This window comes from Brachyistius frenatus, unplaced genomic scaffold (genome assembly GCF_029030835.1).
Source record: "Brachyistius frenatus isolate BFR_SWC_R1_liver_20210118 unplaced genomic scaffold, ASM2903083v1 Contig_430, whole genome shotgun sequence".
NCBI classification, from domain to species: Eukaryota; Metazoa; Chordata; class Actinopteri; family Embiotocidae; genus Brachyistius; species Brachyistius frenatus.
Window position 1 is genome coordinate 1,803 of NW_027211029.1, and position 144,179 is coordinate 145,981.

At 42.5% G+C, this 144,179-nt stretch overlaps 3 protein-coding genes across 3 annotated transcripts in view; all 3 read right to left on the bottom strand.

The window, feature by feature from the left end:
• Nucleotides 1-5,881: 5,881 nt before the first annotated feature.
• LOC138637105 (voltage-gated inwardly rectifying potassium channel KCNH2-like) lies at nucleotides 5,882-45,052 on the bottom strand (the record flags this gene model as incomplete). Its single annotated transcript, XM_069725585.1, has 18 exons — nucleotides 44,977-45,052; nucleotides 44,015-44,245; nucleotides 32,084-32,248; nucleotides 31,486-31,933; nucleotides 30,670-30,776; nucleotides 28,718-28,806; nucleotides 24,124-24,296; nucleotides 21,819-21,957; nucleotides 21,018-21,128; nucleotides 20,471-20,625; nucleotides 18,626-18,867; nucleotides 17,886-18,085; nucleotides 15,931-16,018; nucleotides 13,659-13,823; nucleotides 12,206-12,327; nucleotides 7,965-8,016; nucleotides 7,253-7,493; nucleotides 5,882-6,060 (listed from the first exon to the last, which is right to left on the bottom strand). Coding segments are annotated over exons 1-18 (2,983 nt in total), but the record flags the coding sequence as incomplete, so codon positions are not given.
• A 2,054-nt stretch (nucleotides 45,053-47,106) lies between these two features.
• On the bottom strand, nucleotides 47,107-85,740 carry LOC138637103 (choline transporter-like protein 5-A). The gene is made up of 22 exons (XM_069725582.1): nucleotides 85,627-85,740; nucleotides 71,391-71,439; nucleotides 70,824-70,897; nucleotides 66,656-66,740; nucleotides 61,928-62,012; nucleotides 61,662-61,790; nucleotides 60,327-60,387; nucleotides 60,111-60,234; nucleotides 58,592-58,675; nucleotides 56,896-57,008; nucleotides 56,465-56,596; nucleotides 55,831-55,930; nucleotides 55,613-55,705; nucleotides 55,420-55,507; nucleotides 54,216-54,484; nucleotides 53,781-53,875; nucleotides 51,872-51,975; nucleotides 50,563-50,636; nucleotides 48,646-48,716; nucleotides 48,274-48,362; nucleotides 47,915-47,999; nucleotides 47,107-47,572 (listed from the first exon to the last, which is right to left on the bottom strand). Exons 1-22 carry the CDS (start codon nucleotides 85,712-85,714, stop codon nucleotides 47,472-47,474), a joined length of 2,193 nt encoding a protein of 730 aa, XP_069581683.1. The 5' UTR covers nucleotides 85,715-85,740; the 3' UTR covers nucleotides 47,107-47,471.
• Nucleotides 85,741-93,362: 7,622 nt separating this feature from the next.
• LOC138637104 (cadherin-18-like) overlaps nucleotides 93,363-144,179 on the bottom strand; it is a 72,632-nt gene continuing 21,815 nt past the window's right edge. Inside the window, exons 4-10 of the mRNA XM_069725583.1 lie at nucleotides 136,695-136,882; nucleotides 132,832-133,085; nucleotides 131,285-131,421; nucleotides 115,044-115,168; nucleotides 103,060-103,174; nucleotides 99,277-99,546; nucleotides 93,363-96,369 (exon numbers count right to left, since the gene is read on the bottom strand). Of these exons, the coding sequence (XP_069581684.1) occupies nucleotides 95,729-96,369; nucleotides 99,277-99,546; nucleotides 103,060-103,174; nucleotides 115,044-115,168; nucleotides 131,285-131,421; nucleotides 132,832-133,085; nucleotides 136,695-136,882 (1,730 nt within the window). The 3' untranslated portion in view covers nucleotides 93,363-95,728. The remainder of the gene's footprint in view (nucleotides 96,370-99,276; nucleotides 99,547-103,059; nucleotides 103,175-115,043; nucleotides 115,169-131,284; nucleotides 131,422-132,831; nucleotides 133,086-136,694; nucleotides 136,883-144,179) is intronic.

Consider the following 144,179-nt stretch of genomic DNA (forward strand, 5'->3'; position numbering starts at 1 on the left):
ATGTCACAGAAAATGAAACTTTTTCCTTCATCCTCTAAGTCTTCCAGGTGATGAAGGTCCTCGTCGTCTGTGGGCTACAGCTTCAATAACTAGCAAACCTAAAGGCTTAATCTGATACTCCTACATTTAGCTGCAAGTCAGCTTCTCACATATAAAGACACTAACATGCACACATGAATCAGGAATATTTAAAACAGATCCCTATATTTAAAAAAAACACAAACAGAGGTCCATATAATTAGAGAACATAATCACAAACTGTAAGCATTACGAAAAAGGCAAAAAGCACGGAGTAGAGCAAAGACTCCTCCAAAAGCTGGCCACCTCGTAACTGCATAAATTACAGATTCTCAAAGACAGGCAGGGAAAACGGCCAATGGACAAAATGCTCCACAAGGCCCGCCCCCGCAGGACAGGGAGACGCCACAAAAGAAGCAGATGCAGAAGCAACCCCTAAACCCTCCTCACAAATTTTATCTGCTGAAAAAAGACAAGAGGACCTGCCCAGCAAGCAAAAAAAGACTCGGAGACCACTTTTATTTTATTTTTTTCCTGCAGACGCCTGAAGACTAAAAGAAGTTGAAACATTGTGACAGGAACAAGAATGTAGGACAAATAGGTCAAATTTTTTAGGACAAAGGAAACCCTAACCAAAAGCACAGGATTTGAGGGGAGGGGCTGGGGTGGGAGACTGTGCATTCACTCTCATCCAGTCAGTTGGATGGGAGGATCAGTCCCCTTCACCTAACCCTAACCCTAGAGCAGAATGAAGTGAACTGAATGAACATTGATGCATTAGAGCCTGATGACAGAATATTTTTCTACATTCGGACCGGTTGGGTTCAGTGGAGCTGAAACACCTGCAGACACTTCAGAATCCATTAAGAGAAATAAAAGATGGAGTCTGATGTGAAGACAGACGCACCTGGTGCTCGTCTCGTCTCGTGTCTCTGAGAAAACCAACTGTTGGTCCGGGTTTTATACTCTCAGCTCTCGACCCACCTGAACACACTGACCCAGTTTATCGTAGAGATCAGGACCGCAGGAGGAAGTCCGCCGGGAGCGTGTTGGGAACAAACATCATCATGAGGCTGTTTGTCTTTACACCAACAGTCGGACACACAAATCAAACAGCTGACACCTTGTTTATTTCAGGTTCACATTCACACACTTCAGGATTATCAATGTCAACTGAGCTTCTTGTCGGGCTGAATTTATTTGAACAGATTGCAATCAAATATTTCATCGTTCCAGTTATAAAGAGAACAGCTGATATTATTGTTTAAAGTGAACAATATAAAGTTTAACGTTAGTTAAATGTACAATTTCAGTTTTAACCCTGCCGTTTGGAATGGCGCCGTTCGGAGATGAGCAGAGCCGGAAGCTTCGGTCAGTTTTAGTCAACAAATCAGCAGATTATAAAACGTAAACACAAACAAGTAAAAGTGAACATGGACAAAAAGTGGATTCAGTTATAAACCTTCTTCCATAATGATACAAAAAAATAAATATGAATAAGTTATGTTCAACTAGCATCAAACTGTGTTAAAGGAGCATTCAGAGACGATGAGAGAAAATCAGGATGAATAGAAGACCCACTGCAACGTCTTCCATCTTGGTTCAACATACAAAAGTCAACAACCACTGGAGGATTTTTAAGCTACGTAATTAAAACATGAACTATGTTTGATAAAACAGCTGTATCATTACTATTCTAGTATATTAAAAGTAGGATGCTGGATTATACAAGTCTTACGTCAGACTAAACATAAGGTTTCCTGAAATCTAACACGTTAACAGTTTGACAGGTAAATATTCCCCGAGGTCGAACCCTCCGAGTGACGGGGCTTTTCAGAGGAACAACATGCTGTCGTGGGCTGAGGAGGAAACTGCTGCCTCTTGTTTTCCATCTTTCAGGTGTGTTTTATTGCCAGTTCAGATGAAGTGTGAACAGTCAATGGAAGCCGTTTCTGCAGAGCACACTCCTCTGTGGTCGCCTGGTGGTACCAGAACCGGCCCTCCGGAGAGGGGCTTCATCACGCAGCCTGTCGAGGGCGTGTTCAGCTCACGGTGTGGCCTTCACTGACAAGTGGAACACTTTCTGGGGAAAACCTGGTCTGATCTGGAGCGACAGCATTCATCCTATTTTGGATGGTCAAGAGATTCACAGGACCCACATTTCTTTGACGCTTCCAGAACTTCAGAGCTCTTTCCACCAGGTTCTCTCTGGATACACAAATCTCAGAAGTCTTGCTGGAGTCCACCTGATACCATCTTCCTTGCTGTCAAAAGTTTAACATCTTGAAATCAGCCTCACATTGGAATGTATTTAACACCAACATATGAATACAGTATATTTCATGATGAATGAATATACCATGAAATAATTGACCTTGAAATAAGATCCATATTAGCATGAAGTTGGTCTCTGACAGGTTCTGTCCTCACTACAATGAGAATAAAGGCAATAGTTATTCATCTTCACACACAGATCCCGCCTGATATCACTGCTGTCAATGGGTGTGGAACAGACTTTTGCATCTCGCCATCTTTCTCTAATTTTTTAGAGACAAGAGTTAGTTATGGAGTTCCACAAGGCTCAGTGTTAGGCCCAATACTTTTTACTTTGTACATGCTTCCATTAGCAGATGTCATCAGGAAGCACTGCATCAACTTCCATTGTTATGCAGATGACACTCAGCTGTATCTTTCTATAAAACCAGATGAAACTAATCAGTTCGTAAAACTTGAAGCCTGTCTAAAAGACATAAAGGCCTGGATGACCAAAAACTTCCTGCTTATAAATTCAGACAAAACAGAAGTTCTTGTACTTGGTCCTAAACACCTCAGAAACTCTTTCTGTCATCACTTAGTTACTCTAGATGACGTTGTCTTGGCCTCCAGCAAAACTGTGAGGAACCTTGGAGTTATCTTTGATGAGGATTTGTCCTTTAGACACCATATAAAGCAAATCTCCAGAACTGCCTTCTTTCATCTACGTAATATTCATAAAATCAGGAAAATCCTTCCTCAGCGTGATGCAGAAAAACTCATTCATGTATTTGTTACTTCTAGACTAGATTATTGTAATTCCTTGTTGTTAGGATGTCCAAATTACTCATTAAAAACCTGCAGCTGATCCAAAATGCTGCAGCAAGAGTACTGACAGGATTTATCAAGAGAGATCATATTTCTCCAGTTTTATCTTCTCTTCACTGGTTTCCTGTGAAATCAAGAATAGAATTTAAAATTCTCTTGATGACTTACAAAGCTCTACATGACCAGGCTCCATCATATCTTAGAGATCTTATAGAACCATATAATCCTAGCAGAGCACTTCTCTCTCAGTACGCTGGTCTACTTGTGGTTCCTAGAGTTTACAGAAGTAGAATGGGAGGCGGAGCTTCAGTTTTCAGCCTCCTCCCCTGTGGAACCAGCTCCCAGTTTGTGTTGGAGGGGCAGAAACCCTCTCTAGTTTTAAGATTAGACTCAAAACGTTCCTTCTTGATAAAGCCTATAGTTAGGGCTGGCTCAGGTAGACCTGAACCAACCCTTAGTTATGCTGTTATAGGCCGAGGCTGCTGGGGGACCTCGTTACATGCTGAGCTTCTTTTCTTTCCTCCTACTCTTTAACTGACTCATACCTCACCATCTTCTTCTCTCCCATAGTTTCTTATTATTATCTGTTGTCTCCATTCACTTCCTTCGCTCGTATAGTTTCTGTTCTTTCTTTTCCAGATGTCCCGTCATGGAGCTGCATGTCTGTGCTCTGCACTTGTCGTCTCCACCAACAGTTCTTCTCTTCTATCTCTATGCTGTCCTTTTCTCTCTCTGGTCGAGGCTGCTCCTCTCACCCCATCCTGGTCGAGTTCTGTTAACAGATGCTCCGCCCACCTCTGATCCTGCCCACCTCTGTTCTGTTAACACCTCTGATGCTCTGCCCACCTCTGATCCTGGTTCTGTTAACAGATGCTCCGCCCACCTCTGATCCTGGTTCTGTTAACAGATGCTCCGCCCACCTCTGATCCTGGTTCTGTTAACAGATGGACCTCTGATCCTGGGTTAACAGATTCTTCCTCCTGGTTCTGTTAAATCCTGGTTCTGTCGGAGGTTTCTTCCTGTTAAAGGGAGGTTTTCTTCCCTCTGTTGGAGGTTTTTCTCCCTTTAAAGAGGAGTTTTTCCCTCCTAGCTTATGTGGGAATTGTTGAATTGTTGGTTTCTCTGTATAATATTGTAAAGTTCTGCTGTAAAGACTTTAATGTGTTAAGTGCCATGAAATAACCTGTGTTGTGATTTGGTGCTATATAAATAAAGTTGAATTGAATTGAATTGAATAGATTTAATAACACTTCCAGTACACAAACACACAGAAAACACATGCTGGCAGGACGCTGAACAACGTCTGGAAACAAACTGATGGAAAAATGGTAAAAACCTGAGACACAGCGCTGGAAACTCCGGTGAGAGTTGGGAAAAAAAAACAGACATCCTCATGTTGAGGTTTCTTTATGGTTTTTAACAAGAAAGACACAAAGTTAAACCACCTTTGTAGTAAAATCAGGGTTTGACCACGTGGAGCATTATGGGATGTTCTTCAGAGTGGTTGCACTTTATGTCAGAATCCTGTGTGTGCTCATGTCTTTCAAACATCACAACAAAAAATACAATACGAGATGATGTATGTGGAAACAATAAAAACTTTGAAGAAGATGAAATGCTGATGACTTGCACAGAACCAACAATCTGTCCACCTACTGCCTATATCATCACTGACCTCTGGTGGCAAACGTTGTGCACTACACTTTATCACATTATCAGAGTTGTTGAAACAAGCAATAACACATTTATTATGAATGAAGAGAGACAAGCGAACAGTGAACGTAATTTACACAGATGCTTTAGTTCCAGTAAACTGTGTGTGTGTGTGTGTGTGTGTGTGTGTGTGTGTGTGTGTGTGTGTGTGTGTGTGTGTGTGTGTGTGTGTGTGTGTGTGTGTGTGTGTGTGTGTGTTCCACATCATCACAGCTTTTCAGGGGCTCTGGATCAAACAGAGCTGTGAAGTTTTCTGCTGCTCTGAGTAATGAAGCGCTTTGGAGATGTGAGTTCATGGGGCAGCAGATCCAAATGGCATGAGACATTAAAAAAGAACACACGTCGTCACTGACAAAAAAATCACCAATAATTAAAACTTTGTCCAATTTATTACCGAAGATAAAAACTAAGTCAAATCAGACAAGAAAGTGCCAGCTGAAATACCAGTAAATTGAAATACAATAAAAATGCTTGAACCAACCAACATCAGTCATATTTGGCTCAAATGAGTTTTTCCTTGGCTTGCAAGTTTTGTGAATTTCCAGTTTTATGACAAAACATGACCGACAAATTCTATCCCACTTTTTGAGAAAAGCCAACAAGCATTTCTAATCACAACAATAAAAAATAAAATAAAAAAATCGACAGGTTGAACTGAATACATTTCATTTAAATGGTACTAAAAGGTTTAAGGATACCTGTGACACCGAGGCTGAGCTCTGTGTGTATGGTCCAAGCCTCTCTGGGAGTTGGGGAGTAAGGGTGGTCAGTGGGGACAGTAGGGATGAAAAATGTAAGAAAGGAACATGATGACTTCCTGTCTGAGGGAGAACAGAGTGGGGAAACTGGGGGACTTCAGGAAGCATTGGAGAAGTGAAGGTGGTTAGGGGTGAGTTGGGGGATGAGATTAATGGTTGATATAAAGAAGTTTGAATAAGTGAGGTATGAATGAGAGGGGGTAAGTCAGTACCATGAAAGTCAGGGGAAGCAGAAATGAGGGCGTTTGCCTGAAGTTGAACTTGATTTTGTTTTTCATAGGGCTGTGAGGGGTTGGTGGCTTCTGACTTGCCTGTGGGGGAGGAGGTTGTTGGGGTGCCAATTGGAGATGCAGAGGTGGGGGACAGGATGGGAGAAGAGGGTACATTAGGTGTTGACATCAGAGTGCTGTAAGAAGGTGGGATCATTGGCATCTGCCTCTGAAGAAGCTGCATGATGGTCCCAATGTCTTCTGACATACCAGACTCCAACCTAGAAAACAGACATCCAAACAGATAGAACCCACTGAGTGCAGAAAAATACTGTATTGAGATACAGTGGAGCTTTAAAGTTTGTGAACCCCTTACAATTTTCTATAATTCTTCATAATTATCACTTATGACATTAGCAGATTTGTAAATAAGTCCTAAAAGTAGTTAAAGGGTCATAAAGGGTTATCATTGAGGGAAATGATCCATTATTACATATGTCAGTGTCAACAGTATGTGAACCTTTTCTTTCCCCTGACCCTCTTGTCCAGCAATTTTGCAACTAAACATTTGCATCCAGTCTGTTCCTCCTACAGAACAGCTTCAGCTCTGGATAGTGCTGGTTTCCTCACATAAACTACTGCTTCAGGTCTTTTTAGATTTCTGTTGGATGATGATCAGAACTTTGACTCTGCCATTCCACAACATTAACTTTATTCTTCTTGAACGTTCTTTGGTAGAACCACTTGTGTGCTTTGGGTTGCTGTCGGGCTGCTTTCACTGAGATTCAGTTCACTGACAGATGTCCTGACATTTTCCATCACAATTCACTGCTGTAATTCAGGATTTATTGATGCATCAATGATGGAGAGACGTCCTGGTCCAGATGCAGCAAACCAGTTCCAAACCATGAGCCTTCCACCACCATGTTAGATAACCATGATACTACCACCACCATGTTAACAGATAACCAAGATACCACCACCACCATGTTAGATAACCATGAGACTACCACCACCATGTTAGATAACCATGATACTACCACCACCAAGCTTCATAGAGGGATAAGGTTGTTCTGCTGGGCTGCAATGTTTTCCTTTCCCCAAGTAACACTTCTCATTTACACCAAAAATCTTTACTTGTGTTTCATCCCTCCACAAAACATCTCTCATAAGCCTTCTGGCTTTTCCAGGTAGTTATTTTATAATCTGCAAACAGGGAGCAAAGTTTGTTTTGGAGGGCAGTGTCTCTCACTTTCTAACACCTTTGTTGTTCAGTGTTTTCATGATGATGGACTTATGAACATTAAGAGTAGGTAATGTGAGATAGGCCTTTAGCTGCTTAGAAGTTAATCTGGATTCTTTCCAGACCTCATTGACTATTATGTATGCTTGCCATGAGGTGTTTTCCTTGAATTCTGATAGCCATGTAAAGTCATCACCATTGTTGATGAAAAAAGATTGTGATAATCCTACCTGGTTATTTGATGCTGCAGCAAGCTCAGCTTGTTCTCTAAATTCATCTTCTCCCTCGAGGAGATGATGGGAAGAGGGGAGGAGAGGGAAGTGGGACAGATGGGACGATGAGAGGGTGAGGAGGGTAGGTAAGGGAAGTCCTGAGAGGAAGGTGAGGGGAGGCTGTGGGAGCCCAGCACTTCCTGGTATCGCTGACCCTTTCCACTTTTTGAGCTCCTGAATGTAAATATCTTGGACACTCCTGTGAATCCAACAGCACAAACACAGTTCAGGACACAAGTGAGATTGTCAACACCATGTAAAGAGTTTTTAATTTGTTCATTTATTCATTTAGAATCAGAATTCATTATTATTACTATTTTTATTATTAATTATGGCTCGAGTCCATCCTTAGAACCTGCCTGTGTTAAGGTTGTAGTTTTGATTCCAGTTAGTCTCAGGGCTCCTTGTAGTGTCCGTGACAGTAGCATTGATTATGGACATCTGAGCAGGGCTGGGGCCTTCTGAATCCTCCCTGTCATCTTCGATGGAGAGCACTGGCCCATACCTACAGAAGCACTTGGTTCAGAGTTTTGTTTGGCATGGAGACACATAGGGATTACAGGAATTGATCAATGTATGTCTTATAGGAGGTGAACAGAATATAATTTCTTACAATGCATGTTTAGAATCATCTTTGTTGCAGCCATCACGCTGCTCCCAGTTATTGTACTTTGTTCTACATCTGTAGGCATCTCTTTGTCTCCTAACCGAGATGGGGTCACCTGGCGGATACACACAATAATAATATCATTGAAGATTAACAAAATTCACAGAAACTGAGCGGGGCAACATCTTCAGATGTTGGTTGGGATCATGTAAGTCAGGTACAGGTAACCCTTCAAAAGAAATCTGCTAAAAGGGCTTTTAGAACTACACAGTGCAAAAGTTGGAGGCCCTAAGAAGGGTTTAGATTATTATGAATCCCAATACTAGTAGCCAGCCACAAATTCATGCTGCTGCCTCACAAAGATCCCAAACATACAGCCAATGAAAAAGAATAATATTAAAGGAATAATTTCACCACTTTTTCTGTGGATGTCACTTCACTACACTAAATATGTAGTCAACTAAAGCAACAAATTCTTCAGGGCTGCTGTATTGTCAGAGAAAGCAGATCCTTTCATACTGTTCCTGCTTGCGGAGCTGTGCTGGCAGTGCATACATGTACCAGGACCACCCTCAGCTTGGTTGTGGTGGGGAGGACACTGTCTAACTTAAAGGACACTTTATACCAGTTATTTATGCTCACTATTTTCTACTGTTTTGTGGCTAGCTGGGGAGCACAGTGTTGTCTCTGTTTCTGTAGGGCAACTGGGCTTTTTATTTTCTAATAACTGTTTTTTTGTTTGTTATTGTGGCCTTGGAGACAGATATTCACTTACATTTCTTCACTTTGTATTTTTTTTGGTTTTTGGTCTATTTTGTCGTTTAAAACATTTTCTAACAAATGTGTTTCATTGGCAGTCGATCATGACCAAAACCTTTTCTTCCTGCAGCTGATCTCTTCATCAAAGTCTGGAACCCCAACTGACAAGGACTCTATCCCTCCCATGGTTACTACAAATTAATTTATCATAAAATCGTATCATCTATTATCCGTTAATCCATCACAACAAACATGGCCTTTAACAAACATGTGGCATTTATAATCCACATTGCATGTACTGTTTATAATGTGAACATTTAAAATGTAAGGTCCTTTTTAAACTCAACAGGTCTTCTAATATATAATATATGTTATTTTTTACTTATTCCCTTTTTTTTTTTTATTGTAGACCAAACCTACTACTAAAACAAATTCCTTATATGTGCAAAATGGCAAAAACCTAATTCAGAGTTGTTTTAGATGTATCTTATGTTGTATTAAAAAAAAAAAAAAAGTGTTATTAAAAACAAAAATTGTACTTATTGTAATTTAACACATTTGTCATTGTTATGTCATAGTTGTTACACAGAAAATGGGTGCATCCAGCCTGCAGGTTGTTTGTATTTGTGAAGTTCTACCTGTGTGAGAGGAAGAGAGTTTGAAAACATCACACTCTTCTTCACTGAAGAGACCTACAGCTTCTTTAATCCCCTGCAGGTGGCGTCAGAGGTGGTGAAGGGTGGGGGTATGGGAAGAAAGGAAGAAGAGAAAATCTGTACTTTAGTATTTCTGATATTTAAATTCAGTTTCATTTTCTACAAATTCAAAATAGATTTAGGAAAGACGTTGGTATACCACAATAGATCTCAGTAAATCACTAGTTGACTCTGCGTCAGATATCGACATTTTATGAGTTCAGAGAGTAATTTGGTTATGATGTTTGTTGGGCAGCTGTGCATCATGAAGACTCCACATGTGACTCAGTTTTGACTGAATTGCCATTTCAAGATGATAATAAATGAGGGTCAAAATAAGATGATAATAAATGATACGATCGTATTAGAAAGGAGTTGGTTTGACAAAATTAAAAGATGGGTTAAATCTAAAAAGAACACAACTAAAGTCCCAGAAGAAATCCAATATTCAACCTATAAAATGGTAAATATGAAAGTAAGTAAGAAATTACAACCCACTGGGGGAGCTCTACACAGCGCGTCTGCCATCACGTTGTTGGTCCCTACCACAAACTTGCATATTAAAATATAAAATGTTTTAACACCAAAATCAAAGTCAAGGCCTCCTTCTCATAGACAGTCTGGCAGACCTGACAAGAATGAAATGTTCTGTAAAACTAAAATCTAATCCCAGGTTGTCCTCATGGATAAGGACAGTCCTCCCCCTGCATGGCTAACACTAACCCTAACCCACATAAAGTATGAAGGACAGACCAAAACGCAGAGCAGCTATGGCAGAGGCAGCACAGGAGTGTTTGTACCTGTTCAAAAGCTTTTTAACAGAGAGAAGACCAAACTAACTTCTGTTTGACCCTGATCAAGTCAGTGAGTGGAGCGCCAACAGTGGACGACTTCCGACCAAAACAAAACAAGCGTTTAAAAATGCTGGGTCTGTCACATCCAACTTATTCTCCCACAAAGAAACGTTCTCAAGAAACATGACACACCTTTGTTGGGAAACATGATGTTGTTCTGTAATCTGCTTTACTTCTGTATATGGACCTGAGAATTTTACCTGAAATAGCGAGTTTAAAATGAAGAACAAAGTAAGCACCTGATCGGCAGGATTACAAATGAAACACTCAGCATGGTCATACCAGGAATTAATTTTGTTCAGAGCTGATGTCAACCTTTTCTTTCCAATTGTCTTGCTGAATACAACCTGTGACAGAAACCATTAACATCGTCAATTTGATTATTTTAGAGGCTCCAACATTGCTGCAAGCGGATCATGTACTGCATATGCAAAAACAAATTTGTTTGTACTAAAGCCTTTGTTCTCCTGAGTCAGTTCTCTAGCTGCTACAATTAGCCGTGGAGACCTTCTCCTGAGTCCTGACCCAACACTGCGCAGCAAACATGCAACAGGACTTCAACATGTGGTTGGAAGGGCTCCAGGTACCCTGATGTTGGACATTGAGCTGCTTCAACACAAAGTTCACCATTGATCTTATTAAATTACCTTTGGAATGACAAACAATGAAATAAACTGGCTGAATGCACCAACCACAGACTCGTTATGGTGCTGATATGCAGCAGAACAGCAAGTGTTCTGACACATCACAGTAAAACATCTGGACTTATTTAGCGCTTTAGTCTGTTTCCCATTCACACACACATGGAGCTGCCATGCAAGGTGCTCACTATTAGGGATACATTCACACACAAACAGAACACAACTGTCGACAGATAGCTTACACTACATTTTTATCGACAGAACAGACCTACACAATTAATAATAACATGTAAGACGCAGCAGCGGCAGTTTCAGAGTTTGGTTGGAATCTGGAACAAATTATATTTTTTAACAGACATCATGAAGAGAATCATCAAATGGCTGAAACTCACTGTCAGAAAGAATCTGCTCAAACAGCCCTTTCAGGGAGGAATCAACCTACTGCTCTTTAATCACATTACCACAGGACAATGTCAATGACATTATTTCTGACAGTTTTCTTTTATGACTTTGACAGACTCAGAAACTGTTTTGACACGAGCCATGGCGGACGTTACTGCGTAGGCTGTAAAGGCCTCGTCTGGTTTCTGCCTGACAAGGTGCAACCAAAGACAGTGCACATCAGTGATGCTGGGTGCACAGCAAGCGCAGTCTCACCCTGGAACAAAGCACAGCCATCATTAGTGTGTTAAATTTTATAAAGTGAAAACTCTGATGTCCACCTGGAACAGTATAGAATAAGAATAAATAGTCAGGATCATCAAGCAGGGTGGCCTCCACAGTCACCAACCTAAACGATGGGATGAGGTGCAGAGTGAAGGAAAAGCAGCCAACAAGTTGTCAGCATGTGGGAACTCCTAAAAGTAAAGCTTTCCGGTCAGACCTCATGAAGAATGAAGACTGCTACAGCTGTTAGTGAAACACAAGCTGGGTACAGGGAGGCTGTGGCTCAGACGGTAGAGTGGGTTGAACACTAATCGGAAGGTTGGTGGTTCGATCCCCAGCTCCTCCTGTCCACATGCCTAAGTGTCCTTGAGCAAGACACTGAACCCTAAGTTGCTCCTGATGGTGAACCATCAGTATGTGAATGTTCTCCTGATGGCAGCACCTTGCATGGTGATCTGTCTCATTAGTGTGTGAATGGGAAAACCATGTTAAAGCGCTTTGAGACTGAAAGGTGATAAAACTATACAAGTACAGACCATTTACTTGTAAGAATATTGAAGCATTGTTTATACACATGGATTACTACAAGATTAAAATGTACAATCGAATAGTTATATGCATCTGTGATTTGTCACAGTTATCTCCAGAAACTAGACCAATAAAGTTGGACAGCAGCAAGCACATGATACCTCCATCACGTCCTCTCTCTGTATCGTGTGCAGATCACAGTAGGTCAGAGCTCTGACGTCGGTGCTGGATTTCCCTGGCAGAGCGTGCAGATTAATGGGCTCTCCAAAGATATCATTCTTCCCTGGGAGAGAAGACAACGTGTTAAATGAATGTAGGAGATATTATTACACTTGGGAGGTAGCCAGCCCCCCCCCCCCCCCCCCCCCCCCGTGAAAGGACACTCTGCTGCTGGAGTAACGCTCCACCACTTATTTCTCTAATTGAGGAAATACAGTTTTAAGTTTACTTGACTTGGTTGAAATTCATGTTCATATTTTATCCGTTTTAAGATTTAAAGCGTGTTTCATTGAAGAGGGCCAATAAAAACAAATGGAACAGTCACAGTACTCATAATTAAGTTTAACATGAACTAATTGACCTGAAGCCTTCTTGTTATGATCCGTTACCATTTACATTGTCAGTTTTATCATTACGGGTCAATAGAAACGCAACACTTCCTGTATTTTTCAAACTAAAAGCCCTATAGCCTTTTATAAGAAGGAAACCCTCAATAAAAGGCTTTTATTGTGAAACATTTGCAGGAACGTGTTGTGCCTGAAGTCAGACGATCACGTTAAATGCAACATCCAGAAGAACCTCGGCTGCTTCAAAGAGCATCACAGCGCTGCAGCAGCACGTCAACGGAGACACTTCTGATATTTCTCTTTGTTGAATCGAAGTCACGCTGGATTTCCTCTGATGTGTACAGACTTATTAAAGCTGGCACATTTGTTGTCGGTCCATTCCTCAGTATTGTGAGACTCCAGTTGAAACTTTATTCTGCTGTTTTAAAAGGCTTCATTCATAGCTGTAGTTTACCTGCTTACTGATGTATTTTAAAGTCAGCGGTTGTCTGTGCTCCTGTGTGTGTCACCACAGTTCCTATGGTAACGAGGAGAGTACCCAGGCAGAGGGAGGAGCTAAACAAGTCCCCACAAAGTGTAGTTATTGGAACAAAAAGGTTCTAAGTTCCTCCGGTGCGGACACACACACACACACCACCATTCTTAGAGCGGTGAAATAGTCCCTCCCTTCCAGAAGCGCCTGTTGGGCCGCCTTGTTAAAAAAAACTAATTTCACTGTTTTGATCGGTTCATTTGTGTTGTTCACTGCAAGGTGAAGCGGTAAACCAATCAAGATACATTTATGTCACTGTAGTTCCTCTTGTATTGGGAATGAACCTACTCTGAAGTAGGAGCTAAAGAAAATACCCCCAAACAGAGTTCTCAGAAGTACAATGGTTCTCACTTCCTGCAGTGCAGACCCCAAAAAGTTGGGACTTCTTTCTGTAGTTCTTAGAACAAGGAAAAGTTCCTGCAGACCGAAGGCACCCATAACTAACTCCACTGGAGTGTTGCTTGGACCATGTGATAGAGTTACTAGCATGTACCTGAGGCTGATACAAGCACCTACCCAGTATAGCCACCACCACATCTCCTTTGAGGATCTCTATGGACCCTCTGGAGATGAAGTACAAAGCTGATATCAGGTCTCCAGCATGGACCAAGGTGTCCCCAGGAGGAGCGTGGGTGGTTTTAAACCTTATTGCCAAGGCCCTGAGACATCCCTTAGTGGATCCTAGACACCATGACAAATACAAAATGTTAGTCCAAGTTTTCTATACCTTTCTTCAATTACATTTCTACAAGCATGTATTAGAGGATTCAGAAAAGTATTCAGACCTCTTCCCTTTCTGCACAATACTAATATTTAACTTAAAATGCACAACACTGCCATTCTGCCTACAAACCAATACTCTATAAAACACTATGAGGAAGGGAATTATGTTTCTACATACATTTTTGTAAATATATTGAAAAACTAAAATCTCTCATTCACAAAAGTATTCAGACCCTTAATTTACTTTGTAGAAACACCATTGGGAACAATTAGAGTTTTCTTAGGTTTGTCTCCACACACTTTACATACCTGGATTATCCTCTTGTTCCTGGTAGATCCTCCAAAGTCTATCAACTGGTCATTCTCTTATAGATCAACTTCAGATGTTCTGCTCCACATTCTTGTGTTGAACTGATTGACCTGAAGCCTTCTTGTTATGATCCGTTACCATTTACGTTGTCAGTTTTATCATTACAGGTCAATAGAAACGCAACACTTCCTGTATCTTTCAAACTAAAAGCCCTATAGCCTTTTATAAGAAGGAAACCCTCAATAAAAGGCTTTTATTGTGAAACATTTGCAGGAACGTGTTGTGCCTGAAGTCAGACGATCACGTTAAATGCAACATCCAGAAGAACCTCGGCTGCTTCAAAGAGCATCACAGCGCTGCAGCAGCACGTCAACGGAGACACTTCTGATATTTCTCTTTGTTGAATCGAAGTCACGCTGGATTTCCTCTGATGTGTACAGACTTATTAAAGCTGGCACATTTGTTGTGGGTCCATTTCTCAGTATTGTGAGCCTCCAGTTGTCTAAAGGTTGAGTGCATTTCTCTACTTAAATGTCATTTTCCTCTCTTGCCAGTTTCTATTCTTGTTGTCTCCACTCGACATTTTGCAGTTATTCTTTACTTTTCATCTTTATTAGCCTGTCAACATTTAAGTCTGTAAGTATGTCTGAATGTTGCATGTTTAAATGTCGACTTAAGATATATTATTTGTGTAAATTACGTTTTGGAATCGTTTAGCAAGACAGTTACGTTGTAACGATGCTATTAGCATTTCAATAACTTCAATGTTAGAATTAACTCAGATTCTAATGATATCTGTAAGGCTGCTGCTAATGACTATTTGTTGTTTTTCTTTATGTGATGGCTATATGCTAAACATATGTGTGTATGTGGGCAGTTTTTAATACCGTACTTTCGTGTTTCCACAGTTTTACATAAGGAACTCTTTCAGTTTCTGCACACTTTATTGTGTTGTGGATTTTAAATGAATAAATTTGGAATTTCTTTCCAACGTACACTCAATTGCTTTTTCCATTTCACATTATTCCTGGAAACACTCAGAATTTTAGAAATGGTTTTATCCTCTCAGCCTAAATAAAGCCTCACAGCAGTTTTACCACAGAGGTCTACACACTGGACTCATGGCTTGACCAAGAGCTTGTATGAAAAGATGAAATCATTCTAATCAATTTACTTTTCAACAGTGTAGTCTAAGAAAGTTCTACACGCATTGTTAGGATTATTAAAGCAAACAGGACACACTGGATTAAAAAAAATTCCAGCAGAGATTCTGAATACTTCTGTCCATGAACTTTAGGTTTTCATTTTCATTTCATTTTCAAAGCATTTCTAAAAAACATTCAATTTACTTAAATGTATTTCAATGTTGTTTATATAGCACCAAATACGTTTTTATCCTGTGAAGTGTTTTCCACCCAAATATTGATGCTGTGGGAATTGTTGAATTGTTAGGTTTCTCTCGATAGTAAAATACGACGGTAAATCAATAAGTTCAGAGACTATTGCTGAGGTGCGTCCACCGTTCAAAAAAACATGGAACCAATGATGATCAAGAAACTAAATTTGTACCAGTTACTCATCAGGGTTATATCTTCGTGCTCCAGCAGTAGTCTCTGAACGTATTGATTTACCCTCGTAAGTGTTCAATTTCACTATGTCAAGAGCCACTCAGGTGACTTATGATGTGATTTGGCATTGAATAAATGAAATTTTATTGAATGACAATGTGTTTTAATTTGTGATAAATAGTCTTACCTTTGAAAGCCCTACAGTTCTGCAGCAGTGACCTGTTGAGGTGGAGACAAATATCTGCCTGGAGACACTCTGGGAAACCTTTTAAAACCTGGAGACGTGGGGTTGGAGGACACAAAGAAGACACAGTTGAACCAACACCTACGTAGATACATTGGAGTGAGTTCTTGTTGCCTGAAGACCGAACCAGGCTCAGTCAGGCCTTTCTCCTTTGAATCACACCTCTGCTTTCTCCTCCTGCCTTCCCATCCAATCAACGCATTTTCCACCACTTCTATTATACCTCACTCGTTCCTTGTTGTCCTCATCTAGCAGGCAGAAACGCCATCAGTCAGTCATCCGGTGTGGTTGAGTAAGATCAATCATCCTACTCTTCCTCGGCTATATATCTGACGAGATGGATCATTTTGTAATCCACGTCACATCACTTGTCCACTCCAAAATGTGTATTCCAAAAATCCCAGGAATCCAATCATTGACTCGGTTAACAAACACGACATCCTTAAGTTGTTATTTGATCTCCTGCCGTCCTCATTCCCTCCTCACCTGGCACCCTCCTCTACTGTTTCTCTATCAGTTCTCCGGTGCACCTGCCCATCTGTGTCAGCTCTTCATCTTCCTGTTCTCCCTGGCCTCGCTCCAGGTCAGTGGAGATACTTGGCTCAGTTAACATCTGAACAGTTGCTCGTATCTTTCCTCCATGTCATTCCTCCTCGGTGCTCTAAAGAAGAATAATTCCCCCCTTTTCCACCCCTCTTATTTTACCTATTAACCTAAAGTAGTGAACCGGGACCCATTAGAAGGTATTTTGTCAGCAGATGTGCTTTCGTGTTGTGAGTCGTGAGACAAAATTAGGATTCATTCTGTTACCAAAGTCAGGTTGCCAAATAGTGACCCTGTGGCTTTTGGGGTTTGAAGCGGTTCTGGTGCCTGATAGTAGCTGTTTGTTAGCATTGTAGTGTTGTAATTACTACATCTTTACATCTAAAAGGAACATCATTGATGTTATCTGGATCTCCAGTGGCACTCTACGCCAAAATCTGCCTTATCATTTTAAGAGCTTCCAAAATATTTACAATAGCTACCAATCAAAAGTGTCTGAGACTCCTCCAGTGTTGCGCGAACGCAGCACAGTACCATGATGTGCATTGAGCAGGAAATATATATAACCTTCGTGAGTAAGTATTCCAAGTTACATCATTACCCACATTTTTGTGACCACTGGGATGGGCGCATCTGAGATTTCACTGTGTACCTGAAAGTTAAACAGAGGACACACATCAAAGTTTTGGGCAACAGACAGAAGCTGAAAGGAGTCAAATCTGGTGAGAAGGGAGGTGGGGAGCTGCGATTGTGTTGTTGTGGGGAGGAAAAGGGTACGTTTTTAGCCTTGTCTTGTGGTGAATTGCCCAACACTTTAAGGTCAGTTCACAGTGAATGTTCCTCTCAGAAGGTCCCAGTAGAACTCGGTGTTGACAGTCTGACTCTGGGGGACGAATTCACGGTGACACAAAGAAAACCCAGCTGGTGTCTCCTGACCTGAGGCCTTTTTCAGTCTTGGGCAGTGAAGCTCCGCCCCTCTCCAAACATGATGTCATCAGAACACCTCGCCCGGCTTGTCGTTTCATCGCCGTAGACTTTCTGAAGCATTTCAAGGGTCTCTGTTGACCATTTACAGAGTTTGGCCCAAAATCTGATGTTTCTCTGCTCCAGTTTCAAGTCCGTGGTGACATCACAGATGTTCACATACCAGCGGTCACGTTAACGTGAGGAACTCCGGTGATGATTTTGATCAAGTGATGAAAGGTGGAAAACTAAGTCATGAAGTTTATAACTTGCCCCTGCTCTGTGCGGGTGATAGTGCTACGCATTAACGCACAACAGGATCAGTCAGGACTTTTTGGATTCCCCTCATATGTCTGTTTAATTGTATTCTGAGATGGCTGATTTGTACTCACTGCATTCATATCTATCCCATTAGTGTATGACCAGGCATGTTGGAAGTACTCCTCCAGTCGCTGCCTCAGAGGGTTGGGAATCTGGTGGAAGCGGATGAACTCTCGAACTCTCATCATCTGGGCATGGTAGCGTGCCGTGCCAGAGTAAAGGCGCTGGATAATGGCTGACACATTCCCAAAAATACTGGCGTACATCAGAGCTGGAAAAGAGACAGAACTGCATCATTTATTGATTATTGAAATAAGAAGTTTAATAGTAAATTATCAGTTCAGTGGCCTACCATTTACTTATATACTATCTTTTCATTGATGTTGCTTTGGAACAGATACCAGAGATTAGTTGGTTACTGGAACTCTGGAAAGGTCTACATTTGGATTGTTAATCATGGTCAAGTTATCATCAATTTAAAAGGGTAAAGGGAAATGTTGGTCAAGGTGTTCTCTGTGGCTAAAACATCAGCGGGTTGAAGGTGGCTCTATGGCAGGTGAGTGGGACAGGCTCTGCAGTGATACAACACACGGTCTCTTCTTAGTAAATCCAGTTAACGTTATCATTTTCAAACTGAGTGTTTGAACAGTCAATCCCAGTATAGCATTAGCCTTAGCAGCGAGCTGCTGTCTCCACTGAAGAGCAGTAGCTGATTCTGTCACTTCTACAATCCCGTTTCCTGTCAGAGATAACACTTTTCATTTTCAAAAAGTTCTCATTTCACTGCGGATGATTTTCCTGCAGAACTCACCACCAATCAGCATGATGCAGATTGAGAAGATCTTCTCAGAGTTGGTGTTAGGGGAGACGTTTCCAAAGCCCACGCTGGTCAGACTACTGAAGGTGAAGTACAGAGCCGTGACATACTTATCTCTAATGGAAGGACCCGACCCAATGATGGAGTCATTGTACGGTTTGCCCAGCTGGTCGCCCAAAGTGGCCAACCAGCCAATCCCAGCGGAGGTGAACCTCTCCACATTACCGATGGCAAACCTAGGGTAAGAAGACCAATACTGAAACGCTCCTTTATATATCCAGTTTTTAACACTGGCTGCGATGCAATACAGAAAAAAAAAAATCATCTTTTTAATCTTGTCATATTTAAAGGGAACCAGTATTTGAAATGGTCAGAATCATTTCAGTGTTTAATGCAGCATGTTTTTAGAAAAATAAGTTTACAATTTATTTTATGTAACTAATGACGATAACAAAAAAAATCTCAGACATTTTATCAATAGGTTCTTAAAGAAGAGTCGGTTTGATTCAAGATTATTTAACCTATAATACAAGACTATAAATCAACATTAATTACATTCAAGCCAAACAAGACTAATTTATCATTTCACCACAACTTAAAGCAGTTGTATTTCACAGTACGCGCGGTTTTTAAACCTGCTGTCTGGTGAGACTTTACTGTGTTGGCCCAATAAATGTATACTGAGAATTCTCTGTGGGGAGAGCGCTTTCACCAGCTGATCTTGTGACTCTTGTAGGCGTTTTTGAATGTTATTGGACCGAATTGATCCAATAAAATATGTCATTTTATGGGGTTTTGATGCTCAAAACGTTGAGTGCAGCATCGACTGCGGCAATCTAAGCCTTAGATACGGAAGAAATACTTTCTACCAGCACCACAAAGCCCTGTCCAGCAAATCCACCCTCTACATTTCCCAGCACAACACCCGCATTAACTGGTCCATTCTTGACACCGAGCATCTGGTCTTGTAAGTCGGGGGTCAGCAGCCACTCCTGCTGTTCATGCGGAAGTTTCGGCCACTAACCGTCTCTGTGGCCCACAAAGAGCCTGAAATGATCTCTCAGCTGCTAAAAACAATCGAACAAGGGTTATCTCATAGGTCCGTTCACTTCTCCATTCTCGTTATTCCGTACTAGCCCAGTAGGTATAGCAACCCGAAAATATTCCGGCAAGAAAAGGCTCATTTTTGATCTTCCTTCACCTCACATTTCTCTGGCCTCCACCTCACCTCGGGTCTACCCATCTCTCCAGCCTCCGACGGCCATTTTGTCTATATCTCGCATTAACCCCTTTCACGTATTCCTCTCATGTCTTTAGTCTGTGCTCAGCTCATTTTGTTGTTGTCTTAACATTGTTGTGTCTTCCCAGTGTCGAATCCTCCTCGCCATGGTAAGATAACTTTCAATCATTTTTGGGGGTACTGACCTATCTCACCTATGGCCCACTGCTCTTGAGACGTTGCCTTTTTGACGCAACATCACCATGTAGCCTAATCGCCAAAAAAACTATCTTTTCACCTCTCATTAATACATTTTGGTATTCACTTTCTATGATCTCTCCTCATTGAAATAAATACCCGTTTTGTCCTCATATCTCAAGTAATGTGCTTGGATGACATACATTTTTAGTCTTTTGATCTACTTTTATATTTATTTGACATGTATTCTTTATTTAGACTTTATATTTAACTTTAGCTCATTGTGAATACATCTGAATAGTATTCTCTGCTTTCAATTGTATATTTTATGCAACAAAGACTTTGAAATATGTGTTGAAATGTACATGTTGATAAAGTGCAGGTGTGAATTACACAAGTGTAAGATAAAGTAGAGAATGTACCAGATGCAGGCCAACCAGTGGGCGATGAGGGCGAAGGTGCACATGAGGAGGAAGAGGACAGCGGCACCATACTCTGAGTAACGGTCCAACTTCCTGGCGACACGAACCAATCGTAGTAACCGAGCAGTCTTCAGTAAGCCAATCAGTGTGGTGGTCTTCAAGGAGAAGGAGAGCAGCAATGATGTGTGACAGAATGAGAATGAAAAACCTCTGTATGTAAACTCTCCCTCTCCTACATCTTACCGCTCCCTCTCCACCTCCTCCATTCTACCTCTCCCTCTCCACCTCCTCTCCGGTCTCCTCCATCCTACCTCTCCCTCTCCACCTCCTCTCCGGTCTGCTCCATCCTACCTCTCCCTCTCCACCCTCCTCCATCCTAACTCTCCCTCTCCACCTCCTCTCCTGTCTGATCCAGCCTACCTCGCCCTCCACCTCCTCCATCCGACCTCTCCACCTCCTCTCTGGTCTCCTCAAACCTACCTCTCCCTCTCCACCTCCACTCCGGTCTCCTCCATCCTACCTCTCCCTCTCCGCCGGCCCGAACCACCTCCTCTCCTGAGCGTGAGATGAGAAGATCAAAGGGAATGGCTGCCACCATGTCGATGAGGAACCAGCCTTTAAAGTAGTGGACTGCAATCCGATAAGACTGGCTCACCACCTTCAGAATAAATACACAAACGGTGAGCTATGCCATATTTAAAGGGACGTTAAGTAACTTTTAAATGTATATAAAAAAAAAAACGTTTCAAACAGAGTATTAAAAAGGTCTACATTTTCTGAAATGGTCTAACACAACCACATACCAAATGTACCACCAGGTACCATCATGTGCCTCCCCAAATAAAGTTTGAAATGAGTAACATTGTAGACACAAAGACACCAACGAGAGAGTGATTGTATCGACTGGCTTCTTTAGTCCAACCAACAGAAAATAGAAAAAGGATGAAAAGGACGTTGACCTCAAGAAACAGGAGAAATGGAAGAACAGTGACGATGACCAGGCCTAAATTCATGAAGAAATTGTCATCCTGCATGTGTGTATGCATGTAACCCTAACCCTATACATATATATACACACATATATATATATATATACACACACACACACACACACACACACACACACATATATATATATATATATATATATATATATATATATATATATATATATACACACACACACAAAATTTCTTCATTGATTTAGGATCTTGTTTATATTGTGGTGACCTACAATTAGTTGCAACTGTAGTTCAGCTGATCATCTGTTTCATGTTAAAACTACTATTACTGTAATGATGTAATTAAAGGCAGTCATTCAGTGGGTGACATCATCAGATCAGGTCACCTCATCGTTGGAGTTGACATATGTGGTCCTGAAGTTGATGATGATGTCAACAATGAACATGATGTCCACGATGAGATCCACCACATTGAGGGGGGAACAGGAGTAACCGCAACTCTGCATGGCGGCATCCGCTTGATCACTAAAGACAGAACGGATTCATGAATGGATAAATGAAACTTTAAAAAAAAAAAAAAAAAATTCACTTTATTAATCCCCGAGGGGAAATTTCTTCGCTGTTGAAGGAGAGAATGAACCATCCTCTGGAAGGAAAGAACATGACGACAAGAGTACAACATCTTTAGAGCACAAAAACACAAATAATTCTATTTGATGGATAACAAGGAGCACATTAAAGCACAGACATGTCATATAATGTGATCATTTTAATCTTCTAAACTTAAAACAGCTTTGCACATTAGACTGACTAATAGTTTATATTATGTGTTAGCACTTTATGTATTAGCATACGTGCATATGTGTTTGTTAATTGCAATCAGCCGGGAGTCACAATGTTGAACAAGTACTGACAGCCTGTCAACTGTCTTCAGTCATACTCAGTCATTACTGTATCAGACTCTAATGTGTGCAGATACCATAGAGTTTTGTGATGATGGAAAAGTTATCAGAGGAAAAAGGTTAGGGGTTAGTTCAACACACACATTAGATTAGATATAACTTTGTTATGCAGATGACACTCAGCTATATCTTTCTATAAAACCAGATGAAACTAATCAGTTAGTAAAACTTGAAGCCTGTCTAAAAGACATAAAGGCCTGGATGACCAAAAACTTCCTGCTTATAAATTCAGACAAAACAGAAGTTCTTGTACTTGGTCCTAAACACCTCAGAAACTCTTTCTGTCATCACTTAGTTACTCTAGATGACGTCGTCTTGGCCTCCAGCAAAACTGTGAGGAACCTTGGAGTCATCTTTGATGAGGATTTGTCCTTTAGACACCATATAAAGCAAATCTCCAGAACTGCCTTCTTTCATCTACGTAATATTCATGAAATCAGGAAAATCCTTCCTCAGCGTGACGCAGAAAAACTAATTCATGTATGTGTTACTTCTAGACTAGATTATTGTAATTCCTTGTTGTTAGGATGTCCAAATTACTCATTAAAAACCTTGCAGCTGATCCAAAATGCTGCAGCAAGAGTACTGACGGGATTTATCAAGAGAGATCATATTTCTCCAGTTTTATCTTCTCTTCACTGGCTTCCTGTGAAATCAAGAATAGAATTTAAAATTCTCTTGACTTACAAAGCTCTACATGACCAGGCTCCATCATATCTTAGAGATCTTATAGAACCATATAATCCTAGCAGAGCACTTCTCTCTCAGTACGCTGGTCTACTTGTGGTTCCTAGAGTTTCCAGAAGTAGAATGGGAGGCGGAGCTTCCGTTTTCAGGCTCCTCCCCTGTGGAACCAGCTCCCAGTTTGTATTGGAGGGGCAGAAACCCTCTCTAGCTTTAAGATTAGACTCAAAACGTTCCTTCTTGATAAAGCCTATAGTTAGGGCTGGCTCAGGTAGACCTGAACCAACCCTTAGTTATGCTGTTATAGGCCGAGGCTGCTGGAGGACCTCGTTACATGCTGAGCTTCTTTTCTTTCCTCCTACTCTTTAACTGACTCATACCTCACCATCTTCTTCTCTCCCATAGTTTCTTATTATTATCGTTGTCTCCATTCAGTTCCTTCGCTCGTGTAGTTTCTGTTCTTTCTTTTCCAGATGTCCCGTCATGGAGCTGCATGTCTCTGCTCTGCACTTGTCTCCACCAATAGTTCTTCTCTTGTATCTCTATGCTGTCCTTTTCTCTCTCTGCTCTCCTCTCACCCCAACCGGTCGAGGCAGATGGCTGCCCACCCCTGATCCTGGTTCTGTCGGAGGTTTTTTCCTGTTAAAGGGAGTTTTTCTTCCCTCTGTTGGAGGTTTTTCTCCCTTAAAGAGGAGGGTTTTTTTTCCATCCTAGCTTATGTGGGAATTGTTGAATTGTTGGGTTTCTCTGTATAATGTTGTAAAAGTCTTGCTGTAAGGACTTTAATGTGTTAAGTGCCATGAAATAACCTGTGTTGTGATTTGGCGCTATATAAATAAAGTTGAATTGAATATTCAGAGGTATTCGCTAAATCACTGGGATACAGATATATTCTATATTTTATCCTGTGCACATTTTGATGTGACAATGGCAATAGTGGAATCTATCATCATTATTAGAGCTAAATCTCTGCTGTAAAGTTCAAATGTGCATCACAACTCATGCAGGTCAGTTGAGCTTCAGTCAAATGTGAATTTCCACCCACCTCAGCAGAAATGTGGCAGAATAGGGAGTGAATATGGCTGTATAAATGACCAAGAGAAGAATGACCCAGTCCCACACAGCCTTGAAGGGACTGTAGTGAAGGATGGTCCACTTCTGGATCCTGGGGGTCTGCAGTTTATACTCTGGTAACACATCAGCTCCCAGAGAGAGGACCTACAAGAGAGACCGAGTTACATCAATTTATCCTTTCTTTAATGATTACTGACAGCTGCATGAGACAAGGCAGCAAAATAAATACTAAAGTTGGGTGACTGTGGGTGACAAATGAAGTAAAAAGCCAACATGCAGTGCGCGTGTGTGAGCCGTTGATTCATCTAAATCCACTCCCATCAGCTTCAGTGTCTCATATGTCATAGAGGTATATGAACTCTATCAGAGGGATTACAAAGTCTCCCACAGGTTCTCAGTAGAGCAGAGAACTGCTGGTAACAGTGTGTGAATAATGTTATTCGCATACTCATCAAAGGAGAAGGAGTGACGGTCCGGGAAGACTCTGCATTAGTTACGTTTCTACACACCTTTATTCATGTTTTCTATTTATCAACTCTGTGTTTGACTGTTCGGGATTACAGTGCTCAGATATATACTGCGGAGCTACACACTGCTGAACTGTAGGTAACAAGTGTCTGAGGCTTGTAGGTCCTGTTGAATCATCAGTAAATGTTGTTTGCTCACCGTACATTTCACTACAACTATGGATATTTTTTTTTATACAACCTGGTTACCATAAAATCTGGGACTGTGTAAAATGTTAATAAAAACACAATGTGAGGATTTGTAAATCATCTAAACCCATATTTAATTGAAAATAGTTTAATAACAACATATCAAATGGTGAAACTAAGAAAAGTTGCTTTATGAAAAAAATATATGTATTTTGAATGTGATGGCAGCAACACATCTCCAAAATGGTGTGACAGGGTCATGTCTACCACTGAGCTGCATCACCTCTTCTTTTAACAACACTGTAAATGTTGGGAAACTGAGGAGACCAGTTTCTGGGGTTTTGAAAGAGAAATGTGGTCCCATTCTTGCCTGATAGAGGATTTCAGCTGTTCAACAGTTCAGGGTCTCCTTTGTTGTATTGTTCATGTCCTGATGCTCCAGATGTTTTCAATGATTGACAGGTCTGCACTGCAGGAGGCCAGTTTATCAGCGGACTCTTCTACTAGAGAACCATGCTGTTGGAATACGTGCAGAACGTGGTTGGACGTTGTTCTGCTGAAATAAACAAGACCTTCCCTGAAAGAGACGTTGTCTGGATGGCAGCATATGTTGCTCCAAAACCTGAATATATCATTCAGCATTAATGCTTCCTTCCAGATGTTCAAGCTACCCATGCCATGTGCACTAACGCATCCCTGTACCATCACAGATGCTGGCTTCAACAAGCTGATAACAAGCTGGATGGTCCCTCTCCTCTTTAACCTGGAGGATGCAGCGTCCATGATTTCCAAACAGAATCTCAGATTGTGATCCATCAGACCTCAGGACAGTTGTCCACTTCACCTCAGTCCATCTTCAATGATCTCGGTCCAGAGAAGGCGGCGGTGTTTCTGGATCATGTTTCTATCTGGTTTCTTCTTTGGAGAGTTTTAACATCATTTGTGGACGCAGCGATGAACTGTGTTCACAGACGATGGTTTTCACAAGTGTTCCTGAGCCCATGCAGTGATTTCCACTCCAGAATAGTGTGTTTTTAATGCAGTGCTGCCTGAGGGCCCGAAGATCACCACCATCCAATATTGGTTTCCAGCCTTGTCCCTTGTGTTCAGAGATTTCTCCAGATTCTCTGAATCTTTTAATGATATTATGAACCGTAGACGATGAAATCCACTAATTCTTTATAGTTTTACGTTGAGGAACATTATTCTTAGATTGTTGAACTATTTTCCAACACTGTCTTTCAGAGTGGTGAACCTCTCCCCATCTTCACTGCTGAGAGACTCTGCCTCTCTGAAATCATCATCTTTTTATAGCCAATCATGTTACTGATCTGTTGCCATGGTAACCTGATTAGTTGTGAAATGTTCCACCAGGTGTTTTTGTTTTTAGTATGATACAACTTTTCCAGTCTTCCTTTGACCCTGTCCCAACTTTTTGGAAATGTGTTGCTGCCATCAAATTCAAAATGAGCATATATTGTCCATAAAACCATAACATTGATAAGTTTCAACATTTGTGTCATGGAAAATTCCTTTGCAGGTTCATGTAAAGTTTTCCTCCAGGCCATTTCACATTTCAGGTGAACGCAAGTTTGCGTGGTCCACCACACACAGGACAGCATATGTTTACTTGTAATAATCACACAATAAAAACCACCAAGCCAGACCAAATGGACATTCTTCCCATCTTAAGCTGAGATCTGGTTGTCAATTTGAAAACATTTACACATCTCAGGAACTGACTTCAAATCAGACCAATAATTTATAGATGGAAGAAACCCTGACTCTATTAACATGAAAATATGAAGCTAAGCCCCTTTTCAGATGGCTGCCTGGTGAGTCAGACAGACTCCACATTCAGTCCCATCTCCTCTCTCTCACATCAACACTGGCATCTAGTGGTTGTTTGTGGGCACCACCCTATGGACCACGTTAATACTTGGAAAATGAAGGGAAAGTCAAGTTCATATTTATTTATCCATTTGTCTTACCTTATCATTTATGTTAGAATTTGTGTCTTGTGACTTTGTTGGTAAACTGGAAATGTAAAAAATATTCTATTTTAAAAATCCATAGCCTCCTAAAAATCGGACACTTCCACTTTCTATCTCTGATTCTAACACCTTAGTAGTAATTTAGACTCCTGTGTTGAATGTTACCTGCTGTGTTATAGTTTAAATTAATGTGTCATTGTAGTGTAATGAAATGGGATTTTTTTTGTATTACTGCATTTTTGTTCTAATTAAAAAATGCCAAATAAATCTTTTAAAATTATTCTTTCACTTCCAGAAGAGGGAAGGAGGAGGAGTGATGAAGTTGACACCTCCTGCAATCGCCCAGCCGATCCGTTTTAAAACCTGCAGGTCTCCACGCAAAGACTCTTTTCTTTCAGTTTGTCACTTTTGTCTTTTTGTTTCTGCTTTTCAGCTTCACTTTATTGTCTTTGTCCTACATTTTTACTGCAGTCTTTTCATGGACTCAGTGTCCACGTCCACAGCTTGAAACTTTGTTCTTTTGAAAATCCAAAGTTAAGTCAGAACAAGTACAGTACCTCCACAACTTTAAGGAAGCTGCATACGTCTGGCCGGTTTCAGGGTCCAACAAAGCTATTTAATCTAGTTCAAGTTCCACCATCAACCCAAAGTTAAAGCGTCTCTTGTTTTTACTGTCTATTGCCGACTCACACACCAATGTGCTTGTAACTGACCCACGCCCCAAGACAGAACCAGCCACAGGTTTGGACTGACAGCGACCAAGGGAGAGAAAGCAAACAGGATCACAAACAGCACCGACCCGTCCGGACCACCCGGCTCACCGTGGCCGCTGAAACTTCTACCAAGTAGGCACAAACTCTGATATTTGGGGTTGATGTCTCAAACATCTCACTTACTCATAAATCCTTATTAACACTCGCTCTTCTTCAATTTTCCTTTGATTCCACCACAAAGTTAGTCTACGAAAGTCTGTTCATGTTATCCGTTATATTATTATACTCGCATTACTACTCCAACTATTCATCTTTTGTGTCCATATTATTCAATAAATATCCTCATTTAGAGTCAGCTTTTGTCTGAGTACTATTTTCTGGAAATTAATAAAAGGTCAGATCCCTTTTAAAGTCACAGCTGAGATTATTTGACTCATAACTGTTGTGTATTAAAATAAAATTATGTTCTTTCGGAAAGGAAAGTAGTGCCCCAAATATGATAACATTAGCAAAATATGTATCATTGTTTCTTGATACTGCAACATAAATAATACATTTGACGTTGTCTTTGGTCTATTTTCTATTAAATATGGATCTTTAATCATCGCATTGTGTTTTTATTTACATTTTATACAGCGTCCCAACTCATCTGGAAACAGGTTTGTAATATAAAAACAAAACAAATTAAAAGAACAAATGAACAGTAAAATCTGGTCAGATTAATGGCAAAACTTCTTAAAAGGGTCATATTGCCCTTGAATGCATCACGTGACAGTCATAAGGGACTGAATCGCTGCTGCTCTGATAAAAAGCTTCTTTTAAATGATGCCTGACTGCTTCATGGACAGTCAAAGATCCGCTGACTTCAACACTGTACAAGGAATCACTTCCAGGTCATGTCTAGAAAAGTTGATATGATAGTGTTAGCATACATGAATCAGTGATTCAAGGTTAATTCATATAGTGTCACATCAGAACAACACAGAGAGGCTGAGACGCCTCTATAGATATATATTAAAGAAACAATATTCAACATGTCCCAGACTACAGATATATATTATATTAGAGTCAGAGAGGTTGTAGAAGAGAAAGGAGCAGTCAGATCTTTAGTCCTTAAATGATGTCTCCCAGTAGAACACAAATATAACCAGAAACTAACAGCTCATCGATTCCCTCTGAAAAACAAACATTCGTTCACTCACCTGTGTGACCTTTTCAGTCACGTGATGCGTCCTGCCAATCAGTTTACAAGGAGGTCGAAGGTCAGCCGGAGGTAATGACACAAAGGCTTCTGATTTGTGTGTGTCCAGAAGGCTCTGGGTCATCTGCTTCACACACACACACACACACACACACACACACACACACACACACACACACACACACACACACACACACACACACACACACACACACACACACACACACACACACACACAGACAGACAGACAGACAGACAGACACACACACACACACTAAATGTGTTATTGATAACCAGCCTATCATTCTGGGTGTATGAACAACAACCATGTTTCAAATTTCAATCAAAGCTACATGTGTGACTGCAGAGCCTCATCAATCAGAGCAGATCATAAAGGAGTCAAACGAGGAACAACTAGGCAGATATTAAGGACTTTTTGTTGTTTATTACAACATGAGTCGTGCAGCAAATACAGTAAAAAAAATACAAATAATTTTGTGTGTGTGTGTGTGTGTGTGTGTGTGTGTGTGTGTGTGTGTGTGTGTGTGTGTGTGTGTGTGTGTGTGTGTGTGTGTAGTCATTACCTGGCTGTTGGTACGACATCGTAGATCAGAGTCTGACATCCTGACTGGACCGCTGCTCTTCCTGATTGTTACCATTGCAGCTGCAGGAGAGAAGAGGACAAACTTCAGCAGGTATATTAGTATAGTATTATTAGGGTTAGTATTAGTATCGTATTATTAGGGTTAGTATTATTATAGTATTATTAGGGTTAGTATTAGTATCGTATTATTAGGGTTAGTATTAATATAGTATTATTAGGGTTAGTATTAATATAGTATTATTAGGGTTAGTATTATTATAGTATTATTAGGGTTAGTATTATTATAGTATTATTAGGGTTAGTATTAATATAGTATTATTAGGGTTAGTATTATTATAGTATTATTAGGGTTAGTATTAGTATAGTATTATTATAGTATTATTAGGGTTAGTATTAGTATAGTATTATTAGGGTTAGTATTAGTATCGTATTATTAGGGTTAGTATTAATATAGTATTATTAGGTTTAGTATTATTATAGTATTATTAGGGTTAGTATTATTATAGTATTATTAGGGTTAGTATTAGTATAGTATTATTAGGGTTAGTATTAGTATAGTATTATTAGGGTTAGTATTAATATAGTATTATTAGGGTTAGTATTATTATAGTATTATTAGGGTTAGTATTAGTATAGTATTATTATAGTATTATTAGGGTTAGTATTAGTATAGTATTATTAGGGTTAGTATTAATATAGTATTATTAGGGTTAGTATTAATATAGTATTATTAGGTTTAGTATTATTATAGTATTATTAGGGTTAGTATTATTATAGTATTATTAGGGTTAGTATTAGTATAGTATTATTAGGGTTAGTATTAATATAGTATTATTAGGGTTAGTATTACGATAGCATTATTAGGGTTAGTATTAGTACAGTATTATTAGGGTTAGTATTAGTATAGTATTATCAGGGTTAGTATTATTTAGTCAGGTGAAGTGACCTGAAGGAGTGTTGATATATTTAAAGGTCATCATATGGAAATGTAAAAAATAAATAAATACCATAAGCTGTCAATCAGCTCATCCGTGTGACTTCTTCTGTCCTGACTCAGCTGTCAGAAGAACATTTAGTATTTTGAATTCTTGAGATGATGGTATTATGTGCTGAAGTGTGTGTATCTCAGGATCTTGTCACTGTATTTACTAAAATTAAAGCCCTGATAGTGTTAAATGTAAGGGACTAAAACACAACCTCAACAACAAAAGATGTGCACCTTTCCAAATACTGAATATAGAAATTAATATTATAATTATAGTCTTTACTGTATTAAAAACAGTCTGCGGTAGTTGTTCAGCTGCTGGCGTCTTTAGTTTGAGATCATTTATGATGAAAGTTCTTCTCACCGCTGCAGCTGTGTCTCAGCTGCAGCCTCTTATCCCAGTAGCTCCGCCCACTCTTGATGTCATCCATTGACGACGATTGTCTCAAATTCACACAGCTGCTGTCCATCCTGCTGGACACAGTTTAGTTTGGATGTGGACAGGTGAGACACCTTCTCTCATCTCTCCAGCCTCTCGGTCTTCCTCCTCCCTCACTCCTCTCTCTCCCTCTCCTCCTCTATCTTCCCTCTCCCTCCCTTGTCCTCCTATCTCCCTCCTCCTCTCTCCGCCCTCCTCTCTCTTCCCCTGCTCTATCTTCCCTCTCCCTCCCTTGTCCTCCTATCTCCCTCCTCCTCTCTCCGCCCTCCTCTCTCTTCCCCTGCTCTCTCTTCCCTCTCCCTCTCTTGTCCTCCTATCTCCCTCCTCCTCTCTCTGTACTCCTCTCTCCCCCTCCTCCCCCTCCTCCATTTTCCCTCTCCCTCATCTCTCTCCTCTATCTTCCCTCTCCCTACCTCGTCCTCCTATATCCCTTCTCCTCCTCCTCTCTCCCCTCCTCTCTCCCTCCACCTTCCTCCTCGACACAATCCACATTTACTTTTTAAAACAATTTATTTACTAATTTTGAAAATAAATTAACATCAGAACAACATTGTAAAAAATACAAGTGACTAATAAACGGTGGATTTATTAAATAATAATAAACGGTGGATTTATTAAATAATAATAAACGGTGGATTTATTAAATAATGATCAAATGTGTTACACAAAGAGATCAACAGGTTATCAATCAGTGCTCGGTAAAAAACAGTGATGGTTATTAATAAAAAGATTGACAGGTACCTTAGTGGAGTCTGTGAGGAGGTGAGGGGTGTGGCCAGTGTTGGGGAGGCAGAGACCACACCAGGCCCTCCTCTCCCCACCCCCCGTCTAGTATCCACCAGCTCACAAACATCACCTCCATCTCTCCTCTTTCGGTCTCCCTCGCTCCTTCTCCTCGGCCCCATCAAGCCACCCATCTTTCCTCCTCTTCCCCCTCCTCTTCCCCCTCCTCTGACTACTTTTTCCTCCTCCTCTTCTTCCCCCACTTCTTTGTCCCACAGCAGTAGTCCAGCTCCGGCCTCCTCCAGTTGCTGTCTCTCAGGGAGGGAGAGTAGCTTGTCCAGGACCACAGATTCGTGTCCGAGAGGAGGAAGGTCGGCACAAGGAGCCCCGTGCTCCATGTCTGGTGAACAGACCGTCACCATGGGGTTGAAGGAACGGAGGAGGAGGCGCAGACGTTGACGGCGAGCTGGAGACAGATGCGGGCCAAAACATGGACGCGTTGGTTACTCTGGACTTATTAACAATCATTAATCACAAATCTACTTTAATATGTTGCAATAACCCTTATTTAATAGTGCTGCTGCATATTTATTTATTTATAATAAGAGAAACAAACCCAGGGTCAGCCAGGGGATCCGCAGCACTCTGTTCAGCTCTCTGGATGGAGAGCTGTTGGTTGGTCCGGGGTCAGTGGGGAGGTCAAAGTTCAAGATGAACATGATCACCAGGCCATCTTCATTCTTCACTGGAACCACGTCTATTACAGAGTGGAAACATACACCTGCAGAGACACACGGAGACATACACACACACACACCGAGGGACACACAGAGAAACACAAGGACACAGAGACACACATGGACACACAGAGGGACACAATGACACACAGAGACAAAACACACACATAGAGACAGACACACACACACACACACACACACACACACACACACACACACACACACACACACACAGACAGAGACAGAGACCCACAAGGTCACAGAGACACACAAGGACACACAGACACACACACAGAGAGAGAGACACACAAACAGAGACAGACACACACAGAGACACAAGGACACAGAGACACACAGAGACACGACATGTTAGCAGCTTGGAATTCATATCATTCTCAATATGTCCTCTAGGTGGTGACACTGGAAAGTTAAAGATATTATTTGAGTTTATATTTATTTACATTTACGGTGGCCATTAAAGCTGGTGAAGAACGTTTGAGTCCTTCTAGAAGTGGTGTTTGGTTTGTCCCTTCTGGGCTACCGTAGAAACATGGCAGCCTGATGGAAGATGACCTGCTCTTTATGTAGTTATGAAGGTCTCATTTTCAGGAACAGAAACAACCCTCTCTATAAAGGTGAACACCATCTTCCACAGATTCTACAGAGACAGACTTAAAGTCTCCAGAATGGACGTTTTAAATTCCACAATTTAAACTGAATTCATCTGCATTCAGGTGAATAACAAAACATGAATATTCATAGAAACAGATGAAATGCTAAAATGTCCTGTCGAACACGTGTGAGTGTTGAAGGTTCCTTGATTCTCTGCATCTCTTCTCAGAGTTTAGCAGCTGTTCAGAGTCTAAGAACCAAATCTAGGTGTCAAACATCCCATCATAAAATGCAGATACACTGGGACTGATTCTCTAAAGCTCTTCCAGACCAACTGTTCTGTATATTGGGTTGATGTTTAGATTATTTTAATTTATCCCCCTGGTGGTTGCATGTGTTATTGCAGTTAGTTTTAGCAGTAGAAGTCTTCTTTTCATTCATTGGCCAATAGGGTCACATGATGTGGCCAGAGCAATGATTCCAGGGCACAGCAGAGGTGAGGGGTCACGTGACCAGCTGATCCTCTGCCTTTCTTACATTGAGTGTCTTGAGAAGCAATGCTTTTTTGCAAAAAAGATTGTTGTACATGAGAAGAGGAAAACAAACAGTAAACGTTCATTCAACTTTACTTCTTCGTCTGACTCTCTATACAAGAGTATGTTCGCTATCTGTTGAAGTGTGGTCTGACACCTACTCTGAGGAGTGTAACTTCTCATTTTGCCCTACACTGCATTCATTCTGCATCCAGCACATTATCAGTATTTATGTGAAGAAATGCACTTCCAGCAGCGCTACAGTGTTTTCTTCAGCTCGCTGCTTTAGCTGTGCTTTACGCTTTTTCTCCAATCTGCTAGTTTTTCAAAATATTTTTTTATTTTTTTATTTCACTTTATTAATCCCCGAGGGGAAATGTCTTCACTACAGCAGGGGGGCTCTCAGGGGGGAGATGCTGCAGCAGGCTGCCACTAGCGCGGCGCCAGGTAACCTGACCTGAGGTGCATGTTTTTGGATGATGGGAGGAAGCCGGAGAACCCGGAGAGAACCCACGCAAGCACAGGGAGAACATGCAAACATGCAAACTCCACACAGAAAGGCCCAGGACCGGATTTGAACCCGGAACCTTTTTGCTGTGAGGTGACAGTGCTAACCACTGCACCACCGTGCCGCCCCATTTCAAAGAGAGACACTATCAAGGAGGATAGGACAGGAGGAGAGAAACTCTTGCTCACTATAAACAGGATTTTGAATCATTTTTTCGTTTCGAGTCGAGCTGAGGCGGGCCGGCTCACTGAAGGAAAAGCCGTGCCTCAAAACACAGAATCGACACGCTGCTTGGAATGTGAACGACTGCATGACAAGAGAGCACCGCTGGAGAAAAGGATCGAAACGATGCATCAAATACGTGAGTGAGCGATTCATTGACTCTGTAGCAGCCAGCATACAAAATGAAGGTGGACAGACAGAGATTTTTATACGATGGACATAAGACTTGTCTGACCCCCCCTCTCCCCCGATTATGTCCTAATACCACTGGACCAGCTGGGCCGGCTCCCAGGACTTATTCTGACTTCGTCCAAAACTCTGGATTACAGCTGAGGCTGCTGCAGCTGCACCTGGTGACACATCGAACTGGAGCGAGGCCCAAAACATCAACTCCATCCAGGGCTCAGTTTGATGTTATCTGCTGCAGAAGCAAACACACGAGGAACACAGCTGTAACGCTCACTCCACCACTGGAACTCTGCCTGCACAACAGGAATGAGCTACTGACTCATGAAGGGTGTGATAATACCAAGTATGTGGAAACTGGTCATTATATGACCAGAAACAAGGCTAATCAAAGCGACAGAAACATCCCCAAAATCACTGCTGGATCAAGAGCCAGAAGAGATCCAGTTCAGGTCCATCAGAGACCAGGCAGTATTCTGATAGAGGACGCCATCACGACACGTTAAAATGGCAATGACTAAACATCTGTGCTTAGATAACACCACCTTGAAGGACAGGCAGACAGCCTACACCCCCACCCCCCACCCCTCTTAAAGGCAGACAGCCTGCATTCCCCCCACCCCCGCCCCTCTTACAGGCAGACAGCCTACACCCCCCCACCCCAGACCCACTACTTCACATCATCCAGAGGATGTCTCTGTCCCAACCAGCCACCCAGCAAGCTCCCTCCCCCCCTTCACCCCACTCCACCCAGGTCACCTATCAAGGACTTGGTTAAATTTGCAACACAGAAACTCAATGAAATTACTATCTTACTAGACAGCAAGAAACGGGATCATCACCACTCGAGCTTACGACAGAACTGAGGCCGACCCGATGCCACTTCTTCAACATACCGGTGATATTAAACAGCCGGTGTCACTCGTCATAACAATCACACACCATCTGGTTTCAGTAATCTCAAAATTGTCAATGTTCAGACACAACCAGCCTCCTCTCCAGTCTTAGAGTCCCTGCAGTTGAAATTGGCTCTTTTTAATGTCAGATCTTTGACCAGTAAATATTTTCTGGTTAATGATCTCATAATTGTTACGAATTTGAACTGTATGTTTGAAACATGGCTGAACAACACTACTGGTGAAGCAACTCTGATAGAGGCTTGTCCTCCTAACTATACATTTGATCAGTCAAAAGAGAGGAGGAGGATCGCAGTGATCTTCTCCAGTTTGGGTGCAATGACATCGACCTCTGCGATTTTACATCATTTGAATATGTTCCTTTTGAGCTGAAAGGTAAATCAACAGTACTGATCATCACAGTTTATCGGCCACCAACGTACTCAGTACTCATGATCTCACCAGGAATCACCAGATATGACAGGTTCATTCTGAATGGAGACTTGAATATTCATGTTAATAACAAGAACGACTACAAAGCTAGAGAGCTGATGAATTTACTGGACAGCTTTGAAGTGACCCAACATGTAAAGGAAGCCGCCCACCAGCAGGGTAACAACCTGGACTTGGTGATACTACATATCAAACTGAATCCTAGAGAACGACCCAAATCACATCTACTTGTATTCTTTTTTTTATGCATTTTATGTTTTTCTTATGGCTTTTATCCGTTTCTAATGCATTGCATGTTTCATCTAAATTATTTTCTATATTTTTAAATGTTATGTGAAACTGCATGTAATTATCTTGCTGTGAAGCATTTTGAGCTGTATTTCTTGTATGAAAGGTGCTATACAAATAGTTTATTATTTTTTTTAATTCTGTATAAATAACCCCAAATTGAGTTGAACATAAATGCACCTTTCCTACTTTAAGTATGTAATCGAAGCATTTGACAGTTTGGTGAATATTAAAGACCTTCCCGTGTTTATCCTTGTTAACATGTCCATGAGGAGTTTTTTTTTGTATTGGTTTCAAGACAGATTGTGGTGATATAAGAAGTGAACATAGAGCCGCAGAAATGAACCTACAGTATTCAGGCTGGTGGAGCCGCTTGATGTTCGCCAATCAGAGGAAATACTACACAACACTGGTGAACACTATTTAAAGGACCAAGCATGAGGAAAAGTTTTTCTGATTTCATGAGTGAAAGATAAACTTTTAGTGCAGAACAACAAACAGTCTGACACCCTGCTGCCGTCACTGAGGAATGTTTTTAGTCATTGATTGTATTTCCTGTGTATTTAGTACTCCTCTCATTTAAAAGTCCATGGAAAGTTTTCCTGTTTTTACTCATCCTCGCCCGTTTCATGGTCACTTGGTTTCTGCTGCGCTGCCTGTACATTTTGTTTTGATGTTATTCATTGTGGAGTACTAATGTACTCGTGTACGTTTTTATTTGATGGTAAATGCTGCATACAAACTACAGGTGACTGACATAATTTGCTGAACACATCTTTAATTTAGTTTACCACAGTAAAGGTTAAGAACACACCTGTTGTGTAATGACACAGGATTTCATACAGTACTGCAGGCTGTGTGCGTGTGCTGCAGGTGAAGAACATAGGGCTAAACTCCAAGCTGGAGTAACATTGATAGATAGTGTATTAATCCCTCAGAGGGAAATTTGTATGTTACAGCAGCATGTACAGGGTAAAAATATTGAATTTTAAAAAAAATGCACATTCTATACAATAAAATAAACTCAACTAAACAACAGTGTAATGAATTAGAACAAAACAACAGACAAAACAGTAGTGCAAGGGTGTCATTGTTGTGTGATGGATTTGGCAAGGGGTGAGTTATTGTATAGTCTGATGTTGGACAGGAACAATCTCCTGTATCTGTCCTTGTGACAGCAGCTGGAGGAGTCTTTTGGAGAACGTCCTCCTCTGTCCCTGCAGCAGGTGGAGAGGGTGGACAGGATTATCCAATATGGACAATAGTTTGTTCAGCGTCCTCCTCTCCACCACCTTTTCCAGACTGTCCAGTTTGCAGCCAATGATGGAGCCGGCCTTCTTAACCAGTTTGTTAAGTCTGTTGGTGTCTCCGGCTCTAATGCTGCTCACCCAGCAAAAAAACCATCTGCTGTAACACTCATGAGGTCTATACCTGCAGTGACGACGACGAGGTCTACAATAGGGCCACCCTCTTCTCTCCTGGGGTGACACCACCAACACCCTCCACCTTTCAAAACAGTGTTCCAATCCTGACCACCACCTGGCCTCATACAAAACCTAAACTTGTTCAAGTGTTGGGTTCCTCTCAATAATGTTCATCCATATTGGATTTGTGTTTTTTAACCTTCATACTGGGACCTGAAGTGACACTTGTTTTTCTGCACAATGAATCCTTCTGTTTCTACTATATTGCCTTCTATCTTTATTCCATTCAGTCCTTCTGCTGAGTAAATTAAAATTACACTCGACTTGTTTAAGATTACAGCAAGCCATACACGTACTGTGAAAATCTCACTATTTGGATGATTTGTAGAGCTACAATCGTAATCAAGGAGACAGGTGTGTGTAACGCTCACTCGTTCTGTGGCTATCTTCTTTCAAACAAACATAATTGTGAGCGAATCACATTTTTGACAGTCATTTGTCTCCATGTAAATGTCCTCTTTTCACAACCACAGCATTATTTAACTTGTTTGTAGGTGTGTTCAGGCACTGACAGCACTTGAAGGTTATGGAAAGATCATGGTCTGGTTTAATAAAAAATAAAGTCCACAGTGACTCAAAACAAAAGTATTTTTTAGATTAAATTAAGGCTTGTGCACTTTGTACCCTCACCATTCACCCCAAATACCTCCGATCACTCGGATGTGCTTTTTGACGTAAACTGTAAATTACAAGGTGAATTTATTTCCGTGCATTAACACACGTTTACATGAGATGTTCCTGCAGTGACTCATGTTTATATACCTACAGCTCATTTTTCAATCAAGTTAATGTGTTTCTGAAGTTGTACATTAAACATGGCCAGATTGTGCACGTGTGTATTTATATAACTTTAGTTGTTGAGCCATAAGTCTGTTTGCACAGTAATATGAGGACTTGACTTCTTTTTGTTTCCTTAAATTAAAATATCTCCATGTGATGGTGAAGACCTGGTTTAGGTTAAGGTAGGTAGGTAGGTAGGTATATACTTTATTAATCCCGAGGGGAAATTTTTTAAAGAATAGGAGTTAAACAAGTAGTGATGGTTAGGGTAAATATCCAGGAAATTACTGTCCCCTAAAGAGATGGAAACACAAGTGAGTGAGTGAGTGAGTGTGTGTGTACAGATTAATCTTCTAGCTCTTTCCATTAATCTCTAATCCACTATTTATCCTTGGTTTTGGCAGATATGATACATGTGCTCTAATGAAAATAATGATCCTATTTGCCTCATTGTGTCTGCAGACTGCCAATGACCTTCACTATGACCTCAACGCACAGATGCACTCATTCGGTTTTGCAGCTTTGCAAAAGGGAATTTGTGATTTAATGTCAGGGAGAGCCCCTGACATTAAATCACAAATTCCCTTTTCTCCTCTTGATTTTAAACATCATGTCATGGCTCAGATTGCATATTCCTTATTTAAGGTTGTCAAAACGGCAAAATAACTTGAATGGTTGAGTCCTAACTGGGGTTCATGTGACGTGTAATTAGAGTTAGGATTAAGAAAAGATCACCTCCATGGTTACAGTTGCTGACTTCACATTAAGAGTTCTCGTTAAAGTTTATCAGTACTATTCTGTAGCTTGGCATAGGTTAACAAAGAAGTGCTGCTACTGTAACGTAAACATAACTTTACTTAAACCTCTCCCTTTTTCTTTAAAGTGAAATTGCCTCTGCTACAACTTCCCCCCCTCCTGTCAGTGCAGGCAGGCTCGATTCGATTAAATGGACTATGGTCACAAAACCTGCTGGAAAATCTGGGCAGTGCATGTTATAACGGCTAATGACTGACACACACACACACACACGATGAAATCACTTCTGCAAGGCTCAACATCTGACTAAATTGAAGCAGTCCTTCAAATACACTTGAACGTTGTCCACGTCTGACCTGCAGCTACTGAAACTATTGATCAAAGGAGTTTTCACCAGTTATCAAATTCAAAGGCTCCCTCAGCTTTTCCAACAGCACTATAGACAGGTGTCTTCAATAAAGACACAAAGAATAGTAAAAACTTGACAGGTTGTTTTTGCTTCTACTGAACATGTGTGAACTGCAACTGGAATAGTTTTTCATTGTCTGGTCAACAGCAATACCAGGACATCCAAGACACGTCCTAAAAGGAGTTCAGAGACAGTTTTAATAAACTCCCAACAGGAGCTGAGAAAGTCATGGAAGCTAATGATGATATGGAGGCTGGACTCGTAGCAGAACTGGATGCAGAGGAGGTATCTGTGTAACTGAACAGCAAATAGCCAACCAAGCAAAGACTGCAAGTGAATGAGAGTTGAAAATACAGGAGGTTAAAACAAAAAAAGAATAAAAACTTCCCAAGGAGGCTCTGTGGGTCAGCTTTGTAAATGCTGAATTGTCTGTTGCACTACAGGCAGCACAGGATGAGTGAACATGTCGCTGCTTTACAACCTGATGGAAACCACAAAGCATTTGACTTCTTGCTTAACCACTTGCAAGGACTGATAAAGACCCTAAAGGAGGTGAAAGGTCAGTGGAAATGACAGATCCCGCAAGGTCATCAGAAGAACCTGCAGAGTCACGTAAAGCTGCTTGAACTCCACATCGCCAAGTTGGTTACCAGGAAGGAAGTCTTCATACAAGCCAGAGTAAAGGAGGATGCTGAAAGACAAACGCTGATGCCAGAAACCTCACATTTTCCCACACCAGCCATCCGATTGAAGCAGACTGCCCTGCTCAGGTTTACTGGCATCAAACGAGATTCCCACAAATGGAAAAAGGACTGGGAAGCTCTCCAGAAGCACAGTAAAGCAACTGGTTAAAAAGCTTCAAAATGCACCTTGGCTTCACCCCTTATAACACTGCGAATGACATATTCAGAGTCCGCGAGAACTGCAATGGCAATCAAACATCTATCACTATTGAAATAGTGGAGGAGCAGAAAATGCCACCTGTCAGAGAATCACTCCTAAATTCCACCAACTGGTTTGTTATGGACTACACAACATTGCAAGTGTCTACAAACATGTGACACCGAAGGAAGTGCAAACATTCTCCCAAGACATCTCATTTGATGAACTTGAGACGCAGCGACATAAATCATCTCTTTGTTAACAGAGAAGGGTAGTTAGGACCTCAGCACGAGGTCTTCAATAACTCATCCTCTGTGGGATAACCACTGGCACAGACAACCGGAGGAACACAGCCAGAGCTGTTTGAAGAACTTCCAAAGGTCCAAGACACATTTCGTAAGGTCAATGCCCGCTCATTGACCTTACACCAACAGCTGCCCCCCCCCCCGGCAGCTGTTAAGTATGAAGAGTTTACCAGCAATATCACAGACAGAAGACAGGTTGGGATCAAGTTTAAAGAGTCAAATACTTCAACCACGAAACGGGACCTCCTTGAGTGGTGCAAGTGGGACAAGATTAGCGCAGCATGCGGGCCTGGTGGAAAGAAATGAGTCTTGCTGAGTGAAAGGGGGTCTCACCTGTGTCACATCAATAGCCACAGTAGGGAAGCATATTTGCATGCCAGATATCCCTGCTTAGAAGATCCAGCTTCATTGACAAACAATAAAAGAACAGTTGAGGCTACCTTTCAAAGTACAGAAAAGAAACTAGCCAAAGACCACACATGGACAGCTGCTTACAGGCCAAGTGCATGACATAGTTAACTGGAGGGCTGTCATTAAATTGTCCGAGGATACAGAAGAACAAGCTCAATATCATGACTGCAATCCATTTCTCAAAGAGAAAGAAAAAGATTAACCTTGGTTAAGAACTTCTACAGGAACAAATCCAAGATCAGAATTCAAACCCATCTGATACAGAGAACTTCTAAGCCAGGTAAGGGCTGATTGACCCCGTTGGCATGGTAACGCCTGCTAAGTAGAAGGGATCAGTTCTTGTACGCAGTCCTTACCTGATGATAATGCCGCTGCCACCTCGTTGTGTCGTGTTAACAATACTAACACGAGGACTTTCACGGGGGTCGGCAGCCTGTTTATGCGACTCCATAATTCAGTACACAATATCAATGCTGGACAGTTTGTGCAATTTCTGTTGTTTGTCAGTTGAAAACATTTGCAAATGTATTTCCTGTCTGTTCATTGAGTGAAACATTTTTCGGGGAAATGGGTCACTCCCTTTCAAGTGGGGAAACTGCACAGAACAAAACCATAACTTGACAGAAACAAAGCTTCATTCCTACTGAAAAGTGATTCAATTAAAAGCTGTTGTCTGAGGTACAGTAGACCTGCATGTCCTCGGTATGTTTCAGAGTAATGCATGCAGTGAGATAAATTATAGATTGTTCTAAAAAGATATTCTAAAACAGCCACGACAGATTTGTTTGTAGCGCTCAGAGATTTTAAATAACAGTGATATCCCAAACTAACTCTTTTCTTTAACAAGTACTACACCCGTTTCCAGTCATTCAGCCTATTTAACTGCTCACTGCTGTAGCATCCATTCTGCCCTGAGTCCAACACCAGAGGAAGAAGTAGTATTCTAATTTCTTGTTGTGATAAATGGAAACACAACAATGGCTGAAACTCTTGGTAAAACAGATGCAGAGCAAGAGTTAACATTTGTGTTCCTTTCCACTGCTGAAGACGGCAGTTAGAGAGTAAAGAAATGAACTTTCATGCTAAAATGTTCTCCATTTTGAGAGTAAACAGCTTTTCATTTGATAATGTATTAAGGCTGCTAATCCTACAACATGAAGAATGTACTGACGATCAGTCATACTGGAACAGATCCGGGTGGCCGCAGCCTTGGTGGGCGGAGGGACCCTAAAAAAAAACCTGTTAAGTTTTACTCTCTGTCATTCAGGGTGAACACGAGTCCACCCAGAGACGTTCAGGGCTGAATTTGTTAATAGTTCACCTCTGTGACATCACTGAGAGTTAACATGAAGTCATCTGGCTGTTATGCAGTTCAGACCAGTTTGAAAAGCTGCGTGTTAGCGTCTACCAAACAGAAACCATAAACAAATCGGGTGTACTGACGTTCCTGGAAAATCTAAAGCAGGTTTTTGGTGCAGCTCATCACAACAAAAGCCAGACTGAAAAACAGTATGAATGGCTTTCTCACCAGCAATCAATCTCTCTGTACCTTGGCTAATGTTGAATATTAAACACACTCTTGCTGTATTTAAGCACTTGTGTTACAAACTTTGGTGCTAACCTTAACATGCTGTCTCAGGTCAGATAGCTTAGTGGTTAGCAATGGCTTAATTTTCACTCTCCTGCTCCGTCAGATGTTTAGTTTTTCATCAGCCTTGTTTAGTGATGATGCAAGTAAAAAGGCTACTTTTATTGTGCCATGAAAAATGAGCCGTTAGCTGCAGCAGCTAACTACATCCCAGCAGATGGTGCTACCTGGGGCACGATGCTCCCTCAGCTGGTCCCCAACAGCAGCCAACAAAACCAGGCCGGCTGGGTGATAGAACCAAGTCCATGGTTCACCACCAAAGAGGCCACACATCCATTTTCTCCACTCAGGGACACATCTGCTTAGAGACTAACTGGTAATTGTCAGCTGCCTTTTGAAAAACCTGAAGTTAGTGACAATAGTCAAATGTATTCCTGGGGCCAAAGTGGATGACATTGGATGGAATTTGAAGTTTAAAGCCAGCAGTTAAACTGACTAGGATTACCATTTTGTTATAACATTCGAATTTACATTTACAAATTTACAACAATGCATTGCACAGCATTTGGAAAAAGTTCAGCTACTGTTGATATCCGACAATGCTGTAACCAAATTTAAGGATGCTATTCCATTATTATCGATTTGGATGCCATGTGCCACTGCAATGACTGGCAGCCGCCTCAACTTTCCTCCCACACACTGGGATGATCTGGTTCATACTGCTGCAGCCGCCCTACGTACGACACGAACAATATTGCAACTCTGAAAAAGAAAGTGATGAGACATGGGAGGCCCTCGCTTTAATACAACTTTCAAACATGTTCTTAAAACGGTGTTTGTGAAAGATGGAAAAGAAGTGGGCTGGACAAATAACAAGGACTAAGGAAGTCAACCCAACAGCAGAATTGCATATTATTTGTCATCAATAGAGGAAAACAAGAACTCTCTCTTTACAAACAGGTCATGTACCAGGGGCTTCATGCGGTAGTTACATCTTAATCCAAGTTATCAGTGTTTGCCCCGTGGAACCAAACCACAGCAGGACCGTCACATCCGGCAGCTTCAATCACAACATGCAACAGTTTGTTTTCACAACCAAAGGACTCGTGTAGAAACGGTCAGAAACCGTCGAGTCGCCACTTCATTTCACTTCACTGAGTAATGATCAACTTTACTGCTGTCTGTCAGAGTTGGAGGAACAACCAGCTGAACTGTGGCACCATGGCAACAAGCTTCGCCAACAGGACAACACGCAGGTTTAGTTTCTCACCCTCAACAACATAATTGCGTCACATGAGTAAACCAACCTGTTTAACCATAAACCATCTCAGGACCAGAAAACGATCCGTCTTCATGACAGACACACGGAGTCAAAGATAAAGTTGACCGAGTCACTCTTAATATGTGACCGAGTCCCAGTTCTAGAACAGACCGTCGGTGTAGCTAAGGTGTTGTTTAGATAGTTTGATGGCTGTTGTCGAGGTGACGGGTTCCTACCATCTTTAGTGTAGAGGGAGATTTCCACCTTCCTCTCCTCCGCCCCCAGCAGAGCTTTAGCCATCTGGGCCATCGCCGGCCTCCTGGTGAGCGGTCCATACAGGAAGCTGCAGGTGCAAGGCTTCTGCATCACCTCGGCCCGGCTGTAACCACACATCCCACAGAAGGCGTCATTACAGAAGATGATGGCGCAGCTCTCCACCTGGGCGTTGGCGATGATGAACTTCCTGTCTGTGGAGGAAGAGGAGGGAAAAACAAGGCATGAAGACAATTCTCCTCTGTGTGTGTGTGTGTGTGTGTGTGTGTGTGTGTGTGTGTGCACACATTATTGATCATTTATAGAAAACAAGAACAAGGTTGGTTTTCATTGAGTCACAGCTCTGTTGAATCTTTTATTACCTTCAAAATGAAACAAATGACATTTTCTCTTTAGTTTGATGGGTTTACAGCCACATTTGGAAACCATGAAAACTTCAGCTTTTATGTTTACTAATAGTTGTTCAGTTTTAATTTGGTCTGATTAGTTAAATAATCCGAGTCATGACATTTCATTAATCTTTTGTCCTGATGATGAATGAACTGAAGAATCAGCTCTTTTTTTTTTTTTTTTAGCAACACAACATTGTTGATAGAAAACTGAAGAAATATTAAACCGTTTGGAGAAAAGGAAAAAAATTCTCATTCAGGAATTACTGAAATCCCTCTTTTAAAAAATAAAAGGACACGTTTGTCCAGTATATTGAATAAACCGTCCCGCTGATCTCTGAGCAGTAACTGGGAGATGAGGGATTTAAACGGATTATTTACTTGAATGTAAATGTGTTGAAAATGTCTTTGGACTCATTAAGAGAGGAATAAAAAAAACACTTTTCTCCTGCTACAATTACATCAGCTGTATTTTAATAATTGAATTTACTTTCATCATTCCAGACATGAAACCGAACCCGGACTCTTGGACTCACTCTGTCCCTCGAAATTGCGGATGATGGTGTCCAGGAAAGTGTTCTGAGGAGCCACGTGTCCCCGTCTCACCGGCATGGTTCGGACCCAGTTCACCAGCCTACCTCGGTTCTGACACGCGCGGGTCGGGTTGGTCACACGCGCTGCGCTTCCCGCTTACAGGGAAGTCGTCTCCTCACCACTGATCGAATTGTTTGTCTTCAGCGTCCGTCTCCTCATTTCTGTCTCTTCTGTCTCACTCTGACTCCACAGAGCCGCCCACAAGCTGAATCCCAGTCGCCGATTGGTCCGGACTCAGCACCTCTTCAATCAATCAATTATCAGCAACATTCGTCTCAGCTGTTGCTGCAGCTTCTGCAACTCTAACAGGCTTCTATTCCAAATATCAGTATATTTTAAAATGGAACCTGCTTTATGAGTGATGTAGTGCAATTCGATCAATCAATCAATCAATCAATCAATCAATCAATCAATCAATCAATCAACCAATCAATCAGTCAGTCAGTCAGTCAGTCTGTCTGTCTGTCTGTCTGTCTGTCTGTCTGTCTGTCTGTCTATCTATCTATCTATCTATCTATCTATCTATCTATCTATCTATCTATCTATCTATCTATCTATCTATCTATCTATCTATCTACACCGCTCCATCAATAGAAACAGTGAGCACCATCATGAATGAGTGTGTATGAACCTCCACTGTGTTTTTGTTCTCCTGCATGTCCTCTGGTTTGGTAGAAATATGTCTTCTTCTTGGCCTTTGTGTTGAGCTGCTGACACGAGTAGGACCTCCTGAATCAGCAGCATCATCCTCATGATGTGTGATGAGGATGAAGAGAAGAGAAGAGATGGACAACAGACCAGCGTCTTTGTTAGTCTGGTATTCTGTAGTCCAGAGGCTTTATTCACAAACAATCTTCGAACTAAACATCTTTAGTAGGACTCTTATCTTTCAAGTGATTTATGACTCCTCAGAGAAACCACGATCTTAGTGAGGAGGTGTGTTCCACACCATTGCTAGGTGACGAGTCTTTAAAAGATGTGATTGGTTGATCAAAAACATGAACTCTTGGTGATAGAGGAACAGTGACCTCCACTGGAGATAAAATGAACTGCATGTCAATACGAGTCTGTGAAAGTGAAGGTTGGAAGACTCCAGTCATTTCTAGTGAAATATCTTGGTGCTGCATTCACTGTCATGTCTGTTGAGTGGGAAAAGTGAGCGTCTTAGATTCGATCGACCACGAATATCACCCTGCAGATATAATCTGGAGACTTTCTTTAATATGCATTCATTCACAGAGAAGAACACTGAAACTGAGCGACAGCCAAAGCAGACAGACAGTAATTCCTTAGAATAATCAGAACCTCGGTGTGAACTGGGACACACAGCAGTGCTGTAGAGGAGAACCGCTACAGAATCGAATACACTGTGATGTCCAGGACAATAAAGTTTGATCTCATCTTAAATGTTCTGACACATTTCCCAAAACTCTTAAGAGCATTAAGAGTTGTGCTCTAATGAAGAGCTTCTTAAGGTCCGGTTCTGTTCACAGATGTTCTCCACCTCTGAGTCTGGTTCTGTTAGATGTCCTCCACCTCTGGTTCTGTTAACAGATGTCCTCCACCTCTGGTTCTGTTAACAGATGTTCTCCACCTCTGGTTCTGTTAACAGATATTCTCCACCTCTGGTTCTGTTAACAGATGTTCTCCACCTCTGAGTCTGGTTCTGTTAGATGTTCTCCCCCTCTGGTTCTGGTGGAGGCTTCTTCCTGTTAAAAGAGAGTTTTTCCTTCCATCTCCATGTGTCAGTTGTAGAATTGTTGGTTCTCTTGGATGTTCTAAGGTCCTGTTGTAAGAACTTTACTATGTAAAGAACCCTGAGAGAAGTCAGAATCAGGACATATCGTGTTGTTTACCAAACCCAGGGCAACATTACATATTCATCACTTGGACAACAAACCATCAGAAATTCTCACTAGAAATACTTTTTTTTTTAAAAACAAGAAGAACAGTCAGACATTTTTATTATTTTTTAAAATAAAGAAAATGTTTTTATGTTTAAAACAATTTATTTAATAATAAAAAAGTCATATCACAAATATGAAAATGCTTTTATAAAAAATGAACAGGGAGTATAAATAAACCGTTTCAACCATTTTTGTTGGCTTTGCATGGAAAATAATAACCGTGTTTTAATCATATTTCTGGTAAACGTTGTCCACATAATATTATGATAATTAATTAATTATAATAATAACACTTAAAGTGAATTATAATAATATCATATTATAATGTATGCAGCGTCCTGCAGGAGGAAGACGTGTTTCTCAGAGTTCCTCCTAACGTGGAACTTTGTAGAACAGAAAACATGAAAGCAACATGACAGAGTGTCCAAGAAGGTTCCGATCTGTGCTGGTTGGTCTTTGTCCTCCTGCCGTCTTTGTCCGGTGAGGATGAGGACATGTCTCTGGTTGGTCCAGGACCGAGGACCCAGCGATCAGACAGCAGGATGTCTGGAGTGTCCAATAACTGTGTGTAGCTCTGGAGACATGAGGTACGGTTTGTGTGAACTACCATCATTCCTCTCCAAGTCATCACCTGTTGATCGACAGATCAGGAGAGGATGATGGGAGATGGATGGATGAAAGCATATGGTCAACAAAGGGCAAAGCTCAGGTTAGGATGTATGGATGGGAAGAAGAGACAAAAGCTCAAAAGAGTGTCCAAATTAAAGGAATGAACAGATTTGACAGAATTACAGATTTAATCCTGACAAATTAGTCCGAGTATAATAATGTACTGTTGGGTTTCTAAACTTTCTAAACAATTATGGCTGTAGATTCAGTTCATTTTCAGAGCAGGACATCCCATCTTAATATCAGTTAACTGGACTACTATTTAGTTTTCACTGATAAATAGAGGTGATGGTGTTTCACTTACAGAAGCAAAGAAAGAGGGTGTCAACACACATGGCATAGACGCTGAAGAAACTGTGAGCTATCAGGTAGGCGCCGATCACCACCGTCTGAGGAGACAAACAGGTTAGGAGCCAGAACCTCCACAGGAGCTCCATGTTGGACTGAAGAGTTGCGCTATACTACGTCAGAGACATCAATAATGTTGTCCAGGCTATTCAAGATGACGATCGGAGGATAAGAAAAAAATATCCTTGATTTATTCTACAAAAAATTGAAGGAACAGAAGAAAAAAAAAAGCACTGTTTAAATAACGTATGAACGCTACGAACACTTGCACCATGTTGTACAATCAGAACTCTGACATGTTGTTGTTGAACTCACCAGTAGGGGGACCCATTGGAAGTGGAGAGTGGGAACTTCCTCCTGGATGACTGGGATCTTCTGAGAGAAGAAGAAGAATGCAACCACACCTGAAACACACACACACACACACACACACACACACACACACACACACACACACACACACACACACACACACACACACACACACACACACAAAGTGACACACTGTCTTGCTGTCCACATGTTATATTTATTACATGCATATATTTTTCTGTAATGTCCTTTTTTCCAATAATTGTATTTAAATGGGAGCTGGGGGTAAAACACTTGATTAGATAAATGTGACAGTTTCTGTATAAGACTGCATTGTTGTTGTTGTTGTTGTTATTATTATTGTTATTGCCTTACCAACTCCTCCTGCTATCAGCACTTTTCCCAGAAACAACAGAAAGTCAGTGACTCTGTCCAGAACTGCAACCCTGCAAAGACACAAACACAAAGTTCAGCTTTACTATTCAGTGAACACGTGTTCAGAACAAAAGGGAAGCGTGTCCAAGTTCAACATAGAAGCCTACTAACGACAAAAGAAAGACAAAGAGCACAAAATCAGTCTGCAGCATTGAAGAGCCCACAGGAAGTGTTTCCATGAGAGGATGAGTGAATCATGAGACAAACAGCTGATTGGCTGATTGATGCTCACACTTCCGTTTTGGCAGCGTGAAGAGTAGGACTGAGGAAACTAATCAATTACATAAATAATAATAATAATAATAATAAAACTATTACAAGTAATGGCTTAATTTCACAGCATTTTCATTATAGATAGTCCCTCCAGTTTTATTTAATAAACTTGTGATCTAAAATGTTTCATTTTGCTGCAGCTTTCCTCAACATTTTTGATATAATGTTAAAGTTTTAAGGGAGTTTTCTTTCTGTAAAATTGAAGGAATTAGCAAAAATTGCAAGTCGAGGAAAACAAATTGTGATTTTGCTGATAAAGAGTCATGAAATCACTGTGATACTAATCCGGCTGCATATCACAGAAATATCTGACTAATGTGTTTTTCTTCCTGTGTTGAACTTAGAGAACCATCACGGGGCTCAAAGTGATAAAAAGTGTCTAAAAGTGACATATCTTTCCATTACAGACAGTCTGTGACTAATATAAAAACAAAGAATACATCCGCCTTCAAAATAATGCTTTTTAAATCGCATTCATTCAACACTAAAAACAAAGTTCAGTCTCTTAAAGCTGGAAGTTGAGAAAATTCATTTAACATGTTCCTCATTCCCATCAGAAGACCACATTTCTCACAAACCCATCACTTCCTGTTGTTGCAGTTAGCTAGCAGCAGTTTGTTTTTATGGTGAGAAGAGGGGGCGGAGCCTTGCTGGCTGGAAACAAACTTATTTTTGGCAATAGTAGGTTTAGTTTGAAAAGACTACTTTATGCCGGAATAAATTAAGGTAAGTTCCTGTTAAAAAAAATTTGTTGGAAAAAAATCACAGGGATTTGTAAAAATCATAAACTTCTGCAAACGTTTCAGAGATTGATTGAATTTGTGTCGCAAGATCCTGATTTCCTGGAGGGCATGAATAGTGAGGTCAACATGCAACATACCAGTATTAAGAAGCTTCAAAAGAAATTTGCCTGAACTTCAGGCTAGTTTGCAGACCCACAGGTTTGCGATAAATGAAATTATAGGCTAAAAAAATAAGGAATTAAACATGTAAATTACATGTTGTCCTCAGTCGTCCTGTGGATAAAAGGAGCTGGTATGTTTAGCCTTGGGGAAACCTAAATGGGGGCCAAACATCAGGCTGACGACCCTTCCGGTTCATACAAGAGAGGACAGGCGAAACACACTGGACCGAATTATGTAATTATTTGTACTTTCTGAATGACATGGCTCTAATGTCAGTGTGTCCTGTTGCAGCTTGCCTGTTAAAAAAAACACAACCTCCGGATAACTCACGAGCTCAGTAGCTGCCAAACATGTGGATGATCTGTTCATGTGCGCTCTCCGCTGACTGTAAAACACTGCATCTGTTTTGTGATCTCAAGTCTTTTGTTGTCAGTATACTTACATAGTGCAGCTGGAACACACCATGACTGTCTGTACTCTGTTGCTCTGCACCACATGTTTGGTTTGTCTATTGAGTCTCTTCAAGGGTGTGTTGAAGAACCTCAGTTAGTCTCATGAGGAAAATGTGCTTACAGAGGATCATAAACAGCCTCTCATAAAGAATAAAACAACTGAACATGTGTGTGTCCTCCCAGAGAGCTGGCAGACAGAGCAGTCAGAGAGCAGACAGAATTCTTACCTCACAACGTTTCTCATCAGCAGGAAGAAGGCCTCTCTGGCTGAGGTACAGAAGTTATTCCCATAGATCGCCACCTAGTGGACAACACACCAAAAAAACTGCACATAACTAGTATTCGTATTTATCATGATACAAAGCAGCATGTTAACAACTAACTAACTAACTAACTAACTAACTAACTAACTAACTCACCAACCAACTCAGCAACTAACAACTAAACAAGCAAATAATCAACTAAACAACCAACTTACAACTAAGCAACTCGCCAACCTACCAAGTAACAACTAACCAACTCACCACCCAAACAACTAACAACTAACCAACCAACTTACAACTAACTAACTACTCACCAACCAACTCATCAACCAACCAACAACTCACCAATTCGCCAAACTAACCAACTCCCCAACCAACCAACTTCCAACTAACTAACTAACTTACCAACCAACCAACTCAATAACTAACAACTAACCAAGTAAAATAACCAACTAACCAAGCAAATAACCAACTAACAACTAACCAACCAACTTACAACTAAAAAACTACCCAACCTACCAAGTATCAACTAATCAACTAACCAACTTACAAATAAGAAACTTGCCAACCTACCAAGTAACAACTAACCAACCAACTTTCCATCCAAACAAACAACTAACAAACAAACTAACAACTTACCAACTCACCAACCAACTAAAAATAAACCAACCAACTTACAACTAAGCAACTAACAACTACCAAACCAAATAACAACTTTCCAACTCATTAACCAACCAACTAACAACCAACCATCTAACAGTAAACTAAGCAACCAACTAGCAACTTACCAACTCACCAACAAACAATGAACCAATCAACTAACCAACTAACAATAAATGAACCAACTAATTAATAACTAGCCAACAAACCAACCAACCAACAAAAGGTAAACTAACAAACTAACAACTTGCCAACCAACCAAGTCACCAACCAACCAAGTCACCAACCAACTCATCAACCAACTCATCAACCAACAACTAACAATAAACTAACCAACTAACTAACAACTAACCAACCAACCAACTAAATCACCGGCTAAAAACGAACCAACTAACCAAGCAAATAAACAAGCAACAATTAAACAACTCACCAACCATCCAACAACCAACCAACTCACTAACTAACTAATCAAGTCACTCACCGACCAACTCACCAACCAACCAACTGTCCAAATATTAAACCCATCGGTCAACCAACTAACCAGCCAACTTTCCAAATAACCAACCAGCCAAATAACAAACTCACCAACCAACCAACCAACCAACCAACTCACCATGATGTAAGCATTACAGTTCATGTAGCGTATGAACTTTTCCAAACACCAGAAACAGCACTTCAGACAACATCTGAGGAACCTGGTGAGGCTGTTATCGAGACCTGCAGGGAGAACATGAAGCAGAATACAACTCAGAAAATGAAGCAGAACGTGAAGGTAGTAGGTACGAAGGAAGGAAAAACTGTATTCTAGTGTGTCTGTGTGTGTGAGTTTGTGTATCTTTTGCTGTGTTCAGATGTTGTACTTGTGCTCAAGAAGTTGTTCTTGTGTTCCAGATGTTGTACTTGTGTTCCAAATGTTGTACTTGTGTTCCAAATGTTGTACTTGTGTTCAAGAAGTTGTTCTTGTGTTCCAGATGTTGTACTTGTGTTCAAGAAGTTGTTCTTGTGTTCCAGATGTTGTACTTGTGTTCCAGATTTTCTGCTTTTGTTCCAGATGTTTTACCCGTGTACTGGTACACTACCAGTACCAGGATGAAGCACTCCTGTCAGTGCAGAACAGCAATGAGACCTGAAACAACAGGACTCTGTTGAAACTCAAGTGCTACGCACTAAAGGTTTGATTTACTGAAGGTCTGCATGTGTAAAATCAGGTTCAAACTCCACATCACCCACAAAACAATGTCCATCAGATCTACTGACGACGTGCAGCGAGGATTTCATCTTCTAAATGTGCAGTTTAACACACGTTGTCCATTCTGTGTGTTTTCCTCCATCTTATGTAATATTGGACGTTTCTACCTGAAGGAGTAAAATACTGAGAGGAAACATGCAAATAGAACAATTTATCACCTGCAACGATATTTACTGAACCTGGAAGTAGAAACAGGAGAAGTGATTGTTGTGTATTTTAGTACGACTGAAGGTTTTAATCAGATGAACATCAGGAGAGACGGCTGCTCTTATTGTGAAGGAGACACGGCTGCTCTTATTGTGAAGGAGACGCAGGAAACCAGAGAATATGTAGAGAACGAGGTTTTACACCTGTTAAACATTTCTGATGTCAGAGGGAGAAATTATTCAGACATATCGTTTGTGAGATGATATTTCTGAGTTATTGAATGAACTGAAAGATGATTGACAGCCAACAACAAAGAGGAGCCACGAAATACCAGCAATTAAAAAACTTCTTATGACTCAGTATTTTGCTGCCTCTGGGTCGTTCCAGTGTATCGCTGTTTGGATATCCCACCAGTCCAGTTATTCAGGTGTGCTGTCATAGGTCCTGAATGTGTCGCTGTCCCGGGTCCTGAATGTGTCCCGCAGAATTCACAGGTAGCTTCATCAGGTTCACGAGACCTCCAGGAACTCAATGAAACATCAGCTGCTCATCACAGAAAGATCTGGACCTGCTGATCTCTGTTTGTTAGAAGATCTCATCCACTGTCCTCCTCTTTTATTTACTCACATTTTTTTTATGAAGACTTTTTTTCTCCTTTTTGTTTTTCCCACATTGACTTTCTTGCTGATGATCTCCTGTAAAGCGTTTTGTTCTTGTTATTTTTATATTTCAATGGGATCAGATTTCCTTTTCCTTTTGCGGTCGCTCTCTTTTCCATTGCTGGAATCACTTTAACTCACAAACCCTCATTTAAATACAGAGATTTGCACCTGATTTCAATGAAGCAGTTACTCAGTAAATCACCCGCAAAACAGGTGCAAAATAAAAGTGCAAACTTTTGGAAGTAACACAATTTAGTTCCTTTATTTGAGATCTTTGTAAATCAGACCCTGGGAGTATTATCATGGGAGAGTATTATCTGTTACTATCTCTGTAGTATCTGGAACATAGAATCTGTGTGTGTATGTGTGTGTGTTTATTTCTGTGTTTCAGTGTGTATGTGTGTGTGTGTTTCAGTGTATGTGTATGTGTGTGTGTGTGTTTGTGTGTGTGTTTGTGTGTAAACCTCTTAGTTTGTGTTCCAGGTATTCCAGAATGATCCTGAGTAGTTGTACAGTTGAAAGAATGAGCGCTCCGAAGGCCAGCGAGCCGGTGTGATACCTGGAGACAGAGAGACAGAGACAGAGGGACAGAGAGACAGAGAAACAGACAGACAGACAGACAGACAGACAGACACAGAGAGACAGAGATAGAGTGACAGAGACAGACAGAGAGAGAGACAGAGAGAGAGACAGAGACAGACAGACAGAGACAGATAAACAGAGACAGACAGACAGAGAGAGAGAGAGAGAGAGACAGAGAGACAGAGAGACAGAGACAGAGACAGACAGATGGAGGAGTAGCTTATCATGTTGACTGTTTTTGTACGAACTTGAAATGAAAGAATGAAGCAGCAGCAGACATTTTCAGACGTCAGTGGACAGGTGCACTGTGTCCTCACCGGAGAGCCCTGCTGAATGATGAAAACAGTGGACATGCTGGGATGTCCTCAGGCTTCCTCCTGGCCCAGTAGTAGCTGGCAAATGTCCCGGACAGAGTGCACTGCTCCAGGGCCAAGCTGAAGTTGATGATCCAGAAGAAGATGAGCAGGTTGGACAGCTGCAGCAGGAAGAGGTTCTGGTGGAAGGATGTCTCTCCACCGTAGAAGGCAAACAGACACTGAGAACCCAGACATGGTGCTGACTGGGAGATGTTGGTTCTGTTGAAGGTCTGACGGAGACACGAGGAGAACACCAGAACAGTCTGTCATACACTTTTGTGAAGGTTTCATCAGACAGTCCAAAGTATGTAACAGTGTCCATCAGTGGGACAGGAACATGTTGTTCTTCAATCTTTAGATTCAACACCATGAATCTAAAATGAAAACACAGTTTAAACACACACATCCTGCCGGAAGTTTGGACCCACAGACACCAGCAGCCACTTCCTGTCTTCCTGATAATGATGATCTTTAACACCTTCACGCTCTCAAAGAGCTTTAAACCGTTTACCTTTCACCTATTCACCCACTGATGGAGGACCTATGTGAGGTGCTCATCTGCCACCAGGAAACCATTGGGGTTCAGTGTGTTTCTGAAGGACACTTCAGCAGGTGGACCGGAGGAGTCAAACGTTTGGATTAGTGGGCGACCCGCTCTCCCATCTGATTTATTTATTTATCACACATTTGAAGCAGCCTACTTCCTTCCATCCACTGTCTACCCAGCTGTCTGTGGGCGGAGCCCAGCTGTTTGTGGGTGGATACCAGTTGTGTGTGGACAGGGCCCAGCTGTTTGTGGGCGGCGCCCTCATGTAATGCTGCTGTCTGAGTGTTGGGGCATGAACAATGTGTCCATGAACACTTGGGGGATATTTAGTATAGACACCACCAAGTTTGTGTCTAAATATATTTAAGTTTATGAATATTTATATTTAGTGGGATGAAGATGTGAGTCCCGCTGCAGATCAATAATATATATATATAGCATGAACCCAAACACACATTTATTATTACACATTGTTATTTTTCCAGAACAAACACTCTCCAGATCTTCAGTAAGAACAAACAAATAAAAGGTGTAAAACCTTCGTTCATACTCGCTGATCACTGGATCATGTTTTAAGTTGTCATAACTTAGAAAAGCAGAATGATAAAGATGATTTACCTCAGGGCTGCACGTACTGTTGACATAGGGACAGCTCCCGTCAGGAGACATCACCTTGTAGATGGCTTCACCTGAGGATGCCAGGTAACTGGTTCACAGAGCTGTTAAAGTAACTTCTCACATCCCTATCCATCATTTCATTCATATAGATTTGAACATGAGCATGTGATTAAATTAATCCTCTGAAGGATACAGTGATGTCATGGCCCAGTAGGAGCTGCACATGGTCAATAGGAGGAAGGTGATGACAGGAAAGAAGAGCGTGGACATCATGTGACCGATTGCTCTACAACATCAGAGAGATCAGAGGCCGAGACAACAACCATCATCTTGAAGATTATTTCTGAACGGTCACATCATTTACAGACATTCACACAGCTTTGATGTCTGATGCTTCTTTATGGTTCATACTTGCTTGCTTCACTGAGTAGAGTAATGGCCACTCTGACTCTTCTTCTTAAGAAGATCAACATCAGCAGAATGGAAACTTCTATCGCTCCCAGCATCGTCACTAACAAACAGAAAGGTTACATGAATGGTCCATTCTGAATGAACACAGCTCCTTACAAAGTGAACCGTCAGCAGTGAAGGTGGATTTACACTCTTACAAACACTTCATATCTTATCACATCACTAAATACTGACCAGCAGGACCGCTGACTTCGTGTCTCCATTAAAAACTACAAGTCCTCTGCGTTTTACACACGCTCCCGCCATATAAGAGGGTTGGATCTGGTTTAACTCACATGAAGACAGGTAGTGGGGTCAGGGAGACAGGTACTGGGGTCAGGGAGACAGGTACTGGGGTCAAGGAGACAGGTAGCGGGGTCAGGAGACTTGACTCTATGTGTTCCTCGACTGAAGAGAAACAGCTGCTCCAACCAACAAACAGCTCACAGTCCTCTGAGGGCTTTAAAGAGCATCTTCTTGAAAACGGTAGCTGAGAGGTGAAGTCACTATCTTACCTTTAAAATGAAACAATCCCTTTTGATTTTAAGTGAAGAACAGAAGATCCACACTGAGTACAGCTGGAAACTGGACTTACATAATATGATCCAGGTCTGTGAGAGGTGGAGATAGACCTGCAGGTCGGTCTGCAGGCCGACCTCTATGATGGTCACCTCAGAGCCTTTCCTGTGTTGCAGCTGGGACAGCTCAAAGGAGCAGATCCAGATACCTGCACACACGCACGCACGCACGCACGCACGCACGCACGCACGCACGCACGCACGCACGCACACACACACACACACACACACACACACACACACACACACACACACACACACACACACACACACACACACACATTCAGGGAGAAGTTTGATGTTAACAGGTTTCAGAAACATGTTCACTTCCATCATTCGTGTTCAAACACGGTAGAAATCACCTCTAGAATACAACTGACAGCAGCAGAGGACCTCCCAGTGATGTTCTAAATAAACCCAGGGAAAAAACACAATCCTGAGAACCCACCGTAGAACAGCAGCAGTATGACAGTGAGGATGGTGGTCCACAACAGCAGCCCAGCTGTGAACTTCAGCAGCAGGATGAAGAATAAACTAACAACCAAAGATATCAGCAGCCCTCTGTGAGAGTTTACAAAGAAAACAACACCAACGTCAGTTTGTTTTTAAGTACATGGACAGCATCTGTAGCAATATGTAGTTATTACAAGGTAGTATGAAAAACACACCGTGGACAGTATGTGTGTGTCTATGTGAGTCACACTGTACTACTGCAATCAGTCACTCTAATACTGCAGTCATTCCCACTGTACTACTGCAGTCAGTCACTCTGTAATGTGGCAGTCAGTCACTCTGTAATACTGCGATCAGTCAATGTACTACTGCAGTCAATCTATACTACTGCTGTCAGTCACTGTAATACTGCGGTCAGTAAATGTACTACTGCAGTCAATCTATACTACTGCTGTCAGTCACAGTCAGTTAATCTGTACTACTGCAATTACTGTACTACTCAGTCACTCTGTAATACTGCGATCAGTCAATGTACTACTGCAGTCAATCTATACTACTGCTGTCAGTCACTGTAATACTGCGGTCAGTAAATGTACTACTGCAGTCAGTCACTGTACTACTGCAGTCAGTCACTCTGTACTACTGTAATCACACTGTAATACTGCAATCACACTCTACTACTGCAATCAGTCACTCTGTACTACTGAAGTCAGTCACACTGTACTACTGCAATCACTGTACTACTGCAGTCAGTCACTGTACTACTGCAATCACTGTACTACTGCAGTCAGTCACTCTGTACTACTGTAATCACACTGTAATACTGCAATCACACTCTACTACTGCAATCAGTCACTCTGTACTACTGAAGTCAGTCACACTGTACTACTGCAATCACTGTACTACTGCAGTCAGTCACTGTACTACTGCAATCACTGTACTACTGCAGTCAGTCACTCTGTACTACTGTAATCACACTGTAATACTGCAATCACACTCTACTACTGCAATCAGTCACTCTGTACTACTGCGGTCAGTCAACGTACTACTGCAGTCACTCTGTACTACTGCAGTCAGTCACTCTGTACTACTGCAATCACTGTACTACTGCAGTCAGTCACTCTGTACTACTGTAACCACACTGTAATACTGCAATCACACTCTACTACTGCAATCAGTCACTCTGTACTACTGCAATCAGTCACTCTGTACTACTGCGGTCAGTCAATGCACTACTGCAGTCACTCTGTACTACTGAAGTCAGTCACACTGCAGTAGTAAAGTGTGAATGCAGTAGTCAGTCACTGTACAACTGCATTAAGTCACTCTTTACTACTGCGGTCAGTCAATGTACTAATGCAGTCCATTTGTACTACTGCAGTCACTCTGTACTACTGCAGTCAGTCACTGTACTACTGCAGTCACTCTACTCCTGCAATCACACTCTACTACTGCAGTCAGTCACTCTGTACTACTGCAGTCAGTCAATTTACTAATGCAGTCACACGGTACTACTGCAGTCACACGGTACTACTGCAGTCACACTGTACTACTGCAGTCACACTGTACTACTGCAGTCACAGACCAGCTCTGATGAACAGTAAAAAAAGGACCACATTCTTTTAAATCCAGGATTCAATATTGGGGTTCTACACGCGTACTAATTTTAATTTCAACCTGTATGTACTTACGTGAGTATCCATGGCCATGACTTGGCATAATCTTCCACTATCTTCATGCCCAGCTCTTTGGTGTCCACTAGTCCTATTATACCCCTGGATAGGGCAGAGAGAAATATGTGTTATGATACAGATAGCTGTGAATACTTTACTAAAGATTACAAAAGTTTTGGACAAACATAGAAGACACAGCTAAAAGACACACATAAGAAATACACACTGTTTTAGGATCCTTTTACATCAGCTGGATTTTAACACTAGACTCACTGCCAACATCTGGAAACTACCTGTTCTGTGTCCTGAATCACATCCTCTCACTGCCAACACCTGTACATGTACAGGTTAACATAGAAACCTGTAAAAAAAAAGTCTCCTGTTGCAATTCACTGACTGAGCACTTTATTATGAACACATGCACATGTTCATGAAGTTATCCTTCAGTAAATTGTCACATCTCTGAAGATAATGGAGGACATATGATGATGTCACTGACAGTGGCATGTTCGTTGGTGCCAGATGGGCTGATTTATTTGTTTAATTTTAGTCCAGAGCTAGGAGGTGACATCAAGTCCCAAGTCCAAGCTCCGTGAGGATTGTACTGAGGAATACAGCCGCAAGGAGAAAGACACGGTCACTATCCTCCATGACAAAGAAAAAAGTCTCCTTCCTTCCAATGGTTCCACTACTCCAGAGATGGATGGGGAACCCCGTCAGCCAAGCCGTCGGCGGTGGGCCGCGTTGCACAGTTGATGGTTGTCAGTGAAAGAGAGGCGTACCACCCACGACGGCCAGGTGGCTGACCATCTGAGAATTGCAGATGGCTTCCTGCGGTCTTCTTGCTCAGCTGCTCATGGATGGTTAGTCAAAGTGGGTGTGTCAGTGTGGACTTCGCCTACCTTCACTAGACAGGACATTGAGGAAGGCCTTTGCACTTCAGTCTCCCCCTTTCGATTGTAGTCTGTGAATGTCTCTCCCTGGTGCTGCCAAAAGAGCCTCACTAATCAGAAAGGGAGCGATAACAGTGGATCCTCATGGACGTTTTTTACTCTCCTTTTTTTCTGTTGGTCTAGAAATGGGGGTCTGAGACAGTCTGGATCTGCGTGTATTAAACGGTCACATCACACAATGCAATGGAGTTCGTGGACAATCTCCAACACCAGGGGGTAAATATTCGTAGGGACAGTGACGGTGAGTTCAGTGGACTGCAGTGACCTCAGCGGTCAGCAGATCTGAATCTTTTGGGATGTGGTAGAAGATCTGCAGGAATGATGTGACGAATCACGTCAACATGGAGGAGAATCTCAGCAAGGTTTCCTACATCTGGTGGATTCATGACAGCACAACTGAAGCTGTTTGAGAGCAAAGTGAGACCTTGTCCAGCATCTGTATGAAGTTCCTAATGAAGTGCTCTGTGAGTGTATGAGTGGTGGATGGATTCAGTGTGGTTAGTTTGTTCGTGCTATTGGGAGATTTGGCACATCAAAACAGCAGAAGACAGAAATGAAAATATATACAAAAGATGTTCCAGTACTTGGCAGCATGTTGGAGCTCAGCCACACTGCGGGGCATCTCCAGAGCATCTTTAAAACGGGTTCTGTTAGCGACCGTCACAGTCCCGTTCTGAGTGGTGAAGTCTGGTAGACATCTCTGAAGAACTGACATACATGCACACAGACAGATTCTTTAATTGTTCAAGTCAAAATAACTGAGCTGACATTTTAGGGGGACAGAAGTGTGTCATGCTGACCTGGTCTACTGGGGACAATCATGGAGGGACAGTCCTCGTCCCGCAGAACCTGCGATACTGGCTAGAAGAAACAGAGGAGCGGAAGGACAGTTGGAACTTCCCCTGTATATGAAGAGCTTGATAATTTGTATTGGCTCCAATCAGAAAGCACCAAATAATATCCAGTTCTCTCTGCAGAAAGCAGACACTATCATGATTCATGACGGCATGATGGCTGCACAGATACATAGTAGTTGTAGCTTCTAAAATAAAACATATAAAGAGAGACATGCCTCATCATAAGTAACAAACAAGCATGAATAAACATGTATTAAAAACTCTTTAAAAAGTTATGGGAGAATTTTCTTCCACCACAAACAACTCAGTTTTTTTATCCTCTAAATGCTGTGAACGTTTCATCTAAATTTTTTATAAAATTTGATTTGTATAGCATCAAATCACAACATACAGTAAGTCCTCTTGGGGCACTTCACTGTCCTTATGACAGAACCTTATATTATATATATATATACACAGAACCAATATTACAGAAAAGAACCCAACAACTCAAGAAGTCACACGAGCAACAGTTGGAGGTAAAAAACTCCCTTTTAACAGGAAGAAGCTCTGACAGAAGCCGACTGAAGGTCAATAGATCTGCCTTGACCGGCTGTGCTGAGGAATGGAACACTGTCTGAAACTCAACTCCAAGTTTATTAAACCTTCATACTCTTTGTGAAGATGTGAATTAGGACATTTTACTGCTTTTTCACATCGAGACCATATTAGACGAAGTCCACATCAAAAACCACAGAACAGCCAGGGCAAGTCTGGACATTTTCACAAAAACAATAAAGGTTTCAGAAATTAGGAAGTTAGTTTCAGCCAGCCAGCCAGCATCAAAGTTTTACCTCAAACATCTGAAACATCGAAGCAGTGCAGCAAACGGAGAAGGAGCCACTCAGCACTGTAGGCTCAGTTTCCATTAACTTTTCCCTTGGAAGCTAACTTCAGCTGCTCTGACAATCATATCACCAGACCTGAGTAATAACAACTTTCAACTGTGCAGCCCTAATTTACATATATACCATAATATATATTTTATATGTTTATGAATATACATGTTTATGATACTTTGAGCTCAATTTGCTGGTCAGATCTTGAATTTTTTGTTATTCGGGTTCACAGTTAAACTTTATATTTATATGTTTACTTTGGATTCTTGACATGAAAAGTTGAAACTGGGTCCACTCAAATGTGTTACAGTTTAATAAAGAACAGTATTACTTTATTTGATGCTGGACATTATTGCTTTTATTTAAAGTGGATGTGGATCATGTTTTATTGGACTGGTACCTTGTCAGGGTCGTTAAAACCGGGCCTGCAGAACTGCCTGTAATACACCCAGTAACCTTTGCTGAGTTTGTGCTGCAGCTGCATCTCAGTGTAGGTGGCAAACTTGTCTGGACATCGAGACACACACATCTGGAGGAACAGAAACACAGATAGTATGAAGAACAGACATTATGAAGAACAGATAGTATATTTGAAGAACATATATTAATAATAATAATAACAAACTCTTATGTTAGCGCATGCGTGTCCATGTGCTGATGGAGTACCTGAGTTGTGGGGCACTGCAGGTTGATGAAGATCGTCGGGTTGGTACATTTTAAGATGTTGAAATAGAATAGGATCGGTTTGTTTCTGAAAAACAGTTTTAATGTTAATTATAAACTTGAGACATTCATTATTTAGGAATTATTCTGATGTTTAATGTTAATTACCAGCCTGAGACATGACAGACACACACAAACACACACATACACCCCCACCCCTTTTTGTTTTGTTATTAATGGTCGCCTGACAGTGACGTAGGAGGTCAAGCCTTTTTGATTCGGCGAGGATGAGTCGCTAGAGGGAGGTGGCGGTATGGCGAAGAAAAGGGATTGACAGATGGCAGGTGAAGGCGGAAGTACGGAGGAGAGAGAAAGTCCGGCGAAATAGTTCTCCTGATCGGTTGGAGGTTTGCGTAGTGAAGTGGAGGTAGTGAATCCCTCAGGACTACTACGGCTGAAGGGACGCCGCAACCGGACCGTGGAGAGACATATACCAACCACAGAAAAGTAAGCGCTTGACCGTCAGCTGACTGCCGGTAGAGCTGACTCAAACCCTGACTGACTGACTGACGGATTGACTTGTGTGAACATTATTTCCCTTTTTGGAGTGGATTATGTGTTTTTGCCATATTTTGTATTTCCTTGGACATATCCTAAAGTGGACTCTTTTAGTTGGTGTTTCTCCTTTTTATTTTTCTCTCATTGAAGTAATATTTGTTCGTCTCTTCTCTTGGAAAATTAAGAGACTCATTGGCAAGAACTGTGCATCTCCTGTGGTGTTTTTTCATTGCTCAGGATTGAAAGACGTCTATTTTTGTTGTTGGTACTTTTCTATGGAAAGGGTTTTTTTTTAGGTTGTGTGAGAGTAACGTGGGTTATTGTTCATACCTCCTTTGTGTTGGCTTAGTTTAGTTTAATTTAGATACATTATTGTCAGGGTTCTCCCTGGCTGGCACCACAGGACCAAGAATACAAAAAGTCTAACATTAAGCCGTCACAACGTGTCTTCAGTGAAGACTCTTTTCACTGCTGACAGGGCAGACCGGAGTTTCTGTCCAGGTGTCCATCAATCATTGAGTCACATGACATTATCAGGTGTTCTTCCCACAGTTCACCTTCAACAATGACTGAGTTACCAGTTAATCACAAGTGAAGTAATGAATTCTGGGTAAATTGTGTGAACCATGTTCACTCCATCACTGCTGCTGTCTGTCCAGAGTCGGACTGTCATATTGAACATGTTCCTGCTCTAATAACAACGACATTATGATATCAGAAAGTGTAGTGTTCCTGTAGCGAGGTGGTGAGTCCAGTACGACAACCATGTTTCCATAAAAGTTGGGACATAGAACGTGATGATTTGTAAATATATAAACATATCATTGATGTTTATAAGCCCCGTTTATATAGTTAATCTGCAGACTCTCTGCCTGTCTTTAGTTCCTCATATTGGCTAACAATGTAAACTTGTATTAAGTATCTGTGTAACTGGTATCAACAAGTGTTTAACTTTAGTCATGGTGGACGAATAATGAACTTTTATTCTTAGCCATATCAAAATTAATATTTAGCCTTTTTTTAAAGGAAGCATTCTCCCTGTTTTCAGAGCAGGCTCAGTGAGTGATCATCTGACACTTGACCCCGCCTCCAGCCTGACCATTCATAAAAACTAAACGGGCTTTTTCTCTTTTTTCTGTTTAACCTTAATATTTATCATTAGTCGCTCTCTGTTTAAGTCAATCAGACACTTTCCGATCATCGTAAAGTTACCACGGCCTATATTTTTATAAATCCAAGTAAACTTTAAGCCAAGTGAAGAACGCATAGTATTAATTGTGACTATTTGAGTTTAATCATCGCCTGGAACCGACAAAGCCGTTGTTTTATTCTTGATCTTAAAAGACGTGTTTTTGATAATCTAGTGAGGATAAATCCAGTCATCTCTCAAACCGGACAAACCTCAGAAGATCCTTTTTTGCCAAAGCTGACAGCTGTTGAATCACTGCACCCTGGTCGTCGATCCTAAACAAGACCCAACGGTACCAGAAGAAGCCTGGATGGGACGTCAGCTGCAGGAGTGAACACCCACAGCACATCTGCACGGAAGATAGGACCACCCTCCAGTAAAGATGGGACCACCCTCCAGTAAAGATGGGACCACCCTCCAGTAAAGATGGGACCTCCCTCCAGTAAAGATGAGACCACCCTCCAGTAAAGATGGGACCTCCCTCCAGTAAAGATGGGACCTCCCTCCAGTAAAGATGGGACCACCCTCCAGTAAAGGTCAAAGATCATAAAGGCAGAATTTATCTGAGCATTTTGATCTGTTGGGTTGATGTCTGATAGCTGATTTATCCAATTCTAAATTCCTAATCTCTCATTTACGTCAGGAATTAGCTATGCTCTTAATAATCTAATATTATTAGGGCCCGAGCACCGATGGTGTGAAAGCACTATTGTTATTCATAAAATAATTAGGGCCCGAGCACCGAGCATCGGTGCGAAAGCCCTATTGTTTTTCGTAAAAAAATTATTGGTCGTTCTTATCTTTACGTAAAGTGATTTTCCTTTTTGGAGGCTTTATCACATTCCAAAACTCATGAAAGTGGAAACACATTTGTCTCCCGGTGAAAAATGTCGTATTCTAGTGGAGTCGTGAGTGGGCGTGGCCAAATGGCCGAGAGCGCCCCCTAAAGACATGCCCCGGCGGCTACATTTACTTAAATTCACCAAATCCGGTGGACACGTGTATCACACCTAGACGCACAAAAAAGTTACATTGCACCGTACGTCAACTCGACAGGAAGTCCACCATTTTGAATTTAGTCGCCATTGTGGGCGATTCTGACACGTTGTACTTTATCGAACTCCTCCGAGGGATTTTGTCGGACTGACTTGAATTTAGGTTCTCTGGATAGAAAACATGTTTGGGATTAAAAGTTATCAAAATAATTCGTTTTCATCGATGTGTGTGCCTGTGAGAGGCGGCCATTTTGAGTGTCTCGTCATGAAACTACGAGTTGCTTTAAATCTTATGTGCATGGACCGACCTTCTCCAAACATCACAGGTATGATAACAGCCCCGCCCTGAAGACCCCTGTGGGGTAATATTCGCTCATAGTCATAGCGCCCCCTGTTGGCCACTGGAAATGACACTTTTCATACTTTCACATTCTACGTCGAGCTGGTTGATCCCATGAACGTAAAGTCGGGTCACAATAACCTAAACATGTAGTTGATGATATATTGAGACATTCGTTCGACTTTGTCAATGGGCGTCGCCGTGACGATGCGGCAAAGTTGGATGTCTCGCCGTGACACAGGAAGTTGATGTTTAAGGTCAAAGGATGCTTGAAACCTCACAAAACGTGTCACCTACATCTGGCGTGGTGAGACCATACATCTGATGTGTTTTGCGAGTGGGCGTGGCCAAACAGCTCGCTCGCCGTGACACAGGAAGTTTATGTTTAAGGTCAAGGGATGCTTGAAACCTCACAAAACGTGTGACATACATCCGGCGTGGTGAGACGATACATCTGATGTGTTTTGCGAGTGGGCGTGGCCAAACGCCTCGCTTGCCGTGACACAGGAAATTGATGTTTAAGGTCAAAGGATGCTTGAAACCTCACGAAACATGTCATATACGTCCGGCATGGTGAAACATACATCTGATATGTTTTGCGAGTCGCGTGGCCAAACGGCTCGCCAGCGCCCCCTGCTGGAGACAGGAAACGAGACAAAAATAGCAACTTTAAGTGGGTATATGCGGCCCCTCGCGCGCTGCACTTCGGGGGGACGGCTTTGGGGAGGTGCTTTCGGGGAGGCGGCACGCCCGTACATCACTGCTTGCAGTTTTAATTATTATTATTATTATTATTAAATACTATTATTCACTCTGTTAGCTCAGAAATCCTGTTCATGACATCCATGATCCATACACTACAATCAGTATTCATATAGTTTATCCTTGGTGTAAATATTGTTCAAAAAATATCCTTATAGACCAAGTGCTTGTTTTTGTGTATTTCCTGGAAGATACTGAAAGAAATCCCTGAATGCAGAAGTCACGGTTCAGACGATACGTTGACTGATCACTTTTATAAAGGCCTATAGCCTATCAAAATTAAATTTTGAGTCTTTCTGACAAACAGAAAGTCGTGCCCTTAATATTAACCTAATCAGCTACATCATCTATGGTTCACAATATGATAAACTGGCCTCCTGCAGTCCAGACCTGTCACCCATTGAAAACATTTGGAGCATCAGGACATGAAAAAAGTTACAATGCAGTTTAAGACATCCTCAGATCTGGTTCAGTGTAAGGATCTGAGAGTCTCAGCAGACCTGCAGCTTTCTGGGACTTTGTTCCAGATATGTGGAACATAGAAACTGAACGCTGCTTCTTCATGTTTAGTTGTGACTGTGGGAACAGAAAGGAGAGCAGCAGATGACCTAAGGGGTCGGGATGGTTCATAAAGGAGCAGCAGATCACAAATAAACCATTCAGAGCTTTATAGACCAGCAGCAGGATGTTGAAGTGGATTCTGTGTTCAACATTCAAAGTGAAACAATAACATTTCTGAGTTTCAACATTTGAAATGTTGACTTTAGTCTATCTGCATAAAAACATAGGTTTATATATTTTTTTTAAATCATTGCATTCTGTTTTTATTTACATTTTAGACAGCGTCCCAACTTTTTTGGAAACAGTGTTGAATAATAGTGACTTACGCATTGGAAGTTCCTCTCTGTCCACAGAACTGACCGTAGCTGTCTGTAGGATGGAGCACCTTCCTGGGGTCCCCATGAAACCAGGCTGGACAGACAGACAGAAGACAGGGGGGGACAGATGGATCATTTATGGGAGGCTCAGGGGACAGGTAGGCTACATCCAGGAAACAGTGTGGAGACCCAGCTGTTACAGTAGAGATCATAAATGTCAGCACAAAATACAGAACTGTTCATAGCTTCACTCAAAAAAAATAAAATTCCTTCTTCACCTTCAAATGTCCACTGGTGTCCAACACTGTCCTGTCTTTAAACAGCACAACAGAAGGAGGAAGACACCCAGGACACATCCCTTTGTGGGTGAATGCACTGCAGCACAATCTTTATTACTTCTACTGTGGTTTTATGTTCTGTACTTGAGATGTCACAACCTGCACTTTTGGTTTGTCTCCTCTCATTGCAGGTGTCCTGACCTCTTGAGCTCCTGACCTCATGTGTGATCACCTCCTTGTTTCCCTCCGAGTCAAACTGTCTTCCTGTCCTCTGTGTGTAGTCGGTGTGTATCTGGTGGGTCCCAGTGTTGTCCGTTGTGCTCTTCATGCCATGCTCTATTTACTGTTTTTTTCCAAGTGTTCTCGTGAGTTTTCCCGACTTTGATTTAGATCCTGTTGCCATTTTTTGCAGTCTGCTGGTTTCTTGTTGACCCGGTTTCTGATCACCGCAGCCTGTTTCTTGGGTTCTGGATTGTCCCTGTGTTTTTGCTGCTGCTCTGTTTGGACCTCTGGGTGGTGTGAGTAAAGAGCTGAACTCTGACTCAGCCCTGAGTTGTGTATTTGGGTCCAGTCCCTGTCACCTCTGAATTACAGTTGTCAATAACATCATTCATATTCTCTGTACACATGCTGATATCTTTCAAATTAACAGGCAGAGTAGTTTAACATTGAAAATCTAAAAAAAGTGTGTATAAAGGGATTTTAGGGCATAAATTACCTTTCTATTTCATGCAGGTAACAGTAATCATTTGCTCCATCATTCACACATTAATGCTTTTGGATATTTTTAATATATGTATATATGTGTACAATAGATTTGAGTGGATGTTCTGTATCACTGATCACTCAGTGCTCTCAGGATGTGGAGGTGGAGGAGTGAGCACTTCTTCATCTGCTGGTCAAATTAAACATTCATGTATTTACAGCAGAAAATACACTGATGTAATAACAACAATAACAACAATTAAAAGAGTGAACAGAGAGGAGCCTGTATGAGTCTGTGTGGCACTGATGACAGGAAAGATGGGATGGAGGCTGAGTACAACGAACAGGAGGGGGACATGCATTAAGGTATTAGGGTGATGTCATCAAGAATGATGTAATTGTTTGGTCGTAGCACAGCTGGAGGGGAGGGATTTTGGAGACATTCTTTGTGTGTGTGTGTGTTAATAACTTTGTATTAACGTCTGTTTAAGCATTAAGAAGGATTTAATGGTTTCACGTTCTCTTTACAAGATGATGTCATCATCAACCCCCAGGAAGACACACACACACACACACACACACACACACACACACACACACACACACACACACACACACACACACACACACACACACACACACACACACACACACACACACACAGATAATACTGTGTGTGACTGTGTCTACACACACACACACACACACACACACACACACATATATATGAACCAATAGGAACACAATCCAAGAGGAACAGGAACCAAGAGGAACAGGAACAGTCTTTAAGAGGAACACAAACCAAGAGGAAAAGGAACCAAGGGGAACACAAACCTAGAGGAACAGGAACAAAGAGGAACACAAACCCAGAGGAACAGGAACCAAAGGGAACATGAAACAAGAGGAACATGAACCAAGAGGAACAGGAACCAAGAGAAAGAGGAACCAAGAAGAACCCAAAATAAGAGGGGCACGAACCAAGAGGAACAGGAACCAAGAGGAAAAGGAACCAGGAGGAAAAGGATCCAAGGGAAACCCAAACCTAGACAAATAGGAACCAAGAGGAAAGGGAAACAAGAGGAACAGTAACCAAGAGGAACAAGAACCCAGAGGAAAAGGAACAAAGAGGAACCAAAAAAAAAAGAGAGGCATGAACCAAGAGGAACAGGAACCAAGAGGAACACGAAACCAAGAGGAAAAGGAACCAAGAGGAACAGTAACCAAGAGGAACAAGAACCCAGAGGAAAAGGAACAAAGAGGAACACCAACCAAGAGGAACAGCAACCAAGAGCAAAAGGAACCAAGAAATATAGGAACCAAGAGGAACACAATCCAAGAGGAACAGGAACCAAGAGGAACACCAACCAAGAGGAAAATGAATCAAGGGGAACACGAACCTAGAGGAACAGGAACAAAGAGGAACATGAACCCAGAGGAACAGGAATCAAGAGCACGGTGGTGCAGTGGTGGTGCAGTGGTTAGCACTGTCACCTCACAGCAAAAAAGGTTCCGGGTTCGAATCCGGTCCTGGGCCTTTCTGTGCGGAGTTTGCATGTTCTCCCTGTGCTTGCGTGGGTTCTCTCCGGGTTCTCCGGCTTCCTCCCATCATCCAAAAACATGCACCTCAGGTCAGGTTACCTGGCGCCGCGCTAGTGGCAGCCTGCTGCAGCATCTCCCCCCTGAGAGCCCCCCTGCTGTAGTGAAGACATTTCCCCTCGGGGATTAATAAAGTGTATAAAATTAAAAAAAAATTAAAAATAAAAATAAAAAGAACACAAAAGAAGAGGAATAGTCTTTAAGAAAAAAAACAACCCAGGAGGAAAAGTAACCATGGGGAACACAAACCAAGAGGAACACGAACCCAAAGGAACAGGAACCAAGGGGAACAGGAAACAAGAGGAACACAAAACAATAGGAACAGGAACCAAGAGAAAGAGGAACCAAGAAGAACCCAAAATAAGAGGGGCACGAACCAAGAGGAACAGGAACCAAGAGGAACACGAAACCAAGAGGAAAAGGAACCAGGAGGAAAAGGATCCAAGGGAAACCCAAACCTAGAGAAATAGGAACCAAGAGGAACAGGAAACAAGAGGAACAGTAACCAAGAGGAACAATAAGCCAGAGGAAAAGGAACAAAGAGGAACACCAACCAAGAGCAACACCAACCAAGAGGAACAGCAACCAAGAGCAAAAGGAACCAAGAAATATAGGAACAGGAACCAAGAGAAACACCAACCAAGAGGAACAGGAACAGTCTTTAAGAGGAACACAAAACAAGAGGAACAGGAACCAAAGGGAACAGAAAACAAGAGGAACATGAACCAATAGGAACAGGAACCAAGAGAAACAGGAACCAAGAGGAACAGGAACCAAGAGGAACAGCAATCAAGGGCAACTCAAACAAAGATGAAAAGGAACCAAGGGGAACAGGTACCAAGAAAAACAGGAAACAAGAGGAACACAAACCAATATGAACAGGAACCAAGAGATAGAGGAACCAAGAAGAACCCAAAATAAGAGGGGCACGAATCAAGAGGAACACGAAACCAAGAAGAAAAGGAACCAGGAGGAAAAGGATCCAAGGGAAACCCAAACCTAGAGAAATAGGAACTAAGAGGAACAGGAAACAAGAGGAACACAAATCAAAAGGAACAGGAACCAAGAGGAACAGCAACCAAGAGGAGTAGGACGCAAGAGGAACAAAACCTAGAGGAAAAGGTACAAAGGGGAACACAAACCTAGAGGAACAGGAGCCAAGAGGAACAGGAAACAAGATGATCACAAACCAAGAGGTACACAAACCAAGAGGAACAGGAACCAAGGGGAACAGGAAACAAGAGGAACAGGAAACAAGAGGAACACGAACCAAGAGGAACATGAACCGAGAGGAACAGCAACCAAGAGGAACTGGAAGCAAGAGGAACAAAACCAAGAGGAAAAGGAGCAAAGGGGAACACAAACCTAGAGGAACAGGAACCAAGAGGAATAGGAAACAAGAGGAACAGGAACCAAGAGTAAGACCAACCAAGAAGAACAGGAACCAAGATGAATGATAGAGACGGTTTGTTTAAGAATGTACCGCAACATTGAGTCTGATGCATCTCACACACTTAAAACTGTGTGTGTGTGTGTGTGTGTGTGTGTGTGTGTGTGTGTGTGTGTGTGTGTGTGTGTGTGTGTGCGTTTACACTCACCCACAATCCCAAGGGCAACATAAGAGATGATAACGAGGATGAAGATCAAACAACATAAGACATCAGTGCAGCTTCTAAAGAGAGAAGAAACAAAGTGTGATAGTTTCAGTGTTGTGAGTCTCTGTGGATCCATGATGACTCATCTGTCTGTCACAGCGCTAGATGGCAGATTTTAATGTATATACAAATTAATATAACGAGGACTGAAAATCATGTAGTTAATGATACAAAAGTTAGTTTCATTCTGCTGTACAGATTCATCCAGTAGAAATGAATTCAATTTTAACCCGATGTTCACTGGGAATAACAATAAAAACACGTGAGGATGACCAGAGGGGTGAACTACGAAGAAAGATCAGAGGGTGAGTGAGGTTTGTTGACACTAAAGGGTTGTCAGTGTCACCAAGCTGGCTCTCTTTAACACTGGCCAGATCACCATGGTAACTGATGCCGCAAACTTAACCTGGTCCGGAGCAGGTTAAGTTGGAGATATCGGATCAAAACGTAAGAAAGTACCACCTACTGACCAATCAGATCGCTCTGAAAAATGACATTTTTACAAGTTACCTTCTGTGTACTGGACCTCTGAAAGACGGATCGAACTTGTGTGGTTCTCCTGGAAAAACAGAATACAATGCTTTAAAAAAACAAAACAAACAAACAAACAACTGTTTGATGAGAAGATGCTGGTTAACAGTGGTTAACGGTGGTTAACAGTATTTAACGGTGGTTAACAGTATTGAACAGTGATTAACAATATTTAAATGTGATTAACAATATTTAACGGTGGTTAACAGTATTTATTTTATTTATTTATTTTTAATTTTATATGTACTGTATTAATCCCCGAGGGGAAATTCTTTCGCTACAGCAGCATCTTGGGGGGGAGCTGCTGCAACAGGCTGCCAATAGCGCGGCGCCATCTAACCTGAGGTGCATGTTTTTTGGGTGTTGGGAGGAAGCCGGAGAACCTGGAGAGAACCCACGCAAGCACAGGGAGAACATGCAAACTTCGCACAGAAATGCCCCGGACCGAATTCGAACCCTGAACCTTTTTTTGCTGTGAGGCGACAGTGCTAACCACTGTGCCACTCAAGGTGGTTAACAATATTTAACAGTATTTAACTGATTAATAATATTTAACAGTAGTTAAAAATGGTTAATGGTGGTTAAAAGTATTTAACAGTGATTAACAGTATTTAACTGATTAACAATATTTAACGGTAGCTAAAAGTGGTTAACGGTGGTAAACAGTGTTTAATGGTGGTTAACAATATTTAACAGTGGTTAACAATATTTAACAGTGATTAACAGTATTTTACGATGGTTAATAGTATTTAATGGTGGTTACAGTGTTTAACAGTGATTAGCAATATGTAACAGTGGTTGGTAGTTATTAACAGTATTTAACAGTGGTTAACAGTATTTAACCGTGATTAACAATATTTAACGGTAGTTGAAAGTGGTTAACAGTATTTAACAATATTTAACTGTGATTAACAATATTTAACAGTAGTTAAAAGTGGTTAGCGGTGGTTAACAGTGTTTAACGGTGGTTAACAGTATTTAATGGTGATTAACAATATTTAACAGTGATTAACAGTATTTTACGATGGTTAGTAGTATTTAACGGTGGTTAACAGTATTTAACAGTATTTTACGATGGTTAATAGTATTTAACAGTGGTTAACAGTATTTAACGGGGGTTAAAATAAAAATAAATAAATACAGTTTGGGATGAATGGAAGAAGTGACCAGTGCAATCAAATGAAATGAAATGAATATGAACAGTACATTATTTTATGGTGATGTTGAAAATTCTAACAGCAGTCAGAACAAACAACCTGCAGGTGGCGCTCTTTCCTACACTGAGGGTGCAGCAGTCTGAAGGAGCTGCTGAAAGCTCCTACAGTCTCATGGAGGGTGAGAGGTGGTGTCCATGATTGATGTCAGCTTGACTAACACTCTCCTCTCACCCACCTCCTCTATGGAGTCCAGAGGACTGTCCAGGACAGAGCTGACCTTTGACCTCCTGTCCCTCTCTGTGTGCACAGCTCCAGCAGACCGCTGCATACAAGATGGCCGACGTCACCACAGAATCGTACAATGTCCTCAGCAGAGTCCTGCAGACTCCGAAGGACCTCAGTCTTCTCAGCAGATGGAGTCGACTCTGGTCCATCTTGAAGAGGACATCTGCGGAAATCATTCAGCACCTCCTTCGTCTTGGTGGCGTTAATCCGGAGCTGATTCAGATCAACATCAGTGGACGAAGTCAGCGATGACCTCCCTGGACTCCAGATCGTTCCCTTCCGATACCCGTCCAACGATGGCTGTATCATCAGAGAACTTCTGGATGTGGCAGAAGTCAGTGTTGTACCTGAAGTCTGAGGTGTACAGGGAGAACAGGAAGGGGGAGGTGTTCAGGGAGAACAGGAAAGGGGAGGTGTTCAGGGAGAACAGGAAAGGGGAGGTGTTCAGGGAGAACAGGAAAGGGGAGGTGTTCAGGGAGAACAGGAAGGGGGAGGTGTTCAGGGAGAACAGGAAAGGGGAGGTGTACAGGGAGAACAGGAAGGGGGAGGTGCCATGCAAACCACCACATCAGACACACAGTCATGAAGCCTCACATACTATGGTCTGTTGGTGAGGTAGGCGATGGTCCATGCAGTCAAGTGGCCATCCACTCCAGCTCCCTCCACCTCCCCCGAGCAGTGATGACTTAATGGTGTTGAATGCGCTGGAGAAATCAGAGAACATGACCCTCACCGTGCTGCCAGTGTTCTCCAGGTGAGAGATGGATCTGTGCAACAGGTAGATCACAGCGTCGCCCACACCAACGCTGCTCTGTAGGCAAACTGCAGGGGGTCCAGTGAAGAGTTCACCAGGGGACTGAGGTAGCTGAGAACGATCCTCTCCCTTGTCTTCATCGGATGGGAGGTTAAGTCTACTGGTCTGAATTGATTTAGCTCCTTGGGGTGTTCAGTCTTTAGAACTGGAACCACGCATGAGGTTCTCCAGAGGACCGGGACTCTCTCCAGGTTGAGGAGGTTTTCCAGAGCCCCGGGACTCTCTCCAGGCAAAGGAGATTCTCCAGAGCACCGTGACTTTCTCCAGGCGAGGAGGTTCTCCAGAGGACCGGGACACTCTCCAGCTGAGGAGGTTCTCCAGAGGACCGGGGATCTCCATATTGAGGAGGGTGAAGAGCTGTATGCATCCTTTGTATTTGCATAGAGAAGTTCCAAAGTTGTATTGTTCCTGGTGTTGCACTGTATGTACTGAGTGAAGGTGGAGAGAGAGGAGGACAGGGAGGAGGACAGAAGGAGGAGGACAGGGAAGCATGGTTGAAGTCTCCTGAGATGAGGACGAGGGACTGTGGGTGTGACGTCTGCAGCTGTGATACAACAGAGTGCAGGAGCTCACAGGCAGCTACAGCATCAACCAACGGGGAGATGTACACCATTAACGGAGGGATGTTCACCATTAACCGGGAGATGTACACCGTTAACGGAGGGATGTTCACCATTAACGGGGAGATGTACACCGTTAACGGGGGGATGTTCATCGTTACTCATTATTTAATGATGGTTAACAGTATTTAACAGTGATTAACAGTGGTTAACGGTGGTGAACAGTATTTAACGACGATCAACAGTATTTAATGGTGGCTAAAAGTATTTAACAGTGGTTAATGGTATTTAACACTATTTAACAGTGGTTAACAGTATTTAACAGTAATTAGCAGTATTTAACGGTGGTTAACAGTATTTACACTTACTTCCCTTCCTGCCAACATCACTCCAGGCTCTGGTCCAGGCTCTGGTCCAGGCTCAGTCTGAGCAGCTGCTACCAATCCAACTAATCACCACACACCGTTTCTTCAGTTCCACTAATTACCTCCCTAGACTATATCAACCCTGGTCCTGCAGTCCTGAGGTGTCGGTCCATACTATCAGCTACCTCCACTCACCCGTAACCTGTCGCCAGTGCTACCAGCCATCTGTCCTGTTCCTGTTCCGTTCCGTTCTGTGCTGACGACTTGCTGTGGACTACCTCCATCCTGCCTGCTACCCTGTGTTGGACCTCGGGAAACCACGCAAGTGATCAAGTCTGCTGCCTTCTTGTGTTGGACCTCGAGAAACCACACAAGTTGCTCCAGTCTGCTGCTCCTGTGTCAGACCTCGGGAGACCGCACAGTGAACCTGCTCCTAGTCCTCGTTAGGACTCCTGGTGCCTGTCTGCCCGCCTGCCGTGTCTACGGCCCCACCTGATCCCGCCCGGACCGGAGATGAGTGTGTGGTCTCACAAGCTGGCCCCGCCGCTTGGCGTGAGTTCGGTGGAGTTCCCCTCCCGACTTGGGAAGAGGAGATAGAGCGGAGAAGAGACATTGGGCTCCTGGACACCAGTCAATAAACTGTTTCTGTACCTGAACTTGAGTCTGTCTGCGTTTGGGTCCAGTCCAGCCACACCTCATAACACATGGAAACATTCACCTCCATCATATGAACTGAGCTTTTTAAGACTGTCTCTGGGTGTAACTCCTTCCCTTCCTGTATTGACCCGATACCAACAGCGTTTTTTAACAGGTATTCAACAGCATTTCAAGTCATGTCCTCCAAATTATAAACACATCTCTTCAAACAGGCATTTTCCCCAATGCCTTCAAAACCGCTGTTGTAAAACTGTTACTAAAGAAACCCAACCTGGATGTCAACCCATTGACTACCTATAGGCATGATGGTGCAGCTATGTGTTCTATCACTGAATGTTATTTAGCAATAAATAAATGGATGAGCAATAATTTCCTAAAATTAAAGGAGGATGAAACAGAAATGCTGCTCGTCGGCCCCAAAAACCAAAAGAGAAATTATAGAAAAAGATCTGGGGCAACTAACTCCCTGGGTACGATCAGAGGTAACTAGTCTGGGTCTAATCTTAGACTCAGGTCTAAGTTTCAAGGCCCACATTAACAAGGTGACCAAAACTTATTTTTTACATCCAAGAAACACAAATAAGGTGTGGCTGTTTATAAATCGGACAGATGCTGAAAGGTTGATTGATGCCTTCATTTCTCGCCGACTGGACGACTGTGATGAACTTTTTACTGGCCGACCAAAGAAAATAACAGAGACTTCAGCTCATCTAAAACTCTGCAGCTGGATTATCAACCAGAACCAAGAGAACATCAGTCCAGTTCTGGCTGCTCTGCACTGGCTGCCTGTAACACACAGGAAGTCAGTTGTTAAACTCCGCCTCCTCACATACGAAGCTCTTAATGGTCTCAGACCGAGTTCCATCTCTAACTGTCTGGTGAACTATGAGCCTTCAGGAACACTGAGATCATCTGCTGCTGGTTTATTGGAGGTTCAGAAGCTTCTATCAGCGACAATCCAAAGCTGTGGACCAAACTATCTGTTAGATATCAGGAAGCTGCTCAGTTCATACTTTTGAAAGAAAGATAAAAACATATCGCTTTACTTGAGCCTTTAACTGGCTACTCTTGAATCTCTCTTGCTCTTGAACTACTGTGCCTTTATCTGTTCTTGTGCATGTCATTTCTTTTCTATATTTTGAAATGTTCTTTTATATGTGTTTTTATGTGTTTGCGTGTCATTTTCTTGCTGTGAAGCACTTTGAGCTGCATTTCTTGTATGAAAAGTGCTATACAAATAAAGTTTATTATTATTATTATTATTATTAAAATGGTCACTCAGATTCAAAGTGATGCAGGAGCATGTTGCAGAGGCCTTTTTTTAACTGACACAGCAGGAGGTGGAATCACAGTGCAGTGCACAAACAGCTGGAGTAATAAGACCTGCTGTCTGTACTCAGAGTTACAGCCAGGAAATCACACACTGCACTACAGGGTGTCACTTTTACTGTTGTTTCATCTGGAGTCTCAGTACAGATACATTCAGACTAATTAGAGTTGATTAATTCATTAAATGAGTTTAACACTAAACGAGCTTATAAAACTCCACTTACTGTATCCTCAAAACCTCAAAAGTATTAATCATGTTGGACATTTAACACTTGAAAATGTACAGCTGATTATGGAACTTAGAAAAGGAACCCAGAAGGCTTCTTGTGTAGTCGATACTGTGACACACACTCATACACACAGTACTGATGCAGTTACCACACATTGTTGTTTTTATGGGATAATTAAAGATTGGTTCTCATAAAGCAGTGAAGACTCTAAAAATAAGACCACATAAATTTAAATTCAGTTAAACTTCAATACAACATTTCAATTTCAGTGATCTTTAGGATCACTACAACAAACACTGAGATGCAGAGGGGAGCAGTGTTCAAGAAGCGGAGGACTCCCCCTCAAGGCCAACTCAAACCCTCTGAACTAAGAGAGCAGCTGTCAATCATGATGTCGCCGCCCTTTTCATAGCATCAAATAACAAAAAAACCCAACTTGTCAGAAGATCACGGTTAAACAAACTATCTTTCGGAAAAAATGATTCAAGGTGTAATCGTAGGTTGACGTTTTAGTTTGGCCCATGTCCCATCTGCTAACATGGAGGGGGCGGAGTTTATGACCTACACTGCAAGCAGCTAACGGGGGCCATTCAGATGTTTTTGCTGATTTCTGGGGAGTTTTCATGTCATCATCTTTGTATGCAGTGTATGTTTCGAGGTGCATAAGGGCCTCATTAAGCCTCTGTGGATATTGAGATGTCCATGAGTGAGGCTCATGTACAGTGGAAACTGAAGTGCAAAACAAAAAAGATTACACAAAAACTCTCAAAAATCTTGTGGTCCTGAGGTGCAGATCCAAAAGACAAACACATAAACGCAGTCCTGAAATTCTAAAAACAAACACACAAAGATAACACAACAACACCTGAGTTAGTGAGGTATGTTGAGACTAAAGCCAGGGTTGTCAATGTTTTAACCTGGCTAGAATACCATGGTAACCTAAAAACTTAACCTGATCCAGAGCAGATTATGTTCAAGATATCAATCAACTACTACTGTTAGTACAGAATCCTGTGAACTAGTGAGACGTTGGCAGACATTTAGTCAGTCGACCTTTGTGGTGTTTTTCTGCATTGAGGTGTCAGTTAGTGTGTAAAACTGAACTATACAGTAAACACTGAGAAACGGTGAGAACCTCTCAGTGGTTTTAAATAAGAATACAAAGTATTGGGAGGAACATAAAACTTCATATGTGAGAAAAAAATGACCAATAGTTAGGAAAATAAAATCCCACCGTGACTCCATGTGAACATTGAAGGGTGGGTGACGTGACGAGCAGTTTTACCTGTCGGGGTGTCAAATAACAGTACAAACAGATATTTGTTAAATATAAATATCTTCATGCTGTTCCTCTGACATTATATTAAGACATCTTGCCTGTTTCAATAAAATAAATAAGATGTATATCTTATGAACCTTCATTCAAACATCAAAATAGTCATATGGTGTGACTGTCAGGACTGGGTGCCTCCTCATTAACATCTGAATAAATTCAAGTAAAGTAATATAAATGTTTTCACGGGACACAAAGTCTGAATATAAATATATATTATGTTATTCATATCATGAAAGAGTGTTCAGCTGCTCACTGTAGCTGGTTGTTACATCACATGGTTCTTAAAGACTGGACATATGGTAGATTTAAAAAAATGTTAATGTCTGTGAATAAATATCTGTGACTGTATAATGAATTAGAAGCTATCCTCAGAGTTTCTCCAGCAGACAACAGGTCCTGAACAGACCTGACCTCAGCTGATGGCATTAGTGTCAGTAATACTCAGCTAATCTTCATCCTGATGCTTACACAAATAACCTCAGTCTGCTCAACACACACCACCTCAGCTGAGTTAGCACTTGTCTCAAACTACACACCAGAGGGGTGAACTACGAAGAAAGATCAGAGGGTGAGTGAGGTTTGTTGACACTAAAGGGTTGTCAGTGTCACCAAGCTGGCCCTCTTTAACACTGGCCAGATCACCATGGTAACTGATGCCGCAAACTTAACCTGGTCCGGAGCAGGTTAAGTTGGAGATATCGGATCAAAACGTAAGAAAGTACCACCTACTGACCAATCAGATCTCTGAAAAAATGACATTACCATTAGACAAGACACAGTGGAGCTCAGTGCGCAGATTGAGACAGTCCTCTGAAGAGGGAGACAGTCCTCTTAGGAGGGAGACAGTGAGAAAGTGAGACAGTCCTCTTTGGAGGGAGACAGTGAGACAGTCCTTTGAGGAGTGAGACAGTGTGGCAGTCCTCTGTGGAATGAGACAGTCCTCTGTGGAGTGAGACAGTCCTCTGTGGAGTGAGACAGTCCTCTGAGGATTGAGACAGTTCTCTGAGGATTGAGACAGTTCTCTGAGGAGTGAGACAGTCCTCTATGGAGTGAGACAGTTTTCTGAGTCCTCTGAGGAGTGAGACAGAGAGACAGTCCTCTGTGGCGTGAGACAGTACCCTGTGGAGTGAGACAATCCTCATAAGAGTGAGACAGTCCTCTTAGGATTGAGACCGTTCTCTGTAGAGTGATACAGCAAGACAGTCCTCTAAGGAGTGAAACAGTGAGACAGTCCTCTATGGGGTGAGGCAGTGAGGTAATCCTCTGAGGAGTGTGACAGTGAGACGGTCCTCTGAGGAGTGAGACAATGAGACAGTCCTCTGACAATTGAGAGAGTGAGACAGTCCTTGTGGGGTGAGGCAGTTCTGTGTGGAGTGAGACAGCGAGATAGTCCTCTGAGGAGTGACAGTCCGCTGAGGATGGAGACAGTCCTCTGAGCAGTGAGCCACTCCTCTGAGGAGTGAGACAGTGAGACTGTCCTTTGTGGAGTGACACAGTCCTCTGAGGAGTGAGACAGTCCTCTGTGGAGTGAGACAGTCTTCTGAGGAGTGAGACGGTGAGACGGTCCTCTGAGGAGTGAGACAGTGAGATGTTCCTCTGATGATTGAGAGAGTCCTCTGAGGAGTGAGACAGTTCGACAGTCCTCTGAGGATGGAGACATTCCTTTGAGCAGTGAGACTCTCCTCTGAGGAGTGAGACAGTGAGGCAGCCCTGTGAGTGAGACAGTTCTCTATTGAGTGAGACAGTGAGGCAGTCCTCTGTGGAGTGAGACAGTGAGGCAGTCCTCTGAGGAGTGAGATAATGAGACGGCATTCTTGGGAGTGAGGCAGTGAAGCAGTCCTCTCAGGAGTGAGACAATCCTCACAGGAGTGAGACAGTGCTCTGTTGAGTGAAACAGTCCTCTGTGGAGTGACACAGTGAGGAAATCCTCTGAGGAGTGTGGCAGTGAGACTGTCCTCTATGGAGTGAGGCAGTCCTCTGAGGAGTGAGACAGTCCTCTGAGGATTGAGAGAGTGAGACAGTCCTCTGTGGACTGAGACAGTGAGACAGTGAGTCAGTGAGAAAGTCTTCTGAGGAGTGAGGCAGTGAGACAGTGAGTCAGTGAGACAGTCCTCTGAGGAGTGAGGCAGCGAGACAGTCCTCTGTGGAGTGAGACAGTCCTCTGAGGAGTGAAAAAGTGAGACATTCCTCTGCTCGGGTGTGTGTGTGTGTGTGTGTGTGTGTGTGTGTGTGTGTGTGTGTGTGTGTGTGTGTGTGTGTGTGTGTGTGTGTGTGTGTGTGTGTGTGTGTGTGGGGGGGGGGGGGTCAGAGTATTCAGAAACCGTCTTTTCCCGGTGGATTTTATGAGGTACAGATTATTATCATTGTGTTTTCACTGATATCATCCTACAACAGACTGACTGATGAACTAAATCACTGCACTTATATTCATAAGATCTGACAGTAAACCTTCTTCTCGCTTTGAATTATGATTTTATATTTATTTATTGTTTGCTCCTCGGTCCGTTGGACTCCTCCGGGGCTGCAGGTGAAATGATGAGACTAAAACGTTCATGAAAATACATCCAATAATAAATTGATTTCATAAAATATCTTCATATAATTAGTTCTATCATCCTGTGGTCGTCATGGTGATCCTACCAAATTAATGGATCAAAAAAAAATCTGAATTAAAAGCGGACTATTAAATATGAGATCTCTCTGGTCTAAATCTCTGTTAGTAAATGACTTGATAACTGATCATCAGATTGATTTACTCTGTCTCACAGAGACCTGGCTGCAACAGGAAGAATATGTTAGGATTAATGAAGCAACTCCTCCCAGTCATATTAATTATCATATTCCTAGAGATTCAGGAGGAGGAGGAGGAGGAGGAGTGGCAGCAATCTTCCACTCATGTTTATCAATTAATCCAAAGCCTAAACTTAGTTATAAATCATTTGAGAGTCTGACTCTTAGTCTCTCACCCAAACTGGAAAGCAGAGAAACGGATTGTATTGTTGTTGTTTATCTCCCACCTGGTCCTTATTCAGAGTTTCTAACTGAATTCTGACTTTTGATCAGATTTAGTGCTGAGTTCAGATAAAGTGATGATAGTGGGAGACTTTAACATTCATGTTGACGTGGACAACGACAGCCTCAGTTCTACTTTCAGCTCATTATTAGATTCTATAGGCTTTTATCAATGTAAATAAACCCGTCACCGTGGTAACCACACCCTCCATCTGGTTCTGTCGTATGGGATGGAAACTGAAAATGTAATAGTATTTCCTCAAAACCCTGTTTTGTCGGACCACTTCTTATTAACATCTGAAGTTACATTAATGGACGACACAGCATGTGGGAATAAATCCCACTACAGTAGATGTCTGTCAGATGATGCCGTGGCCAAGTTTAAGGAAGCAGTTACATGTTTATCCTCTTCAATGCCGTGTGTTAAAGCAGTGGAAGACATCTACGTTGATCTTAGTCCCACACAAGTGGATCATCTGGTAGAAAACACTGCAGTATCTCTGCTCCAACTCTAGATGATGTCGCCCCTCTGAAGAAGAGAGTCATGAACCAGAGGAAGTTGTCTCCGTGGTACAACTCAGAACTACGCTCTGCTAGGCAGCGACTAGAAAGATGGAAAGGAAATGGAGTTCCACTAATTTAGAAGAATTTCACCTGTCTGGAAGGAGAGTCTAATATTATATAAGAAAGCTCTTCGTAAGGCCAGAACTTTATATTATTCATCATTAATAGAGGACAACAAGAACAACCCCAGGTTTCTTTTCATCACTGTAGCAGGCTGACAAAGAGTCCCAGTTCTGTTGAGTCCTCTATTCCTTCAGCTCTCAGCAGTAATGACTTCATTAACTTCTTCACTAATAAAATTCTTACTATCAGGGAGAGAATCGGGCCGACCCTTCCTGACACCATCACTGATGTGTTGCTAAGCAACAGCAGCCCTGAAAGCAATTGTAGGACCAGATGTAAACTTGGAACATTTCTCTCCTGTTGAGCTCTCTGAGTTAACTAGAATTATTTCTTCATCTGGATCCTCCAGCTGTCTGTTAGATCTCATCCCAACTAAACTTTTTAAGGAAGTCTTCCCTTTAATTAATACTTCCATATTAGATCAGATCAACCTATCTATTGTAACCGGCTATGTACCGCAGGCTTTTAAAGTGGCTGTAATTAAACCTTTACTTAAAAAGCCGACTCTTGATCAGCTGTTTTAGGAAACTACAGACCAATTTACAACCTGACGTTTATTTCTAAAATCCTTGAAAAAGTTGTTTCAAATCAACTTTGTGATAATTTCCAAAGGAATGATCTGTTTGAAGATGTTCAGTCTTTAGAGTTCATCATAGCACAGAAACAGCTCTGGTGAAAGTTACTAACGACCTTTTATTAGCCTCAGATAATGGACTCGTCTCTGTACTTGTTCTTCTGGACCTCAGTGCTGCTTTTGATACGATTGATCATACGATCTTATTACAGAGATTAGAAGACGTTACGAGGATTAAAGGAACTGCATTAGACTGGTTCAAATCCTACTTATCAGATAGATTCCAGTTTGTCCATGTCAACAATGAGTCTTCCAGACAAACAAGAGTTAGTTATGGAGTTCCACAAGGCTCAGTGTTAGGCCCAATACTTTTTACTTTGTACATGCTTCCATTTGGAGATGTCATCAGGAAGCACTGCATCAACTTCCATTGTTATGCAGATGACACTCAGCTGTATCTTTCTATAAAACCAGATGAAACTAATCAGTTAGTAAAACTTGAAGCCTGTCTAAAAGACATAAAGGCCTGGATGACCAAAAACTTCCTGCTTATAAATTCAGACAAAACAGAAGTTATTGTACTTGGTCCTAAACACCTCAGAAACTATTTCTGTCATCACTTAGTTACTCTAGATGATGTTGTCTTGGCCTCCAGCAAAACTGTGAGGAGCCTTGGAGTTATCTTTGATGAGGATTTGTCCTTTAGACACCATATAAAGCAAATCTCCAGAACTGCCTTCTTTCATCTACGTAATATTAATAAAATCAGGAAAATCCTTCCTCAGCGTGACGCAGAAAAACTCATTCATGCGTTTGTTACTTCTAGACTAGATTATTGTAATTCCTTGTTGTTAGGATGTCCAAATTACTCATTAAAAACCTTGCAGCTGATCCAAAATGCTGCAGCAAGAGTACTGACAGGATTTATCAAGAGAGATCATATTTCTCCAGTTTTATCTTCTCTTCACTGGCTTCCTGTGAAATCAAGAATAGAGTTTAAAATTCTCTTGATGACTTACAAAGCTCTACATGACCAGGCTCCATCATATCTTAGAGATCTTATAGAACCATATAATCCTAGCAGAGCACTTCTCTCTCAGTACGCTGGTCTACTTGTGGTTCCTAGAGTTTCCAGAAGTAGAATGGGAGGCGGAGCTTCAGTTTTCAGGCTCCTCCCCTGTGGAACCAGCTCCCAGTTTGTGTTGGAGGGGCAGAAACCCTCTCTAGCTTTAAGATTAGACTCAAAACGTTCCTTCTTGATAAAGCCTATAGTTAGGGCTGGCTCAGGTAGACCTGAACCAACCCTTAGTTATGCTGTTATAGGCCGAGGCTGCTGGAGGACCTCGTTACATGCTGAGCTTCTTTTCTTTCCTCCTACTCTTTAACTGACTCATACCTCACCATCTTTTTCTCTCCCATAGTTTCTTCTTATTATCTGTTGTCTCCATTCAGTTCCTTCGCTCATATAGTTTCTGTTCTTTCTTTTCCAGATGTCCCGTCATGGAGCTGCATGTCTCTGCTCTGCACTTGTCGTCTCCACCAACAGTTCTTCTCTTGTATCTCTATGCTGTCCTTTTCTCTCTCTGCTCTCCTTTCACCCCAACAGGTCGAGGCGGATGCTCCTCCCACCTCTGATCCTGGTTCTGTTAACAGATGCTCCTCCCACCTCTGATCCTAGTTCTGTCGGAGGTTTCTTCCTGTTAAAGGGAGTGTTTCTTCCCTTTGAAGTGCCATGAAATAACCTATGTTGTGATTTGGCGCGATATAAATAAAGTTGAATTGAATTGAATTGAATTATCAGTCTTTAAACTTGGGCTACATTCACACAGTCTGATATTATTTTTCAGATCCTTCATCATTCAGCTGCTTTCATTTGGATTATGTGTTTAACTTCATTAAGTTTATTAAAATAATAATTTGCTGCTCAATTTTAAAATGTGTCTCTGCTGTCAGTCATCTTGTCCATGTCTGTGATTGGTCAGATAATACAAACTACTCTTTTATGTAAATGTGCCCGGAGTCTAACATAGAAAGAGTTCACAGAGAAAGATGATAGCAGTCGTAGTACCGATGATCTCTGATGGACAATTTCATCTTTGTTGATCAGCTCAGATAAAGAAAGTCTGGATCTGTTGAACCTGCTTCGTAGTCCAGCTCTCTGACATCACTGTTTCCTGTTTACAGCCCTGACATCACTGTTTACAGCCCTCTGACATCACTGTTTACAGTTTACAACCCTCTGACATCACTGTTTACTGTTTACACCCTCTTACATCACTGTTTACTGTTTACATCCCTCTGACATCACTGTTTACTATTTACATCCCTGACATCACTATTTACAGTTTACAACCATCTGACATCACTGTTTACTGTTTACATCCCTTTGACATCACTGTTTACAGACCTCTGACATCACTGTTTACATCCCTGACATCACCGTTTACAGTTTACAACCCTCTGACATCACTGTTTACTGTTTACATCCCTCTGACATCACTGTTTACTATTTACATCCCTGACATCACTATTTACAGTTTACAACCATCTGACATCACTGTTTACTGTTTACATCCCTTTGACATCACTGTTTACAGACCTCTGACATCACTGTTTACATCCCTGACATCACCGTTTACAGTTTACAACCCTCTGACATCACTGTTTACTGTTTACATCCCTCTGACATCACTGTTTACTGTTTACATCCCTCTGACATCACTATTTACTGTTTACAACCCTCTGACATCACTGTTTACACCCTCTGACATCACTGTTTACTGTTTACATCCCTCTGACATCACTGTTTACAACCCTCTGACATCACTGTTTACACCCTCTGACATCACTGTTTACTGTTTACAACCCTCTGACATCACTGTTTACTGTTTACATCCCTCTGACATCACTGTTTACTATGGCAGCAGAGATGTTCAACGTGTAAGGACATCTTCATCACACACACACACACACACACACACACACACACACACACACACACACACACACACACACACACACACACACACACACACGATAGTAGTCTGGAGGGAAACAGGTGTTACTATAAGAGACATAATAAAACCAACACCCTTTAAATGACCTGAGACGGAGGGTGCTTCTGTTGAATCACGTGACTCAGGTGATGACGTCCACCTGGTGGCTTCGTCAAACGACTAAACAAAACTGTCATGAGGCAATCGACTCACCGTAGTATGGACCCGGCGGGGCGGCTGCGGCTGCGATCTCGCTCTGGACAGCGGAGGAGCGGGTCGGGGAATACCGGTGAGGCGCCATGTCGCGTGCCCCCGGCGGACAAAGGATCAGCTGAATGATAAGGAGGAGGAGCTGCTCCTCTCCTCCTCGAGGCTGTTGAGTTTACCTCCGATTAGCTCGCGCTCACTGAGTCACGTGTCACCGGTGAGCCGGAGAACCTGCGGATATTTAACAGGCTTTAAAACATCTGGTCCGCGGTCCCCACACTAGTCAGAGGAAACGTCTGTCAATGTGTGACATCATAATAACGTCATATTTAAATAAGTTATTTAAACTGTAGATTTACAGTTAAACCTTCACTTTTAACAGGCTGTTAATGAGGCACAACATGACACACAACACACAACATGATGCAAAAATAACACATGACACACATGACTCATAACACACACAACATGACACAACACACAAAGCATGATGCAAAACACACAACATGACACACGACACAACATACAACATAATGCAAAAATAACACAACATGACACATAGCACACAACACAGACACGATGCAAAACACACATGACACAACACACAACATGGCACACAACACAGACAACATGATGCAAAACACACAACATGACAGACAACATACACAATATGATACAAAACACACACGACACACATGACACATAATACACATGACACACAACACAAAGCATGATGCAAAACATACACAACATGACACACATGACACAACACACACAATATGATGCAAAACACACATGACAGACAACATACACAACATGACACACATGTACCGTGATGCCAATTTAATTCATGAGGATTAGATTTTTGCTCTCGTTATTAGAAGGGGCACCAGTCCAATATTGGACGAATTATTAATTCAACGTTAATATGAAATCAGTCAATCATAATCTGATTTATAATAATTTATGAATTCTCGTATCGGAACTCAAATTCTTTGGTATATTCAGAAAGAAACCTTGACACAGTTGGGTCTAATTAAAGGATTTATTGTATAACTTCTCACAAGAAAGGACTAAATGACAAATGTGTTTATATGAATGAGAATACACAATTACTTCTGATTACTGATGGTGAAGTGAAAGAGGGACTTGTTAACGCCTAAAAGAGAAGGAACTGAAGAAATGAAATTTAAGCCTGACGCTAAATTTGAATTTGCCACCCTGAAGAAATGAACCGGCTTACTGTGTGACGATCCTGGAACACGGGCCGGAATAGGTCCAGGTGGTGGTGCTCAGAGATCCGGTATCGGGAAGTCGAGGAGCAGGGTTTTCTCCCGTTCTCAGCTTCCTTTGTCGGTTGGTCTGGCGAAAGCTGGCCTTGGGTCCCGTGGAGTTGGTCAGGCGGAAAACGTCTCTGTAACTCTGAGTAACGCTGAGGACTGGCCTGGCCTGGAGCGATGACAAAGTTACTGGCAGTGAGGCTCGTCCAAAAGGGTTGAATTGAGTACTTGTTCAGAGGAGTTGCTGATCATACTCTGAGACTTTCATTATCATGTGTGCTAAAGTTGAACAAAAAGGTAGATATAAAAATGACTGAATCAAAACTTAATGAAACTAAAAAATAACTGAAACTAAAGCGAATCTCAAAGTGACTCTTAGTTGAATTTAAAATGAATCTTTCAGAGAATAAATAGAATCTTTGATGAAAAACAAATCTTGGTGAATCTTAGTGAATCTTGAAGAAATTTAACCGAATCTGAATCATCAGCTTGAGTCTCTCTCTTTTAAGGTAAAGAGGATGGACCAGGATTGGGTGTCGAATTTCACCTTATCGATACGCAGTCTCAGGAGGGGAAAGGGAGTTTCAGGAGGAGGTGTCATGAGAGACAAAACTGTGGTCTGCCTGTCAGGTAGTCAGTGATCCAGGAGACGGTGGACGTGTCCACCCCCACCACCTGCAGCTTCTCACTCAGCAGCAGTGGTTGGATGGTGTTGAATGCACTGGAGAAATCAAAGAAAGTGATTCTATCAGAGTCACCGGTTCCATCAAGGTGAGACTGAGCTCGTTGCAGCAGGTAGATGATGGTGTCGTCCACTCCCACACGAGGCTGGTACGCAAATTGCAGAGGGTCCAGTGAAGATTTCACCAGCGGCCTGAAGTGGGCCAAGACCAGCCTCTCCAGCACCTTCATCACATGAGATGTGAGGGCAACCGGTCGGTAGTCGTTGAGGCCAGATGGAGTCGTCTTCTTAGGGACTGGAACCAGGCAGGACGTTTTCCACAGCACCGGGACGTCCTCCTGCTTCAGGCTCAGGTTGAAGAGGTGTTGTAGGACCTCAGCCAGCTGGACGGTGCAGGTCTTCAGGAACACGGGGACGGTGCCATCAGGTCCTGCAGTCTTGCGCTGGTGGAGTCTCTCCAGCTGTCTCCTAATCTGGCCAGTCGTCATGGTGTCAATGGTGGAAGAGCCCTTTGGAGTTGAGGGCTCTGTGTCCATGCAGCTCACCAGGTGGGACAGAGGGGGGAGGGGGAAGGCAGCAGAGGTGTTTGGGAGGTGTGAGGTGTGGAGGAAACAGATGAGGGCGGTGAACTAAACCTGTTGAAGAAACAGTTTAGCTCATTGGCCCTCTCCAGGTTCCCCCTGATTGTTCCTCTCCAGGTTCCCCCTGATTGTTCCTCGCCAGGTTCCCCCAGGTTGTTCCTCTCCAGGTTCCCCCTGATTGTTCTTCTCCAGGTTCCCCCTGATTGTTCCTCTCCAGGTTCCCCCTGGTTGTTCCTCTCCAGGTTCCCCCTGATTGTTCTTCTCCAGGTTCCCCCTGATTGTTCCTCTCCAGGTTCCCCCTGGTTGTTCCTCTCCAGGTTCCCCCTGATTGTTCCTCTCCAGGTTCCCCCTGATTGTTCCTCTCCAGGTTCCCCCTGATTGTTCCTCGCCAGGTTCCCCCAGGTTGTTCCTCTCCAGGTTCCCCCAGGTTGTTCCTCTCCAGGTTCCCCCTGATTGTTCTTCTCCAGGTTCCCCCTGATTGTTCCTCTCCAGGTTCCCCCTGGTTGTTCCTCTCCAGGTTCCCCCTGATTGTTCCTCTCCAGGTTCCCCCTGGTTGTTCCTCTCCAGGTTTCCCCTGGTTGTTCCTCTCCAGGTTCCCCCTGGTCCTCCACTTGTCCTTCTGGGTGACTTTAACATCCAGACTGAGAAGTCGTCTGACCTTGTGCTCTTCCTGTCTTCCTTTGCTGTCTCCCTCAGTCCGTCCCCTCCTCCTCACAAAGGTTGGAACCACCTGGACTATATTTCACCAGAAACTGCTCCACATCTAACCTCACTGTAACTCCACTTCATGTCTCCGACCACTTCTTTATCTCTGACTCTCTCAAACTGACAACCTGACCACATCAACAGACTCTGGACCTGTCCGTCACAACATTCACTCCCTCTCTCCCTCCTCTCTCTCCCTCCTCCTCTCTCCCTCCTCTCTCTTTCCTCTCTCCCTCCTCTCTCTGTCCTCTATCCCTCCTCCTCTCACCTTCCTCTCTCCCTCCTCTCTCCCTCCTCCTCTCTCCTTCCTCTCTCCCTCCTCCTCTCTCCCTCCTCTCTCCCTCCTCTCTCCCTCCTCTCTCCCTCCTCTCTCCCTCCTCCTCTCGCCCTCCTCCTCCTCTCTCCCTCCTCCTCTCTCCCTCCTCTGTTTTATCTGCCCTCCCTTCAACTGACTCTTTCTCCCTCATGCATCCTAACTCATCCACAGACACTCTCCTTTCTACTCTGTCTTCCTCTCCTTGATTGTCTCTGTCCTCCTCCATGTCCTCCTGTCCTCCTCCATGTCCTCCAGTCCTCCCCAGCTCCGTGGTTGTCTGAGAGCCACTATGAGAGCATCAGAAAGGAAATGTAGAAAATCTAACCACCCTGACGACCTGCTCACTTATCAATCTCTCCTCTCCTCTCTCCCTCCTCTCTGTCCTCCTCCTCTCTCCTTTCCTCTATCTCTGCAGCCAAAAGCTCCTTCTACCAAACCAGAATTCAATCCTAATTTTCCAACCCCAAACAGCTCTTCTCCATCTTCTCCATCTTCTCCATCTTCTCCAACCTCCTTGACCCTCCTCCCCCTCCTCCCTCCTCCTTCCACCAAGCCACTTTGTCAACTACTTTACTAAAAAGATAGATGACATACACTCCTCATTTTATAATCCATCTTCTATAACTGCATGTCCATCATCTTCATCTTCATCCCCTTCACTTTCCTCTTTCAGCCCCCTGTCTCCCAATCAAGTTGTTACCTTGGTAACCTCCACCCCCCCAACCACCTGCCCCCTTGACCCCATCCCATCTCACATTCTCCAGTCTATTGCTCCTGACCTTCTCCTTTTCTCTCCATCTCATCAACACTTCTCTGTCAACGGTCTGTTTCCTGAACTCTCTGAAGGAGAGCGTGAACCCTCTCCTGAAGAAATCCACCCTCAACCCGTCTGAAGTAAACAACTACAGACCGTCTCTCTTCTTCCCTTTCTTTCCAAAACTCTGGAGCGAGCTATCTTTGACCAACTCTCCTCCTATCTCCACCATAATAACCTTCTTGACCACCAGTCTGGTTTCAACAGACCACTCAACAGAGACGGTCCTCCTTCTGTCTCTGAGCAGCTTCACACTGCTAGAGCAGCCTCTCTGTCCTCTGTCCTGATCCTTCTAGACCTTCTGCTGCATTGGACACAGTGAACCACCAGATCCTTCTTTCCTCCTTCAGGACCTCGGTGTCTCAGGCTCTGCTCTCTCCCTGTTCTCATCCTACCTCAACGACCTCACCTACCGGGGAACTTGGAGAGGATCTGTGTCTGAACCTTGTCCTCTCACTACTGGTGTCCCTCAAGGCTCCGTCCCGGGTCCCCTCCTCTTCTCTCTGTACACCGACTCTCTCGGCTCTGTCCTTCACTCGCATGTCTTTTCCTACCACAGCTATGCTGATAACACCCAACTGATCCTCTCTTTTCCCCGATCTGAAACACAGGTAGCAGCATGAATCTCTGCCTGTCTGACTGACATCTCTCAGTGGATGTCTTCACACCACCTGGAAATCAACCTCCACAAGACCGAACTGCTCTTCCTTCCAGAGAAAGACTCTCCCACCCACGACTTGACTATTACCTTCAACAACTCTGTTATCCCGACCCTGACTGATAAGAACCTCGGAGACACTCCACAGTCAACTCTCTCTTACTGCCAACATCACTGCAACAACACGTTCCTGTAGATACATGCTGCACAACATCAGGAGAATACGTCCTCTTCTCACTGAGAAGGAGGTGCAGGTTCTGGTCCAGGTTCTGGTCCAGGTTCTGGTCCAGGCTCTGGTCATCTCACATCTAGACTACTGTAACTCCCTCCTGGCAGGTCTACCTGTTAGTACCATCTGACCTCTGCAGCTCATCCAGAATGCCGCAGCTCGACTGGTCTTTAACCTCCTGGATTCACTCACACTACTCCGCTCATCCTCCTCCTCCTCCTCCTCAGCTCCCTTCACTGGTTACCAGCAGCTGCCCGCATCCATTTTAAAACATTGGTACTTGCGTACCGTGCTACAAACAGATTGGGTCCAGTCTACATCCAGGACATGGTCCAACCCTACATCCCAGCCCATTCACTCTGCTCCTCTTCCTCCTCCTCCTCCTCTGCATCCAGGACATGGTCCAACCTTACATCCCAGCCCGCTCCCTCCACTTTGCATCTACCAATCAGCTTGTTGCTCCTCACTGAGCTAAACACTCTACAAAATCACGACTGTTTGCTGTCCTGGCTCCTAAATGGTAGAATGAGCTCCACCGACATCAGGACAGCAGAAACTCTGAACATCTTCCACCACAAACTAAAAACACACCTCTTCCTCCTTTACCTTGAACAGTAGAACTTTAGTATCTTAAAATAGAACTTACTGATAGAACTTTGTAGTTTGGCTTTCTTGGAAGAAATTATATTTTGTTGATTCTTGTTGTTCTGGGTTTTGTACCCTCATGGTTGAAATGAACTTATTGTAAGTCGCTTTGGATAAAAGCGTCAGATAAATGTAATGTAATGTAATATTTTGCGGAACGTGAAATTAGCGAAACCAGTGACCAGAGTCAGATGTCTTCCCGGGGACAGAGTTAAACTAAAGTTAACGTGGAATCGGTGTGCAACTTTTCAAAAACAACGTGGGACTCCGTAGTTTTCTCTGGACTCCTTCCTAACCGGACCAGTGATGATATGTTTAGCCGTATGTTTTCACTTCACCGCTGGTTGCCGAAGTGGTGTCCCGCTAACAATGTGGGCTTCATTAACAATTGGAATACTTTCTGGGGGAAACCTGGTCTGATCCGGAGAGACGGCATCCATCCTACTTTGGATGGTGCAGCTCTTCTTTCTAGAAATATGGCCACGTCTCTTAACAGCCCTAAAACCTGACATCCAGGGTTGAGGCCAGGACGCAGAGCTGCAGTCTTACAGCTCCTCTGCAGCTTCTTTAGAGCTGTCACTCACCCAAAACCTTCAACATCCTATAGAGGTTGTGTCTGTACCCAGACCACCTATATTTAAAAAACTCAAGAAAAGATCTGTCAATAAAAATGTAATAAAAATTTATCCTACCAAATCAATGGATCAAAAAAATTGGACAATTAAAAGCGGACTATTAAATATCAGATCTATCTGTTCTAAATCTCTGGGTCATACCTTCCTTCCTTTCACGGTAATAAAAGGGTTCAACATCATAAACTGCTTTCATGACAGGTCAAATGCCAACATCATCAATGGACACCGAACTAAGATCAATGGATCATAAAATCATTTCTTCCTTTCCCAGGGTAATTAACTAGTTTATTACAGGTCATAAAATCAACATCAAACAACAGGTCATAAATCATTTGACAGCTGAGATCAACGTCATAAAAAAGGGGAGTGGGACTAAGATCAAAAGGGTTATGTTATTGGAGGAAGTCATAAAAGGGGGCGGGGCTTAGGGGTCATAAATCACTTGATAGGTCTTGCATATTTCTCTATGTCTATCCACTTTAGCATCCAATCACTTGTACAATTATGTTTCCAAAAGAGTAGATACACTCTGTAAAATGTAAATAAGAACAGAATATGATGATTTGTGAACTATTTACACTCATATTTAATAGCAAATAGACCAAAGACAACATATCAAATGTTGAAACTGAGAAATCTTGTAGTTTTTTGAAAAACATGTTCTCATCTTGAACCTGATGCAGCAACACGTCCCTATAAAGTTGTTCCAGGATCATGTTCACCACTGAGCTGCATCAACTCTTCTTTTAACAACACTCTGGAAACCTTTGGGAACCGAGGAGACCAATTTCTGGAGTTTTGAAAGTGAAATATGGTCCCATTCTTGCCTGATAGAGGATTTCAGCTGCTCAACAGTTCAGGGTCTCCTTTGTTGTATTGTTCATGCCATGATGCTCCAGATGTTTTCAATGATTGACAGGTCTGGACTGCAGGAGGCCAGTTTATCAGCGGACTCTTCTACTTGAGAACCATACTGTTGGAATACGTGCAGAATGTGGTTGGACGTTGTTCTGCTGAAATAAACAAGACCTTCCCTGAAAGAGACGTTGTCTGGATGGCAGCATATGTTGCTCCAAAACCTGAATATATCATTCAGCATTAATGCTTCCTTCCAGATGTTCAAGCTACCCATGCCATGTGCACTAATGCATCCCTGTACCATCACAGATGCTGGCTTTAGAACTGAGCTGATAACAAGCTGGATGGTCCCTCTCCTCTTTAACCTGGAGGATGCAGCGTCCATGATTTCCAAACAGAATCTCAGATTGTGATCCATCAGACCTCAGGACAGTTGTCCACTTCACCTCAGTCCATCTTCAATGATCTCGGTCTAGAGAAGGCGTTAATAATAACAGCATTAAAAAATAAATAAATAAAACACAGTTGATCATCAGTGGCAGGTTGAACTGATAACAGTCAAGGCCGGGCTGCTCCTGATTCATCAGTGCTCGAAGCCAACAATAAAAAAAACTACAAATATGACAAAAAAGTCAGCACCCACATCCGTGTTCAGGCTTTAATTCATCTCCTTCTGTCCCAAACCAAGCCGTCTCCTGTACAGATTCACCATCCCTCGATAACTGCTCCACCAACACCGAGATGTTTAAAGCACATTATTACTGCTGTGGCCTCCGTTAGAAACTTTGAGCTCTTTGAGGGAGTTGTTTATTTCCTGTTAACCCAGTTAGAGAAGTGGAACAGAAGGAAGGAGAGAGAAGGATTGTTTCAGACAGAGTGGGGTCAGATATGTGCATATGGATCCAAACTCATAAAATCACAATCAATCTGCTTTTCAAACCACTGATTTTTTTTATTCATTGATAAAAATATACACCAGGTAAAATAGGCTTCATCCTCCTGATGATCTTCTGTTGACTGAAACAAAATGTTTACTGTGATACAAACCTGCACAGATTCACAGGAGTCAGTGGGGTCACCAGGAGACAGAAAGATGGAGGAGAAGTCTGATCTTACACTCTTTATGAGCTAGTCAGTGAGACCCTGAGCTCCTGCTGTGTCTCTGTCAGCCTCCTCTCTGCTCAGAACACCTGTCAGCTGATGTGGACCGGATCGGATCCTTTGTCATTGCAGGAACTTCATCATATGAAACATGGCACCACTGTCCTGTGCTGACGTGTGTGACCACATGTGCTTTTGAACATGGGAAACTCTTGTGTTTTTTCTGTTAGGTAATAAGAGGCCTGTGAATCTGATGAGGTCCCCTGTCTGTTTTTTATCTTTGTGTTGAGTCAGATGAAGCCTGTCAGAGTCTTTTGGAAGGTTTATGCAGAACAGTGGCTACTGCTTGAATTAAGACATCAATCATTTGTCATTTAAATAAGGTCAGTCACTAAATGATCCCGAAACGTCAGAATTAATCCGATTTACCAGACGGCTTTCAGACCTCGTGTAATTTCCTGTCTCTGGAAGTTTAGGAAGTCAAAGAACTTTATTGAGCTTCTGTTGGAAGTATTTTTGGGAGAATAGCAAATTGTATTTGAGGGATTCATTCTTGTTCAAGCTCCACGTTAAATGGTAAAACAGCATCAGATCTGAAAAATGTTTCTGATTACATCACCTGGCTGACATGTACATGGTAAAGAACGGAGGATCAACACGGCCGTGCTCACCTCAGACATGTCACAGGTTTGTGGAACAGGATAATTAACTTCTTTTGGTGGGTGACAGTTTGTCACACTGGAAGTTGCAGAAAAAACAACAGATTGAAGAATGATTTGACTGCTTAACATGTTCCAACACAGGTTTTGAGTTGTTGAGTTCCTGCAGTAGGAAAGAGACCAGAAGAGATTACCTGACAGTCTTTACATTTTGGTCTTTAGTCTCAGAGCACGATCATAAAAACTGGACTTTGGATTTGCTACCTTTCACTAATCCACATCTGGGGAACCGATGCTTCAGGGTCCTACTGTCAACATATGCATGCAAACATATTTGGGGCTCTGTGACCTGACAGTCATTAAATAATAAGAATTCACCACTTTTCTACAGCCTGTAACTTCCTCTTAATCTCAGTAAAGTGTGCACCTTCAGCAGGGCTGTCAGCTTCCTCTGATCTTTACAAAAAGCACCTACATCACAGTCTGAATGAATAATAAACCAAGAAAACTTCATATTCCCATCATTCAAGCTAAAGGATGAACACTGAACCTCCAATCTTGGGTTGTTGTACTTCAAGAGAATTTGGTATTCATCTCCAGAACAGCTGTCTGAGCGTCATGCCTGGACTTTTAGCAATAGAAGATCAGAACCAGAATCCTTCAGTCCCACAGTCAGCTGGACCTTTTTCATTAACACACCCCACAAGCAGAGCTGATGGAAAAATCTGTCATTTTAAACCTCTGCTTGTCTGTCAGGTAGCCTCCATAGTACAGAAGCTGTGTTTGGTCTGTTTTTTCTGACATAAATGGCTTTTCTCTTCCTCTCATTTAACATTATGTCACCGTTCACCAGCGCAAGCTTTCTGTGGCAGTAGATGTGCAGCCAGGTTTAAATGGCTCAGGTAAAAGGTGATTTGTTTCAGCACAGTAAAAGAAACAGAACCTTTAGGAGTCGGGGTTATCTTGGCTTGAAGCCAGCGGCTCTCCGACCAGTCTCTCCAGTGTGTGGCCCTCGGGCTCCCAGTCCTCCAGGTCAGCATAGTTTAGTTCGGGCAGCGCTGCGGTCAGACCCAAAGAGCTGACCGAGCCAGTCAAGGACCCCCGGCCTTCATAAGCATATGTCTGCAGAGAGTCATAAGGCGGGCCGCGTGTGTCACAGTCTGCTTGGGCCACCTTCTGCTGGATGATCTGCTGGATGATGTCATGACCGTCCAGAAGCGAAGGAGCTGAATGGCTGATCTCTTGAGGAACACAGTCAATGACAAACCAGGTAGGTTCTGTCTCAGGGCTGTAGTTCCCGTAGTCCTCCTCCCGAGCTCTCTTCCTCCTCACCAGTATGATCTCCTCCTCCTCCTCCTCCTCCTCCTCTCCGTAGGGGCTCCGGCCCAGGTAGCTGTGGAACTTCCTGCGAGGTTCGATGGCTTTGGGATTTCGAAGTGCGGCGATATCGAAGGCCTCTGTGTCCTCCTCCCCGCCTCCCTCATCATCATATGTCACCACGTTTTCTCTCACGTCCTCTTCAGACAGAATCAGCTGCTCTTTGCTCGCTTTCTTATTTCTCAGCTGGGTGAAGAGGATGACGATGACTGCAGGGAGGTGAGCAGGACAGATAAAGATCTTTAACATGAACATAGACTGGATGATTGGATTCTTTACAAAAACATAACAGACTTTCTGTCCAACAAACTATCAGGAATATGAAAAGGTATGTATTTTATAAACCCCAATAAAAACCATTTACTTAATTCACGGCAAAAAAAAAGCATGGACAGATAAATACATTATTTGAAATAACCAAAGTAGTAAATTAGTCTGTGCATCAGGTCCTCGATCAACAGCTCTATGTTGATACCACAACGGATCATAAGTAAAAGGTAGCAACACAAACACACGACAGTAGACAGTAATGCTTCTTCTTCAGTTATGAACTGTGGATCACCACGTTGAAAACAACTCTCAATGTATTCTATGAAGAAAAACACTCAGCGACCCACAGTGGATGTAAACAAGCTCAAGGCTACATATCATAGCTACAGGCTGAAAGTTTAAATCAGGGAGAGAAGAAAGTGGAACAACATCTGCTGGTTGAAGACCATGCAGTAGAAAGGACCGGAGCAACAGAGCCTTTACTTTGACGGAACCAAACAGAACTTTCCATCATAATAACGGTCTGTTTGATCCAATATATTGATCATCCGATGACCTTCAACAGCTTCCAGAGGGCACTAGTTTGTTACTCACCATGGTTCAGCCTTCACTGGACCTCAGGCTTTAATTACTGGTACAACGCATGATATTATAAGATTATAAGATATTATAAGATATATATATATATACGATATTATAAGATATATATATATGATATATATATATAAGATATATATATATATCTTATATATATATCTTATATATGTATGATATATATATATATGATTATAAGATATTATGATATAAATTTACAATATTATACAATATATAGAGTATATATATAAATACAAGATTATAAAATATTGTGAGATATATAAGATAATAAGATATAATATATATATGATTATAAAACATAAGATATTAAAAGATATGTATATATACGATTATAAGATAATATAACATATATATATATATATATATATATATATATATATATATATATATATATATCCGGAAAGTGTGTGTGTGTGTGTGTGTGTGTGTGTGTGTGTGTGTGTGTGTGTGTGTGTGTGTGTGTGTGTGTGTGTGTGTGGGGTCAGGTTTCTTAGTGAACGTTGTACAGTGCATCCGGAAAGTATTCACAGCGCTTCACTTTTTACACATTTTGTTATATTACAGCGTTATTCCAAAATGGATTAAATTCATTTTTCCCCTCAAAATTCTACACACAATATCCCATAATGACGTGAAATATTTTTTTGAAATTTTTGCAAATCTATTAAAAATAAAAAACACAAAAATCCAATGTACACAAGTATTCACAGCCTTCGCCATTACACTCAAAATTGAGCATCCTGTTTCCACTGATCATCCTTGAGATGTTTCTACAACTTGATTGGAGTCCACCTGGTAAAGTCAGTTGATTGGACATGATGTGGAAAGACACACACCGTCTATATAAGGTCCCACAGTTGACATGTCAGAGCACAAACCAAGACATGAAGTCCAAAGAATCATCTGTAGACCTCTGAGACAGGATTGTATGGAGGCACAGATCTGTGGAAGGGTACAGAAACATTTCTGCAGCATTGAAGGTCCCAATGAGCACAGTGGCCTCCATCATCTGTAAATGGAAGAAGTTTGAACCACCAGGACTCTTCCTGGAGTCGGCCGCCCGGCCAAACTGAGCGATCGGGGGAGAAGGGCCTTAGTCAGGGAGGTGACCAAGAACCCGATGGTCACTCTGACAGAGCTCCAACATTGCTCTGTGAAGAGAGGAGAACCTTCCAGAAGGACAACCATCTCTGCAGCACTCCACCAAGCAGGCCTGTATGGTAGAGTGGACAGACGGAAGACACTCCTCAGTAAAAGGAACATGACAGCCCACCTGGAGTTTACCAAAAGGCACCGGAAGGATTGTCAGACTATGAGAAACTAAATTCTCTGGTCTGATGAAACAAAGATTGAACTCTTTGGCCTGAATGCCAAGTGTCATGTTTGGAGGAAACCAGGCACCGCTCATCACCTGGCCAATACCATCTCTACGGTGAAGCATGGTGGAGGCAGCATCATGTGTTTTTCAGCGGCAGGAACTGGGAGACTAGTCAGGATGGAGGGAAAGATGAATGCAGCAATGTACAGAGACATCCTTGATGAAAACCTTCTCCAGAGCGCTCTGGACCTCAGACTGGGATGAAGGTTCATCTTCCAACAGGACAACGACCCGAAGCACACAGCCAAGATAACAAAGGAGTGTCTTCAGGACAACTCTGTGAATGTCTTTGAGAGGCCCAGGCAGAGCCCAGACTTGAACCCGATTGAACATCTCTGGAGAGATCTGAAGATGTCTGTGCACCGACGCTCCCCATCCAACCTGATGGAGCTTCAGAGGTCCTGCAAAGAAGAATGGGAGAAACTGCCCAAGAATAGGAGCCAAGCTTGTAGCCACATACTCAAAAAGACTTGAGGCTGTAATTGTTGCCAAAGGTGCTTCAGCAAAGTATTGAGCAAAGGCTGTGAATACTTACAGTATGTACGTGTTATATTTTTGTTGTTTATTTTTAACAGATTTGCAAAAAATTTTAACAAACTTTTTTCACTTTGTCATTATGGGGTATTGTGTGTAGAATTTTGAGGAAAAAAAAAAATTAATCCATTTTGGAATAAAGCTGTAACATAACAAAATGTGGAAAAAGTGAAGCGCTGTGAATATTTTCCGGATGCACTGTATATATATATATATATATATATATATATATATATGTATAAGAGCAATGTTTTTTAAATCCAAATGTACTCCCACTGCTAATGTAAGCATGTTATATTACACATGTCTGCCTACTCACCTAATAATATGACAATACACAGCAGTATGGCCACAAAGGCCCCGGTGCTGAGACCAGCTGATGACAGAAAGGCCTGGGGCTGACACATGTTGTTGCTGCTGCGCCCCCTGCTGTTCCTCTGACACACACACACTCTGAGGGACAGTGTAACAGTGCTGCTGAGAGTGGGCTCCCCGCCATCAGACACCACCACCACTAAGCTGAAGAACTTCTGGTCCCGGTCATGGCTGAAGCCCTCACGCCGACGAGATATTATACCGGCCGTGTTGTCTGGAGACACGAAGTAGGAGGAGAGAGAAGGAGGAAGTGAGTGAAAGGTAAAGATATAATATAGACTTATGAATAATGGGTGAGAGGTGGAACAAAGGTGGAGGGAAGGTTAGATTATTAAAGTGGAGGAGAGAGCAAAACAGCACTTTGAAGAATACTGTAGAAAATGATAGTTAAACAAATATATAAACTCAGATGAAGACTGAAAACCAAGTTATAAATGTACATATCAGAGATAAGATGTGTTGTATATTAAAAATAAATAAATGAAGGTATTCTTGATAAACAGCTCTGAAGAGTTTTTTAATACCCCTGGAGCCTGTTTCCGACCCGCTCATCCCACTGCAGCTCAATATCAGGATTGTTTTACACACTTGTGCAGTTAAAGTTGAAGTTATACAGTGCTGAAGTGTCTTCTGTCCATGACTGCCAGTGGTGAGCAGGTGAGTTGTCCGGTGCTGAAATCAGTGCCTTTGCTGATCTTCTGTGGACATTGTTCAGGTCATGTCGAGAGTTATGTTATTCTTTTTTTTACACATTTGACTGAATCCCTCTCAATGGAAGAGCTCGGTGTTATCAGTTCATATCACTCTTTTCTAACCCAAACTCATGTTCTACAACACAACATTGATGTGGAACATTCTTCTATTGAGTACAACCTGTATAGAGTGAGTCCAACAACGTTTACAAAGTTGATCATGTGTTTGCACATGACACTGCAGAGCCGAGTAGCTGCTGGTTTTTCAGAGGTTGGTTAAGATGATTTTGAACGTAAACTTTTCAAAGTGGGAGTTTTGTCACGGTGTTCAACCGAGAGAACCGTTTCCGTTCCCTCTTCCAGGTGTGACCTCCAGCACGGCAGCTTTTGTAATAACTTCTCAACTAGTCCTCTGACTGCCATCATGTGTTTAAATGCATCATAGCCCTTTTGATGATATTGTTTGTCAACAGTCATAAATGGAGGATTCCACATTGTAGCAAGACATCCTCTTCAGCACATAGAGCCTCAGGTCATCCTAAAGTTACAATAACTTATGAAGCAGGACACCACAGATCTACAGATAAACTCCAAAAAGCTTTCACGTCATAAAACTCACCAGGCCCAATAAACAAACATAAACTTCCCTTTTGGCCGGGGTTTGACTCGGTCTCCTGCTGTGAACCAGCTGACCTTTGACCCTTCCGTCAGCCCCACAAGGTGAAACTATCCAGACAACTAATGTCTGCTGTCCTATAATGGAACAGTGTCACAACTCCACAATGACAAACTCAGTATTCAAGCTGAAACTATAATGCACATATCATGTTCTATTCTCTGTTTGTTTCTCATGCAAATTAATAACACTTGTACATATTGTTGATGTTTATAAGCCCCGTTTATATAGTTAATCTGCAGACTCTCTGCCTGTCTTTAGTTCCTCATATTGGCTAACAATGTAAACTTGTATTAAGTATCTGTGTAACTGGTATCAACAAGTGTTTAACTTTAGTCATGGTGGACGAATAATGAACTTTTATTCTTAGCTGTATCAAAATTAATATTTAGCCTTTTTTTTAAAGGAAGCATTCTCCCTGTTTTCAGAGCAGGCTCAGTGAGTGATCATCTGACACTTGACCCCGCCTCCAGCCTGACCATTCATAAAAACTAAACGGGCTTTTTCTCTTTTTTCTGTTTAACGCACTGCCACACAGATGACAGCTTTATCAACACAGTGATGAAATTAATTCATATTTGTTGAATTAATGTATCTGGCAAATCACATCAAGTGACAAATAATTTATTTTGTTTTCCAACATAATGAATACTGTAGCAGTACAGAATGTGGGAGTCTGTAGCTGGTAAATGGGGGAAGTAGACGGGCATGAAGATGGACGACTGGGGTCCTTTAGAACTGCTCATGCAGTCGTTGAACTGGACAGAGTCAGTTAACATTATTGGCTGCTCAAAGGTACAGAGAAATAACAATAAAGCATCAGCACTTTGACCACATTAATACACAGACATATTATGTTGACTTTTCTGCCCTGATCTTTATGTAGTGATTTATTGTGGCATTTACTAATTTCATTAATTAACTCATAACCATATTTATTTATTTTGGTGGCATATTTATTTGTCTCCATGGCGACACACTCTTCGTCTCTCTGCCATCGTCAACGCCAACACTCAGTTTAGTAGCTCACACATTAATAAAGCCATAGTTCACACAAGACTGACAGATGGAAGAAGAAGTAGTTCTTATCTGGCTGGTTTCATTTAACTTTACTCCAAAGAGTTTAGACATCAATACTTTAATATGTGAATCAACCCTCCACAATAAATGTTTGGACTCACAAGTGTCAATATTTCAATATCGATTCTTAGACAACCACTACGTACAACCCCATCTCTAATAAAAGTTGAGACACCGTACATAACCCATATGTAATTGAAAATAGTTTAAAGACAACATATCAAATGTTGAAACAGAGAAATTCTATAGTTTTATATGTTTCTTTTGAATTTGATGGCAGCAACACATCTCTAAAAAGTTCAAATTCAGCTTGACGTGTACATGAGTGGAGTTCTTATTTGTGATCAGCTGCTGCTGTAACTCATGCTGACAGCTCAGACCCACTTTATGAAGCGTTTCATTCTCATGGGAGATGCTCAAAACAAACGAATCATTCAGATTTACAGAAGTATTTAAAATGTCTTTGAAGACGAAACGTTTCGAGCTTCAACAAGTCCCATGATGCACCTTGATGATGTCTTTGAAACGAGTTCAGTACAAAGTTCAGTTTGTAATTTGGGACAGGATCATGTTCACCACTGAGCTGCATCACCTCTTCTTTTAACAACACTGTAAACATTTGGAAACTGAGGAAACCAGTTTCTGGAATTTTGAAAGTGAAATGTGGTCCCATTCTTGCTAGATAGTGAATTTCAGCTGCTCAACAGTTCAGGGTCTCCTTTGTTGTATTTTTCATGTCATGATGCTCCAGATGTCCCAAGTGTTCCTGAGCCCATGCAGTGATTTCCACTCCTGAATAGTGTGTTTTTAATGCAGTGCTGCCTGAGGGCCCGGAGATCACCACCATCCAATATTGGTTTCCAGCCTCGTACCTTGTGTTCAGAGATTTCTCCAGATTCTCTGAATCTTTTAATGATATTATGAACTTTTAGACGATGAAATCCACTAATTCTTTGTAGTTTTACGTTGAGGAACATTATTCTTAGATTGGTGCACTATTTTCCAACACAGTCTTTCACGGAGTGGTGAACCTCTCCCCATCTTCACTGCTGAGAGACTCTGCCTAACTGAAAAAAAAAAGTCCCCTCGGGGATTAATAAAGTAACTACCTAACCTAACCTAATCATCTTTTTATACCCGATCATGTTCCTGATCTGAGTTTGTATTTTTACTTTAACAAACCACTAAACTGTGTTCACTTGCCCGCCTGGTTGTGTCTGCTCTTTGCTCCTCCTACCGTCTTTTATTGTGTCAGACATGACATGACATGAAGTCTTACCTCCATTGTCCTTCACAGTAAAATTCGTGTTAACTTGATGGTCAGCAGGAGTATAGAAGGAGAACTTCCCGTTTGCAAAGTTATCCAGATCTGCTGCTCGGATGGTCTGAATCACCTGAAGGAGACAAACAGAAGACATAAATGAATTAACAAAAAAGAGCATGTAAGAGAAGAAAGGCTACAGAGAGAGACTGTGACAGAAGAACACAGTCTGAAATGACATTAAGTCAGCGACCTCAATCTCTTACAATCTATTACACAAGACATTAAATTAATTGGTCATAATGTCATGTTTACACGTGACATGACGGAAAATATGTTCATGTAGTCATCAGTAGTAAGTGTTCCTTCTTTTACTTTGGGAAGAGGGGGGTGGGGTCACACACACACACACACACACACACACACACACACACACACACACACACACACACACACACACACACACACACACACACACACACACACACACACACATCTGACTCTATAATGATGGTAAAAAAAAAGTTCCCTTGTGGGATTAATAAAGTAACTATCTATCTATCTATCTATCTATCTATCTATCTATCTATCTATCTATCTATCTATCTATCTATCTATCTATCTATCTATCTATCTATCTATCTATCTATCTATCTATCTATCTATCTATCTATCTATCTATCTATCTATCTATCTATCTATCTATCTATCTATCTATCTATCTATCTATCTATCTATCTATCTGTGACACACTGCTGTGACACACTTGTGACACACTGTTGTGACACACTGTTGTGACACACTGTTGTGACACACTGTTGTGACACACTGTTGTGACACACTTGTGACACACTGTTGTGACACACTGCTGTGACACACTGTTGTGACACACTGTTGTGACACACTTGTGACACACTGTTGTGACACACTGCTGTGACACACTTGTGACACACTGTTGTGACACACTGCTGTGACACATTTGTGACACACTGTTGTGACACACTGCTGTGACACACTGTTGTGACACACTGTTGTGACACACTGTTGTGACACACTGTTGTGACACACTTGTGACACACTGTTGTGACACACTGTTGTGACACACTGTTGTGACACACTGCTGTGACACACTTGTGACACACTGTTGTGACACTGCTGTGACACACTTGTGACACACTGTTGTGACACACTTGTGACACACTGTTGTGACACACTGTTGTGACACACTGTTGTGACACACTTGTGACACACTGTTGTGACACACTGTTGTGACACACTGCTGTGACACACTGTTGTGACACACTGTTGTGACACACTGCTGTGACACACTGCTGTGACACACTTGTGACACACTGCTGTGACACACTGCTGTGACACACTTGTGACACACTGCTGTGACACACTTGTGACACACTGTTGTGACACACTGTTGTGACACACTGTTGTGACACACTGTTGTGACACACTGCTGTGACACACTTGTGACACACTTGTGACACACTGTTGTGACACACTGTTGTGACACACTGTTGTGACACACTGTTGTGACACACTGTTGTGACACCGTAGAGAGACTCTTTTTTGAAAAACTGGTGACACACTGTTGCCTTTCAAATATTTACTCACTAATAAAGTGAGAGAAGTTACATTTAAATGAATTCCCCGCTCATCTTTTGGTCGAAACTTATTGTGGAATAAACAGCAAAAAGTAAGCAGTGTGTTCACAACCAGTTTCAGAGTATAATTCATTTATTAATGTCTGAGTTTCTATGTTTTTCATTTGACTGTATAGTGACTCTGGCCTTAAAGGAGCAGTGTGAAGGCTTTAGTGACAGCTCATGGTGAGGATACATATCATGACCAGCTTCATACCTCTTGCATATTGGGATGCAAAAGATGAAACAAAATTAGAGCGACTTTCCTGTTTGTGTGTTGTGAGCTGCAGAAAGATTCAGGGTCTGTGGAAGGTGAACAAGAACACCGCGAGTGTCAGTATCAGCTGGTTACTCATCATATTCCTCTTCTGCTAGAGATCCCTCTAAACCCTGAACACGAACCTCCGAGTCTGCTCTTCATATCCAGCAGTAATCGCATGATCCCACTCAAAGGAGCATCCCAGTCAAAGCACACCACTCTACTTGTATATCCGGAGGGAATCTTTATTCCCAGATATCATGACTTTCTGCCCTATTATTTCTGATGTCTGTCTGTTGGCTGGATTCTGTGGAGTTAAAGGTCAGTGTTTCAACAGGCCTGAAAACACCACTCCACACAACGCATTGAGCTCAGCGAGATTTGAACAGGCTTCAGGTGATCACAATCATCGGAAGGTTTCACCTATAAATCAACAAAACTTCAGTCTGAATGTGAAAATGTTTCCCTGATTATCTTCTGATTTCCAAATGAAATGTTCAAAAATGGCTGCGACTCATCGAGGCTTCTTTTTCCACCTGATATCAGCAGAGAGACGGTTGTTCATAAATGCTTTAGTTACGTTGTCGTCTGTGGAAACATAAAGCCTCATCAGAAACAGTGCCCTGTGCTATTTATGTATAACTTGTCATCCTGAAGTCTGTGATTTGTTAGCGATGATTCTAACAAATAGAAATCTCTTCCAGTTCAGGCTGATTTAAATAATTCTATCACATGGCTCTTCAGGCATCACTGACTGTTTCTTCACAGTAAACAAGCTAGTAGAAATTTGAAGTGTTTAGGTAGGTAGGTATATACTTTATTAATCCCCGAGGGGAAATTTTTTCGCCACAGCAGCATACATACAGAAGCAATAATATAAACAATAGAATAAAAATAATAGAATAGAATAATATAATAGAAAAGCAATAAAATAAAATAGCAGTAAATAGCAGTAAAAAATATAAAATATAAAATGCACAGTATATACAGTACATTATATATCTATATATATTATATACAACAAACCAATAAACACAGTCAACATATATATATATGTATATATATACATACAGTACAGTATATATCTATATATATATAATATACAAGCAACCAAGAAACACAGTCAACAGTGTTATTGTACTGTGATGGATTTTGCCAGAGGTGAGTTATTGTAAAGTCTTATGGCAGTGGGCATCCTGTATCAGGAATGATCTCCTGTATCAGCAATGATCTCCTGTATCAGGAATGATCTCCTGTATCAGGAATGATCTCCTGTATCTGTCCTTGTGACAGCGGAGCTGGAGGAATCTTTTGGAGAAAGTGCTCCACTGTCCCTGCAGCAGGTGGTGGAGAGGGTGGACAGGATTATCCAAGATGGACAATAGTTTGTTCAGCGTCCTCCTCTCCACCACCTTTTCCAGACTATCTAGTTCAGGCCTGGCCAACCCGCGGCTCCCGAGCCGCATGCGGCTCTTTGCCTGGTTTCATGCGGCTCTTTTACGTTCATATCAACATTTGTGTTTGTGTTTTTTTTTGTGCGTGTTCGCTTCGCTTGAGTTCAATATGGTATTTTCGTCAAACGTGCATGCGCATGAGGTGAAATTCCGCAAAGCAGGAGGGGCAAACCCATTCGAGTAAACAATTAGTGTCAATTTCGCTCTCAAAATGGCAGGAAAAAATGTACAGCTAAACGAAAATATGAAGATGAACACAGGACGTTTTTAACAGAGTGGGAAAGTTTATATTTTTTTTGTTGAACGTCATGGCGAGCCATTCTGCCTGATATGTCAGACGTCATTAGCGCATTTCAAAGCTTCAAATCTTCAGCGCCACTTCAGCTCACTCCATGCTAACATCGACCAGGGATTTCCAAAAGGTACTGAATTTCGCAAGCACAAGTTGGACACTTTGAAAAGTCAGGCAGAAAAGCAGGTACAGTTTTTCCAAAAAATTACGAAGCACTCAGAGACTGTCACGCTTGCATCGTATCAACTGGCTTGGAGCATTGCACGGGCTAAAAAGCCATACAATGAAGGGGAGTTCGTTAAAAAATGCCTCAGTGACGTTGTTGAAATCTTGTCTCCTGAAAACGACAAACTAAAACGAATGGTATCAGACATCCAACTGTCCCGCCACACTGTTGAACACAGAATATCGGACATTAACACGGCTGTTGAATCACAGTTGCACTCTGACCTTCAAGCATGTGAGTATTTTAGTGTCGCATTGGATGAGAGTTGTGACGTACAAGACGAGAGTTGTGACGTACAAGACGAGCCTCAGCTGGCAATATTTGCACGGTCTGTGTCAAAAGATTGTGTGATCAAAGAAGAACTCCTTGATGTTGTGCCATTAAAAGACAGAACCCGTGGCATAGATGTGAAAGAAACAATGATGGCTGCATTTGCGAAAGCAAATCTGCCCATACCGAAGCTAACTGCAATAGCCACGGATGGAGCGCCGGCCGTGATCGGATCTGTGAACGGACTTGTGGGGCTGTGCAAAGCTGACCAAACATTTCCCGAGTTTTGGAATTTCCACTGCATCATCCACAGGGAGCAACTCGTGTCTAAATCATTGAATTTAGACAACGTCATGAAGCCTGTGATGGAAATCGTCAACTACATCCGCACACATGCGCTTAACCACAGGCAATTCAAGAATCTCATCGCTGAGCTGGACCAAGGACTTCCAGGTGACCTGCCGCTGCACTGCACTGTGAGGTGGCTGTCCAAAGGCAAGGTGCTCTCTCACTTCTTTGAGCTTTTGGATGCCGTGAAACTGTTCATGGAAGAGAAGGACAAGGACTATCCCGAGCTCTCGGACGTCGAGTGGATTATGGATCTGGCCTTTTTGGTCGACATGCTGTGTCACTTGGACAGACTGAACCTGACCCTGCAGGGTAAGTTAAAAATGCTGCCTGACCTGCTGCAAAGTGTGTTTGCGTTTGTCAACAAACTGAAGCTGTTCAAGGCGCATATTCAAAAGGGAGATTTAACGCATTTTCCCACTCTGCTAAAAGCCAGCGGGCAAGTCACCAGCGCCGCCCTGAATAAGCAAAGAGCCAGATATGCAACACTGGTTGAAAACCTGCACGAAAGCTTTGTCATCCGGTTCCGTGATCTACAACTGAAAAGGCCACAGATTACGTTCCTCGTCGACCCATTTAATGCGGAGACGGACTGTTTGAAAGCCCTGCTAGTCACAGATGAGGCTGCGGCTGAGTTGGAGATGATCGATCTTTGTGAGGAGGACCAACTGAAACCTGCTTTAAGGGAAGGGACCATTGAGTTCTGGAAAAGTGTGCCAATGGAAAAATACCCCAATGTCAAACGGGCTGCGCTTAAGATACTGTCAATGTTTGGGTCAACATACGTCTGAGTCTGTGTTTTCTACCCTGAAACATGTGAAATCAAAGCATCGATCTGTTCTGACTGACACCCGTGTGAAAGAATTGCTTCGAGTGGCAACAACAGAATACAAGCCAGATTTGAAGAGGATTGTTCAAGGCAAGGAATGACAGAAGTCGCACTAAGCAACATGCATAGTAAGTGAAAAACGCTATTGTAAATTATTATGTTTTTGTTTGTGGACTTTGTTGAACTGAGAGTTTGTGTGTGTGAGACAGTGCACACAATGTTCATTGTTGAAAATGACTGGCCTGTGGTCTTAGTACTGTAGGAGTCCATTTCTGTCATTATCATGTTGGTGTGTGACATGATAATGTCACACAATAAATTTAGCTGAGCAGAGGTGTGTGTGTGTGTGTGTGTGTGTGTGTGTGTGTGTGTGTGTGTGTGTGTGTGTGTAAGAGGAAGGGATGGGGTGATGTTCATGTGTGCCCATGTGTATGATGTGGCTCTTTGCGGTAACACAGTAAAAAATGTGGCTCTTAGTCTCTGACTGGTTGGCCACCCCTGATCTAGTTTGTAGCCGATGATGGAGCCGGCCTTCTTAACCAGTTTGTTAAGTCTGTTGGTGTCTCCGGCTCCAATGCTGCCCCCCCAGCAGACCCCAGCGAAGTACAGTTCACTGGCCACAACAGATGGTAGAACATCTCCAACATCTCGCTGCACACATTGAAGGATCGAAGTTTCCTCAAGAAAAAGAGTCGACTCATCACCTTCTTGTAGACAGCATTGATGTTGGTCTTCCAGTTCAGTCTGTTGTCGATGGACACACCCAGGTACTTGTACTCCTCCACCATGTCCACCTCCTCTCCCAGAACTCTCAGCGGTTGTGGAACCGTCGTCTTCCTCCTGAAGTCGACCACCATCTCTCTGGTCTTGGCCACGTTCAGGAGCAGGTGATTCCTTCCCGCCCACTCCACAAAGTCCTCCACTACTGCCCTGTACTCCTCCTCCCGTCCGTCCCTTATACATCCTACCACTGCAGAGTCATCAGAGAACTTCTGCAGATGTCTTGACTCTGAGTTGTACTGGAAGTCAGTTGTGTATAAGGTGAACAGGAAGGAGACAGAACAGTTCCCTGAGGAGCTCCAGTACCACTGACCACCGTATCAGACAGCACACTGCCCAGACGGACAAACTGTGGTCTGCCTGTCAGGTAGTCAGTGATCCAGGAGACAGTGGACGCGTCCACCCCCACCACCCGCAGCTTCTCACTCAGTAGCAGTGGTTGGATGGTGTTGAATGCACTGGAGAAATCAAAGAACACAGAGTCACCGGTTCCATCCAGGTGAGACTGAGCTCGTTGCAGCAGGTAGATGATGGCGTCGTCCACTCCCACATGAGGCTGGTACGCAAATTGCAGCGGGTCCAGAGAAGATTTCACCAGCGGCCTGAGGTGGGCCAAGACCAGCCTCTCCAGCACCTTCATCACATGAGATGTGAGGGCAACCGGTCGGTAGTCGTTGAGGCCAGATGGAGTCGTCTTCTTGGGGACAGGAACCAGACAGGACGTCTTCCACAGCACCGGGACTTCCTCCTGCTTCAGGCTCAGGTTGAAGAGGTGTTGTAGGACCTCAGTCAGCTGGACGGCGCAGGTCTTCAGGACCACGGGGCTGTGGTGTCGATGGAGGAAGAGCCCTTTGAGATTGAGGGCTCTATGCAGTTCACCAGGGGGCGCAGAGGGGGGGGGCAGCAGAGGTGTTTTGGAGGTGTGAGGTGTGGAGGAGACAGATGAGGGTGGTGAACTAAACCTGTTGAAGAAACAGTTTAGTTCATTTGACCTCTCCAGGTTCCCCCTGGTTGTTCCTCTCCAGGTTCCCCCTGGTTGTTCCTCTCTAGGTTCCCCCTGGTTGTTCCTCTCCAGGTTCCCCCTGGTTGTTCCTCTCCAGGGAGCCCCCTGGTTGTCTCTCTCTCCCCTTGAACCCAGTAATCTCCTTCACACCTCCCTCACGTTGTTCTGCTGGAGTTTGGTCTCCAGCTTCCTCCTGTAGGAGTCCTTGCACTCCCTCATCTTCTCCTCCATCTACTCCTATCAGAGTATGTTCGGAGGCCTCAGGCTCGTATCTGTCACTGTTCTGCGTGCACTTAACAAAGCAAACAGGACATGAGTATTAAATGTTCTGTACGCCCCACAACCTCAACAGCCAGTCTCATCGCTTCCCAATCAATTATGCAAATATCGTCCCCGACTGAGGGCCCAAACATAGCAGAGAAAACGTGTCATGCCAGATTAACGCTACACATGAAAATGTCTTGGCATCAGTTTGTTGCAATGACAGCAAAATGGAGAAAAAAAGAGTGCTCCCCCGACATTGACCATGCAGCATGTGTTGTCTGCTGCCTGCAGGAAGGCTGGTGATCACACACTCAACAATGCACACAAACCACGCACACACTCCGGTCTCAATTCAATAAAAACCAGAGAGGCTGGTAGACAGATAATGAGAGAAAACAGTTCATGTAATAAAGCAGAGGAAGTGTGTGAGATGTGATCTGTGTGTGGACGTAGACGCCAGGACAGTTGCTGTCATGCACATCTGCACATACAAACGTTTTATCACCCTGGTTTGGAAAGAGCCCGCTGTGGAGCAGAGGGGCTGGCAGTGGTGGGGGTGGGGAGGGGAGGAGGAAGAGGGGGGAAAGGAGGACGAGGAGGAGGAGGGGGAAGAGGGGCAAGAGGGGAAAGAGGAGGAAGAGAAGGCGGGCCTGTGTTTGGGATTAAAGCAGGGGTGTTAAACATACGGCCCACGGGCCGGATCCGGCCCGCCGGATGACTTTGCTAAGTGTGAAAATTACAGAAAGACATAAATTCCATTTCTATGAGAATATGGAGGTTTATGAGTACAAACATTTTGTAAGTTTTTTTTTTTAATCAATCCAGTAATTGCTTCAAAAACAGCGTAAATGTGATTTCTGCTCCAGAGGCAGAAGCGCTCGCTGTTAGGGAATCTGCAGAGGAGAGCCAGGGCAGATAAACAGTGGACTGATTCTGAGTTTTTGCTCTTTATGTTTCTAGTTTATTGTAGAAAGACCTTAAAATAGGATTTATCATCCAAAAACCTTCACCAATGATTTAAACATAGAGAAGTATTGTCGTTATGAATGCGTTATTATGCTATGATTTTACTGGTCTGGCCCACTTGAGGTGAAAGTGGGCAGTATGTGGCCCCTTAACTAAAATGAGTTTGACACCCCTGGATTAAAGTGATCTGGACCAGCAGCTCCACAGTCTGAATAATTTATGTGGAAACATATAATTATATATACAGTGTTGTGAAAAAGTGTTTACCTCCTTCCTGATTTCTTATTTTTTTGCATGTCTGTCACACTTAAATGTTTCAGATCATCAAACACATTTAAATATCAGGCAAAGATAACAGGTAAACACAAAAGGCAGTTTTTAAATGAAGGTTTTTATTATTAAGGGAGAAAAACAATCCAAACCGACATGGCCCTGTGTGAAAAAGTGTTTCCCCCTCCTGTTAAAACATAACTTAATTGTGGTTTATCACACCTGAGTTCAATTTCTCTAAACACACCCAGGCCTGATTACTGCCACACCTGTTCTCAATCAAGAAATCACTTCAATAGGACCTGCATGACAAAGTGAAGTAGACCAAAAGATCCTCAGAAGATAGACATCATGCCGAGATCCAAAGAAATTCAGGAACAAATGAGAAAGAAAGTAATTGAGATCTATCAGTCTGGAAAATGTTCTAAAGCCATTTCTAAAGCTTTGGGACTCCAGAGAACCACAGTGAGAACCATTATCCACAAATGGAGAAAACACGGAACAGTGATGAACCTTCCCAGGAGCGGCCGGCCGACCAGAATTACCCCGAGAGAGCAGCGACGACTCATCTGAGAGGTCACAAAAGACCCCACGACAACATCCAAAGAACTGCAGGCCTCACTTGCCTCAGTTCAGGTCAGTGTTCATGACTCCACCAGAAGAAAGAGACTCGGCAGAAATGGCTGCATGGCAGAGTTCCAAGACCAAAACCACCGCTGAGCAAAAAGAACATTAAGGCTCGTCTCATTTTTGCCAGAAAACATCTTGATGATCCCCGAGACTTTTGGGAAAATACTCTGTGGACTGATGAGACAAAAGTTGAACTTTTTGGAAGGTGTGTGTCCCGTTACATCGGGTGTAAAAGTAACACCGCATTTCAGAACAAGAACCTCATACCAACAATAAAATATGGTGGTGGTAGTGTGATGGTCTGGGGCTGTTTTGCTGCTTCAGGACCTGGAAGACTTGCTGTGATAAATGGAACCATGAATTCTACCGTCTACCAAAACATCCTGAAGGAGAACGTCCGGCCATCTGTTTGTGACCTCAAGCTGAAGCCAACTTGGGTTCTGCAGCAGGACAATGATCCAAAACACACCAGCAAGTCCACCTCTGAATGGATGAAGGAAAACAAAATGAAGACTTTGGAGTGGCCTCGTCAAAGTCCTGACCTGAATCCTATTGAGATGCTGTGGCATGACCTTAAAAAGGAGGTTGGTGCTGGAAAACCCTCCAATGTGGCTGAATTACAACAACTCTGTAAAGATGAGTCGGCCAACATTCCTCCACAGCTGGAAAAGACTCATTGGAAGTTATCACAAACGCTTGAGTGCAGTTGTTGCTGCTGAGGGTGGTCCAACCAGTTATTAGGTTTAGGGGCAAACACTTTTTCACACAGGGCCATGTGGGCTTGGATTGTTTTTCTCCCTTAATAATAAAAACCTTCATTTAAAAACTGCATTTTGTGTTTACTTGTGTTATCTTTGACTAATATTTAAATTTGTTTGATGATCTGAAACATTTAAGTGTGACAGACATGCAAAAAAATAAGAAATCAGGAAGGAGTTAAACACTTTTTCACACCACTATATATATAATGTATGTGTATATATATGTGTGTATATATATATGTATGTATGTGTGTGTGTATGCTGTATATGTATACAGTTTTAATTTGGACATTCTCCAATCACAGATGTCTGGAGGTCTCTGCATCACAGTTTGTTCAAATGTCTCCACGATCTGCAAACTGGGACTAAAGACGGAGAATTTAATCCTGAATTTCAGAGCATGTTTGGGAGGATTTCCACTTTCTGTTCCTGAAGCTCTGCACATTTACAGACACAGAAATATAACTGTAATCCTGATTTTAAAGAGTTTTTCTCTGGCTGCATATCAATCTTCAATTGTACCTGTAATTAAGCGATAAGTCTGACTTTATGCTACATTTGATTAATTGTCCACATTCCATGAAAACAACAAGAACAACACAGAATCCGTCTCTCATCTCTCTATCTGTGGATCTCAGTCTATAACTAACAGATTCCTCCTGAAAATATTTTCAACTTGTCTCAAATATAGTTTCATTTTTAGAGCGTATTCTCTGTAACTTCATGCAACAGACAGTCGGTGTAGATGAGTAACATGTAGAAGAAAAGTTAGAGAGACAGAATTACCAAAGTCCTACTGGATAATTCAGACCTCCCAACATCTCTAAAACAAATTTAGGCAGACAAGCATCTGATTGGTTGGGAGGGGAGGGGTGGGGGTGTATCTGGAGACTTACATCATGTGATCAGTGTGATGACATGGAGCAGAAAGTTGTTACCTGCACAGCACACACAACCTTTGGTGTCTCATTTCAGGTGAAATGATTTATTGTCAGTGTGTCTATTGCTGCTAAAAAAGGAAAATGAAAAGGGATGCAGCAGTTTGTCTGCTGTCATGTTCAGGTCCTTGTCACCTGGAATAGTTACACTATTATTTTTCTACTTTGTTTTATGGAAGTGGAACCTGAGTGATCATGACCTCATCACTACTGCTCCAAACACATTCTTCTTTATCTCCAGTATTCAGCAGCGCTGCTGAACCAACGTGCAGATACTGAACTTATTTTCATGAACACGGATGGATGTTTGTTCCTTTAATGGACATCATTACTTCTTCTCTTCAGTCATTTCATTATTTACGCTGTAGTGTCACCGTGGATGTGGTGGAGCTCTCTATAAGATATATCTGAAACCCAGCAGCTATGATGACCAGACTTCAGGTCAGCTACTCATAAAGGATCCAGACTATAAACCTCCTGCTATGTTCTATGCTGAGTGCGTTCTGTAGATGTACACATGTACACATGTACATGTTTGTATGTCTGAATCTACTGCTCCAATTACATGTTTGATTTCACATCAAACTAGACGTATTTAAAGGACACGCGTCATGATGTTTGTTGTTATCTGTCATTTAAACCTTGATATGATGTCAGAGTGGTGTCAGACTGATGTCACACCAACACTCTGACAACTCCGCTTGTTGTTGAACTCGTTCGGAGGGTTATTTGACATGCTGAACATTTCTGATTGGCCTACAACATACATAGAAAAAGAAAAGAGAAATCTGACTTCTATTGGTGGTTTTGTTTTATTGCGGAGCAGCGTAGGTCCAGACGCTGAGGAACATCAGAGCTGATTGAAACATTTGGAAGGAGAGGAAGGAGCTGAAAGCCTGTTTCTTACAGGGGATGGTCACAGGACCGAGGGAAGATGAAAACATGCAGCGAGCCAACAGAGCCGCACAATGAAAATACAGATGTGGAAATGTTCCTCATACGTGTTGATTAATCATCAAACACCTGACAGACAAAGTGTGGGGCAGCGGAGATTCACCTGTCCACTTTTGGTGCTCTCACACACAATGACGGCGTTGTTGCCCCCGGAGATGGTGGGGATGTTGTCGTTGACATCCAGGACCTGGATGGTGATGGGCACATGACTCAGCATCCGAGGGTTGTCTGAGAATCACACCAGAGAAAGCTGTTAATGTATGAACACACTGATGCTGGTTGTTTTATCTTTGAAATGTCCACAGGACATCCTGTCATAACAAGCATGACATTTTACTACATTTTTTATTTAATATTTTAAAATGCACAACACTTTATTTTATCGTATTATTGTAATCTCTGAAGGATCTGAGATGATGGATCAACAACTTGTTTCACATGAACCAACGAAAGTCTGCTGTGTTCCTGTCTCTGCTTCAGGCCCAGCTCACCACCACCACTACCTACACACACCAAATACCATGACATCACCACCACCACTATCCACACCCTTCAAGTACCATGACATTACCACTACCACTACCCACACACTTCAAATACCATGACATCACCACTACAACTACCCACACACATCACATACCATGACATCACCACCAGGTCTCACTTTACATTCAGTCTCATGGGTCTGTAGAGGATCATCACAAGCAATGGGATGAAAGTTTTACATAAGAGGACACTGTACTGAGTTAAACACACACACACACACACACACACACACACACACACACACACACACACACACACACACACACACACACACACACACACACACACACACACACACACACACACACACACACACACACACACACACACACACACATTTAATCAGGTTAAAAGCAAATGGATGAGCTGACTAATTAGTGTTTTACCACAAAGTCTTATTCAGACCTGCCACTTCTGAAAAATTCAAAGTTACACAAAATATCTTCACAGGGTGACTGATTCTCTTGTCTCTGGCCTGCCTGCCTGCAGTGTCTACGGCCCACCTGATCCTGCCCGGACCAGAGCTGAGCGCGTAAATGGTAAATGGTCTGTACTTGTATAGCGCTATCACCTTTCGGTCTCAAAGCGCTTTAACATGGCTGCACCAGATGGCCCCGCTCCCCGGGGAAAGTTCGGTGGAGTTTCCCTCTCGACTCGGGAAGAGGAGAGAAAGAAAGAGAGAACGAGAGAGAGAGCGAGGGAGAACGAGAGAGAGAGAGAGAGAACTTGAGTTTTGTGTCTTCCTGCTGGGTCCAGTCCTGCCACACAACATAACAAGGATTTCTTCTTTTCACGTGTTTTCATAATGTGCTCCCTCAGATCACCTCCAGAAGAGTCTGACTGACATTTACATGTGGCTGAAGTGAAGTTTCCGGTTGTACAGAAGTGTTATCACAGTGAAGTTGAAGTCATCGACTACTTGTGACAAAATAAAAGATTGATTTCCACCTTGAAGCTTCTTCTCTGCTGAATGTGAGTATAGAATAAACCGTTACTAGAGTTTACAGAAGTAGAATGGGAGGCGGAGCTTCAGTTTTCAGGCTCCTCCCCTGTGGAACCAGCTCCCAGTTTGTGTTGGAGGGGCAGAAACCCTCTCTAGCTTTAAGATTAGACTCAAAACGTTCCTTCTTGATGAAGCCTATAGTTAGGGCTGGCTCAGGTAGACCTGAACCAACCCTTAGTTATGCTGTTATAGGCCGAGGCTGCTGGAGGACCTCGTTACATGCTGAGCTTCTTTTCTTTCCTCCTACTCTTTAACTGACTCATACCTCACCATCCTTTTCTCTCCCATAGTTTCTTATTATTATCTGTTGTCTCCATTCAGTTCCTTCGCTCGTATAGTTTCTGTTCTTTCTTTTCCAGATGTCCCGTCATGGAGCTGCATGTCTCTGCTCTGTGATTGTTGTCTCCACCAACAGTTCTTCTCTTCTATCTCTATGCTGTCCTTTTCTCTCTCTGCTCTCCTCTCACCCCAACTGGTCAAGGCAGATGCTCCGCCCACCTCTGATCCTGGTTCTGTTAACAGATGCTCCGCCCACCTCTGATCCTGGTTCTGTTAACAGATGTTCACCCACCTCTGATCCTGGTTCTGTTAACCTGGTTCTGTCGGAGGTTTCTTCCTGTTAAAGAGAGTTTTTCTTCCCTCTGTTGGAGGTTTTTCTCCCTTAAAGAGGAGTTTTTTCCTCCTTGCTTATGTGGGAATTGTTGAATTGTTGAATTGTTGGTTTCTCTGTATAATATTGTAAAGTTCTGCTGTAAGGACTTTAAATGTGTTAAGTGCCATGAAATAACCTGTGTTGTGATTTGGCACTATATTAATAAAGTTGAATTTAATTGAATTATGACGTTTCCAACGACTTCAAAGAAAAGTGATTCGTTTTTTGTGACTATTCCACCATATACTCTACTTGTCCTCTAGCAATGTCGATGATAGTTTACAAAACTCTGCAGCACAACATAACTGTGATTGATCCCAGGGCATATATTTTTATTTCGACCCCTCCCCTCACCCAAAACACAAGCGCACACTCGTGTGCACACACACATACACATCGTTAGCCTGTGCAGCTAACTTCTTGTCCATTTACTGAAGGGCTCCTCCCTAAAAGTTTTAACTGTTGAGAAAAAAACTGTCACAAAATCAATGCAAGTTATCATTAATGTCATATTAACGTTTCCCAGCATCCCTTCCTCCTTGGTAACTTTTGAGAAGAAAGCAATCAAACTAAGAAACCTTGAGTGATGGATAGAAATATCCGATTTTGAAACATTTCAACAATAAAACAGGCTGTGACTCAAAACCATGAATGTCATAAAGAAACGTGGTCGAACTCATCATATGCTACCTGAAATCCCTGCTGGCCCTGGTTTACTGCAGCGTTACATCACTGACAAAGCTCTCACCTGGCTGGTGTCACATCATATGTTCACTGTGACCCAGTCCGGTCTGTCAGATCCTGGTCCTGGTTCTGGTTCTGTCCTTTTACACACTCAAAACGTTAATACCACAGCTGGCAATCAGCTTTCTGTTCGTGTGCTCCCTTGTGATGGAACAGCTTTCTAATCTTTCCTCTTACTAAGCTTCCAAAATAAAGATGTACATCTGTCACAGCTCAAAGGAGGTCAGCAAACAACAGTTCACTGTTCTTTAGTCCTCCTCTGACCTTTGACCTTTGGAATTACAAAGCTGACCTTCTTTATACAATTCTTAGAAAATTTGTTGTGCTGCTCAACGAAAAGATTTTGCTGGAAATCCTGATCCATATGTTTGGATTTAAACTCATGGAGAGCGAACGTAATCCCTCTCAACTACAGCTGGATGTCCCTCATTCTGTGAATTGAGCTGAGACTGGGGGGTGGGGGGCTGGGGGAGGGTGAGGGGGGGTGGTTCATACTCCTAAAGGCTGAGCATGCGCAATATTCACTAGCGATTACAGATGGTGCTGCAGAACCATTGAGAATATCCCCATAGTCAAGTATTGAGCACATTAATAAATGTTACTATTAAATTAATAGTCCAGTTAGAGGCTGCCAGGCGAAAATGTATATACAAAATCTAAACTGGTACCACACATTGTAAAACGTTACCTTGGCTTCTTCCCTTTGAAACCAAATATTACACATTTAGTTGAATTGGTTGATATCTTGAAGGCCCCATTCATGCACTCTGACAATCTCCGTCTGCTGCTTTTTCATTTAACTAAGGATAAATAGCGGCTTCCTTCCCTTTTCCATACAGTGCCATCATCTGCAGACAGAGACAACCCTTAGTCTCCCACTGACCATGATATGAAACATTCACTACATACCTTCATCATTAGTCCTGTCTTACATCTTTTTCTTCTGTCGTCGTCCCCCCCCCCCCCCCTACACACACACACACACACACACGCACGCACACCTCCATCTGTGATATTTCCTCTGTGGGCTTACACCTCAGTGTTTTTTTTTACTGACAACACTGAGCAGCTTTTCCAGACCAGCATGGTACAGACTAATCAATACTGCTGAGCGGTAAACAGCCCAGCGATGTGCTGTGAAATCCAACTGCATGAACTCATGAAACCACTGAAAGAGTCAAGGGAATGTTTGGAATCTTTACAGGGCATATAGAAGATCCCCTCCAGTCAAAATCTTCTTTTTAACTTTGCTAACAAGTCCATGTGGAGTGATTTATCTGCTACAAGACACATCAGGAGTGGAATAGTCCAGGCCATGGTTGAGTTTATGGATTAGTTTGTGAGAAAAACATGAAATGACCATGATGATAAAAATGAGGAATTACAACATTATACTTATAGTTTAACCTTGATATTAAATTCAGTGGCTGACGTGTGTTGCACTCGCAAACACTACTGCACTGTAGAACCTGCTTTAAAGTATCCTCACAAAGTGCCAGCACCACATCTCCTCACCGTCACTCTGTGATCTTAGAAGGACCCATCAAGCTGATTTCATCTCCCACATGCCTGCAGGATGTGAACTGTTGGTAAACTCCTCTGATCTTCTTTATCACCCTTTTATCTCATAAAAACCCAAACGTCTGCCACAAGTGACGGTATTCAACCTTTTAGGGTATAAAACCTGTCACTTTGGAGACCACGTCCGCCCAGCTGTAAACCACAGGATGCCTCCTTTTAATCCCTTTGGGTCAATACACCAACTCCACAGTTGACCCTTTCCAGACCCTATGACCTCCAGTATTGGCCATCCTGGAAGATACATGTCTCCCTCATGTGGTCAGATGTTACCAAAACTCACAAACTATGAGAACCAATTATGGACTTGATGATTCATAACTACAGATACTGCTGTCCTGTATGCTATTATATTCTTCTACTAACAGTGTGATGTTAATCTAAAGTTTAGGTGTCACTAAAACTATATCCTGAGTCTAAGAGATGTGAACATTGTTTAACCCAAAAGTGATGTTGTGGTGTTAATAAATAAAGTGATGTTGAGGTGTTAATAAATAAAGTGATGTTGAGGTGTTAATAAATAAAGTGATCTTGTGGTGTTAATAAATAAAGTGATCTTGTGGTGTTAATAAATAAAGTGATGTTGTGGTGTTAATAAATAAAGTGATGTTGAGGTGTTAATAAATAAAGTGATGTTGAGGTTTTAATAAATAAAGTGGTGTTGAGGTGTTAATAAATAAAGTGATGTTGAGGTGTTAATAAATAAAGTGAGCTTGTGGTGTTAATAAATAAAGTGATGTTGTGGTGTTAATAAATAAAGTGATGTTGAGGTGTTAATAAATAAAGTGATGTTGAGGTGTTAATAAATAAAGTGATGTTGAGGTTTTAATAAATAAAGTGGTGTTGAGGTGTTAATAAATAAAGTGATGTTGAGGTGTTAATAAATACAGTCATGTTGAGGTGTTAATAAATAAAGTGATGTTGAGGTGTTAATAAATAAAGTGATGTTGAGGTGTTAATAAATAAAGTGATGTTGAGGTGTTAATAAATAAAGTGATGTTGAGGTGTTAATAAATAAAGTGGTGTTGAGGTGTTAATAAATAAAGTGATGTTGAGGTGTTAATAAATAAAGTGATGTTGAGGTGTTAATAAATACAGTCATGTTGAGGTGTTAATAAATAAAGTGATGTTGAGGTGTTAATAAATAAAGTGATGTTGAGGTGTTAATAAATAAAGTGATGTTGTGGTGTTAATAAATAAAGTGATGTTGAGGTGTTAATAAATAAAGTGATGTTGAGGTTTTAATAAATAAAGTGGTGTTGTGGTGTTAATAAATAAAGTGATGTTGAGTTGTTAATAAATAAAGTGATGTTGAGGTGTTAATAAATAAAGTGGTGTTGAGGTGTTAATAAATAAAGTGATGTTGAGGTGTTAATAAATAAAGTGGTGTTGAGGTGTTAATAAATAAAGTGATGTTGAGGTGTTAATAAATAAAGTGATGTTGAGATGTTAATAAATAAACTACATTGGGACCTGTAAGTGTAAATAACTTACTTTCCAATCATGAATTAAATGAACTCAGCTGCTGTGTGAACTGCTTTAACCTTTAGTGTGTAGATGACACGGTGTCTCTGTGGTCTCACACAGCTGCTAGACTACTAAAGCAGACAAGGAGATGAAAAGACGTTTTCCTCTTTATGTCTAATTTATTTACAATTCATTTGTAGTTAACCTGAGTGTATTTTATATTCTATGGCTGCTGCGTCATATAGCCACTGAAGCCGTGAAAGTAGCGCTCCATTTGCTGTGCTGCACTGAGACCTGGTCTGAGCTGCAGAGGCGTAAGGCGCAATTTCACCTCAAAATTGACACCAAAAATACACTGGACAGAAAAAACCTTTACCGACACTCCATTTGTACAGCACTAAAATCCATATCCACCTGGATTTATGTACTTATCCATATATTACAGTTTAGAACACTACCACCCACTAGAACCTAAAAAATAACCCAGCCCAATTATCACCTTTCTGTTAATGTCAAAAACTAAAAATGCACAAGATTAAAAAGGACCATTTTTGTCAGACCTGCTGTCTCTGATCGCATGACATTGGAACTGTGTTCTAAGAAAGGGTTCACGAATTAATGCATTAAGGTATATCATAAATATGATGCAACATCCCATCATAGGATGCTACTGTCAGTTTACAGTGTTCTCTGCTCACTACTGCTGCTCTTTTCTGTCTCTGGTACACAGATTTTTTTGGTCTCATGTTTCTTTACATTGTGATTCTCAGAGCTCTGAAACAACATACTGTAATATTATTCTCCCAAACTGAATCCTGTATATGGAATAAATTAAACCTCACCTGGGCTCAGCCTCATGTTGTTCCTGTAGTGAGTAGGGACTCTTATTTGAAAGCATCTCTGATTGGAACTCACAAATTAGTTTACAAACCTGTGCGGTCGTGTTTTTTTTTGCACATAATTTAATTATATTTAATCTAATACTGTATTAGTATGAAAAAACATCCTTGTGAAAATCCAGCTTTGGCTTTATTTCAAAGGTTCACAGGCGGCATGTTAGTGGTTAATCAAGGGGGGGTCCTGGTGTGACTCAGCAAAGTTCTCAGGATAATTTGGCAGAGTAATCAGGACGACTCAATAAAGTCATCCGGATGTCTCGGCAGAGTTATCAGGATATCTCTGTAAAGTTATCAGGAGAACTCTGTAAAATTATCAGGAGAACTCTGTAAAACTATCAGGAGAACTCTGTAAAGCTGCAGCTTCGAACAGACTCTTTCACCAGTCATAGCACAGAGAAGTATTAACAGCGCTGCACTGCATTGTGTTTGCTCTGAAACAGATGGTTCTTGTGAAAAAACAAAGAAAAAGAGATTACATGGAGTGGAAAGCCTCTTTTATATGAAGCTATTTATTTAAACACATATCCAGCTGGTTCCACATGAAAAGCAGCTCTTTAGCAGTTAGCTTTGTTTGCTCTGACGTTTTACTGCAGACATAAAATGAGATGAGATCACAGGGATCTACATGGTTGTGGAGGATGAGATGATAAACCCTTCACTTATCTTTTCTTATCTATATTTAGTGGACGTAAATATGTTTGGCGTGTCTGTTCAGGGACTTCTCCGTGTGTGTCCTCTCATCTCACTAAGCTTCACTCTGATCTCTTCCTGGTGTTACTGAACAACCGACTGCTCGCTCTGAACACAGAAAACAGGATCAATATAATCCCACATAATGATTTGGATTTGATTTTATACACTTTATTAATCCCCGAGGGGAAATGTCTTCCCTACAGCAGGGGGGCTCTCAGGGGGGAGATGCTGCAGCAGGCTGCCACGACCGCGGCGCCAGGTAACCTGACCTGAAGTGCATGTTTTTGGACGATGGGAGGAAGCCGGAGAACCCGGAGAGAACCCACGCAAGCACAGGGAGAACATGCAAACTCCGCACAGAAAGGTCCAGGACCGGATTCGAACCCAGAACCTTTTTTTTGCTGTGAGGCGACAGTGCTAACCACTGCACCACCGTGCCGCCCAAATGAGGACACTTACATTTATATTTATATGTATTAATAAACAATATCCAATAACACTGTACATTCATAAGTGGAGGAGGGTTATATGATGCTGCCTCACTCTGTTTGCGTTGTTTTATTTGTAAACAATGTTTTACTACAAACACAAACATGAGGATAACAACTGACCTGCAGCAGCAGGGGGCCGGCTGGCTGAGCAGATACTGAGCATACTGTATGTGGAGAGACTCCTTCACTGCTGTTCTGTGGGACTTTAACGAAGAACACGCAGGGAGAACGGAGGCATGTTCCCCGGACTCATCCCAACAGTCTGGATGAGCAAACAGAGGCTGCAGCTTCTGAGTACAGCTGTGGACCATCACACACCACAGACCTGACACATGTACTACGAAGCAACTTTAACAGAGCGAGGACATCTTTATGTCATCTGGCTTAACTAAACCTAACCAACCAGATGGCACTAAAACAACTCACTGTCAAACATTCCAGCTCTGAGCGTGTTCACGTGGAGGAGGTGTTTGCAGTCTATGACCAATCACAGACATGGACAGGTGTACTGACATATTTTACCAACAAGGAGCAAACTAAAATCTTAATAAATATAAACTTTATATATATAAAAAGACAAAAAAATATATAAATAAATATTAATTCCAATATGTGTTTGTCTTTATATATATAAACTATATAGAAGCAGCAGGACTGCAGCTGCCACATGCAGGAGGGATATGCTGGTAAAAAACTGAGCAGGCTAAGTGACTCTAGTCTAGTTTGAAATACTTTTAACAGCTATCCCCTTCCCATCAGTAATGACCTGACACTAATTATATGTGTATCCTGTTAAATTTATGTATTCTCATGATGTGTTCTCATGATATTGAGGACATTTTTAACACCTACAGCCCCTGAGATGCAAATAATAAATACATATAAAATATAATTCCTGGTGGTGAGTTGGTTTACTATTATGTTTCAGGTACAAGGCTTAAGGGCTCCAATCAGTCTCTGCCGGAGGTTCCTATCAGATTAAAAACACAATGAAATGGAGCTGTTATTAGAAAGCAGATCAGATTTGGTGTCCAGACATCACCAGCATCTCTGCATGGGTCACCGTGGTAACGAAGTATGGCAGCTTCGTCAAATTTATTTTGACTTTTGTCTGTGAACGGTTGTTCTCGTTGTGCTTCATAGACACAAACCTCCACTCTCTCATAGCTCTGCTAGCTGTTCCATAGGATCTGTCACTCTGTCTCTTGAAAATGATGTCATCATTGTGCTACTAGCAACGCAAGAAATCTGATCTGATCCAGCAAAGTGTCCGGATTGAGACGATCTGAAGAAATCTGACTGGAATCACATCTCAAACCTCTAAATGTGGTTTGGATCAGTTTACAAAAATCACCTTTCATGTGTTTTTTTACTGTCCAGACTTTCAGAAATCATCCAGATACAATGTGGATATCACATGCATCACATTCATCACGTTCATCACGTTCATCACATTCATCACGTTAATCACATTCATCACGTTCATCACGTTCATCACGTTCATCACATTCATAACGTTCATCACGTTCATCACGTTAATCACATTCATCACATTCATAACGTTCATCACATTCATCACATTCATCACGTCAATCATAATCATCACATTCATCACGTCCATCACATTCATCACGTTCATCACATTCATCACGTCCATCACATTCATCACGTTCATCACATTCATCACGTTCATCACATTCATCACGTCCATCACATTCATCACGCCCATCACATTCATCACATGCATCACATTCATCACGTTAATCACATTCATCACGTCCATCACATTCATCACGCCCATCACATTCATCACGCCCATCACATTCATCACATTCATCACATTCATCATCACATTCATCACGCCCATCACATTCATCACGTTCATCACATTCATCACGTCCATCACATTCATCACGCCCATCACATTCATCACGTTCATCACATTCATCACGTCCATCACATTCATCACGTTCATCACATTCATCACGTTCATCACATTCATCACGTCCATCACATTCATCACGTCCATCACATTCATCACGTCCATCACATTCATCACGTCCATCATAATCATCACATTCATTACATCCACGACATCCATCATATTCATCGTATTCATCGCATTCATCACATCCATCGCATTGATCCCATTTATCATGTTCATCGTATTCATCGCATTCATCACAACAATCGCATCCATCGTATTCGTTACATCCATGACATCGATGCCATTCATCACATCCATCGCATTTGGTAGGTAGGTAGGTAGGTAGGTATTTACTTTATTAATCCCCGAGGGGAAATTTTTTCGCTACAGCAGCATACATACAGAAGCAATAAGACAATAATAGAAACAATAGAATAAAATAAGAGAATATAATAGAATAATATAATAATAGAAAAGCAGTAAAATAAAATAGCAGTAAATAGCAGTAAAAATATAAATATAAAATATAAAATGTACAATATATACAGTACATTATATATCTATATATATAATATACAAACAAACCAAGAAACACAGTCAACAGTGTTATTGTACTGTGATGGATTTTGTCAGAGGTGAGTTATTGTACAGTCTTATTGCAGTGGGCAGGAATGATCTCCTGTATCAGGAATGATCTCCTGTATCAGGAATGATCTCCTGTATCTGTCCTTGTGACAGCGGAGCTGGAGGAATCTTTTAGAGAAAGTGCTCCGCTGTCCCTGCAGCAGGTGGTGGAGAGGGTGGACAGGATTATCCAATATTGACAATAGTTTGTTAAGCGTCCTCCTCTCCACCACCTTTTCCAGACTGTCCAGTTTGTAGCCAATGATGGAGCCGGCCTTCTTAACCAGTTTGTTAAGTCTGTTGGTGTCACCGGCTCCAATGCTGCTCCCCCAGCAGACCCCAGAGAAGTACAAAGCACTGGCCACAACAGACTGGTAGAACATCTCCAACATCTCGCTGCACACATTGAAGGATCGAAGTTTCCTCAAGAAAAAGAGTCGACTCATCACCTTCTTGTAGACAGCATTGATGTTGGTCTTCCAGTTCAGTCTGTTGTTGATGGACACACCCAGGTACTTGTACTCCTCAACCATGTCCACCTCCTCTCCCAGAACTCTCAGCGGTTGTGGAGCCGTCGTCTTCCTCCTGAAGTCGACCACCATCTCTCTGGTCTTGGCCACGTTCAGGAGCAGGTGATTCCTTCCCGCCCACTCCACAAAGTCCTCCACTACTGCCCTGTAATTGTCCTCCCGTCCATCCCTTATACATCCTACCACTGCAGAGTCATCAGAGAATTTCTGCAGATGGCAGGACTCTGAGTTGTACTGGAAGTCAGTTGTGTACAAGGTGAACAGAAAGGGAGACAGAACAGTTCCCTGAGGAGCTCCAGTACCACTGACCACCGTATCAGACAGCACACTGCCCAGACGGACAAACTGTGGTCTGCCTGTCAGGTAGTCATTGATCCAGGAGACGGTGGGCGCGTCCACCCCCACCACCTGCAGCTTCTCACTCAGCAGCAGTGGTTGGATGGTGTTGAATGCACTGGAGAAATCAAAGAAGGTGATTCTCACAGAGTCACCGGTTCCATCCAGGTGAGACTGAGCTCGTTGCAGCAGGTAGATGATGGCGTCGTCCACTCCCACATGAGGCTGGTATGCAAATTGTAGAGGGTCCAGAGAAGATTTCACCAGCGGCCTGAGGTGGGCCAAGACCAGCCTCTCCAGCACCTTCATCACATGAGATGTGAGGGCAACCGGTCGGTAGTCGTTGAGGCCAGATGGAGTCGTCTTCTTGGGGACAGGAACCAGACAGGACGTCTTCCACAGCACCGGGACCTCCTCCTGCTTCAGGCTCAGGTTGAAGAGGTGTTCCATGACCTCAGCCAGCTGGATGGCGTCAGGTCTTCAGGACCCCGGGGCTGATGCCGTCAGGTTCCTGCAGCCTTGCGCTGGTGGAGTCTCTCCAGCTGTCTCCTAACCTGGCCAGTCGTCACAGAGAGGGGGGTGAGGGGTGTGTGTGTGTGTGTGTGTGTGTGTGTCAACTAAACCTGTTGAAGAAACAGTTTAGTTCATTTGACCTCTCCAGGGAGCCTCATCGTATTCATCACATTTATCGCATTCATCGCATTCATTATATCCATGACATTCATCCCATCCATCGCATCCACGACATCGATCCCATTCATCACATCCAACAAATTGATCGTATTCATCGCATTCATTGCATTCATTGCATTCATCCCATTCATCGCATTCATTACATTCATTACATCCATCACATCCACGACATTCATCCCATTCATCATGTTCATCGCATTCATTGTATTCATCACATTCATCACATCAATCGCATTCATTATATCATTCGCATTGATCCCATTCGTCAGATTCATCGGCTCCATCAGATCCATCATATTCATCACATTCATCGTATTCATTGCATCCATGACATCCATGACATTCATCACATTCATCACATTCATCACATTCATCACATTCATCGCATTGATCCCATTCATCATGTTCATGGTATTCATGGTATTCATGGTATTCATGGTATTCATGGTATCTTCACATTCATCGTATCCATCCATCGCATCCACGACATCCATGACATCCATGACCTTCATCACATTCATTGCATTTATCACATTCATCGGATCCATCGTATTTATTGCATCCATCCCATTCATCATGTTCATCGCATTCATCATGTTCATCGCATTCATCGTATTCATCACATTCATCGTATTCATCACATTAATCGTATTCACCACATTCATCGTATTCATCACATCCATCGAATTGATCCCATTCATCATGTTCATCGCATTCATCATATTCATCGCATTCATTGTATTCATCACATCAATCACATTCATCCCATTCATCACATCCATCGCATTGATCCCATTCATCATGTTCATCGCATTCATCATATTCATCGCATTCATTGTATTCATCACATCAATCGCATTCATCGTATTCATCACATTCATCACATCAATTGCATTCATTACATCCACGACATTAATCGCAATCATCACATCCATCGCATTGATCCCATTCATCATGTTCATCGTATTCATGACATTCATGATATTCATCGCATTCATCACATTCATCGGCTCCATCAGATCCATCATATTCATCACATTCATCGTATTCATCGCATCCATGACATCCATGACATTCATCACATTCATCACATTCATCACATTCATCGCATTGATCCCATTCATCATGTTCATGGTATTCATGGTATTCATGGTATTCATGGTATTCATGGTATCTTCACATTCATCGTATCCATCGCATCCACGACATCCATGACATCCATGACCTTCATCACATTCATTGCATTTATCACATTCATCGGATCCATCGTATTTATTGCATCCATCCCATTCATCATGTTCATCGCATTCATCGTATTCATCACATTCATCGTATTCATCACATTAATCGTATTCATCACATTAATCGTATTCACCACATTCATCGTATTCATCACATTCATCACATCAACCACATTCATTACATCCACGACATTCATCCCATTCATCACATCCATCGCATTGATCCCATTCATCATGTTCATCGCATTCATCATATTCATCGCATTCATTGTATTCATCACATTAATCGTATTCACCACATTCATCGTATTCATCACATTCATCACATCAATTGCATTCATTACATCCACGACATTAATCGCAATCATCACATCCATCGCATTGATCCCATTCATCATGTTCATCGTATTCATGACATTCATGACATTCATCACATTCATCGGCTCCATCGTATTCATCACGTTCATCACATCCATCGTGTTACTCCCTTTCATCGTATTCATGACATCCATCGCATTCAACGCATCCATGACATTTATCGCGTTAATCGCATCCATGACATGCATCCCATTCATCGTATTTTTTGCATCCATCGCATTCATCACATTCATCGTATTCATAACATCCATCACATTCATCGTATTCATCACAGTCATCACAGTTATCACATGGCACACTGGCCTCAAACAGTCCCTGGAAAAGAAGACTAACACTGTGAATATGTTTGTCTGACTGATAAACCAGCAGAATTACTTTTTTCATGATCACAACTTCTTCCATTTCTTCAGAAAGTTTTAATTTGTTTTATTTTACTGTGGCGGCAGCCAACAAGAAGTGAGCTGCTCGGCCTGCAGGAGTCTCTCAGCTGTCTGCAGGACCGACTGGGAGAGACAGTAATGAACTTTGTGGGCCCTAAAATCTGGAAGTTTAGAGAATCATCTCAGTTTTGAAGCTCGTGGAGGAAAGTTAGAAAACTTTTTCAGAGTCTGTACCACTGAGCAGCTTTTATACCAAACAATGATGACTCAAGTTCTCCTGAACACATCAAAGGTGGAGCTCCTACTGTAGTCAGTGAAGCACACAGGCCTCCTGATAGAGCTCTTATCTCCAGCTGAGTTATTCTGTTGTTCTGCATTGAGTTCATGATTTAGGGTGAAGAAATGTTGTGATGCAGTCTGAACTAAAACCCTCAGTCAGCCCTGTGGTTAGAGTTCAGCCAGAAAAATGACATCTGATGTCATTCCTGTTGACTCACATCTCCCTGACCTCAGCTCAGTCCCTCCAACACGCTCCAATCTTCTAATCACAATAATTCATAAAAAACGATCTCCGACATATCTGATAAATTCAGAGTTGAGCTCCACCAATCACTGCTCTGCCCTTCGTCCCTAATCATGCAGGATGTTATATTAAACCTTTTAGTTCATAAACTCATCACACATCCATTTGATGGCATTGACTTCAGATGGCAGAATAAGTTCCCCAACAGAACACCTGACACTGATGCACAGGTAGACCACATCGGTACAATCAGTCCACTCATCTGCAGCTACAGAATCAGAGCTGCCTTCTGACCTCCTCTGACAGTCGTCCACTCTGCTGATGTTTCCTGTCAACCACCACGTTACTAACGGCAGGAATCACGCGATCTTTAACGCTGTCCACATCCGTACTGTCTGCTTAGATCAGGCAACATACAGGAATGTTTTCATCTCTCTCTGATCCTGTGCAGACGTGACAGCGAGCCGCGCCGTCAGGAAACGGTCAGAGAGCCAACCGTCATGTGACCTGTCGCGTCTCCTCTCCTGTTACTTCAAAACAAAAATGAAACATGAAAACACAAAATATTTGCCGTTGAGAGTGAACTCAGATTTTATAAAGAAAATAAAAACAACAAAAAACCCAAAAGACAGATTAGTTCAATATTTGTATTAAAAAGCAAATCTCAACTGGAAAAAGTATTTCAGTTCTGATTTAACACCAGATAACATTATCTTTACCTGCAGAGGTGGAGGAGTGTGGAGCATTAGAACCTGCAGAACCTCAGAACCTGCAGAACACTGAGCTTTAGCTTTCGAAGTTAACACACTGCTGATACAATGACAGCAACAGTTTCCAACAGTCTGGAGAAATCATATTTGTTAAAATTCTTCATCCAACAAGACGGGTCCAAATGTTCCATCATGTAAAATACAAATTTCTAACCTGTTTCCAACAGGTGTCACCTGTTTCAGAGACTACAGCTGCAACGATGATGTAATGAATCAGCAGATACTAGAAGAACATTTTCACCTAAAAGGACCAACAGTTTTATTTATAGTTTGTTCCAGCTGCTCGTATGAGAAGATTTCATGTTTTTATCTTCATCATTCGTCATCGCGCTACTGAAACAAAACATGAACACATCTGTCTGGGCTGTTTTTCATTTTACAACTGTTAACATGACTTTTTAAAATGTATCTATGTGTCTCTCTTCCTCTGATTTGAATCATTCTGAGTCTCCTCAAAGAGACTATTTAGTTTTTCTTGAAAGATTAATAATAATAAACAAAGTTGTTTCTTCCTACCAGTGATCACGTCCATATTCCACTCAGCTTTAGAGAACAGGAACATTTCATCATTTTAAAAAGTCCTTATAATCCAGGCCTGGTCTGTGTTCTGTTCAATATGTTTGGAGGGATTAACAAGAACATTGCAGATTAAATATTGAGTCTTCTCAGCCATTCAGACAGTGTTTTCTTTACATCCCATTCATTCGTATAGAGCAGCTTCAAACAAGAGCATTCGACTTCCAACTGCTAGAAGTGATGAGGAGATGAAGAGATGCTGTTCACTGGAGCTGCTGCATGTTTACAGGCAGTGGCAATGGCGTCCTGCTGATGTCACAGAGAAACAAACAGGCCTGCTGCTGTGAACTTACCAACCTCTGCAGCCATCACAGTGATGTTGTGCCACGCCGTCTCCTCCCGGTCTAGAACCCGAGTAGTTCTGATGATGCCGCTGTTCACCCCGATGGTGAAGTACAGACGTCTCTCCTCCTCGTTGTCTATGAAGTACCTGTGAAGCAGAAGGACATGAAGCTTTATAACCCGGCTGAGAGTCACAGATTCACAGATTCAGAGCTCAGACGTGAACCGCTGGGACTCACAGGACAACACACTTCCAGCTGATACCTCATCACTTCATTCATTCAAAGGCACATTTTACAAAAACAATTCAGGCGAGAATAAAAACCTTCTACTTTAGTGTGTTCAAACTTGTATAACTCAGTTCCAGTAACACTTACAGTGACTCTGACTGTTAGGGATAAAACTTCAGTGTGTTTCCTCTCAAACGAGACCAAACTCATGCTTCTACTACAAATGGTTGAAGAACAGCTTTCAGTTTACTTCGGGTCGCTTTGACAAGACGGTTTATGTAAATGTTTGAATGTATGTGTAACCCCTGTGCAGCTGTCACTTTAGAGACAGTGCAGAATAGACAGAAAATAGGGGAATTATCAAATCTAATCCAGGTTCGATGAGGAGACTGGTTAATCGATCACTCATCTAACTGCTGCACAGACAAGAAATATCCACCCCGAATTACGTGAACAACAATAGGTTTAATTAGAACACAATATAATAACCAACACTACAACAAATTGACAATTCCACACATCAAAAAGTGTCCAAGCAGGTAATATAAAAATAAAAAACCTCTGAGATCTCAGGAATAAATGAAATTGAAAAAAAGTATAAAAGAAAGAGTTGAGTTCTCAGAAGTCGTACGTCATTACAGCTATATACTCTATATAATCACCGTACTGGATGTATATGAGGTCATTTATACTCCATATGTTTAATATTTATACTCACAGCACACTTTCATCTTAGCACGACTTTTATAAAATCTATAGGAAGGGTAAAAAAAGTTATTGTGTGTTGCTTTTGTAATCTTGTTTTCAGTCTGTAAACATGTTTGAGTCTTTATTTCTTTTGGCTTTTTGTTGAAGGTGTCCTGAGAGCTGCTGTATGCCAATTCCTTCTCAGGACAAGTCCCATCTGCCAAACACTACATCTGGAAAACCTCCTGCAGGGCGTCATAAATCATCATGAAACCTCCATCAGCCACATCTCAGTAGTGAGTCTGATTCACAGAACCGATCACAGCAGAGTCCCTCCGACCTGCCAGGTGAGGTGAACTCAGCGCTGGGACCTGCTGCTGCACGCAGAGACATCAGAGAAATCGGAGACACGGGAGAGATCAGATACACCAGAGACACGGGAGAGATCGGAGAGATCGGAGACACCGGAGACACCGGAGACATAGAAGACACAGGACACGTCAGCAGAAGAGAGTGGCGATGCAAGATTTTCACATGCAGAGTCTTTGAACCAACAGAACCTTCCTACTGGGTCATCTGAAGCCAAACACCAGCTGACATGTAAAAACACCTGCACACACATCACCCATCATTTCTCTCACCTGACGGCGCTGTTAGTGCTGTCCGGGTCCAAAGCCGTTACCATGCCAACCTGGGTGCCAGCTGGGGAGTTCTCATACACGTCCATGATGTAATAGTTCATGGAGAAGACGGGCGGCTCGTCCACATCCCCCACAATGACTCGCAGCGAGGTGGAGTCCTTGAACGGGCCCAAGTGGGAGAATCTGGAGTCCAGGTGGGTGTTGGAGCTCTCGATGTTCAGAGTGTATACTTTCCTCTTCTCATAGTTGAGGGGCTGAGGAGGAGACACAACACAGGTGTCCTGTTAGAGAGGCCGTTAATACAGCTTATCATCACCACATTTTATATTCACATGCTGCTCATTACTGACAGATCACAGTTCACAGCAACTGAAGAGCAGCTTAACAGGCCCTCTTCATGGAATACTCTGAGATACAAACACCTGCGTTCCCATCAGCCACTTCAGCTAACCTTTGACCTCTGACAACCCTCCTCCCTCACATAAACACTTGGACCTTTTATAAAATGCACTTTTTAATAACTTGAGTTAAATAAATGGACTTGAATACTGACCAAGATATTTTACAGTTTGGATTTCCAGGAGACATAAAATATATATAATTTTCTGCATAAGCTGTTTACTGGCCAACATGCAGCAGATCTTTGAAAATACCATCATGAACAGATTTCATCCATCAACAGACTTCACAAAGTGCAACAAATAGGAATAAATCAAACATCAATGTAAATTTTTGAACTCATTAATTAGAAAATAAGCTTCACAAAGATGTGTTTTGGGGGCGATTGACAGGCCTGTGGTGCAGTCAGGTTACAGCTATCGGTGGGCGGGACATAGTAGCGTCAGGTTTCCAATCAGATCGGTCAGATCCACCGCTAGCTCCTCCCCCAGCTCGTCCAAATATGCTCCTGTCATTCATGAACGATGTGCAGCACTGTGACGGAGCAGGAAGTTTGAACCTTTATAACGAACACGTTTCTGTGAGTGATGTGTGTGTCTCTGATTTATGATCCAGAAAACAAGATATTACAACGTGCTTACGAAACAAACTTCAAACTGTGAGGAGAGATGCATTATTACGGACTCCTGTTGTCTGAGGAGGTACACAGAAAATAGAAACCACTTTTAACGTCTGCACTTGTGCTCCTGAAGAACAGTAATGTGCAGTCCTGCAAAGCCTGAGCTCTCCTGTTGTCGCAGTTCAAAGGCTGCCGAGGTCAATCAGACACAGTGTACCGTCTCAGATCGCTTGTTCACTATTTTTGAACCAATGAGGAAACCTTCATGCTGTAACCTGGTCCTTAATAAACCTATTGCTGTCTCAAAGCAGGAGCTCATTAGTTCATCAAATGAACGATTTATTTATGAAAAGCCTCATAAAAAACTCACAACTCAGGACACTGATGAAGATAATCTACAGATGATGAAGTGAGCAACGTGCAACAGCTTTTTACTGACAATACAAACAATATAAAACATAACTGTACTCTGAGAATATACTGCACACTGACTTCCTCCTCTGACATCACACAATTACTGTTTCCAGGGAACATGGATGTTTGGAGCAGTTGACTGCAGGGCTGCTGAGAAAAACCTTCTCCACAATCGACCCTGTTCTTCCTCAACGTTATGTTTACAACCACTGAAAGAAAGAAGTGAACTAAGTGACATATGTCTGTCTCAGTGGAGAGAAATTCAAATATAAAGAATGGTTATGGGCGGAGCTTTTACTTCATCTAGTAGCGTTTTTTGAAGACAAACAACAGTGAAACAATAAATGGATGCCATGTAGAATGTATTTGAGTTTATTATTAGCTGCAGTAAAAATCACTTCGCCTGGTTTGTTGGTTGCATGAAATGACCTCCGCTAGTTTAACTTCTGAACTGCATGTCAACAAACGGTGTGATGTGACATGGGGTGATGTTACATGGCGTGGTGTGATGTGACATGGCGTGGGGTGATGTGACATGGCATGGGGTGATGTTACATGGCGTGATGTGATGTGACATGGGGTGATGTTACATGGCGTGGGGTGATGTTACATGGGGTGATGTTACATGGTGTGGTGTGATGTTACATGGCGTGGTGTGATGTGACATGGCGTGGGGTGATGTGACATGGCATGGGGTGATGTTACATGGCGTGATGTGATGTGACATGGGGTGATGTTACATGGCGTGATGTGATGTGACATGGGGTGATGTTACATGGCGTGGGGTGATGTGACATGGCGTGGGGTGATGTGACATGGCGTGGGGTGATGTGACATGGCGTGGGGTGATGTGACATGGCGTGGTGTGATGTGACATGGCGTGGTGTGATGTGACATGGCGTGGGGTGATGTTACATGGCGTGGTGTGATGTGACATGGCGTGGTGTGATGTGACATGGGGTGATGTTACATGGTGTGGTGTGATGTTACATGGCGTGGTGTGATGTGACATGGCGTGGGGTGATGTGACATGGCGTGGGGTGATGTGACATGGCGTGGGGTGATGTGACATGGCGTGGTGTGATGTGACATGGCGTGGGGTGATGTTACATGGCGTGGTGTGATGTGACATGGCGTGGTGTGATGTGATATGGCGTGGGGTGATGTTACATGGCGTGGTGTGATGTGACATGGCGTGGGGTGATGTGACATGGCGTGGGGTGATGTGACATGGCGTGGTGTGTTGTGACATGGCGTGGGGTGATGTGACATGGCGTGGGGTGATGTGACATGGCGTGGTGTGTTGTGACATGGCGTGGGGTGATGTTACATGGCGTGGTGTGATGTGACATGGGGTGATGTTACATGGCGTGGTGTGATGTGACATGGCGTGGTGTGATGTGACATGGCGTGGGGTGATGTTACATGGCGTGGGGTGATGTGACATGGCGTGGGGTGATGTGACATGGCGTGGTGTGTTGTGACATGGCGTGGGGTGATGTGACATGGCGTGGGGTGATGTGACATGGCGTGGTGTGTTGTGACATGGCGTGGGGTGATGTTACATGGCGTGGTGTGATGTGACATGGGGTGATGTTACATGGCGTGGTGTGATGTGACATGGCGTGGTGTGATGTGACATGGCGTGGGGTGATGTTACATGGCGTGGGGTGATGTGACATGGTGTGGTGTGATGTGACATGGCGTGGTGTGATGTGGCGTTGACTGACACCAGACTGACGCTGCAGTGACTCACTGTCACCTCTTGTGGTGCGAAGTGGTATTACAAGACATCTTGTTCTAAAACTAAAATGATCTGCCAAATGACAGGAAATAACATCGTCAAAGTCAGATTGAAATCATTTTACGTGTTGCTCCTTTAATATCATTCAGTTCAAAGTGTCTCAGTGAAGGAGAGCAGAGAGCCTCTGATCCCGGACCAGCATGGATCTGTGAAACACTTCCTTTTATACCAGCAGCAGTTATTCAAGAAAACATCCTGCAGACTACTCTTTTAACCCTTTAAGCTGTAGAGGCCCCCAACTGGGGGCCAGGGAGAAGACTTAGCAAAACTATTATTAAAATATGGACATATATACAAATTTTTACACATCTGAACAAATCTCACAAGTGTTCCCTTTATTATTAAATTATTATTATTATTATTTTTTTAATCATTTTTTTTTATTGTGGTTGCAGAGATATACTATATAACTATATTTATTATGGGTATGCAATTTCCGAGCAAAGGCCTACAAATAGGTGTGTTTTTAAAAGGTTAACCTGCATCGCTGCTTAAAGGTAGTAACAGAACCAGCCAATTACAGTGTCTCACACAGGATGTAAGCCTGGAGTCTTCATAAAGAAACACTGATCAAACATGGCTGCCTGACGGAAAGCTACACCTCTACAACCATCACCTGATTCCTACCTGCTGGAGGGAGATGATTCCTTCCCTGAAGTCAGCATCAGTGCTGATGGAGAAGATGGCCGCTGCGTCAGCGTTAATGATGCTGTAGGTCATCTCAGCGTTCAGCCCTTCATCTTCATCGTTGGCTCTGATCCGACCCACTGCTTTACCGACCGAAGACAGTTCTGGTACGTACAGCTGGTAGCTCTCTGCAACACACAGTGTTTCAACACAGCGTTTTACCTGCAGTTTAACATACTGGCTGCTAATAACCTGGTGGACAGACTGACATGAGAATAGTCCAAAAAACCCTCCTCAGTCCTTTTCTGAGCTCTGGATTTGACCTCGGGAAAACATAGAGGTCAAGGAACCATGAGGACTCTGGAACACTTACACGAGGATACGTTATTATGTGCCGGCTGATGTTAATATGATCTACAGAAAGCATCAGACAGGGGGGGGGGGGGGGGGGGGGGGGGGGGGGGGGGGGGGGGGGGGGGGGGGGGGGGGGGGGGGGGGGGGGGGGGGGGGGGGGGGGGGGGGGGGGGGGGGGGGGGGGGGGGGGGGGGGGGGGGGGGGGGGGGGGGGGGGGGGGGGGGGGGGGGGGGGGGGGGGGGGGGGGGTCCCATGTGTCTCACCCTGTTGTTTCATGCAGGCTCGTATCATACATTTTTCATAAAACAATACGATTTCTCAGTTTCAACAATGTTATATGTTGTCTTTGGTGTATTTTCCATTAAATATGGGTTAATGTGATTTATAAATCATCAAGTTCTGTTTTCATTTAATGGGTGGCACAGTGGTGCAGTGGTTAGCATTGTCACCTCACAGCAAAAAGGTTCAGGGTTCGAATCCGGGCCTGGGCCTTTCTGTGCAGAGTTTGCATGTTCTCCCTGTGCTTGCGTGGGTTCTCTCCGGGTACTCCAGCTTCCTCCCAACATCCAAAAACATGCACCTCCCCAGCTCCTCCTGCCCACACACCTGTCACTGAACCCTAAATTGCTCCCAATGGTGAACCATCGTATGTTGTAAGTCGCTTTGGATAAAAGCATCAGCTAAATGTAATGTATTTACATAGCATCACTACTGTTTAGGAACCAGCGTTGTAGTTCTGAGGTCGTTCATGGTAGATGTAGGGAGTCGGTTCCTGATACAGTACCAGTCAAAAGTTTGGACACAGCTTCTCATTCAATTGTTTTTCTTTATTTTAATTTGTTTCTACATTTTGATTAATATTGAAGACATCCAAACTATGAAGGAACACATGGAATTATGTGGTATACAAAAAAATGCTCAACAAACTAGAATATGTTTTATATTTTACATTTTTCAAAGTAGCCACCTTTTGCTTTGATGACAGCTTTGCACACTCTTGGGATTATTTCAATCAGCTCCATGAGGTGTTCACCTGGAATGGTTTTCCAACAGTCTTGAAGGAGTTCCCAGAGGTGCTGAGCTCTTGTTGGCTGCTTTGCCTTCACTCTGCGGTCCAACTCATCCCAGACCGTCTCATTGGGTTTAGGTCGGTGATTGTGGAAGCCAGGTCATCTGACGCAGCACTCATCACTCTCCTTCTTGGTTAAACAGCCCTTCCATAGCCTGGAGGTGTGTTTGGGGTCCTTGTCCTGTTGAAATACAAATGCTGGTCCCACTAAGCTCAAACCAGATGGGATGGCATGTCGCTGCAGAATGCTGTGGGAGCCATGCTGGTTAAGTATGCCTTGAATTTTGAATAAATCACCAACAGTGTCACCAGCAAAGCCCCCCCACACACACACACACCATCACACCTCCTCCTCCATGCTTCACGGTGGGAACCACACATGTGGAAACCATCTGCTCACCTTTTCTGTGTCTTACAAAGACACGGCAGGTGGAACCAAAAATCTCAAAATAGGACTCATCAGACCAAAGTCCAGAGTTCCACTGGTTTGATGTCCAGTCCTTGTGTTTCTTGGCCCAAGCAAGTCTCTTCTTCTTGTTCTTCCTCAGTAGCGGCTTCTTTGCAGCAATTAGACCATAAAGGCCTGATTCACCCAGTCTCCTCTGAACAGTTGATGTTGAGATGTGTCTGCTACTTGAACTCTGTGAAGCATTTCTGTGGGCTGTAATCTGAGGTTCTGTTAATTTGCGGTTTCTGAGGCTGGTAACTGTAATGAACTTATCCTCGGCAGTAGAGGTAACTCTTGGTCTTCCTGTCTTGGGGCGGTCCCCATGAGAGCCAGTTTCATCAGAGCGTTTGATGGTTTTCACGACTGCACTTGAGGATACATTCAAAGTTCTCTAAATGTTCCGGATTGACTGACCTTCCTGTCTTAAAGTAATGATGGACTGTCATTTCTCTTTACTTAGTTGAGTGGTTCTTGCCATATATGGATGAGAAGTGTAGTCGAATATATCGATTCACTGTAGAGCTGTGCACCAACCCTGCCTCTGCACAACACAACTGATGGTCTCAAACACATTAAGAAGACAAGAAATTCCACAAATGAACTCTTGACAAGGCTCACCTGTTAACTGAAAACCAGTCCAGGTGAACACCTCATGGAGCTGATTGAAATAATCCCAAGAGTGTGCAAAACTGTAATCAAAGCAAAAGGTGGCTACTTTGAAGAATCTAAAATATAAAACATATTCTGGTTTGTTTAACATTTTTTTTGTTTAGCACATACTTCCATATGTGTTCCTTCATAGTTTGGATGTCTTCAATATTAATCTGCAGTGTAGAAATAAATTAAAAATAAAGAAAAAACATTGAATGAGAAGGTGTATCCAAACTTTTGACTGGTACTGTATGTTCACTCATTTTCAGGAACCACAGCTGGAGTTTATGGACACGTGCTGTCATGTTGTGATTATTATTGTCATGTAGAGCGATGCACTCATGTTGAGTTATTTATATTAAATAAGTGAGAGTAATGGTGAATGAACAACACCAGGTGGAGGTTCACTTGTTGATTTTGCATTTTGTAAGGTAAAACAGGAGGCGGAGCCTTCATCTTTCAGAACTCTCTCCTGTGGAACCAGCTCCCAGTTCTAGTTCTCCTGTGGAACCAGCTCCCGGCTCTGGCTATCCTGTGGAACCAGTTCCCAGTTTTGGTTCTCCTGTGGAACCAGTTCCCAGTTCTGGCTCTCCTGTGGAACCAGCTCCCGGTTCTGGTTCAGGACAGACTCCCTCTCTACTTCAAGAACAGCCTTCAGACTTTACGGATTGATGAAACATAAGTTCTCCCTACAATATGTCTTGTTGGGTCTTACGATAGGTTATTCCTTTAATATGTCTTGCAGGAGCTTACCTTTGGATTTTTCCCTATAATATGCCTTTTAGGGTCGTATTAATGGTTTCTTACTATAATACGTCTTGTAGGGTCTAACTATAGGTTCTCCTTATATGTTGTGTAGGGTCTTACTATAGGTTCTCCTTATAATATGTCTTGTAGGGTCTTACTATAGGTTATCCTTATATATTATTATATAATATATATATATATATCATATTTTTCTGAAATATAGTTTAAGTGATAAAATTGTGATTCATTTTTTGTCTCCAGTTAATTCTCTGATCATTGTTCATTTATACAATATATTTTTTTACCAGTCATGTACATTTGCTTTCTTTCCATAGTATGTCTCATGTCTTTTTTATGTCGTTTTTGATTCAGAAGGGGAAATATGGTTTGTTTGCTCATGGTTTTCCTGAATGAAATGTTTTTTTATTTAATACAAAGATTGTGTTTGTGCTGCTGTGGGAGGTTTTTATGTCTTCACATCAGGCAGAAAAGAAACTGTGTTCATGTTAAATAAATAAGTTGAGGTTTATGATATTACATTTCCTGACATGTTTACTACTCTCATTAGCATAATACTATATTCATACTGGCCTGGAGCTATAATTGAAAAATATGATTTGTCTGAGTCTGAGAGGGTGTGTGTTCAGGTTATTAATCATGGTGTGTGCGCCCACTCAGTGTTTGTCAGCTGGACCATTGTGTCACTGTGAATACACTGTTAGTATATGATATCATATACAAAGATGTGGATCTGTCTCACTGTAATATGGATGAGGTCAATAAGGAATTAATATATTTTCATTTTTGTACTTTTACATATTTAAATCGACGTCATACTTGGATTTTTACAGCAGCTCTTTCAAATAAAAACAGGAGGATAGAAGAAATTATTCTGCAGATAATAAATAGATATTAAATAATGATTATTTGGAGCCATTAAATAACAGAAACAACAGGAAACATGAGATCAACAGGAAATGGAACAACTAATGATAAAATATTTGGCTATCTATTTTCATTAATTAAACTCATTAGTTATAAATACGTTATGTCTTTGTGTTTGCCACATATTCGCCACACCGAGATTCACACTAACAATGACTAACTTTACGTGAGATCATTTGATAGGATGCCTTCCTGTAATTAAAGAATAGACCTTCTTGACGGTAAACATTTTAATGTCATTGTAGGGAAACCACAGGTGTATTCAGGAGGGCTCAGTTTAATTTAGTGTCCAACCTGGTGTCACGGCAAAGCATGAAATAGACACGTTGGTTCTGACAGCAAAACGTGAGATAGGTACGCCTGACACTGTCTGGGTGTGACAGTTAGTCTCTGTTTTCCTGTAGTTGACAAAAATGAAACCTGTTTCGAGCCGTGTGATTTGCAGGAAAATGTCCCTTTTTAGCTAAAACAAATGGTTGGGATTATTGAATCAGCACATGGTTGGGGTTAGAAAGCCCAAAGTGTGACTATCTCACGTTTTGCTGTCGTGGATGGGTGTGTCTATTTCAAGCTCTGCCGTGATCCTCAGGTGTAGTGTCCCTGTGAGCCATGACAGGAAACGAACATGTACAACAGCAGGACCTCCCCTCAGTGTGACCCAGCCATCATTAACACACCTGTGTTTTCCTTACAAGGACAAGTCAAAATGTCTGCTGTGAAAAAGGTCTTCAGTCTCTCCACTGGCTTTGTACCAGAAAACTGATTTTCCATTGTGTAAAAGTGATGAAATACGTGTTATCAGCTATGTGGCTGCATCAGTAATGTTTGTTCACCAAACTGAAGCAGATTAAATAAAACAATGAAGGTGATGGAGGTGATATATTAAAGCGGTACTATATTGAGGTGATGAAGATGATGGAGGTGATGAAGGTGATAGAGGTGATTGGAGGTAAAGGAGGTGATAGAGGTGATGAAGGTGATGATGATGATGATGATAATGAAGATGCAAGATGGCGCCTTGCTAGTGGCAGCCTGTTGCAGCAGCTCCCCGGGTGTGTTTTTGTTTTAAGTATTTTTCAGTTTTTTCTCCTCTCTTCTGAGTTGTTTTTCTTTCACGTTTTGTTAAGTGACGGTCAGACAATGGACCGTAACTTTTTTTCCTCTTTTCTGGTGGCTTTTCTGTTACTTTTTTCCCTCTTTGTAACAGAGAGCTACGCACAGTGGACTGGGGGCATCGTTTACTCTCGCGACCAGCTGATTGCGCTGAGTAAACCTTTACTGCTGCCCGGAGCGAGGCCTGAAATCCCAGAGGGACTTCGGAGAAGACGTCAGGGTTGCAGAGCTGGAGCTAAGTTGAAGGCGAAGAGGAGGAAATATAAACCATCTATACCGGCGACTTTAATGGGGAACGTGAGGTCCTTGGCCAATAAGACTGATGAGCTTGGCGCACTGATAAAGACCCAGAGGAAGTACCGGGAGTGCAGCATCATGTGTTTCACTGAGACATGGCTGCACTCACATCTCCCGGACCACAGTACAGCCGTACCGGCTTCAGGACTGCTCCCTGCTTCAGGACCGTTCCCTGCTTCAGGACTGTACCCGGCTTCAGGACCATTCCCTGTTTCAGGACCGTTCCCTGTTTCAGGACCGTTCCCTGCTTCAGGACTGTACCCGGCTTCAGGACCATTCCCTGTTTCAGGACCGTTCCCTGTTTCAGGACCGTTCCCTGCTTCAGGACCGTACCCGGCTTCAGGTCCATTCCCGGCTGCAGGACCGTTCCCTGTTTCAGGACCGTACCCTGCTTCAGGACCATTCCCGGCTTCAGGTCCGTTCCCTGTTTCAGGACCGTTCCCTGCTTCAGGACCGTTCCCGGCTTCATGACTGTTCGGGCGGACGGAGACGTTGTGCAGAGCGGTAAGAAGAAAGGTGGAGGGATTGCAATGTATGTGAACGAGAGGTGGTGTAATCACGGCCATGTGTGTGTGAAGGAACGTTTCTGTAGCCCGGACATTGAACTTCTAGCCGTGGGGATGTGTCCGTATTATTTGCCGAGGGAGTTCTCGTCTGTCATTGCTGACGCTGTGTACGTTCCTCCATCAGCTGATGCTGAGGCAGCAGTAGACACCATCTACTCCACTGTGTCTAAACTGCAGACTCAGTGTCCCACTGCATTTTTGGCAGTTACTGGAGACCTCAACCACTCTGGATAAAGTACTGCCAACTTTGCAACTTCCCCACAAGGAACAATAAAACTCTGGACTTACTGTATGCTAATGCCATGGATGCATACAGTGCTACTGCCCTTCCCCCCCTTGCTAGGTCAGATCACAGCTTGGTCCTGCTGACACCAAAGTATGTTCCTCTGGTGCAGAGGCAGCCTGTAACCACCAGGACTGTGAGGAGGTGGACACAGGAGGTTAAAAAAGCCCTGTAGGACTGCTTTGAGTCCACGGACTGGGATGTGCTGTGCAGCCCTGGGGTCCTGAAGACCTGACGGCATCAGCCCCGGGGTCCTGAAGACCTGCGCCATCCAGCTGGCTGAGGTCCTGCAACACCTCTCCAACCTGAGGCTGAAGCAGGAGGAGGTCCCGGTGCTGTTGAAAACGTCCTGCCTGGTTCCTGTTCATAAGAAGACGACTCCATCTGGCCTCAATGACTACCGACCGGTTGCCCTCACATCTCATGTGATGAAGGTGCTGGAGAGGCTGGTCTTGGCCCACCTCAGACCGCTGGTGAAATCTTCTCTGGACCCTCTGCAATTTGCATACCAACCTCGTGTGGGAGTGGACGACGCCATCATCTACCTTCTGCAACGAGCTCAGTCTCACCTGGATGGAACCGGTGGCTCTGTGAGAATCACTTTCTTTGATTTCTCCAGTGCATTCAACACCATCCAACCACTGCTGCTGAGTGAGAAGCTGCGGGTGGTGGGGGTTGACATGTCCACCGTCTCCTGGATCACTGACTACCTGACAGGCAGACCACAGTTTGTCCGTCTGGGCAGTGTGCTGTCTGATACGGTGGTCAGTGGTACTGGAGCTCCACAGGGAACTGTTCTGTCTCCCTTCTGTTCACCTTATACACAACTGACTTCCAGTACAACTCAGAGTCAAGACATCTGCAGAAGTTCTCTGATGACTCTGCAGTGGTAGGATGTATAAGGGATGGACGGGAGGAGGAGTACAGGGCAGTAGTGGAGGACTTTGTGGAGTGGGCGGGAAGAAATCACCTGCTCCTGAACGTGGCCAAGACCAGAGAGATGGTGGTCGAC

Bases quoted from the DNA above. Each gene is read 5' to 3' on its own strand.
- LOC138637103 (XM_069725582.1), bottom strand. From the start codon at position 85,714: ATGGCGCCTCACCGGTATTCCCCGACCCGCTCCTCCGCTGTCCAGAGC. The intron at 60,235-60,326 runs GTCAGCATGACA...CATGTATGTCAG, and splicing joins GATTGTCCCCAGTAGACCAG to TTCTTCAGAGATGTCTACCA. The intron at 55,706-55,830 runs GTATGAACCATA...CTGATGTTGTAG, and splicing joins CTACTCAGTGAAGCAAGCAA to AGCAATCGGTCACATGATGT.